Consider the following 143,519-nt stretch of genomic DNA (forward strand, 5'->3'; position numbering starts at 1 on the left):
ATGAATTTATTTCTAAAATCCACGAACTTTCTTAAAATCCATGAACATTTCCATATCCATTATTATCTTCTACAATTTTATGAACTTTATTTTTCAAAATCCATGAACTTTAAAAAAACACAATAGCTATATGTAAGTTGCCTGAATTTACAATTTGGGTCAGTTGATTTTTGGAAGGAGAAGCAAGCTCGTTGGACGGAAGGAAGGAGCACTCGTCGCCCATCTATCTTAGGGCGGTAGCCTCGCGTTCTATCTTAGGGTGGCAGGCTTGACGGCGATCTATCTTAGGGGTGTGGGGGTGGTGTAGGCTCACCAAAAAACATATGCTCGCCACTAGGGTTAGAGGAAAGGCCAGGGGTGGCCGTAGCACAGTGTTTGGCCGTGGTTGGGGGAGGCTGCGTGGCTGGCAGGGGACCATCGCTGGCCGCGGACCCCGGCGGTAGCTTGTTTGGCTGGTGGTATCTGGCGGCTTGAGGTATACGATGAATACGAAAATACTTGAGGTAGAAGAAGGCGTCAAGCCCGTTGGATGTGAATCAAACGACCGGAAATGATCGACTGAACCAAAATGCTATTTTAGCCGACTAGTTTCTAGCTAGTCCCTTTCAAATTCTTAATTTTTCTAAATTTTGAATTCATTTATATACTCAAACTTTTTTGAAATTTATGATCTTTTTTCAAACCTATGTTTTTCTTTATAAATTTGAAGATTGAAAAATCAACAGACAACGGATCACCGATCAACCGGTCCACCTAGCAACCCATTGAAGTTCCACCTGTCAACCAGACGTAGTTGGGCAGGCCCAACACGCGCACTCGGGCGCCAGTTGGGATTCGCTCAAAAGAGGAAGGACATGGGAGAAGCAGGATCAATCCAGATCGCCGGCACTGCTAGCCATTCCGCCCAGGTCCCATTCATGGTAAGTAGTAGGGGCGCGTCCTACTTGAGGCGATCCGAGCCAGTTTCTTCTTCTTTTTTGTTTTTGTTTTTCTGTTTTCTTTTTTTCTTCTCCGTTTTTTCTCTTTTTTTTCCTTTCATTTTGCATTTTTTTTTCATTTTGTTTTTTCTTTTGTTTTTTGGTTTTCTTTGTTCTTTTGGTTATTATTCTATATTTTTTGTATATGTCAACAATATTTTTCTAATACACATCGAACATCTTTTCAATACAAAATAAACATTTTGTAATACATGGTCAAGATTTTTTCTATACATATTTTTAATATTTTTCAAATTCTTGATTAACATTTTTTCTATACATATGATTAACATTTTTTAATATTTAGTCTCTGGCCACGGGCGCCGGCGGTAGGCGTTTTGGCTGGTGGTATTTGTCGGCTGGAGGTATACGATGAATATGAAAGTGCTTGAGGTAGAAGAAGGCGTCAAGCCCGTTGGATGTGTATCAGACGACCGAAAATGATCGACTAGACCAAAATGCTATTTTAGTCGACTTGTTTCTAGCTAGTCTCTTTCAAATTTGCTTTTTTTTTTCTAAATTTTGAATTTATTTATATACTCAAACTTTTTTGAAATTTATGATTTTTTTCAAACCCATGATTTTTTATAAATTTGAAGATTGAAAAATCAACAGTCAACTGATCACCGATCAACCGGTCCACCTAGCAACCCATCGAAGGTCCACCTGTCAACCAGACATAGCTGGGTAGGCCCAGCACGCGCGCTCTGGCGCCAGTTGGCCTCACTAGCGCAAGGCGTGGATTAGGAGCTCTCACTCCCCGCTTTTGTCCTCTGTAACCGGAAAAGCGAAGCTAGTTCGGCCAGCTCAACCGATGTAGCGGCAGCAACCCGAGTATGTCGGAGTGAGCGCTATGTCTCACATTAAGCAAGACGGTAGCAGCTCTCGCTAAAGGTTTTCCCTCCCCTGCCTCGTATTTGGCTGGTCCATTCACGCGTGCATAACAAGTAAAAAAGGAGAGGAAAGAGGATTCACTCAAAAAAGGGGGAGGAAAGGGGAGAAACAGGGATCAATCCCTGGTCTCGAGGGAGATCGCGGGCGCTGCTAGCGATTCCGCCCAGGTCCCATTCATGGTCAGTAGTAGGGGGCGCGTCCTACTTGAGAAGTTCCGAGCCAGTTTCTTCTTCTTCTTCTTCTTTTGTTTTCTTTTGTTTCTTTTCTGTTTTTCTTCTTCGTTTTTTCTCTTTTTTTCTTTCATTTTGCATTTTGTCTTTTTATTTTGTTTCTTTTTGTTGCTTTTTTCGGTTTTCTTTGTTCTTTTGGTTATTATTCTACATCTTTTGTATATGTCAACAACATTTTTCCAATACATGTCTAACATCTTTTCAGTACAAATTAAACATTTTTTAATACATGGTCAAGATTTTTTCTATACACATTTTTAACATTTTCCAAATGCTTGAATAACATTTTTAAATATAAAATTAATTATTTAATACTTAGTCCATATTTTTATGCATTTTTAATATTTTTTCAGGGTGTGTCTAGGGCACATCTAGATGTGCCTTAGTTATTGCACATCTAAGTGACTCAATCACACCACAAAGAAAAAGAAAACGTCTGCGTGAATCTTCAAGTAAAATCAATGGTATATAACTTAGGTGTGCAATAATTGGGGCACATCTGAATATGCTTTAGCAAAACTGTATTTTTGAAATGACCGATTAACAATTTTGAACTAAAAAGATTAAGAACTTTTGAACACATGGTCAGCATTTTTCTCTATACACATTTGACATTTGCCGAATGCCAAATGTTTGATTAACATTTTTCAAATACTTGTTCAACATTTTTTTTCTCAAAATTCTTGATACACATTTTTATATACATGATATGAAAATTCCATCATTTTTTAATACATGATCAATAATTCTCCTATACACATTCAATATTTTTCCGAATGCTTGATTAACATTTTTTCAAATACCTACATTTTTCAAATGTGTTTTGTAGTTTGTTTTAAAGTATGAACAAAAGTGCAAAAATAAAGCAAAAAATAAAATAGAAATAAAAAACAGAAAAAGGTGGTTGTGGCCTGCTCGAAGGCAAGACATAGGGTCGTCCGTATGTCGGTGAGACTCAAAAAAAAAGGAAAAGAAAACGCGAGTAGTACGTCAGTAACCCTGCAGCACGCGGGGAATAAGATTCCCGGGCGACGGCACGCGACCCGCGCGGCGTGCTAACGAGCGTCGGTGCGCGTGGATCGGAAGGTCAAAGCTTCTTCGGTGACGCGCTTGGGGCATCAGAATTTCTTCACGTATGTGTGGTCGGCCTGAAACCTCTCCCCTCTTCCTGTTTTCCCCCTGTAAAAATCAGCACGCCACAACACTCGGTCAATCCTATTCCATACGGCATCCTCTAGCTTCAGATTTACCCTGGAAAAAAAAACGTCGAACCTGAGATTCAACTCGTGTATGCATCATCTCAATGAGGAAACTCGAATCGAGCACTAATAATAATCGCATTAACGAGTAGTAGTACGAGTGCCGCTACTGTGCTGAAGTCTGTCTGCACACTCCAGCGACGAGGCAACTAGCAGAGGGCGGCGGCATTAAAACGGTGTCGCCGGCCCGGCCCAAGGTCCACCCGCTGCTGGCACTGGCACCGGCACCGTAGTGTACTCCAGTACAGCCTACAGTGTGCCCACTGCCCAACGAATGCAGTGCAGAACGCACAGCCTACGCAACCGCGGGCGGTCAACTCCCTCAACTGCCTATACTGTACTCAGCTCGATCCCCGGAGACTGATAACCCTTTCCAGCTCACGAGGCCCGGCACCGTCACGCGCGCGCCGAAGCCAATCTGTTTCTTCTTCCAGAAGCAAAGGACAACGGCGAGTCCAGGCTAACCAAACGACGATTAATATAGCTAACCTGTGGTATCAGACTGTACAAGATGACAAGCAGCATGCGTACGTACGTACACATGCGGCGGCACTTGCAGATTATATTCTGTTTTCTAGAGACGAGTGGCTGTCAAGGCGGCCGTCAGGTCGCTCGGCCATGCGGTTCCTTGCAAGCATGCCTTTGGCCGCATTGCCGTCAGCCGAGCACGACAGGCCAAGCCTCGCTGCTAATCAACGGGGACTACATGGTATGATCCTGCGTCGTGTTACTGTTGACCGCAATTCCAGGTCCCAGTGTGCCGGAATTTGACAGGGGAACCTGTTAACCGATGAGGACTATACGTATGATCCTGTGTCGTGTTACTGCTGACCACATTTGCAAAGCTTTGTGTGTTCTTGGGACAAGTAAAAATAGAGAGTGGTCGACGATGATCTTGTGATCCGAACCTGATACAGTAGCTGATATACTACCCCAATCACTGGTCCAGGAGGATAAAAAAAACTAGGAAGGCAACCGTAGACACAAAGCGAACGATCTGAGTATTATACGATTTGCCTCTTGATTGGACGCCTGGCTGCAGAAGATTCCGCACTGTGCAAGCGACGCCGACGCCGGGTGCCCCGGTGCATGTGCAAGTCTGAATTTCCTCATCGAACGTATCACCTCTCCGTTTCGAGCGTAGTATCAACGGACTGGAGTGTTGCGTTTAATCGCTGGTTCCAACTTGCAGCAATTAACAGCTCTTATTAATTACTCACTGCTGCCAAGATGTGCTCCCACAGATTACAGCTCTCCGGCACTAAACTAGTCGAAAAACGCTCAGCTTCTAGGTGAAGAAGCAGACGGTAACACACGGGGACAAGTCGATTCAGGAGGGGGGATGCATGATGACACTGAATTTTGTTTCATCTGTCACAGGGATGAGTCAATGACGGCGACATGAAATTCAAAAACCGACGTCTCCCGTCAGACACCGAATGGACGCGGCTTAATTTCGTCAACTTCTTGTTATCTTGAGACGTAGGGCAGGGCAGCCGAACAAAAAAGCGACAGCGACGAGCGGGGGAAGGATCGGGCCTTTAAGCAATTTCACTTTCAGAGCTTTTCTTTCTTAGGGGGATTTCACTTTCAGAGGCTGGAGTCGTCGCAGCCACACTCGTCATTTAGCACTGGCCAGACACGTTGACCTCACGCAGTTAACCACTTCACCGGATGCCACCAAAGGCACGTGAAGATCTCGTACACGTGTGAGGTGTGCCGCTGTCAAAATTGGCGGCCAGCGCTGCGAGTGAAAGGCATGTGAATCGAATGATATACAGATATTAAGGAGTCCAGAGTGGTAAAACTTGCCGGTAGGTCAATCGAGGAAGAAGACAAACATGGCTAAGAAGAAAATTTTGCTACGCACGAGATCTTCTCTACTGAGGCATAGATATTTCAGTGGCAATTGGCTCATGGAATTCACACCGTCTCGTTCGTTCTGTCAAAGTCCATGTTCTAACCAACGTAATTAAAAGACTGATCTGATAAAAGAGATTATACAAACATTTATACGTCAACACTCGTTCTGCATGTGAACCAACCTGTAGTTATATAGTTAGAGGGACAGTGATATCTCAGCCCGTCAGGGTTCAATTCCTGGTGCTCGCATTATTCCTGAATTTATTATAAAATTTCCGATGATACGTTTTCAGTGGGAGGAGACGTTTACATCGATGACGAGGCGCCTATGAAATTCGTAAATCTCAAGATGATATGTCGGATCAGTCTCTTGAATGTATGCGCGTATGTATGAGCGCTTGCGTCTGTGCTGCGTTAAAATAGACACTCGTTCTGTACAAAATCTCCGTGAAATGATGTCCAGAGTCCAGAGGAACGCGGTTGGAATATTTGAAAGACTTCTGCTCGTTGACATCAGCATTTGATCTCTAATTTGCCACTACTATGTTTTTCTCTTCCTTTTCTTGCTACCACGACACGTACCGAACGCAGCCGACCGCTTCGCACCGAGCAATCGCCATACCACAGTCCACACGATGTAGTTTTCGCCGGACCCAAACGAGACCGGTGTGCCGAGCCTGACCTACCACTGTGTACGTGCATCGCCTCTCTATTATTGTCGGGCCGACGGTCGATCGATGCGGACGGCTCGGTCGAGTACGATCATCCCCATGCTTCATTTCGAAGGCACGTCATTTCCTCTCCACCTCGCAACGACTTGTTGGGTATATAAATGGCAATCAGCCTGCCTAGCTTTGCCATTGCTGCATGGACCGGCTCGTTACTGCGATCCCGGTGGTTGTACGAGTTGCACAACATGCGCTGCAATTAAGCCGAGTCGTTGCCCGTGCGCCGTGCGAATTAAGAGGGTGTCTGATTTCCATTTTTCCTCAAAGAGGAGGGCAACACCCTGCATCACCGATGCACACCGACATAGTATTACTCGCCGACGTAAGACATTTTTATGCCCTATGCAAAACTGAAAAACATCGATACAGAGGGAGTGTATAACTATATCAACCGGTGCATAATGTCGATGTTGAATGAAAAAAAAAAAACATGGCATCCAATTTTATTTTCCGAGAGTACGTCAAATGCGTACTTAGCTTTATAGAAGGTAGAAATTATGTACAAGACGTGTGGGCAACTACTCACAATACGCTTAGGCAACTACTCACAAAACCGTTGGACTCCACCTGCTCCCGCCTCATCCCAAAGGTGGAGTCCCTGAAAAATGGAATCTACGGTGCCCCATTCGTTAAGCACGAAATTTCTACCAAACACTCTTTCGTTTTGCTGCTTCCAAAGGCACCAACATATGAGCAAGGTGAAGGAGTCGAAACCCTTCCTTGTGCCTTACGAACTTGCTTCCATGCCGAAGCCCACCACTCCTTAACCCTTACCTGGATCGGAGGCAAAAGAGCCAGATTGATCCTAGCCCTTGAGAAACACCGGAACCAAACTTACCTTACGAACACACATTGTAGAAGTAAACGAAATATGGTTTGTGATAGAATCTTCATAAATATACGACAAACCCTATGGCTGATGACCGAAGTAAACGAAAAAAATATGTTACTTCTAGACATAGCCTTCAATAGGAGATATTTGTACATGTGAGTTGAACCAAAGGTCAAACATGAGATTGTCGTCTTCAAAGCCAAGTTTCGAGCCAACACTTTGAACAAGGGTACAATGCTCGGACAACGTCAAATGTCTGGTCTGGCCGAAAAGGGATGATTGTGTGTTTTCACTTGGAGTACATGCATGCTTGTCCTCAAATCTGTGACTGTTAACAACTCTCTATCAGCTCACGGTGTCTCGCTAGTCGGATCTCGACGATGAGAAAGCCCGAAGCCCACCCATACCAGTGGAGAGACGTCAAACACATGTTTAGACTACGTCGTCCTGCATTTAGGTCATGTCAGACTTCCTTTGATCCCCTCAACGAGAGAGAGAGAGAGAGAGAGAGAGAGAGAGAGAGAGAGAGAGAGAGAGAGAGAGAGAGAGAGAGAGAGAGAGAGAGAGAGAGAGAGAGAGAGAGAGCTGGACGTCACATGGTCTTCAGATCCGGCCGATGTTGCAACCTCCCCGTGGATCGCCACCGTTGCAGCTACCTCGCGGATCAACCCACCACTTCCTTGAGGCCACCACCCCGGTGTCCTCCACCATGGCCCTCATCAACAGGATAAGGCCCTAGGCAGGGCCATGCCGTCAGATCCTGTATGCGCCCTCACATAAGCATTGTCTCCATGACCTCCTAACCCATGAAGAGCTTGCCGATAGGCAATAACATATCAATTGCTACCCTGATATGCTACAACTTAGTTTCAAAAGATATGATAGTGTGCCTACAATATCTAGGAGGTATGGTGCAACCATAAAATGTTACTTGAAATCCCGAGAGAAAATCTTAGTCATCATGTAGTTTCCATCTTCACTTGTCAATTATGTTTATCTCTCTCATCTCAGGCGTCCAATTTCAATGCGGACAGGCGAGGAAGACCATGGATCTCACTATGTCCTCGTAGCATAGGGAAAGGGAATAGCTTTGTTGGTTGGTGTGAACATATATACACACCTTAAAAATACATAGATGTTGCTTGGGTTGACAATAAATATTTGGCAAACCAACATGAAGGCGGGTCTAAAATATTGGGTTGATTACCATTTTTTTGCCAATCATCATAAAAGTTGTCAACTTTTGATTTTGGACAAATATTGGTTTGGGATGAAATTGGGTTGTCTACCATTTTATGCTAATCACATAAACCAAGCGGACCCATATCCACATTGTCATTATATACTAATGAGCTTCTAAGTTGTGATAGAATAACTAAAATGATGCGACAAAATCAAAATTCTTTCTAATACATTAGCACATCATACATCTAATATGATATTGAATTTCCACACCCAATGAGAATATGTACATCTGTTTTTTCATCGCTTGAGCCAATTTTTTGAATAACATTCAGACAAGGCCGACTCTATGTTTCGGAGGGCCCTTGGGTGAACTCGATGACATGGGCATCTAATACTATATGTATATGTTTGTGTTTGCAAAATATTAAAAGTAAATTTGTATTTGTCTAACTTCATTTGCAAAACAGTAAAAGTAAATTTCAATCATACATTCTCAGTTTGAACCTAATAATAATTGTTGGGAAATGTCATACTATGATTGTAAGACTAAAAAGATAGCAAAATGAAAGTGACATGATTACCTCAAATAAGAACCAAATTCTAGTAACTCTTGCTTGGGATTAGTTTCTTGGCCTTCTTCTTCATTGACATCGGCATTGCTTGAAGATGAAAAACACTTTTTAAGGAACTCTTCTGTGTTTCAATTGAGAGATTGCTTTCCTTCCTTTTTCACCTTTCTACGATTAAGAGATGACATAAAGTCTAATGGATAAACTATCTTACTTTAAGAGATTGTTTTTATTTCCTTGATTCTCTCTCTCCTATACGTCGGTAATTATTTCACCCGAGTAAGTGTTACCTCATCAATGTCACAATACTTTTATTTGAAAGATAGCCAACACATGCCCCTTCCCTTTTTTTCTCGCTTGCTCTTTTCTCCTCTATTGGGAATCATGGTCGTTGAAGGCTTGGCTCGGGCCCCTACCTCTCTGATGGCATTGTCAACCAAACCAATACTAGGAGAAGAGCTCAATCAGCGTGTCTGCATGCTAGGACTAGATGGACTAAGGTTGTGTGAGGCGTTAGGGTATATGCTGCATGACAAGCATGAGCTTCACTCCAGTGATCACGACATCGTAGAGCAGCTTGGGCTCCTCTTATGACCGGTTTCCATGGTGGTCAGCGACTATTGGAGGCGGATCCGACAGGTGATCACTAAAAGCTTGCTAAGTCAGTTGATTTGGCCGAGATGGCTACTTTCCCCCTCTTTTTATGTCATTGATGGTGTCGGCTGAAGAAAGGGAAGGGGAAATGTTCCCAGCCTTCCTGGATCTGGTGTTCTTTGGGGGTGAAGAAGCTGGTATGGAGGTGCATCGCTCGTCTTATATCGTTGCATTCACATACTTCACAAAAGCTGAAGCTCAACAAAGTAGTTATCTCCGTCGAGCTCTATTCAACCTCCGCGGAGAGGCCATGTATTCGATGGTTGAATATGATGGCATGATCAACTATGATGAAGTCGTTGTCTACAACATGACCTAATTGTTTTTCTTGTTTAATATTTATGGGTGTTATTCATAAGACGGGAGGAGTTGGATGTAATTTCTCATTTTGTTATGTTTTTTTTGCCTTGCTGCAACACTTGTGTATATTTTTTTGGGGGAATTTTTTTGATCTATTCAACAAACATCATGAAAGCACAGAGAACAACATAAGTAGTAAAAGGTACACCCATGTCTGTAGACCACCCAGTGACTACTACAATCACTAGAATGAGCTGAAGGTGGATCGTCGTCATCGCCCCTCCCTCACTGGAGTCGGGCAAACCTTGTTATAGTAGACAATCAAGAAATCATCGTGCTAAGGCCCCAAAAGACCACCGCACTAGAGCAACGACCGTCACCGATCAAGAAAAACATAGATCGAAAGGATTCAAACCGTAGACACACGAACACAGAAGAACGAAGACACGATCAACTGAAGACAAACACCAACTGAATGCCACGAGATCCGCCTGAGCCACACCTCCACACACCCTCAGATGACACGAGACACACAACCAGGACGAGGGCTAGGTGGGGTGGACTTTACTCCATCTCCATGCAGCCGCTGCCGCCTCACCGCCCCGGATAGGGCATTAACCTTAAATAGACTAAAAAATAACCTAAAAACAAAGAAGGAGCCCTCCGTCGCAAGGGTCGGGATCCATCATGCATCTATGGCCCTAAGGCCACAGGAAACAGGGCAACCAGTGGCGGTGCCAGTGGGGGTGTGAAAACCCTGGACGCGGGAGTCGCTCGTGGTCATGGGGAAGGAGAAAATCTGTGGGAAACACTTTTGTCTGTTTAATACTAGCTTTCAGAGTTAACTGGCTTTCAAGTCCCTCCATGTTGCTATTTTTTTTTACTAAAGTTGCACACGTAGTAGTTTTTTTTTCTTTTTTGCAGGACATTCAAGTCAAATTTCTGCATTTTTTCGCGCACTTTCGTGCTAGTGTAATGAAATTCTTTTCTACCACAATCTCTCGAGTGACACAGTGCTGTGTTTCGACCGTTTGCCTGCGAGTGGCACAGTGACCACCCTACCACCACTTTGACTGTGCCGCTTCACCGCCTTCACTACATTACCGCATCCACAGTTCATTAATACCGCCGAAAAAGCAGGGGAAAACGGACGGCGCAGTGTACCAGTGACTGAGCAAGACGGACTACAGTGGTGGAGTGGATCCCACGCCCTCCTTCCGTTTCATTCCCCCCCTTAACTGCACCCCGCTCTCTCCCTCCTCCCCTCCCCTCCGGAGTCGCCGCCGTCTCGCTCTGCCCCTCCCCCTCTCCCGGGAAGTCCTTCCTCTCGTGCCCGGCGTCTCCAGAGTCCGGGGACGAGACGGCGTGAGTGGCAGCGAGAAGGCCGGCTCCTACCGCGCATTCCACCGGGGGCTCCGCCGGCCGGTGAGCGCCGTCGAGGTACGTGCTCTGCTCCGCATTCCCGGCCGTTCGAATCGTCGGTTCCGCCTCCTTATCGTTGGGTGGGGTGCTGTTCTTGGGTGGTTCTTCTTCTCCTTCTTCTCCTAGGTTGCGCGCGCGGTGGGCTGCCGCCCTTTCGCCCCCCGTCTGTAGGTCGTCTGCATCTTTTCTGAAAATTACAGCGCTTGATGCGTCGAGCTGTTCGTCGTTGTAGGGGAAAAGGGGCTCTGTTCGTCTCTGTCGCGGAGTGTTCCCGTCCAAGCCCACTGGCGTTTACTTGGTTTTGTTTCTGTTCATTTGTTTATTTCTTGTTAGAAAACGGCCGTTTTGGATCATGCCCTTAAATTGCGAGCTACAGCTGCAGTACAGTGGGATTGATTAATACTACTAGAAGCATATATCGCCTCCATTTTTTTAGCAAAAATATTAATAGTGGAAGAGAACCAACATCATCTTTATCTTTTTTCATTTCCTTTCAGTGAGGCACTACTAGCTTCAGAAGGAAAAAAAAATGTTTGGTACTTTGTTCTTCACTTGAAGTTTACAAATTTCCTCACTGTCCACTTTTAGTTCAGTCCCTCCCTACTAGGAATTCTTGTGGTCTTCACCTGTGTTCAGATGTACAACAGTGGTGCTGTACTTACCATTCATCACTAGATAGTAGATGCGTTTGTTCATTTACATTGCACGCTTGCCATTCAGGTGGACTAGGAATCGTGCAGATGGGGGTTCTAGAGTGATTTTAATTGTGTTTGGTACCAAGAAAACAAATAAATTCTAGTTCTACATAAATCCCAGTCCTCTCTTTGCTTCAGTTTTGTTTCTTGTACTGGCCAAAGATTGGATCTCTGTCAAGCTCCCAGTTCTTGTTCCTGCCGTATGGTGGATCCAGCAGCAGGCAGCAGTATCCCCCCACATGCCATTAATTCCCTGTAGCATGTTACTTGCTCTAGCTTAGAATCGACTCAACCAGCAAAGGTTTCACATGAGCTGTAGTATGTGTGTAGTTCAAGGGTTGGAAGCTGGTAAGTACCTGGAGATGTGTGAACTATGGGGTGCTGAGCCAGCTTGGACTTGGACTCTGGAGCGCTGGGCATTATTCATTGGCCGGCCCTGATTAAGAAATTGCTTCTCCTCAGGCCCTCTTTAAGTGGGGATGAAGCAAATTGTGCACTGCTCTAGGCCTTGTAGACAGTAAACAATGTGGGTGAGCCTGCAAGCACATTGCCATGTGCAGCAGCCAGCTTCCCACACCTCCTTCTCCATTAGGCTGCATAACCTTCAGACATGGTTCCTTGTGATTGCCGACCTTTGTTTGTTTAGTGGCTTCTCTGATGAAGCAGCTTTGTCGAGTGATCACTGGCTTAGATGTCTGCAGTTAGCGCGGCCAGATACCTTTCGTGCGACGCTAAAGCTGCGACATCTTGTTCCTAAGCGTGCTCAAAGTTTCTACCACATGTAGGGTATCTTCATCACATAGTTGCCTCAGTTCCTGTCGGTACTATTTGCATTGCATTTTGTCAGAGACTCGGAGTTCTGTGCCTGAGCTTCAGTAGTTTGTCAACTAAGCTTAGTGGTGGCAATACCGAAATGCATGATGCGATGTGCTCATCTTTGTGGGTTCAGCTTTGTTCCTGTTATTCTCTTTTTCCCTGCTTTTGCTGATGCTTTTGGCTTTTCATACGCTGACCGTATCGTGCCGCTTTTCTTTTTCTGCTTCTTTCCCTTGAATTGCTTTCTGCCTGCAATTTTCAGGCCATGTTTTCCTGTCTTTACACTTTAAAGGGCGCCAAGGTGGAGTTTCTGTCCCTTGACTTGTTTTCATGCTCGACTGCGTGTGTGTTCCTACATTGTCACTAGAAAAACCAGGCCTCCTGTGAATAGGTAGTCCAGTAAAGTGTCTGGCTGCTGGTCCATACTGACCGATCTCACAGGATAACCGCCTGCGATTTACACAGGAAACTTTAAGTTGCACTAGTTTGGAATGATGAAATATTGAAATCTGTAACAATGATGGAAATTTATCTTTTTAAAGTGCCCTGACTTATCTCAGTTACTTTGTATTCTGACTTGCTTAAAAAGGGTGCGTTCCTGTTGAGTGAGTCACTTCCTGGAAAAGAAAACTGATTGCGCTGACTTGGTTACAGTCATGCGTGATTCACATGATGGCATGCATCAGTGTGCCCTTTGGGGCACCTGGCAGACATATGTGCAGTGATTGCCAATTTGTGTTTGTTCTCTTATGATGAAATACTGTTCTTGTTTTGCAGCTACATTTTTAAGCTTAGTGTCAGTATGCTGTTTTTTTTTCCTCACTAAATGTCCACTTTTGTTTACCAGGTTTGGTTACTTGTCTGCTGTAAACAAATGAAGGTGCTGCTGATTTAGTTCGCCCATTCGACGACTCATCAGATGGATCATCTCACTCTTATGAGAAGCCCTTTCCGTCTTCTGCTCTCACTGCATTTGTTACTATCCTTATTCAACCCCCTGGCAGAAGCAGACTTGGCGTCTGAGAGCCAAGCCCTTCTTGACTTCGCCTCTGCAGTCTACCGCGGCAACAAGCTTAACTGGGGTCAAGGTACACCATCGTGTTCATGGCATGGTGTCAAATGCTCAGGAGACCAGTCACACATATCTGAGCTGAGGTTGCCAGGTGCTGGGCTCATCGGAACAATCCCTCCAAAAACTATTGGCAAGCTCGATTCTCTCCAAGTTCTGAGCCTGCGGTCTAATCTTTTATCTGGAAGCCTTCCATCTGATGTGGCCTCACTTCCTTCTTTGCGTTCGATATACCTTCAGCACAATAAACTTTCAGGAGGTCTGCCTTCCTTTTTCAGTCCTAACCTTAGTGTAGTGGAGCTCTCCTACAATTCCTTCACTGGAGAGATTCCTACAAGCTTAGAAAACCTTACTCAGTTATATCTCCTGAATTTACAAGAAAATTCTCTTTCCGGACTCATTCCTGACCTGAAGCTTCCAAGCCTGAGACTGTTAAACCTGAGCAACAATGAGTTGAAAGGCTCAATTCCTCGCTCGCTCCAAACATTCCCAGATAGTTCATTCTTGGGGAACCCTGAATTATGCGGGCCGCCACTAGATAATTGCTCATTTCCAACACCAACACCCTCCCCAGAATTGCCTTCAACACCGTCATCTCCATCGCCTGTGCATCATGACAGGAAACTGAGCATAGGGTTCATAATCGCGGTTGCTGTCGGGGGATTTGCAGTACTGATGCTAATTGTGGTTGTGTTGTGTGTGTGCCTTTCAAAGAGGAAGGGCAAGAAAGAGGCCGGTGTCGACTACAAGGGAACTGGTGTCAGGAGTGATAAGCCGAAGCAGGAATTCAGTAGCGGTGTCCAGACTGCTGAGAAGAACAAGTTGGTTTTCTTGGACGGTTGCACCTACAACTTTGACTTGGAGGATCTACTAAGAGCTTCTGCAGAAGTCCTTGGCAAGGGGAGCTATGGGACTGCCTACAAGGCTATACTCGAGGACGGCACTGTTGTGGTTGTCAAGAGACTAAAGGATGTCGTGGCAGGGAAGAGGGAGTTTGAGCAGCAGATGGAGCTTGTTGGGAGGTTGGGTAAACATTCAAACCTAGTCCCGCTTCGTGCTTACTACTATTCCAAGGATGAGAAGCTTGTCGTCTACGATTACATTGCCACCGGCAGCTTTTCTGGCATGTTGCACGGTATGTGTTTTCACTCCTACATATTTATTTATGATGTTAAGTTGTTAACTGTGCAATGGCTGACAAGAGAACATAACAAAGGGGCCAACATTGCTTGCTCAAGTAGTCAAGTGTCAAACTAATTGTTACTGTACCTTTGAAAGTACAGAACTTGCTATATCCATGCCATGCTTAAAAAGTTAGCATCTAAGATTATGACATTTACAAGATATCAGTAACCTTTATTTTGCTATAGGTCTGAACATAAAACTTGGACATATTTCTGCACATTTCCTACCTGAAGCTGCAATGATTGTTCTTTTCTATAGCTTAAAATTTTCATGCAAAGAAACATAACTTGTGTTAGACAAAAAATTAAACTGTTGAACTGATAGTATCTCTTACTGAATTACTGATCAACAGGTATCAGAGGTGTTGCTGAGAAGACGCCATTAGACTGGAATACCAGGGTGAAGATCATACTAGGAACAGCATATGGCATCGCACACATCCATTCAGAAGGCGGCGCAAAGCTCACCCACGGCAACATCAAGTCGACCAACGTCCTCGTCGGTCAGGATCAAAATGCGTACGTCTCAGACTACGGCCTCAGCTCTCTGATGAACGCGCCTGTCAGCGCGTCCCGCGTCGTGGTCGGCTACCGTGCCCCGGAGACCATCGAGAACCGGAAGAGCATGCAGAAGTCGGACGTGTACTGCTTCGGCGTCCTCTTCATGGAGATGCTGACGGGGAAGGCGCCGCTCCAGTCGCAAGGGAACGACGACGTGGTGGACCTCCCGAGGTGGGTGCACTCGGTGGTCCGGGAGGAGTGGACGGCGGAGGTGTTCGACATCGAGCTGATGAAGCACCAGAACATTGAGGAGGAGCTGGTCCAGATGCTCCAGGTGGCGATGGCGTGCACGGCGGGGCCGCCGGAGCGGCGCCCGGCGATGGAGGAGGTGATCAGGATGATCGAGGGGCTCCGGCACTCCGCCTCGGAGAGCCGCGCCTCCTCCGACGAGAGGTTCAGGGAGTCCAACCCCCCGTCGGTCTAGGCCGTTGTTCCCTTGCCGGCTTCCTGTCAGGAGATCATTGGATTCATTTAGCTAATTTGTAATTTGAGGATGCATGCCAGCATGGCTGACATCAGGTGCCACCTCACTGGATTGAACAATTTGCATCGAGACTGTATCTTGGCAATTGTAGAGATTTTCATTGGGGGATTGAATTGTTGTGTTTGTTTCATTGCTGTGCTGAATCTTCTTGTTGGGCAAGTGCGGCATGGCTGGCTTTCCCTTTCAGGCCAGCAAACAAACACCTGGTCGGCACCACCCCACGCCGGCGCAAGAACCGGCACTAGTTGCTTCCACATACCATGGCAGGTCGCGGCGGTAGGATCGGCAGTGGTCGCGCCGGTGTCTGATTGTATGCACACTCGAAGTCCGGCCGGGGAGCGGAGAGGGCGCCAGGAGCGGACGGCGTAGGGTTCTCATGGGTATATTCGATTTTCTTCAGGGTCTTTGTGAGAAATGGTTTCGGTAGCAAACCGCAAGGCACGGCTGGTGGAGCGTTCGATGGGATTTTTGTTCCCAGCGGTGGAAACCATGCATCATATTCTCCTGCGATGCCGTTTGGCTGGGGCAGTTTGGGCTAAGCTGGGACTTCACCAGACAGCAGTATCTTTGGCCGCAGCTCAGGAACTGCTATGCTCTGAACAAGCAAGAACCACGCATGGAAGACTATGGCACGTGCTGTTTGCTGCCTGCTCTGTAGCCTTGTGGACTGCCAGAAACGCACGGATCTTTGACAGGAACTCCTGGGGTGCTGGCCGTGCCTTCAAGGAAATTGCTGACCTTCTCAACCTATGGAGCATGCGAGCTCGTCTCCAGCCGGATAGAGAACTGCTACTGCACTGGGCTAGTCTGTTCTCCGCTACTTAAGCTGTACCCCCTCCCCCCCATGTTCTCTGTTTTCTGCTCTCTGATGGTTTGGTGATGGCCAGCTGCACATGTTGTGCAGCGCTTAACATCACCTTCATGTAAATGACTTCGGTTGCATAAGGTAGATAACGATCTACCTTTTTATTCAAAAAAAAAAGTCTTTTTGTTTTCCCGAATGCAGGGCGCGTATCTTTTCATTGATAGAAGGGTAAAAAAGTACATAATGATCGCCATCCAGCAGCCGCATAAACTAGAAGGCGGCGGTTGTGGATGCGAAGTGAGCAGAGGGAGATGGGGTGCTCAGTCCAAGGTACATAGTTCAGGTTACAGGTAAGATTGTGTGGAGTCCCTTAGCTCCGGCCTTTGCCCAAATGTGTGCCTCGTCCTTGATGAGACGAACAAGATACTCAAGAGATGGCTGCACTCCTTCGAAGATGCATATCTTGCGGTGGCGCTAGATAGGCCATGCCGAAAGAGAGATCAACGTTCCAAGCCCTTTGTGCAAGGAAGGCGGGGAGTCTTGGATGGCTTAGCCACCAGTCGAAGAATGGGGCGGAGCCGTCCGGGGGTGCAGTGGTGAGCCAGCACTATGCAAGGATCTCATGCCAGGTTATGCAAGAGAAGACGCAGCCCGCAAGGATATGGTGCATTGTTTCCTCCTCTTGATCGCATAAGATGCACGTAGGAGATGTGCGGCTGATCGCGTCGGGTGAGACGCTCGGTAGTCCAACATTTTTCCAATCCGGCAAGCCAAAGGAAGAATTTCATACCAAGGGGCGCCCATTGCTTTCAGGTCAACTTCCAGTGCGGGGTGAAGGTAGAGCCATTGAACAACGCTAGGTAGCAGGACTTGGCCGTGTAGACGCCGCTATCAGTCCATCTCCAACGGATGATATCGAGGGTTTGCCCAAGGGTCACATGATGTCTTGTGACTTGTGACTTTCACCATGACTTTGCTTTAACCATGATAAATTTACTCTGAATGCAGGTGAATATACCACGGCCTCGGCGTATAAGGCGCAATTCTTGGGCATTGTCCACCGGAGATGAATAAAACCATTTGGCAAAAAAATCAAGTTATTTGCCTGTTGTGCAAGAGAGAACAAGAGTCCGTTGCGCACCTATTCTACAAGTGACGTTACACGTTGAGGCTTTGGGAAAAATGTTGAAAAGATTGGCTCTAATTGGATAGCATGGACATTGCTACTTGGCCGGTGAAGCGACCAATCAAGAAGTGGGGGACAAACATATCTAGCGTGAGACGTTGCATAGGAAAGCAATGGCCTCTCTAACAATGCTTGTCAATTGGACTATTTGGAACGAGAGAAACGCGACGATATTCCGCAACAAGTTCAAGCCAACCAACATCCTCCTTAAAGTCACCATTTCGATCTTAAGGAGAAATGAAAAAAAAAACCCAACAAAACAGAAAAATGAAAAAAAAATCACCACAGGATGCCTCAAGATGTGATGCCGGTTCAATATCTCGAAAGTGCTCATAAGGCTAGTGTGTGCGTGTGCATGTATGTGGGCACCTGCGATTGTACCATGTTAAAAAAGAATAAAACATCCAAACAATTGAAAACATCTATCACAAATAATAATAATAATGAAAGAAAACAATGAAATTGAAAGGGAAAAAGAAACATCCAAGCGCTGGGCTCGGCTCACCAGCTAAGCCGTTTACGCGAAGCTACCCGTAAGCGGCAAAGGCAATTCCTAAACGGCACCCGTTAATGTGTTAAATGCAAATCAGCGCACACCCCCTCCCCCCAGCCGAGCTCGACCGACCTGTTTAGATTCTTTTTCTGTTAAAAGTGCAAAAAACAGGTGCGCTAGGTGGGTTCGCGGGGACTCAAACCTGCAATCTCCCCGTACTAGATAAACCGGAGTAAGCGCATCTCTAACGCTGACCCGCAAATTTGCTCCAACATTCATCCGCGGACAGGAGGATCCGTCCGTAGATACAGATGCGGGAGTCGGCCATCCAACGCTGCCCGCTTACATTTCAACCACTGTTTGAACTAAATAGATGAAATTCATGGGACACAACGGATTTCATATAAACCGGACGAAATTCATTACATGAATGCGACATTGACGCTCTGGAGTGGCACTGACTGTTTTGGGCGGGAAGCACACGCGGGCGTGAGTGGGGGTTAATGGTGGGCCAATGCAGTTAGAGGCAGACGTGACAGCGGTCCAGACGCCCACAAAACACCTTTAGTGTGTCTCCGGTTTGCGGGGAAAAGCTCGTCCGACCGCCAAGTGGACTGATACAGGACCACCTTGGATGTCACAACGTGTGTAGACCGCGCCGTCCGGACATATGTGGGAGGTTCGAGGGTCGGCTTTGGAGATGCCCTAACCACCTGGCTCACCTCGCCAGTTTTGATTACTTTTCCTTGTTTTTCTTTTCTATTTATTAATTTCATGAACATTTTCAAAATTCATGATTTTTTTTCAAATATATGAATTGTTTCAAAATAGATGTACTTCTTTTGATTGTGAGCTTTTTTAAATCGATGATAATTTTTTCAAATTTGAGATTTTGTTTGAAAATCAATGAAAGCTTTTCAGAATTTCTGAATTTTCGAAAATTAATGAACTTTTTCTAAAATCAAGGAACACTTTTTAAAAATCGATGAGTATATCTTCCAATTTGTGATTTTTTTAAAAAATTGACAAACTTTTCTCCAAATTGATGAACATTTTTCAAAATCGATGAACTTGTTTCTAATTCGTGATTTTTTTGAATACATGAACTTTTTTCTAGTTCGTGATTTGTTTTAAATTATGTTTGCATTTTGTTCCAAAAAAACCAATTTTTTTCTGAAATGTATGCGCAAGAAACAGCGCGGCTACGTTTTAAACTTCTCGCGCTGTGACACTGACTAAAGCTACTAGGCAATCTATCAAAAAAAAAAAGCTACTAGGCAACGGGAGCACATTTTTTGGGAGGTTTTTCGCGCTCCAGATACGCGCCGTGTTCCTGGGCCGGCCCACCAGGTGAGGCAGCGGATTTCCGCGTGTCGTGAGGCAAACGAAGAGTGAAAAAAAAGCGCAAACGAAGAACGTATCCTGCTGCTTTACGAGCAGATCTTTTTTTCTTCAATCAAAAAGGAAAAAGGTTCAGGAGGAAACTTGCGGGACGCGCTACCATATTCCGCTGCTCCCTCAGCATATATATAGCGACGTACCGCAAAACTGCAAAAGGAGGCCGGAGAAACAATCATCAGAAGCCGCGAGATCGATTTGACGACGGAGAAGCCATACCCAACGCGTCCCTCTCTCGCGCGCTCGATCGATCGCCGCCACCGTACGCACCAGCCGCCGTGCCGTGCCTTGGGAAAAAGGAGCCGACGACGCCGAGCGCAGCCATGGCGGCCTCCGAGGTGAGCTACTAGTCTTTTCTTTTTGGCGGGGCCGAGGTGAGAGAGCTTAGATGCACGCGCCTGTAGCTCCACTTTCATGATTCGGTTCCGTCGGAGTATATTTTATTTAGTTTCAATATAGTATAATTTAATTTCTAGGCTTTGAACTGTGAACTTCTTCTAGGCCTCTACCAAGGGAATTGTATCATACATCCGTATTTAGACAAATCTAAGACAAAAATTTTGGGATGGAGGGAGTACTTTTTTTTTAGCGTTCCTTCATTTATATCAGTTGATTTGGTCACGGAAGTGTCGTCCAAAAGTAGAAGTGAGCTCTATATTCTTCCGGGGTGAAGAAGAAACAAGAGAACTCATATAAACACTTGAAGACCGGGAACTGAACTGAGGGTCTTACTTTGTTCGTCATGCAAATTTCAGGTTCAGCTTGGCACGCCGATTTCTGGCATGGGAGATGGACGGGACATTCTAGGTATAGTTCATATGAATGTTGATCTTTACTCTTCGTGAATCGTGGCCTCTGTTTTGACGTATCCAATTCCATGCTCTTCAGATCATCAAACTGTAGAGGAAGAAGGCATTGTAATTGGAGGGGGAACTGACAGTGACTATCAAGAGGTGCCTCGATACTTCATTTACTTATTTTAAACCATGCACCTTTATGTATTTGTTATTGATTTATTGGGCACTTTTGTTGTTGCAGCTGCTGGATAGAGTGTTCAACATTATCGCTGGAAACAATCCAGATCTCGCCGTGAACAGAGGAAAAGTGGTTATGTGCCCTCCTAAGATTCTAAGGGAGGGCACGAGGAAGACAGTATTCGTGAACTTTATGGAGTCGTGTAAAACGTGTGTTTCTGTTCACGCCTTTGTCTTGAAAAAATGCACTTTCACCAGATTTTGGCAAACTAACCATCTTCAAATCTACATCTCCAGGTTGCGTAGGGACCCTAATCACGTGATGGATTTTTTCCTCTCTGAGATGGCAACAAGCGGTTCACTTGATGGGCAGCACAGGCTGGTGATGAAAGGGAGATTTGCTCCGAAATCCTTTGAATCGATCCTCAGGAGATACATCAGTAAGTGCCCTCATGCTATTTCATTGCTTCGGTGTTTGAAGTGTGCCCTTGCTAGAACAAATGGTTTCCTGAATTCGGTCGGCTGTTTGTGACCTTTTACATTTTGTAAACCTTTCAGATGCGTATGTCATCTGTAATGGATGCAAGGGCCATGATACCACTATAACCAAGGAAAACCGTCTCTTCTTCCTTCGCTGCGAGCAGGTAAAATGTCATATCTAGGCGCACATAAGTATTTGGTTACAGCATGTTTCCTTCCACATGATTTGTTGATCCCATGTCAAACATTTTGCTAGTTATGACCATATATAGTTCCTCCGTTCTTTATATTTGTTAAATGCAAATTCAACATGCCATAACCCACCTGTTGTTTCTGCAAATGACGACTTGCAACTTCATTGCTGATATTATTTGATAATAAATACTTTAGTTACTGAACATTATTACAATGACCGAGGCTTAAACAATGTTAATAGTTCGTCGCATGTACTACTTTCTTTTATTTTTCTCTATCTACAACCGTGTTACATGGGAATCCTGTTATAGTTTCATGCATTCCTCTTTAATAATAAAACAACTGCTTGTGGAAATCTGGTTTCTTGGTGCATTACACCATTGTAGGCTAAAATGGTTGTGATCATTTTGTAAAATAAGTTTTCTTGTATTACTACTATTGTATCCTTTTCCATCATCCAAAGCAACTTTTGGTTGCAACTCTGAACGTGCCCTGCCTTTTTCTCTGCAGTGTGGGTCTTCAAGGTCCGTCGATCGAATCAAGGCTGGATTTGTCGCACATGTTGGTCGTCGCAATGCCTGAACATTGGTCAAAACTCTAGATCGTCTACCTCACTAGACCCATGTGTAGACATGCGTTTCCTTTTTCCTTTGTGCATCGCAAAAGAGTTTCAGATTAAACAGAGCTGTGACGCGGCACATAATGGAATCACGACTATTTTTCTAGGTTTATTAAAAGATTGTACTCCCTCTATAAACTAATATAAGAGTGCTTAGATAGCTAAAATAGTAATCTAAACGCTCTTATATTAGTTTACGGAGGGAGTACTATATATGTGAGGTGAGCATGTCATGGGGACAAGTTATAGCACTATCTACCAATTTAAAATGACAAATGTTGCAGTCCCTTTTCTGTTTCGAAGTTTCTATTACCTTGATAAAACAAGACGCCAGAGAGTTGTGGTATGTATACTTGTATAGTACAGGCCGTGCAACAGACAGTGAGCGAACTAGATAAAAAAAATGCGCGCACTGGTTTTGGGTGCACTGAACTTAGCTAGTCTTGCAGCCTAGCTAGACCTTGAGGGCTTCGGTTCATGGAGGTGTGGCGCGGGCTTGATGTAGGCCAACACCGTGTCCGCTGGCTGTGAGGAGGGTGGTGGCTGGGGAGTCCAGCGTGAGCGCGCGCGTTTGTGTGGCACCCGTCAAAATTGGCGATGCAAATCAGGCCGGAAGATCGGCTGGATCTCTCCAGCTTCCTCCGGTTGACAGTCTTGTGCCACAAAGAAACATGCCGACTTCTTTGTGGAGCAACTGGTAATACGGGATTGCGATTAATCAGACCAAAACAGTCTTAAGTGGGCAATTTTGTTCCCCTGGTGTTTTATTTGGAAGATCTCTACATGGCACATAGGTATGTTTGAATTGTAACCGAAGTGCGTACTCTACAAATTTTTTTTTGTAATGACCCAAAATTCCGGATTTATTTGGATGGTTGCCAACTGTTTGGCATGACAACACACTTTAGCCATCTGATCAAAACTAGAACCGATGGCTACGAAGGCGGTCGACGCGCATGAAAAGATCAGTCGGCTGACTTCAAGCGTTTCCCAAGAAATTAACCACCCCACAAGAGGGCGCTACCCATTCCGGAAAATTTCACATGAGGAGAAAGTTGGATCCCCTAAGATCAAGTGTGGATCAGGCCAGCGTCGGGGACTATAAAATTAAATGTCGATGCGAGCTATCACCAATATGCGAGGGCTGCAAGACTCAAATGGGGCGTTCATAGCTGCATCGTGTTTGTTCAAGGAGTTTGCCATTTGATGCCACATCAATGGAGGCCGTGGCATTCCTGGAAGGTTTGCAAATTGCGGACTCGTTGGAGACCCTCTCAGTGGTTGTGGAATGTGATTCTATGGAGATAGTTCAAGCCATCCTTGACCCCGGAGGCGTCAGGAAGTGCTTGTCATCGGCAGGTGATGCCGCCGACAGATGCTTCACACGACTCATGCGTAGTCGTCAAATCAGGCCTACTGCTGGCAGGTGCTACATGGTGGCTCTGGCGGAGGTGTCATGTTTAACCTGTTGCTGTTGGACCGAAGATGCTGCGACGGTGACGGGAGGCGAGGCGGTATGGGACGTCTCTGTCTTCCGGCATCTTCTCCAAAGGTATCCAGCTATCGAGACGTTGGTAGCCGGACAAGTGATGATGGTAGAGGCGGCTTCAATGATGAGTTTATGCTCTCGAATGGAAACACAAGATCTCTGATTAGGCTATATCGACGCACGTCTGCGTCGTGTCCTTGATGAAGGTGGTGGTTCAAAGCTTGACTTTGGGGATGAGAATCCTGAGGTCAACCTTGTGGTGGACTCGTCATCATCGGCGCACGTGTGGCAATTCCTTCTTGAAGGCGTAGCCTAGAAGTTGTGTATTTTTTAGATTGCCTTTTATCATAGGGTTAGTGGTTGTCTAGGTCAATGTTGTTCGGCCGCTGAATTTTGTTCTCTTAATAATAATATCGTTGTGTGCATCACTCGATGCAGAGACCGGGATATCATTCTTTTCGAAAAAATCATTGACCCCACAGAGTATCAAGCATCAGGAGCCGTGGTGACTGATGAGTGACAGAAGATTATGAGCTCTTTTAGAGGGCGATTATAGTACACTACGCACGTGAAAGCAATGTTCTTGTGCATTCACCTGCTCGAGCTAGTTAAAGAAGGAAATTATCTGAGGAGTGGTGCGAACATCCTTCTGACTTTCTTATTCCTTCTCGTGTAACATGATTATTGTTTAATAAAGGTTGCCGAATTTCAGAAAAGAAGAAGACAAAAACACCCCACCCCACCCCTTCTTTTGGCGTTGGGAAAGGCGAACAAGGAACCCTAGCCCGAGGTACGCTCAGAAAACGGCTCACAAAGTCACAAATCTACCGAAATTTCTCGTTTTTCCACGGACTTCAACCCGATAGTCTAGGCCTGTATGGGAGGAACAGCTGTCGCAGTGGTGATTCGTGACGAACTTCTCCTAAGCCCTAATTATTTGCAGGCCTGTCACGATGACGGCGGTCCGATGCGCAGCCAGGAGGCTCGGTGGCTCCCTGCTCCAGCAAACGCAGACGGCGGCCACCTCACCTGCGATCGCGGAGGAGCGACGCCGGCTCGTGACACGGCTCATGCACACCAACGAGGTATCTTAACCAAAATTGACATCTTTTACCTCCTTTTCGCAGTGCAAAACTATATCTCACCACATCAAGGAGCCATAATCGAGCTCTTTGCAATCGAGAGTTCGAGACAGCAACGTGTGTTCAACTAGGTCTCTTTTTTTTAAAGGCAAGCGCAAGATTACTTACCCAAAGTAGCACATCATAGGAGTAGTTGTTTAACCTGACCTGCACCTATCCTGACCTTTGAGTCTGTATGATTCTGTTAGCAGTTGCTGTACATCATGCGTTCTGTATCGTCGAACCTCGTTGATGGTAATCTTCTTGTTGGCAATCACCATCAGTGCTCACTTAATTATATAAAAAATCATTATCTTTGTGCGTCCAGCATTCTGGTGAAGACGTTTTGCGCGAGATCCAGCAGAAGAAAAAGGAGCTGTATGATGTGATACTTAAGGCGGAGAAGAATTTCATGACTAGTAACTGGCGTAACAGAGGGCTACTCCGGCATCTTTCTGTACAAATCGATCCAATGCCACATGACTTGATGGTACAATTGATATCAAGCACGCGATGTAAATTATTTATTTATTCAATTTTGCTAAAGCACATCTAGATGTACTCTAAGTATTGCACATCTAAATCCTATGTCATTGATTTTATGCTAAAATTCGTGCAAGTATTTTTTTTTTTGTCTTTTGCCTTTTCTTTTTAGTTTGGTTGAGTCATTTAGACGTGCAATAAGTAGAGCACATCTAGATTTGCCTAGACAATATTTCTTCCTTACCTGTTTGACAGGAGTTGATATAATCTTGTTTGACCTACCTGCAGGCGCCGGTTAAGGTTATCCAAAAGGGCTGCCAATGTGGTGAAGATAGCTGGGGTTATTACATTGACATCTATGGTTGCTACTGGTTCATTTAGTTATCAAGATTTCAAAGATTATCTCGCAGACAGAAAGAAGCTACCCAAGACTGTTAAGAAGAAAAATCAGCGCTCACAGGAAGAAGCTAGTCCGACCTGTTAAGAAGAAAGATCAGTGAAGACAACATCTTGTTTGACGGAGAATCAAAGATGATGCATGTCTGGATATCAACTTGTTTTCAGTTTATGACCAGTATCAGCTTGTTTTCAGTTTATGATGACCTGTTAGCTAGCACTATATGCTACTCCTATATCTTTGTGATCTTGTATGACATGGTATGTTATTAGAGCATCTACAGCCGGGCGCCCTATATCCGTCTCATACGTCCGGGCAGGCCGTCCGATCATTGACCGGTCACAAAATACCGACCCAACCGGAGCTCTCAAACGACACTCAAACGCCCGGGCTGACCGGCACCCCTCATATCCGTCCCAAATATAAGGCGGATATGAGGCGGCCCAGGCACGCCCGGCTGCGTCCACTTGACAAGCCCGACCCACCATCGACCCCACGGGTGTCCCACAAAAAAAGCCATCGGACTCATCGCTCCGCCCTCTCCTCTCCCTGCACCGATTCCGATCAAATCCGGCACAATGTTGAGCACCGGCAGCCGCTCCGGCGACGAGCTGGATCCGGAGTATGAGCTTGCCCTCCGCATCGCCTTGGAGCGATCCAAGGTGGAGACCGGGGGCAGCTCCAGATCTGCAGCCTCGCTGCAGCCACAGCTTCCTTGTCGACGCAGCAGCTCGGACGCGGGCGCCGGCCCCTCCCATCCCGGGGGCAGCTCCAACAGGCGGCCTGCGCAATCCGCGCCTCCCCTACGCCGACCCCTGACCCGCCTGCTGCTGCTCCCCCTTGTGGGCACCGGTGGGTGTTTGTGCCCGCCCCGCCGGCCCGGACGCGCACGCCGGAGTCGGAGGCACGCGCCGCCCGCCGCGAGAGGCAGCGGGCAAGGGAGAGGACGCTGCGGAGAGCTCTGTCTGCCGCCGCCGTGGGTTATCGGTAGAGCCCGACGAGGACGAGCGGCTCCTCACGTGGGTCTACCGCCGGTCGCTTACGACGGTAGAAACAGACGCTTGGCGGCTCCGTCAGAAGAACGCGAAGGCTCTCCGGCTTGCCATCGAGCAGTCTGAGCAGGAGGCGAAGGAGAAGGCGACAGAGGCGGCTTAGCTGGCCAAGCTCAGGCGCCAGCAGGACCGGGCCGTCCAGTGCCTCAAGGGCCTCGTCATCGTCTCGTCCTCCTCGTCCGACGAATCAGATGATCCTCCACTAGCCGCCGACAGCTACAACTACGCCGGCGATCAGAAGGGGAAAGGGCCGGTCCGGAAGTGGTGAAGTTCAATTTCATTTCAAGTTTTAGATGTAGTATAAAGGTGACCGTCTATGAACAGTTGTTCGTGATCTTTTGGTGAACTATTGTGCTATCATATGTCTGATTCTATGTCCGGTCAGCTGATCTACGTAGTTTGATCGACGTTGCATGATTTAGTATCTCTACTCCTAATGGAGCAGTTGGTAGTCTCCGCCGGTCAATTTTTGTCTCACCAGAGACGGTTTTTTTTCGTCCTCGATCCCACCTCCCGCGTCCCCTCGATTCCAACCTCCGCCCTCGAACCAGGAAATAAAAATCGGTATGCTCCCATTATGTCCAGTGCTAAACCCTCCGGTTCATGGAAAAAAACTCGCGCCTGAAAATAATCTACGACGGTTAACCTACGAAAAATTAGCCAGACGTTTCCCGTGCGTTGCGAACGAGCGAGCGAAGCCTTTGCCCTCGAGCGACGCCACACCAGACTCTTCGCCCTCGCAGCCGCCGCCGATCCCCACCCTCAAACGCCGCCGCCCGTCGCTGCCGCCCCCGCCACCTCCCGTCGCGGGCACGCGGGAGGAGCCCTGCCCGGCCATGGCGACACCGCCGGCGGCCTCCTCCTCCCCCTCACCTTCTCTCTCTCTCCCAAGGGAGGGAAGGGAATGGAAGGGATCTGATTGGAGCGGTGGATCTGCGCCCTTGCCGTCTCTTCTTTTCTTCACCGATTCCAGGAGGAGATCGAAGTGGGAGGTAGACGAGCAGGAGCGCCGCGTCCGCGACAACGATGAGCGACAACCCAGGTAACGCTATCTCCCTGCCCTCGCCCCAACTCATCTTCTCCCTGTATCCTGTACTCACGCGCCCCCAGGTTCTCCTCTCCCATCGCAGGGGTCGGCGAGTGGCAGCAGATGCGGGACACCAACTGGTGGAGCAACGGACAGTGAGAGGCGGGACAGCAACTGGGCGCGCCTCTCGCGGCCGACTTCCACGGCGGCGACATCGTTTACCTTGGCGCCTGCTTCTTTCTGACTCAGCGATCCCCGCGGGCACCGATGGACGGCGACGGGCAGCACGTGCGGCCGCGGAGCCGCGCGCTCCTGACCGATGACGAGGATGACGGGACGTACGCCGGCGACGTGTACAGCGGCAGCCTCGCCGCCACGGGCGGGTCTCGTGCTGGCCGGATCTTGGTGAGTTCCTTCCTTGCGACTTGGTTTGTTCATGGGTGTGAGACTGAGAGCAATTCTTCTCCCCTTCTTTCTGAATCTGCGGTTTCTAAACGATTGTTTGCGACCAAATGCAGGGGCGGTAGCAGTACTTGGTGCAGCGCCGCCGCGGCGACTACGGCAACATCGGGGTCGTCGTCGTCCTCATCCGCACAGGGAAGCTGGACTGGGAGGTTTGCTGCTTCCGGTCGGCAGACGATGGCTATGACGCTATGCCCAACACGAGTGCTAACGCCATCACGGCCGGCACCACTGGTGAGAGCCTCCTTGGGCGCATGTCTCTAACTGCACTTTTGTTATGCAAGAAATTTTAGTCTTGATCCATCACTGGGATTGTTCATCTCTATTTTGTGTGGATAGGTTACAAGAAATTTACCCTACAAAAATGTTGAAATAAATTTTAGTATTGATTCAATTTGGTATGTTGCTAGATAGGCTAACTAGCTAGGAAGCTGCGAGCTAGATAGGTTAACTGAAATTGTTTGACTTTAAAGTGTTACAGATCAGCTGCCATCAGTCATGTAAATAAGTTGAAAGGAAATCATGCTACTCTGATAACTGGATTCCTCTTTAATTTCGTGGTATGATCTTTTAGTACGTAGCAGACTAAAACCGAGTCTGAAAGTAGTGTCAAATTTGGTGTAGACTCCACGTTCAGCAGTGGCCATGCAAGGTATTTTTTGTTGGGTGTGCCATTGTGTTTTTTGGAGCAATAATCCTACAGCTATTGGGTAAGATTTACAGTCCGTGTAGACGAGCCGTATGTCTTATTGTTAGTATCTCTACTTCTAATGTCTCATTTGATAGTCTCCGTTCTACGGTTAATTTTCGTCCCATCTCCGTTGGTTTATTTTCGTTCTCCATCCCACCTAACACATACACACGTCTGTGCTTGCTTGCTGATGTGTGTGTGTCGATGCGTCCCTCACGTGCTCTCCCGCCAGGCACCAGCAGCCGTTCGGTGTGCTCTCCGGGATGCTGCAGTCGAAGGGTCGAGCAGGAGCTATGGATGCCAGCAAACAAGCCTGTGCAGACGGCAATGCATGTGAGGGCTCGCATCCTCATCCCCATCCCAATCTCTGACTATAATACTATAGATTAGATTATATGACATGCATTAGTTGCTTACCTTTGTAGCTGGCATGCACATACACCATCGTTTTCTGATAATTAACCATATTATTTTGAGTGATCAAGTTAAAAATTATATCATACTAAATACCATCAGACTGTATTCAGAATCATCTATTATGGTTGTGATTTTGTTATTATCCTGAAACAAAATACTGTACTGTAAATAAATCACAATTAGAGATTCTATTTTTGAGAGGTGCTATATGTTTTCTTTTCACAAACAGTGCTCTCACTGGTTAGTTTTTATACATTTTCTTTCCAGTCGTCGTAATAAATGAACCAGTTTTTCATATCAAATTGTGAGATGAAAATTGTGTTTCTTTGTGAACTATTTTACATCAAACACCGCATGGAGTTTGAAGCCGATTTCAAATAAGTGGTGAATATGTCTTATTCTCATAAATACAATGAACAAGATATTATAGCCATTTGTTTTAGTGGAGAAGACCGTGTTGTACTATTTCCTTACTACTCCCCTTTTTAAATCTTTCCATATTTCCTTTGCAGCATAAGAACGTAATGGTATATTTCTTGCTCTGCAATTCTAACCACACAAATGTTTAGGTGCTTTTATATTCCTTTTACATTTATTCAAATAGTATCTGAAGTATATGCTAATCTTCCGCAAAACAGTATAGTTCTTTAAAGTAACAATTCATGAAACAAGTTGTCCTGTGGCGGCACACATGCACCTTTTTATGTACTATGCATTTGCCATGTGATTTCTTTTGTGATGCTTATTTGCTCGTTTTTATAGTTTTATTTTATTTACCTTCTCTTACAGCAATCAAATCGGATGGAGAACATCACACAACAGGTAAACATTCTTGTATACTGATATTCAAAAATTACATCTTTGTTTGATTCAGATAGTTTTCAGCAAGAGGATGGATATACTGTGATGTTATTTCTGGTTAATAATTTTTTGGCAAAATTTTATGATAAGCCTTTCTCCAGGACATAAAGAAAATGGTGGCACTTTGGGTTTTGAAGACGCCGCCTCGCGTAGGACTACGAACATGGGACGCTCGGTCGAGTTTTTCTTAACTTGTCAGGATTCTCATGCTGCAAATTTAGTAACGGGGCAAATTTTTGGGTGTCCTGATGTGTTTGCGGATTGATGAAAATTTGGCGAGGGAGATCATAAACCATCGCTTGCTGCAGCACATCAATTGTTGAATTCGTTTGAAGGAGCTGTCAATTGTTGAATCCGCTTGAAGGAGGTGTGTTTGCTCTCTGTTCCCTTGAGTCAATCACCATGATTTTACATCGAGACAATGTTTCTTCTTCAAAAGGGGATGATGAACAACATGGGAACAAGAAGGAACTTTACCCGCCTGTTATAGACTAAGCACTAAAAGCATGCTTGCATTCACTTTAGCTTGTTCATTCTGTTATAGGGCAGTGCTTTCGTTATGCTTATGATGCTTTCAGTTTACGGAAAGATTTGTTCCAAGGATAAATTCTGATCTTTTGAAACTATGTTTTTTAGTGATAACCTTTATAAGCTGGACTGCTTATGGGCGCTGGAAGTCTTGTAATAACCGTTGTTGTACATACATTTATCATCATAAGAGAGATAATATATTCTTTTGATCCTCACAAATTTATGCAGATGGAGCTTGCACTACTAGGGAAAACGCTATACACAGAGGTATAGCAGTAGCGTTGGTCAAAACTCGGCGCTAGCGCAGCGCTTGTTGCAAAACCACGCTACAACCATTATTTTAGCAGTAGCGCGTCTTCACAGAAAAGCGCTACTACTAAAATTCCCTCACTAGTGCTGGTAGGCTAGGAATAGTAGCAGCGGTTCTCCCAGAAGCACGATACTGCTAAAAACATTGTAGCAGCGCGTTTCTGCTGTAGAGCGCTACTGCTATGTAAAGGAAAATAAATAGAAAAATAAGTAGAAAAGTAAATGAAAATGAAAGAAATAGAAAAAGGAGAAATGAAAAAAAGAAATTGTAAAGAAAACAAAAGAAAAAGAAAAAGAAAAAAGAAAGGGTTAGCTGTAGCGCGTTTCTCTGGAACACGCTATAGCTATCTTAGCTATAGCGCGTTTTGGAAAAATGCGCTACTGCTAGTTTGACTCAAATCCCAGCAGCCCGGGCTCAAAATTTCGCTAAGTCTTTTCCCCCGTCTCTACTCCCCCCTGTCCCCCAACTGCTCCATCGCTGCCGTTGCCCTGCCGCTTTCGACCACATCGCCACCGCCCGAGGCCGCCTTCGACCACACCGCCGTCGCCCAAGGCCGCCCCCTCGACCTCACAGCCGCCGCCCGAGGCCGTCGTCGACCTCACTGTCGCCTCCCTCGAGCTCGCCGCCGCCGCCCTCGACCTCACCGCCGCTGCCCGAGCCAGAGCCTGCCCCCGCCGCCGACCGTAAGGCTATGCCTCTCCTGTCCCTACCCTCCTATTTCTCTCTGCTAGGGCAATTATATATATGTTGATACGCTGTGTTGATGTTCATATGAACCCTAGGTGTTCATATGAACCCTAGATTTTTTTAGGGCAGTAGGCATTTTATAGCATTTAGGAAAAATGATTAGCAATTTTTTTAGGAAATTAGCTAGGGCAATTTTTATGAAAATTCCTAAACAGTAATTCCATTTAGCTTTAAACTAATAGAGGGTATATAAATAATAGTAGCATTTAGATTTAAATTAACAGAGGCTATAAACAAAAAACACTTAGCTATAAAAAATATTTTGACTACGGACCTGAATTTGTTTCATATTTCATTCAAATGAAATTTGAATTATTTGGACTATGGACCTGAATATTTTTGAAGAAATTGGGTGTAGGTACTAAGGTCTTGCTGTGGAAATTCTGGTGAGGTCAAAAGGGTTAGAGAAAATGTAGTTCCTAGACTTTTAGCTTTAGACAAAAAACAAAAGTATTTAGCTCTAAATAAAAAACAGTAGCTATGGCATTTAGCTATAAACAAAAAACATATTTCTTTTTCTTTTCAAAAACTTGGTCAAACAGAACAGTAGCTATGACATTTAGATATACGCCATTGATGTTCATTTGCATATTCCATTATTGTTGATTATATCTTTTCATTGAAGTGGCCATGTTATATGCAAATTCCTCAATAGTGTTTGCTCATGTTATATCTTTTCATTGAAGTTGTTCGATTGTGCCCAAATGGCTTTGTTGTTTCCAGGGAATGATGCTGAGTGGCCTATGTTTTGCCGGAATGTTGATTCATTTCTGTTCCGACAAATTTCAGGTTCTCGATTTGTCCACTTTTTAGCAAAGGTCATGCCGAAATTTTCCGTGAATTTCGGCATGACTTGTGCTACAAACTAGGACATATCGAGTGCCCAGGATTTGCCGCACCAGGAAGGAGTCAACATTCCTGCAAAATAATAGTCCTTTTTTATGTCATTATTCATTTTATTAGGTCTAGAATTAATTGACTAGATTTAATCATAGGAAACATGGCTAGCAACGATGAAGGACAGGGTTCTGGTGATTGCGACGACGTCTACCGGGCGGCAGATGAATATTTTAGCCTTACCGACGATCAACCGATGTTGTTGCTGGGCCCACCGGTGGCATCGGGGACTGAGACCGACACGCAGACCGGTGCTGAGACTGAGACCCGCGCTGAGATTTAGACCGGCATCGAGACCGATGCTGAGACCGGTGCTGCCTCGGGGAGCGGAGCCGGTGTAGAACCGAAAGCAAAGAGGCAATGGGTTCCTAACAAACTCAGGACTACTAGACTGGTGGTCACAGAGGTGGACGACGGCAATTTTGAGCCAAAGGCGCCCGAGGAAGCGCGCGCGTGCTACGGCAATCAAATAGGCTGCATCGTACGGACAACCGCCACCATCAACGATGAGAAACTACAAAAGATAGAAAATATGAGGAGCTCCCTCCTAAAGAAGTTTCACCAAATATTCTTGTTCCTGGGCCGGAATGAGAAGGATTATGAAGATCCAGACAAGGACCCGGCAATGAAGAAGATAAACAAACACGCCATGACCAAGTTTAGCGACGCGTTGGCCGCCTGGAAAAATCGAGTGAAAGCAAAGATCAACGACGAGGAACCCTACTCCGAGATTGTAAAGGATAATCCGACAATCACGGAAGAGCATTTTCAAATATTCAAGGAGGCTTGCGAGGCCGAAGCTGCCAAAAAAAAGTCTAACTACATGAAGGGGCTTCAAAAGAGGAACCTTGGGAGCCACCACCTCGGAAGCCGTGGTTACGGCGGAAAGAGGTCCAAATGGGCCAAGGAGGACGCGGAAGCCGCGAGTCTGGGCATCCCAGACCCCTTGGCGGATTTCACCGTCCCGCAGGAGCGTGACGTCCTGAGGGCCCGGCACCGTTGGGACCCAGTGAAGAAGGTTTACGAGACAACACCGGTCATTACAGAGTTCATGAGACTACTGGTAATTTTAGTTTCTGATCAATTCGACTGCACACGTTAGTCATATTTGTAAACGATCCTTGTGCATTTTGCAGAGAGAGCAACACCGGATTGCGCCCGAAAGCGACTCGCCGTCTGAGGCATTGGCGAGGCCCAAGTGGGACACTCCATTCAACCCGGCGTTGAACATATTGAAACGACAACCAGTGGATACTCGACCGTCGTATGGACGCGTGCACGGTGTCGGAGATGGCGCCATGTGGAAGAAGTACTACCGTGAGACCATGGAGGAGAGAAAGGAAAGACGGAGGTCAACTGAAGAAAACATCGACAAGAAGGTTGAGATTGCGGTTGAGAAGAAACCATCTCAGACAGTCGCAACAACGGTAGCTGCCGCAAAACAGGCGATTGCAGATATGTCTACTTCCTTGGTGATGGGCGTTTTCACTTGGACAAGGCAAAATCCAGAAAAAAATGTAGAGGACTTTCCCCTTGCTGACTTCTTGGGAGCACCTGCTCCCGCACCTGCTCCCGTACCTGCTCCCGCACCGGCTCCCACACCTGCTCCTGCACCGGCTCCCGCACCGGACGTGCTCGGTGGTGCCTCCTCTTTGGCTGAGCTCGACGCCCTCACGGTATCTGTCACACCGGCCCCCTTCAATATAAATGTATAATCTCCTGTTTTCGTTGCCTTTCGGATGTCTCACGTCGCAGACTTTTCTTTGCAGGCCGACGAAACCCCCTGCACCATATTGTACACCATCGGCGAACAGAAGGTGGACGTGGAGAAGGCGACAATAATGGAGCCGAAGGAACCATTGTTCCACAGCCGGCCGATCCCCCCGAACGTCTTCAAGGTTTCCGTGGCCAGTGTCAAACCGGGCCACGAGAATTTGCCTCCTCTAATACCAGTGGGGGATGACAACGAGACCCCGCGGCTGCTTGGTGATTGTTGCAATGGGTGGGTCCTGTTGTGGCCAAAGAGTCTGCTTCGTCTGGAGGCGGCCGGGAGCACACCCACGAGCATGCAGCCTCAGCAAGGTATGAACATCAACACCCCACCTACCAAATTAGCGTCGAGTGTCGGGTTGGGTGATAGCGGACGGGGTAAGGAGGAGGCTCCATTAGTCGCTGATGACGTTGCCATGGATGAGGATGAGGATGACGATGGCGCTGAACAGTATGTCTATACTGGCGCCTCCTCAGGGTTTGAGCGTCATGAGTCGGTGCCTGAATTACCGTCTCAATGTATTATTGACGACCTTCCGGTAGTAAAGAAGTCTAGGAAGAGAGCGAGGAAAGGCAAAAAAGCTGATTCTATGATCCAGCCGCCTCAGCAGCCTCGGCTTCAGGACCGTATAGATATCCCCGATGCGGATAAATGGCATATCCCCGGTCAACCAATCCTACCTGCAACAGCGCTATGGGCCAGATTCGGCGATCTAAGGAGACTTCATGACGATGTGTTGCGGGTAGAGAAAGGCCTCATCGCCTCGAAAGATCCAGGATACCCACTCTACGTGGTTAACGTTCCGCGGCAAATGTCGTACGTCGACAGCTTCCCTGCGGATAAGTTCTTCCTCCGATTCGATTACATATTCGACATGTTTCACGTGAAGAAGCTGGATTTTACATTTGTCCACCTTTATGCCTTGCACATGAACTACATCATTGGGGTTGAGCAGATACATCATATCTGAGTCGCTGACCCGTACTACATGCATGAGAGCTTCTTGGGAGTCTGTGTAGAGCAGCGTGAATACGCGAGGGATTACATCGTCAGTTTCATGCTCGCCAATAAGGACAAGGAGGCGATTCTTGTGCCTTATCATCCCGTGTAAGTCATCCACGCTGCTATCCTTCCTTCGATTTCAATAATTCATTTGCACGGTGGAGGCTAATTAATTTGAGGTGTACTTATTTTGTGCAGCGGCGGGCGCGCCGTCCTCATCATCCTCTACCCCCGATTCTCCCACGCTCTTTACTTGGACTCGTCGAAGAACATTCACAAAAAGGATTACACCCACATCAAAGATGTTCTCGACAGTGCTATGTTTTACTACCAAGCAAGGGGTGGAGAGGTTAGGGACAAGAAGAGAAGCGGCGGCAGGGCCGCCTTCAGCCATAAGACCGACTTCTTCTGCATCCATCAACCGAACGATTCTCTTAATGATGGATTCTGTGTCCTACACCACATGCTGGAGTACAGACGGGATCACCAGAACCTTCACATGTCACCTAGTTCTGGCGATGCCCATATTCTGCAATGGGCAAAGGACATAGGAGATATCGAGGATCATCGACTTCAAGCTGAGTTCTATAACATCCAGCGCGAACTTGCCCAAATCATCATGAAAGAGGTCGTCGGAAAAACAGGGATGTTCTACGGAGAAGGACAAATGTCGCGGGAAGACGTCCGAACATGGATAGCCTCTCAGCGTCTCGACATGAAGCCTTTCACTAAGCTCAGGGACTATCTCCCTGACCTCGATGGATGGCACGACATGTTGGAGTGATTGTCGATATATGACAATGTGTCTGTTTAGTCCATACTTTCTGTATGACAAAACTTTGAGTTATGCGCAGTGAAACTTTATTTGTGATGTAATTAAACCGTCCTCCTCCTCGACTAGTGAAGATCACTCTAGTTAGGGCATTTTGGGTACGATGAACTTTGTTATTTATGCTTATGATATGTTGTTTCTATTTTTGTCAAGTCTGTCTCTTTCTGTTGCTCAACTATATATGTTGCATATCATCGACTCATGTGATGATGCAGGTGCATAGATCATCGATGGCGAAGAAGTGCTATGCCAGGAGTATATATACGATGAGTGGCCGGAGTGTCAGGCCCAGGTGTTGCCGGTTTCCGGTTTCCGAGCGACAGGCAGTAGTTAGTTTAGGTTCACGTTAATGCGAGAGAGGGATACGAACTCATGTACTCAAAGTGATAGCTCTTCTCGCGTATACCATTGTTTAGATGGATGACGATGTATTTGCAAGTAATCAAGGACTTGTATCGCTATTTTTGAGATGATGACGAAAGACCACTTTGTGTTGGATGATGATTATGATGAGACTATTTGTATGTATATGCTATGATTACATTCGTGGTCTCGCAGGCATTTGTATATGTATCATGATGACATTTCTATGTGCTAAAGATTCTTCTATAAAGCCTGTTCAAATACAAAACAAATATGCCCAAAAAAAAAACAAAAAACCTGTTAAATTAGCAGTAGCGAGTGTATAAAAGTTAGCAGCAGTGCCGCGATCGCAGTAGCGCGTCGTTGCAAAGGGCGCTAGAGCTACTAGCAGCGAGCTCCCAATAACCGTGTTGCTACTACACTTGTGTAGCAGTAGCGCCGGTGACCACACGCTACTTCTATATGTTAGCTGTAGCGCCTTATTAGTAGCGCCCCTCCCCGCGCTACTAATACACCTAAAACCCGCGCTGCTGCTAGCCTTTTCCCTAGTAGTGTTGTTTGGCTGAATTTGCTACTGAGTTGCCACATTTTGAGGGCCTGCAATTGAAGAATACAACACTTGAGATAACAATTGAAGAATACTAGAGTAATAATAACTACTGCAAGAGTGATGTATTTTCTTTTTGTTGGAGATTTTCTGCATCTTTTATGGACGGTAACATTTGAGATAACAATTTGATGTGCTAACCATCAAGATCAACTTCGACATGTTTGGTCTCTAAAAGTTACTATTGACCATCATTGGTGCATCCTATAAGGTATAGTCAGTACTATGAGTAACTTACCAGACATTGACTGTAGAAGTTGCTATCCAACTCTTGTGAAATCTAACCATGTTATTCATTTATGATACCTATACGTATGTGGTACACAATCTGAAATAGTAGAAGGGGGGAATAAAGCATTAATGTGGAGTATGTTCCAATGGAAATCTTCAAGAACACCTTGAAGGTAAGCATCATATGATCCTTCACGCCTGAGGGAGTCCCGGATTAGGGGGTGTCCGGATAGCCGAACTACCATCATCGGCCGGACTCCAAGACTATGAAGATACAAGATTGAAGACTTTGTCCCGTGTCCGGATGGGACTTTCCTTGGCGTGGAAGGCAAGCTTGGCGATACGGATATGTAGATCTCCTACCATTGTAACCGACTCTGTGTAACCCTAGCCCTCTCTGGTGTCTATATAAACCGGATAGTTTTAGTCCATAGGACGACAACAATAACAACAATCATACCATAGGCTAGCTTCTAGGGTTTAGCCTCCTTGATCTCGTGGTAGATCTACTCTTGTAATACCCACATCATCAATATCAATCAAGCAGGACGTAGGGTTTTACCTCCATCAAGAGGGCCCGAACCTGGGTAAAACATCGTGTCCCTTGTCTCCTGTTACCATCCGCCTAGACGCACAGTTCGGGACCCCCTACCCGAGATCCGCCGGTTTTGACACCGACATTGGTGCTTTCATTAAGAGTTCCTCTGTGCCATCGCAATCAGGAAGGATGCCTCTTCCCGTCTTCAAAGACGGTACCATTGCCAAAGGAGCTTTGGCCGCCGGTCAAGCTATCCGGCTGGGTGGTTTTCTTATGACCGTCTGTTCGGCCACCGCTTCGACGATGACCTCTCGGGTCATCAAAAGCGATCTTCGCATCAACTCGGAATTCGTCGAGCAGCTGGATCCGATGGAGATCTCTTCCGTAAACGAGCTCTTGGATCGCATCACCGCCCTGGGAGTCACTACAGACTACGATCAGATTGGGCTTAAAACCGATCTGAGAGAAATTAACTCTCCCCAGGTTACCCACCATGTTGCGGTGGTAGAAGAACAACGTGGCGACTCTTCTTCTATGTTAAAAACCAGTTATGTCCGGATTCCTGATCCCTCCATGCCGGATTCCCGCGGAGGGACGGACGTCAATCGAGTACTGAACCTAAAGTCAGGCAGCGGACTAGATTCGTTGGACGACCTCCAGCAATCCAAGCTTCCAAATCCGGAAACTCCTCGTCCTTTGAGCCTCAGTTTGGGCGGGGTTCCAAATTTAGTTCCACCCGCCCACCCAAACACAAGCGATCTATATCAAATACGGCAAGAGCCCGATGAAACAGTACATCATTACTGGGCCAGATTCATCCTGGTTATGGACAGGATAAAGGACTGCCATGAGGAAAGCGCAATCTCTATTTTCTGCAATAATTGCACGGACAAGGGAATCATGAACGCCATAAGTCGTCGCAAGGTCACGCGCTTCACCGACCTGGCGACCATAGTACGAAAATACTGTGCGATGGAGAGTGCCTGGAAAACCGAAACTAGATTTTGGGACAATCCGGCCCTAAACACAACCTTAGTCCGGAATAAAAGGGTGCACCATGCTCAAGCACCTGGGTCAAAAACCAAAAAGCAAAAACCCCCTAAAGGGTACGGAACCGTACTGGAGGGATGGCTCGGCGGACCCTGCAAAATCCATAATGCAGAAGGCGCCACTCCAACACACAGCCTCCGGGCATGTTGGATACTACGACAGGTGGCCAAAAGTGGCAAAGGGCTTCTAGCCCCGAAAAACCAGCCCAACAGTACCAGTACGGTATTAATAGTCTTCGAGACTTTCGCATCAAATAATATGCGGAAATGAACAATCCGTAGCCTCGCCGAAGTCTACCAAGTAGCAACAACAAATCCATGGAGCGACACGGCTATCACCTTCAATGCCAGCGACGAACCTAAATTCCGAACAGCCCGAGCACCAGCCGCATTGGTCCTCAGTCCCATAGTGGACGGCTTTCGTCTTACCAAGGTACTCATGGATGGCGGCAGCGGATTAAACCTCATCTACGAGGAAACCCTCCAAAAAATGGAAATAGACTGGAGCCGCATTGAGCGAAGCAGCACAACCTTTAGAGGAATAATCCCTAGTCGGAAAGTACGTTGCACAGGAAAAATCACACTAGATGTGGTGTTCGGCTCGCCAGACAACTACAGGTCCGAGGAAGTCACGTTCCAAGTGGCCCCGTTCAGCAGCGGATATCACGCTCTATTAGGGCGAGAGGCATTCACAATTTTCCAAGCTGTACCCCATTACGGGTACATGAAGCTCAAAATGCCCGGGCCCAATGGAATCATCACTCTGGTCAGTGATCCGGACATAGCACTCCACGCCGAAAATAAGACAGCCGCACGAGCCCTAGAGGCACTATCCGAAGCACTAGCGGCAGAAGAACTCACTGCACTACGCTCCATGGTGAATAGGGACGATGTGATACTCGATAAGAGATCTAAGTCCACATCTTTTAAACCAACAGACGAAATAGTCAAATTACAGGTCCATCCAACGGACCCCACAAAGACGGCCTCCATTGGGGCACAATTAAACCCTGATGTAGAAGCCGCACTACGAGAATTCCTTCGGGAAAATTGGGATATTTTTGCCTGGCACCCTTCAGATATGCCAGGAATCCCACGCAGGCTGGCAGAGCACAGCCTAAATATCCTAAAAGGATTCAAGCCAGTCAAACAGGCTCTTCGACGATTTTCCGAACCCAAAAGACAGGCAATGGGAGAGGAGCTAGCCAAACTATTAGAAGCCGGATTCATCAGAGATATAAAACATCCGGACTGGCTAGCAAACCTGGTAATGGTACCAAAAAAGGACAAATCCTGGCGCCTTTGTGTGGATTTTAAAGACCTTAATAAGGCCTGTCCAAAGGATAGCCGAACTATCATCATCGGCCGGACTCCAAGAAATAAAGGCCATACTAGCAACAAATCCGGTCCTGGCCGCGCCCAACCTAGGCGAACCAATGTTATTATATATCGCGGCAACACATCAAGTTGTCAGTCGAACGAGAAGCAGAAGGACACAAATTCCCTCTTCAAAAACCAGTGTACTACGTATCCACTGTCTTAACCCCATGCAAGTCGCAGTATCCACATTATCAAAAGATAGCGTACGCGGTGTTCATGGCATCCCGGAAGCTGCGACACTACTTTCAAGAGTGCTCGATAACAGTGGCCTCCGAAGTACCCCTCAACGACATTATAAACAACCGCGACGCGACGGGCAGGATTGCAAAATGGGCCATTGAGCTCTTACCATTTGACATAACCTACAAACCAAGGCGAGCTATAAAGTCGCAAGTTTTGGCTGACTTCATCACCGAATGGACCGAAGCCGAACTCCCTAAAGAGTACAGCGCATACTCCAATTGGATCATGCATTTCGACAACTCCAAAATGTTGGCCGGCTTGGGGGCTGGCGTCGTACTAACGTCCCCAACCGGAGACACAGTCCAATACATACTTCAGATAATGTACGCGGACTCTAACAATGCAGCCGAATACGAGGCCCTTCTACATGGTCTCCGGATGGCAATCTCCATGGGTATTCAACGCCTAGAGGTGTGCGGGGACTCAAACCTTGCAATATCCCAAGTAAATGGAGACTTTGACGCCAAGGATCCGAAAATGGCAGCCTATCGTAACGCCGTCTTAAAAATGTCAGCTCGGTTCGAAGGACTCGAATTCCACCATGTAGCCCGGGATAATAACCAGGCAGCCAACATGTTGGCACGCATAGGCGCAAAACGCGACGCCGTCCCTCCAAACATCTTCCTGGAGCGGCTCTTTAAGCCATCCGTACTATGGGAAGAGGAGTCTGGAAATAGCAACCCGGAACCAACCACGCCACCCAGCACGGAACATTCTGACACAATCGGTGGCTCAGCCAATGAAATAACACCCTCGGCCCATGAAATAATGGCAGTAATCGCCCCGTGGACGGAACCATTCCTAGTCTACTTAACTAGGCAGGAACTCCCCGAAGACCAAAATGAGGCCCACTGCATAGTTCAGCGATCTAAAGCCTACAAGGTCCATGAGGGAGAACTTTATAAGAAAAGCACAACCGGAGTCCTTCAAAGGTGTATCTCCGAAGAGGAAGGGCGAAATCTCCTGGCTGAAATTCACGCCGGACTCGGTGGGCACCACGCTGCAGCCCGGGCCCTTGTAGGCAAGGCCTTCCGTACATGATTTTATTGGCCGACTGCCCGGGCAGATGCTCAGGACTTAGTCCAATGATGCGTCGGTTGCCAGCTCTTTGCTAATCAAAGCCACATGCCACCCACCGCCCTCAAAACTATACCCATCACTTGGCCGTTCGCGGTCTGGGGGCTTGATATGGTTGGACCCCTTAGAGGAGGAACCCACAAGCAAAAATACCTATTGGTCATGGTGGACAAATTCACCAAATGGATAGAGGCCAAGCCAGTTAAAATGGCCGAATCCGGACCTGTGATAGACTTCATATCCGGGGTAGTACACCGTCATGGTGTCCCCCACAGCATCATCACTGATAACGGCACAAATTTCACGGCCGACGAGGTTAAACTCTGGTGCAAAAACATGGGCATTAGACTCGACTACGCTTCAGTCTATCACCCCCAAACTAACGGTCAAGTCAAACGTGCAAATGGTCTAATCATGAGCGGCATCAAACCCAGATTAGTGCGGTCCCTCACGGAATCTAACACGCACTGGGTAGAGGAGCTCAAATCCATACTCTGGGGGCTACGGACCACGCTGAACCGCACTACCGGATTCACACCATTTTTTATGGTGTATGGCGCAGAGGCAGTTTTGCCCTGCAATATAATTCATGACTCACCTCGCGTGCGCATGTACGAAGAAAGAGAAGCCGAGTTGGATCGGCAGGACAGGTTGGACGCCTTAGAGGAGGAGCGGGACGTGGCAAAAGCTTGTTCTGCATTTTATCAGCAGCAGGCTTGAAGATATCAAAGCAGAGAAGTACGGGCCAAAACTTACAATGTTGGCAAACTTGTTCTACGCCTGCCGGACAAGAAAAAGGACAAACGCAAGCCCAAATGGGAAGGTCCCTTCATCATTGACCAAGTCCTGACCGGCGGAGCATACCGTCTACGTAACGCATCTGACAACCGACTCGAGCCGAACCCATGGAACGCAGCCCGTCTCCGAAGATTCTACGCCTAGCGCTGGACTCATAGTTCGTCTCCCTCCTCCGTTCACCTTTTACATTTTCACTATCTCTTGTTCCCCTCCTTCTTCCCCCTTTTTTTTAGTAAAAGCCTTTGATGGGCTGATCTGTGCATTGTTCGCACACACTTGATGTGCTACTAGCACTCATTATACCCGGGGGCTTCTTTAACAGAAGCTTATTTATACGGGCTTCATGCCCAACACATGTGTCATACTTCCGCATGTACCTTTTATTCACCATTATATGCATCGATATGACTTAAGTTTTGGCCAAGCTGGGTTGCCTGGCTCCTGTGCTTACCCCTACGTTCCTGATTGTTCGGCTAGGAGGTAAAGGGAGCACCTCTGCGATTGTTACTGCCGGGTCAGCCGGATGTGTACCTCAGACTGGGTGAAGCCGAAAGCTAGCGTTCTTAAGGGAATATTCGGTCGGTGACTTGAAAGATGATTTATTACTTATTTAAACTTATGTGCCCCCAGATGCTTTTGCTGCTCTTTTCGCAGTACGGACATGCACCTTAGGGCATGCCTCCCAGGGAAAGGAACCCCTAACGGAACTATTCTCCTTGGAAGATGTTTCTTACTAACCATATAATATAACATAACTAGTTGGGCACTTGTCTGATAAAGCACTAATGACCCCTAAGCCTGGTCTCCATGCATGCCCCGGTTTTTCTAACTGCTAGGGTATTCGGACACACTCCAGACTGTTGGGTCCCGAGGTTGAAGCGAAAAGGTCCGCAAAGACAAACGATCTACAATCCGGCTAGAAGGCATTTTACATGTCATTTTAAAATTACATCGTCAAATTGATTGATTGAACTCCTCTTCAATCCCATCTAACAGGCTGTCTAGCTTACAGTCCCGTTGGGAATATTTCGCGGCCAACTCTACTTGGCCGTACATTAAGCTCACAGGGATCTCCTTCCCATCGGGCCCCACAGGTCCGACCTCGGCCATGTGATTTGGATCAGCCTTCATGTACTGCATCTTCACCACGGCCCAGGCCTCTCTGGCACCTTGACGGCAGGCCGATATCTTCCACAGACGGAAGCGCTGCCGTACTCCCTGAAGCTTGTCAGCAAGCCCTCCAAGACCCTCGGGTAGGGAGACGGACGGCCATAAGGCCTAGACGCCGCCGCTCATCGCCTGCTGAATACGTTCGTGCAGTTGCACCAGCTCGGGAAGAAGGTCACCCGTGGAAGCAGGCATCTCCTCCGCCGGACGACCCTTGAGCACACCTACAGACACATTTCTGTCAATCGACTTCCTCGCCGAACTCTTCTTTTCAAAAGAGTTTGCTCAAGCACTTACTGTAAATGCTGCGACGAAGCCGCCGATTCTCCTTTACGGAGTCAACCAGCTGGACCCGAACATCTTTTAGTTCTTCGCCCAGCCGGGTGTTGGCATCTTGGAGTTTGTTCCTCTCCTGCTGCACCCTCGTAAGCACCTTCTTGCCGGCCTTCAGCTGGCGTAGCAGATGTTGCTTGTCCGGTTCCAATCCGGCACCCTCTGCAATTCAATTGTCAGACTTACGCACACGCCGCACTTCATCAACTACTTATCTTTTTGAAGTATGTATTACCAGAGGGAGTCTCTGTGCCTCCTCCTGCGGCGGCTAGTACGGCCTCAAGTTGGGCCTTGCACTCTTGAAGCTCCTGGGACAGACAGGTATTCTTCTCCGTAAGATCCTGCATAAACAAATGATCCTTAAATCAGTTATTCTAACTATTTTAAGTCTCGGGGGCTACTGGCATATATAACTATTAAAATTCCTCACCCGTATGTCTTTCACATACTGCTCCGTGGCTCTGGTTAAACCATCTCGAGCGGCACGGAGGTGCGCGTCTCCCGCATTAAAGGCATTCAGTGCCTCCGGAGAGAAACACGCGTCACGAAGAACCGTCCGGCGGCGCCTGTGATTCATGGCGCTCTCCACCTCAGACCTGGTGGCGGACAGCCTGTCGGTATCCTCCGTTGGAGGACCATCCGACTCATGTCTTGTGTTCGCCTCCCCTTCCGGACCACGCGTTGGAGCATGGCTGGCGGAGGCTTGATCACTACTAGAAATACCACTACTAATGGCGCACCTAATATGGCCATTAATGGCGCATCACTGGTGCGCCATTGATAGCACGCCATTAGTAATTTTTACTAATGGCGCACCACCTGGTGCGCCATTAGTATCTGGTATACTAATGGCGCACCACCTGGTGCGCCATTAGTATATGCGAGGGTGCGCCATTAGTATGCCTCCCAGGGGGCATGTATACCCAGGTGCTTTGGCATACTAATGGCGCACCACCTCTGGATGCGCCATTAGTAACCGCAGCATACTAATGGCGCACCACCCGGTGATGCGCCATTAGTATGCACTGTCATACTAATGGCGCACTGTCGTGTGATGCGCCATTAGTATGAATATTAGGTTTTTTTTTATTTTTTTATTTTCTGTTTTTTGCACAGGTTACAAAATGTATAATTTGACAAAATATAGACAGCACACATCAACAATAGATTCATCAAATACAATAGAAGATTAGTCTTTGAATACAATTCATCATATTAGTCTCCGAATACAATTCATCATATTAGTCTCCGAATTAAAAAGACCGAACAAAGATAGAACATTATATTACAAGTCTCGAGACCGCGAGTAGCGAGTTTGTCTTCGCATTACAAGTCGATATCGATCATCTAAACTACCATCACATAGAAGAGAGCTGCGGTCATCACGATGAGCATCATCACGATGAAACTCGTCTTCATCCGGTTCCTCCAACGCTCCCTCCCCTCTCCCGCTAGATAGCGGGCGTATCTAGATTCAACCTCGGCCCTAGTGGTGTACCCTTTGTAACTGTTACCGCTGAATCGGTGAACCTGTCTCCGATAATCGGTGAACCTTACCCTTGTACACGACATACGTCAGCATCGCTATGCACTAGCCAAACGAAACGTTAGTACCAATTCACAGACAATACATAAGCAATATATAATTATGCAACAGAACGATCGGAAGAGAAAAGCAAGACATTAATAGCATCGATTACATCTAAGTTGAACGACTCTCGAAACCAAAGAGACATACTACAAGTTCATTAAAGTTTAATTACAACATGAGCCAATCGATGTTTCAGAACTAGACAACTCGACTCAAGGGACCGGAGCGTGGATGAAGCCGCCGTCTATCGTGGGAGTCATGAAAGAACGGGCGTTGTCATCCTGCATTTGTAGCATTGTGTCGATGTCACTGTTGGACGGTTGATTTCTGAGGTAGAACTGCCCCGAGGTACGAAGGACATCTTGATGGATGATTTCCGCAAACTCCGACTGGATGCGAAAGAATTCTTGTCGGAGGTCCGCGTCCTGGATTGCCGACACGCTCGCGGCCCAATCTTGGAGTTTACTCGGTAGCAGAAGTTGATGATGGTCCCGTACGATCGCCCGCATGTGATGGATGGCGTAGTAGGCACCCTTCTGACCGCCAGGCGGCTGCTTGATGCAGCAGAACGTCGTATTGTGGGAGAACACGTGCTTGCTGTACTTACGAATAGGCCTGGTGAAGGTGCCTCCAGATTGGGCGTAGCCGGGGAGAACATCATCAAGAACCTTCTTGACATTTGTGTAGTCTACGTTCGACTGACGGTCCGGGTCGAAATACGTGGCCATGGAATATTTGGGGCTTAGGAGGATGAGCGTGCAACGTGTGTCACTGCAGAAAACACGGAATGTTAAAAGAAAAACGATCGAAAAGTAAGAATTCATATGTTACGGGCCGGTTGAGGGTTGGACTTACTCGGGAAAGTAAGGCACGAGGAAGTTATCCTTATCTTGGTTTGCCAGAATGACGCCTTCGAGGTAAGAACTCGCGACTTGCCGGTCCCCAGCGCTGCCCAAGATCTTGGCACGCATGTAGAAGGGGTCGACTATCACGATGTCCGGGGTCTTGTCGCGAATGATCCGCATCTCCATACTCAGCGAAAATAGCCGAACGAAGGTGTAGTGCAGCGGATGAAGGTTAAACATAGCAAAGATGTCATCAAACCGCAGGACGATCGTACCCCCGATGTCGCCATCCACAAAGCCCTTGCCCTCTGGCACCTTGGCCACGAAAACCGGGTATGACACATCCTTCTCTCTGAGACGCCGCTTCTCCAAAGAAAGAACACTGTCGTGCAGACTCCGCATAGCACCGGTTGCAGCATTGAGCATATTTGGTGGTAGCATCGCCCTACCCGCCACATGCACCCTCCTCGAGATATCCTGCGGTGAAGGTGGCCCGTCCTGAGCACGGATCATACTCGGTGCCGGCTGGCTCGCACCCTTCTTAGTCTTTCTTTTGCGTGCCTTCTTCTTCTCCTGTAATGGGACCGAGTTCTGCTCACAGACTGCCTTCTTGAGTGTGTTGGGGCTGATAATATTTCGCACCTCGCCTATTTGAGGCTCGGTGAAGTCGGCGGCTGGAGGCGTCTCCTGAGAGCTGAACGCCAGACGGCGCCTGTTGCAACTTGGCTTCTCCGCGGTACGAGCTAGATCGCACATGTCTTTTGTTGGGTTTGGTTCTTGAGAAGGAGGCCCCATGAAGTCGCCATCGTACCCATGCTCGGCAAAGTACTGATCGACGTTGCCAAATGTATCATCGTCATCGTCGTCGTCGTTCTGATCCTGTGCCATATGCATGTTTGGATCCAGTGGCATAGGGATGTCCGGCACCGTTACGGCGGTCTTGCCATGGGGCCGACTTGGCGCCGGCACGACTGGCTGTGTTGTCTTTGGGGTGGTGTCCCCCGCCCCCAAACGAATCTGGCTCTTCGGCCAAAGCAGGGGCTAGCTCAGGCAGGCGCTGAGGGTCATCACGTCATCATCGTCGGCCCCGACGGGTCGAATCGGAGGTAACAAGTCGTCGCAGCCTGGCAGCACCCGAACCAGTTGAACCCTAAACAAGTTGGGTGGCATCTGGGTACCGTGGAACAAGGGGTTGCCCGGTTGAACGATTTTGCCCTTGGCGACATCGACCAACTCGTTGTTCACGAAGTGGAGGAGAGTGCACGGAACGTCGGCGGCGCCCTGCGAAAACATGTAGGGCGTCAGGGATGCCCAGTCAAAGGCAAGGAGATGAAGTCCTCGGCCGAGAGAGGCTTAATTAGTTACCGTGATGATGGCGTCGAGCTCGGCTAATGTCGAGGCACCGCCAACGGCGGGCGTGCAGTTGACGGAGCGGCCGCTTGCTGAAGAGGTGCCGGCCGGCGTACACCCGGGTGCATTAAGCTCCCGTGCCGGTGTCGTAGACACCAATGCCGCCTCCGCCGGAGGCACCAATGGCCCCGCCATCGCATTATGCGAGTTGCTGGCCGTGAAGCTAGGAATCGGGGGCGGCCCCTGTTGGCCGCCCGCAATCCACGCACTCAACCCCGAGATCAAGGTAGGCACAAGGGCGGTGATCGTCGCTCCGAGTCGTTGTTCCACTTGCTCTTGGACAATCTCCGGAATCCGCGCCACCTGTGCCTTGAGTTCTTGAACCTCTCGCGCCTGGCTTTCCGAGCTGGTCTTTTTCTCCTTCTGCACACCAGCGGTATAGTATGACTCCCATTTTGTCGACAAGCCTTTGCCGGCCACACGACCAGCTGACGTCGGCTTACTGAGCTTATCCTTGTTCTTCATTATATTCAACCCCCTATTTAGAGTGGTGTCCCAAGGGTTGCTCTGAGTCGACCCCGCGCTACTGCTTTCAGTCGCCTGCGGAAGGAATGTGAACCATTTAGAAATTCGGCTTCATTAATTAGAATGCAACCATATGGAGCTAATTACGCGGGGGTGTATTCCTTACCAGAACAAGCTCAAGCCGCCTGGTCTTCGGATCCGTGGTAAGCTCCTTTGTTTTCGGGTCCTTCTTGTACCGGGCCCTGACAAAGTTCCTGGTCTGCTTGTCACCGTATTTATCGAAGAGGGGCGGTAGGCCTTGCTCGGCACGGTCCGCCTCCTCCTTGTCCCATATAGGCTCCGCCACTCTGTAACCGCCGGGATCGAGTGTGTGTTCCCCTATGTTCAGCTCCCGCATTTGTTTCCCCCACTCACTTGATTGGGAGCTTGCGGTGCTCGAGCAATTGATCTTGAAGTCGTTGTAGTCATCTTCGGTGATCGAAGGATTTTTCTCCTTGATCTTCTCATAACTCTCACCTTTCTCGATCATTCTCTTCACATTGCTTTTCCAAGTAGACAGGGCCTTGCTCATCTTCGTGAGGGCAGCATTGTTCACTTTATTCCCTTTGAGGCTTGTGTTTTCGAATTCAGCGGGGAACTTGTATCGTTCGTGCAGCTTCGTGAAGAGGAGGTGGCGCAAATTCCCTCGGTCAGGATGCCTCAGGTTCTCGGTGTTGATCGAGACGATGCTCCGGACAATGCACCCGAGCTGAAGCGAGTACCCCTTGACTATTCGTTCGGGCGCCGTTGGATTCCCGTTGGAGTCCACTTCAGTAACTTCCTCCTTGAGGGTGCGGAGCACGATCGGGCGCCGGTCCTTCCGTTGCCTCTTCGGCTGGCTGCTATCTGTGCGTGCGCCGCCATCATCAGTGGTGGCATCCTCGGCGGCACCATCAGTGGTGGCATCAGTGTGGTCATCCTCGGCGGCACCATCCGTGGTCTCAGGATCGGTGGGGAAGGCGGCGGCCTCATACAAGTGAGGTTGTTCCTCCATCTCCTGGGACAGCTCCCAGAATGCCTTGCCGCCCGAACCCCCGGCCTCATCGTTGTGGGCCATGTTTCTCTCTAAATAGAAACAAAGTTTGGTCAAAAAGTTGGTTATTGTCAAGGAACAAGATCATGGTCTCATCATTTAGGGTTTGTCGACACCGAGGCATCCTAAAATCTAAGCTTTTATCATTGAGGGTTTTTCGACGCCAAGGCACCCTAAAAGCCTAACTTTTCATCATTTTGGTTTTTATCGACACCGAGGCACCCTAAAAGCCATGCATTAGTCACAAGTACGCCGGGGCACTTGATCCTACTTAATTAACTACTAAGATACCCCGGCCCATGCATTAGTCACAAGTACCCCATATGTCCTATTTTTAGCAAAGTCATGCTAAAATTCACGGAAAATTTCAGCATGACCTTTGCTGAAAATAGGACATATGGAGTACCCGAATTTGCCGGAACGGAAGTTAATCGACATTCCGGCAAACTCAAGGGCCTCTCGGGGTACCTGCAAAATCATCACGACACGATGGTCGGAGACAAAACCCAGCAAACTAGCAAAATCATCACAAATTGTTTTCTGTTAAAGATGATCATCATCTTTACAAGTCTTTCTCAATGTGATCACAAGTAATTCAGAGGCATCACAAGTAATTCAGAGCATCACAAGGCATTAGTAGTTTAGTACATGAACAAGTTTTACAAACCCAGATAAGAACAAGTGAATTCTAGTCCCATTGACACTCCTGGTTTTCTACAAACACCAAGTACTAGGGCACACAAAAGTTCTGAAATTTGTGTGCCTAACTGAATTAACTGAATTTTCAGTAACCGAATAAACTGAATTTTCAAAACTGCAAGAATACAATCGAGAAAAATCCAATAGCACTAGAACTGAGCTGATTGACAGTAGTTTTGTTCACTGTTATGTTGGCCTAACTGGATGTTGGCTATCTTTTATAGTGTCTCTGTTACATGCCAGTTTGGTCATTGCCAACTTTTGATATGTTGTGTTTCTGACATATCAGAATCGGATATCCAAAAGAAGAAACAATATAATTTCTAACAAATCATTAGCCTGTTTGCTTCAAAAATAACAGTTCCTGTTGAGATTCCTGGGATCCAATCCCAACTAGTCCATTTGATTAAAATGACTGGATTACTGGAATGAGAATACCAAAAGAACAAGATATAGTCTACAAAAAAAGAAAGAATACAGCCAATCCCCATCACTGTTTTCCCCTCTGGTTCAACCCTCTCACCATTTAAAGCAAAAATCTATATGGACCATCCATTCCTAGTTTGCATAAGTATCTAGTTTTAATTTACCTTCACAAGAGCACCAATAACACCCAAGCTGGTAAGCCTCAAGTACTCAAAAGGTCTTGTCTTGCTGGTAGTATTCAGGAACGGGTACATGTACAGTGGGATGTGAGCTGCAAAGGAAAAAGAAGAAGACTTAATTATTAACCACTGCTAGTTAAGATTTACTTATTCTGTAAAGTCACCAAAATGAGGAAAGCTTTTTAACAATAAACAATGGAAATATTTAAGACTTGGCATAGAAACAGCAGCGCTCAGTACCATTCAAGAACGGGATCCTGGTCTCAGGGTGTGAAGCAACACACTGCAATTAAAAAAAAGTAAAATGAAATTGAGGGGCAGATGGCAAGCAAGCATGATATGAAAGCAGTAGTATTCTCAATCCACCACAAGGCCCACCAGGAGTGAGGGTTTCCTTTTCTTTCTCATGTAAAAGCATACCTGAAGAAGTGCAAGTGCATTGCAGACACGGTTTGATGCAACTAGCGACAAAGTAGGAGGTGAAAGTGAAGGGTAAATTGACACAATCTCCTGCATAAATTTTCAAAACAGCATGACAGACTGAATAAGGAAAATGTGCGGAACCATCAATAATTTCATATTGAAATAATCAATACACATGGACAACCACCCTTACTTAAATAACAAGAACTGCACAAGTACATATGTACTCTTGCCATTGCGACTGAATTTAGAACAGTGCAATAACTGTAACCTACCTGGAGCAGTGCAGCAACAGTGCCAAAGGAGTGCCACAGCAGTGGAGCAAGGTCTTGAAAAATCTCTCGTTTCTGAAAGAGGAAACTGAGAAACAGATTAGACAATGAATTTTCACCTCCTGCATCCCAGATTTGCAGCCACACTTTAAATGTTAAAGTAAAATAGCTCTATGTATCAACTGTCCAGTTTGGAATATTGTCTTTGGAAAGTTGATGTTTCACTAAGAAAAGAAGGGTCTGTCTAGGACACATTTATGTCACGTCTAACCTTGTGTCCACTATGTTTGTGGTGTATTTTTTTTTTGCCCCAGCTTTTTTTTTGTTCCTTGTTGCTGCGTTATTTGTGGGAGCTTAGATGTGACATCCTTAGAAAACATTTAGATGTGAATTAGACAAACTCAGAAAAGAATGACGATGCTTGCATTAGTGGCTCATACCATGGGTTCACACTTTTGGTAGATAAAGAAGTGACAGAAAAAAAAATACTATACTAAGTAAACTTCATCACTTATCTAGATAATCTGCAGAAGTAGAACAGATTGTTTCTAACCTATAAATGTCTTCCTATATAGTTTAAACTGTTTAGATTTCCTAACACCACCTCCTGATAAGTTTGCAAAGTCATCAATAGGACAGGATTTCACAAAGTTCACACCCCCGCCCCCCTGTCCTTGAACAGGGTATCTCCACCAGATACTATAATTAAATGTGCACAGCCGAATACCCCTCCAGCCTGCTCCAGCACAAAAATATTCATTGGAAGTTCACTTTTACCAAGAAACAAATACATCAGGAAGCAGGGGATATTAACAAAAATGCGCTTCTTGTGGTATTCACTCCTGAGAGATTGTATATGATAACTGCAGTATTTACCATTTTATTCAGGGGTACTATAACAGAAATGGGCACGTCTCTTGTTGTATTCAATCCTAACAGAACAACATATAAGATAACGGTAGTACTTTCCACTTTAATCAGAGCAAGCAGAACTAAAATGGATACAGTTATCTGATGCACACACCGAACTGCCATCCGAGTGTGTCCAACAGAGATCGGCAACCATTCCCGCTACGGATGCTAATAACAGGTAAACCATAGCACATGTTTAAAGAATGTATCATAATAAAAGCTACAAAAATCACATACCAAACCCTACTTGCTTTCGCTACATATCTACAAGTCTACAGCAAGCTAAAGGACTGCACAAAATCACCCAATTTTCTTCATACTCCAGATATGAGCAGGCAGAGTTGCACTAAATTACCAAACACCACAAGCAAGTCATAGAATCGCCCTAAGGAGATCGGAGAGCAACATTTCCATACCAAGCACGGATCAAAGATAACAGACAAAGACGGGCGTGCACTGATCTATACCCTATAACCTTAGATCACCACGTGCGCGGGTGGGGTTAGGGTTACCTCCTCGTAGAGAGGCAGGGGTCGAGGCGGCGTCGGGGCGGCGGGGCAGCGTCCGGGCGGCGGGGTCGGGGCGGCGTCCGGGCGGCGGGGTCGGGCGGCGTCCGGGCGGCGGGGTCGGGGCGGGGTCGAGGCGGCGTCGGCGCGGCGTCCGGGCGGCGAGGAGAGGGCGAGGGAGGGAGAGGGCGAGGGCGAGGGCGAGGGCGAGGGCAGCGGCGGCGGCGGTGGATCGAGAGGGAGAGAACTGGCGAGGGGGATCGGGCGAAGGGGGGATCGGGCGAAGGGGGGCCACAATACTAATGGCGCACCTCACCGTGGTGCGCCATTAGCATGTCCATACTAATGGCGCACCTCACCGTGGTGCGCCATTAGTATTTTTTTTATTTCAGCTCGAGCCAAAAGGTTATGTAGTACCAGAACCTATCTATGTCAAGCCCACTCTACTAGCTCGACTGGTCAGCAGCCAGTTCTCACACTAGGAGGTCCTGGGTTCGACTCCCAGGCTCCACAAATTTTTTTTAGCATTTAAAAAGCTGTTTGATACTTATTTATGTTTAAATATGTTCAAACTTGTTTAAATAATAACAGTAATATTTTTTTTATAAGACAGTAGCATTTAAAAAGCTGTTTGATACTAATTTTTTTATAAGACGGTGCGCGGGGTGCGGGGGGTCGGCGGCGGCGGTTGAGTAGGGGAATCGAGGGTGCGGGGGGTCGGCGGCGGCGGCCGGTGGACTGGGGGGTGCTCGGCGGCGAGGGGGGCCGGATCTGGCGAGGTGGGATAGCGATCGAGATGGAGGGGGATCGAGATCGAGTGTCCATGAAATTTAAAAATATTCATGATAGTTCAAAAAGTACCCATGAAATACAATCGAGAAATGAAGGCTACGATTTAAATACAATCGATCTTAGCTAGCTATCTGTTCACAATCTTCTTGCCCTTCTTTTTCGCAAATGGAGTTCTTCTGTGGAACGGACGTCCTTTAGGTAGGGTGGTCCTGCTTCTTCTTGTGGTGTATGCTGCTACTTCATCATCGTCGTCATGTTCGATCCTCGGGTCGCCGTACTTGTCGAAGTCTTGCTCATTGGCTACTCCATCCATTCCGATGATCTTCCTTTTGCCTCTCCTCACGACAACACGACTGGGCTTTGGCGGGTCGGTAATGAAGAAGCATTGGTCCACTTGGGAAGCCAGTACCCATGGCTCATTTTTCGCGGTGACGTTTGCGCCCGCGGTCTTGGATTTGGCTTCGGGTATAACCATGGTGGTGAAATACCGGTCTTCTTTTATGACGTTCTTGGCCCATCTGACACGGAACATCGGGACCTTCTCTCCAGCGTAGCTCAGCTCCCAGATCTCCTCGATCCTTCCGTAGTATCTGTCCTTGTCGTTACCGGTGTAGGATTCCATCGTTACCCCGGAGTTCTGATAACCATCGCTCTTCATGTCCTTGGCCTCGGTGTAGAATGTGTAGCCGTTGATATCGTACGCCTCATAGGTCATCAGGTTGTGCTCGGCGCCCTGTGACAAGGCGAATATGAGTTGTTCTTCCGCGGAAGAATCCTCATGTAAAGGGTACGACAGAAGCTTATGCTTGAACCAACGCGTGAAACATGAGTTGTGCTCTTTGAGTGTATCTCCGTCCGTCCTCTGTTGGCCTCGGTCATTGTACGTCTTTTTAATAAAGGTTTTGTGCTCTACCACCCAAGGATCGACCACGTCTATGTGTTGTAGCGCGACTAGGTTTGCTCTTTCAAAGTCGGCGAGTCGACCCTCGAAGTCGACATGCATTTCGCGGCGACCCTCACGGTGACCCCATCCAGCGAGCCTGCCGAGGTGCCTGTTGACGGGCAGACCAACGGGGTTCTCGATGCCTAGATAATTCGTGCAGTAGGAGATGCACTCTTCGGTCAGAAAGCCCCTGGCTATGCTTCCTTCTGGACGTGACATGTTGCGAACGTATCCTTTGATGACACCATTCATCCTTTCGAACGGCATCATGCTGTGCAGGAACGTCGGCCCGAGTTGGATGATATCCTCCACTATATGGACCAGCAGATGCACCATAACGTCGAAGAATGCGGGCGGGAAGTACATCTCAAGCTCGCATAGTATCACCACGATCTCTTCCTGTAGCCTTCTGAGTTGCCTCACGCCAATCGACTTCCGAGAGATGACGTCGAAGAAGTTGCATAGGCCAAATAGCGTTTCACGGACGTGCGCGTCCATGATCCCACGGATTGCAACTGGAAGTATCTGCGTCATCAGCACGTGACAGTCGTGAGACTTCATCCCGCTGAACTTCTGCTTCGCTGGGTCTAGGTATCTGCTTATCTTCCCCGCGTAACCGTAAGGAAGTTTTACTCCTAGGAGGCAGGTGAAAAACTGCTCGATCTCCTCCTGACTTAGAGTGAAGCACGCGGGAGGGTAGTCATTTCCGGTCTTCTTGGCCTTTTTGCCTTTGCGACGACTTTCTGTGTCCTGCTTCGCCTCATCATCATCATCATCATCATCATCATCATCATCATCATCATCATATATAGCGTGAAGCTCCTGCCTGATGCCCATTGATTTCAAGTCTGCCCTTGCTTTCGGCCCATCTTTGGTCCTCTCTGGCATGTTGAGCAGGGTACCAAGCAGACTCTCGCACACGTTCTTCGTGATATGCATGACATCAAGGCTGTGAGGCACACGGTGGATCTTCCAGTACGGCAAGTCCCAGAAAACAGACCTCGTTTTCCATACCTTCAGCAGCGGCTCTGGCGCCTTTCGCTTCTTTCCCGGCTCTGGCGCCTTTTGCTTCTTTCCCGGCAGTGGGCAGTCTTTCCAATTTTTCAACAGCTTGTCTATTTCCTCGCCGCTCCTCGTACACGGGCGTTTTCGGGGTTCGGTTTCACCATCGAACAGATCCTTGCGTTTCCTCCACGGGTCATCGTCGCGAAGCCACCTTCGATGTCCCATGAACACGGTTTTCGAAGACCCGGGATCTCTATCTAGCTGGCGATACGTTGTGTCATCCATGCACCTTACGCATCCAGAAAATCCGTGGACTACCTGCCCCGCAAGATATCCGTAACCGAGATAGTCGTGCACCGTCGTGAGCAGTGCGACTCTCATAGGGAAATATTCTTTCTCTGCGGCGTCCCACGTATTGGCTGGCGTTTTCCACAGCGTGTCAAGCTCCTCTTTCAGCAGCCCCAGATACAGATTGATGTCGTTCCCTGGTTGTTTCGGCCCTTCAATTAGCATACTCATGTGAATGTACTTCCTCTTCATGCACAACCAGGGGGGAAGGTTGTACATCCACACAAACACAGGCCAGGTGCTATGTGTGCTTCTCTGGCTGCCAAACGGATTGACTCCATCGGTGCTCGCGCCCAGCACGATGTTCCTTGGATCGTTCCCAAATTCTGGGTATTCGAAGTTCAATGCTTGCCACTGGCTCGCATCCTTAGGGTGACTCAGCATCTTGTCTTTTTTATCTATCTCCGGATCATTTGCGTCATCTTCTCGCTTCTTCTCCTCCCTATCCGCGTGCCAACGCAGGAGCTTTGCTACCTTAGGATCCGCGAAATACCGCTGCAGACGAGGAGTGATCGGAAAGTACCACACCACTTTTCGAGGAGCTTTCTTCCTCTTCTTGTATCGAGTGACACCGCACACCGGACATATTGTAGACTCCGCGTGCTCGTCCCGATAAATGATGCAATTGTTCATGCACACATGGTATTTCACGTGCGGTAAATCCAGAGGACACACGATTTTCTTCGCCTCCTCCAAACTGGTCGGGCACTTGTTCCCCTTGGGAAGACGTTCGTGCCAGAATGACATGTTCTCGTCGAAGCATGCGTCGGTCATTTTGTGTTTTACCTTCATCTCCAGGGCCATGAGCGTTACTTTCAGGCGGGTATCCTCGGGCCTGCATCCTTCATACAATGGAGTAACCGCGTCTAACTCAAGTTGATCCATCTTGGCTTTCTCTCGGGCGGCAGCTCTTGCGTTATCCGTCTGCTTGAGAAGCAGCTCTTGAATATGAGGGTCCTGCACCCAGCCCATCGATGGTCCAGCGTCGTCTGCTCCGCCGGCATCATCATCTTCATGATCATGCCCGTCGCCTGCTCCGGCATCTTCCTCATCATCATGTCCTGCATCTTCTACATGATGACTGTGTACAGCATCACAGTCGTGATCATCTCCTGGGGATTCTTCGTCTTCTCGCCCGCCCGAGCCGCGGTGGTTGTCTTGCTGCCCTTCCTCATTTCTTGCCCGGCCCGCATGGACGACTTCGTAGTCATCTTCATCACCTTGCCACCGATAGCCATCCATGAAACCACGCAACAGCAGGTGGTCCCGCACCTGCCCGGAATCCGGGTCCGCAATAAGGCTCTTCAGCTTGCATCTTCGACACGGACATCTTATCTCCGTCTCGTTCTTTTGAAGCATCTCGGCCTTCGCGGACCTCAAAAACCTATTCACGATGCCTTCGGTCATCGTGCGGACCATGGTCGCCTGCGGGGTAGAGCAAAACGATATTTTAGAACCAAACAAAAATTTGGCATGACTTTCCCTAAAAATAGGACCAAAAAGAATGCTTAATGCCAAAATTCTCGCCGAAACGGAAATGAATCAACATTCCGGCAAAATATTGGCAACTATCGCATATCAAATACCGGTACACCTCCAAACACAAACACATATGCAACACCACAAACATATGCAACACCACGAACATACATAGATCTAGCTAGGCCGTAAAAAGTGCATGTGCACATTGTTGTAAGGAGAACAACCTAAATATAGCTTCCCCCCTTACTTACCTATTAAAACAAGGTAATTTAACCACTTAATTTGAATGAATCTATGGTGGAAATGAGGTGAAAAAGAGGAGGCACCCGAGACAAGGAGGAGGTGGAGAGAATGAAGTGGGGAGAAAGTGAGTGTGTGGGTAGGAGAGGCTGTCCCAAATATCTTGTTGCTGCCCACTTACTAATGGCGCACCTCTTGCATGGTGCGCCATTACTAGTTACAACTACTAATGGCGCACTTGAGCAGGATGCGCCATTAGTATGTTTGGATAGGCGCACTAGTTCAAAAAAAAATTCTATACTAATGGCGCACCCACTGCCTGGTGCGCCATTAGTAGTTACAACTACTAATGGCGCACTTGGGCAGGATGCGCCATTAGTATGTTTGGATAGGCGCACTAGTTCAAAAAAAAATTCTATACTAATGGCGCACCTGCTGCCTGGTGCGCCATTAGTAGTTACAACTACTAATGGCGCACTTTGCCCGGATGCGCCATTAGTATGTTTGGACATGCGCACTAGTTAAAAAAAATTGATACTAATGGCGCACCCGTAGCATGGTGCGCCATTAGTAGTTTAAACTCTAATTGCGCATCAGATTGTGGTGCGCCATTAGTATATACTAATGGCGCACCATCTTTCTGGTGCGCCATTAGTGTCAATCCCATCTATAGCCCCTTTCCTAGTAGTGGATTGGCAACCTCTCCAGACATTGTCCGGCGAGCGCTCTTCCTCCTGGAAAAATCATGAGCGTCAATATACCTCCTAGGGATCTTTCCCTTAAAAACGACGGTGCGCCGTACCATTGCAGGGACGTTTCTATTCGCGCCGCACTCCTCTTCCGCCTGCTGGGCCGAACTGACCCTCGCTGGTCAGCCGCCGTGGTTCGGCTTCCCGCCTTGAAGGCGCCTCCTGCGATGCACCATTGGTATATGATGGTCAGAAATTGGCATGGATCAAATGATGGTGTCAGGACTCCGGTCGTAGTCACCTGGGAAGCCGAAGATAAACCGGGGTAGTCAGCCGTAATGGCGACTAGAGTATTGTCCATGCTAAGTTGGTGGAACACCCATCAATCAGCTCCACCTTTATGTCCGGATCCTCTTCGGAGGCCGGATCAAGGGATCGTTCCGGATCCTCGGGCTGTGGAGTCAGGCTTTGTATGCCCTCCACGTCCCGGCGCAGCTCCTGCATCAAAATTACAAAGTGAGACACTTGACTTTGGGAATATGGATCGGACAGATAAACGTCCGCTTACCCAGCTCCGAGGGTTATTCATGGAGAATCCATTCAATGGACTCGTGCGGAGGAAGTCCTCCTTCTCCCCCTTGTACAAGCCGGACAGGATCTTCACCAGATCGGCGGCCGATCCCAGCCCCTTGCGGCCATGACGGGTGGCGTCATCCTCCCCGTTGAAATCCCACATGGGGTGGCCCCTATATTGGAGCGGTTGCACCCCTCGCGTAATGCACGTGGCCATGACTCCAATCATGGTCAATCCGGAGTGGGCCAGTAACCTTATCCGGCCCATCAGATATTGGACACTCCCATCATCTTCCCATTGAGGGCTCCGCGGGCGCCAACTCAGGCGTTTCTTCAAGGGAGCGTTGCTGAACTCCGGGAGGCCAATCCGAACTGGATCCGGCAGAGGGGCGTCCTCCATATAGAACCATTCCGAAGGCCAGTCTTCGGACGCCTTCTTCGGGGTGCCGGATAGATATCCGGTCCCGGCGATGCGCCATATTTCGGCTCCGCCCACTTGATATATCGACCCCTCGTGAGAACGGGGTACGAGGCAAAACAATCTCTTCCACAGCGCAAAATGGGGCTCGATGCCCAAGAACAGCTCGCAAAGAGCTACAAAGCCTGCGATGTGCAGAATGGAGGCAGGTGTAAGGTGGTGAAGCTGGAGTGCGTAGAACTCCAGGAGCCCCCGGAGAAACGGATGTATGGGAAATCCGAGTCCCCTTATTAGATAAGGGACGAAGCATACCCGCTCTCCTTTGGAGGGGTTGGGGACGCTCTCCGCCTGCTTTCCACCCCTGAAGGTGGCAGTCCGGCTCGAACCGGAACCATGAAGGCTGGGGGAAGATATCCCTCGGTTTGGAGCGTCACTAGCTCGCTGTGTGGAACTGAGCATCTCCCCCAATCTCCTGGCTGAGGGCTGGGAGCGCGAGAGGAGGAGCCGCGTCGACTATCCATGATGGAATGGATTTTTGTCAGAGGCGCTTCGATGAGTACTTGCGGAAGGAGGATGGTGTGAGTTGGATCTAGATTCTCGCCTCTCTTATAGGCGGCTCGTTCGCGCAGCTAGGGGGTAAAATGCAAAAATACCCTAGCTTTTCGCATTCATACGACACGTGGAAGAGGGCCATTATTGGACGTGGAAGCCAAGGAGCGCAACATTTATAAGGAAGCCGGACACTATTCGGCAGGCACATGAAATTTGAAGGAGAACCCGCCTTGCAACGCCGAAGACAATATACGCGCCGGACTCATCGTCATTGAAGCCTGGTTCGAGGGCTACTGAGGGAGTCCCGGATTAGGGGGTGTCCGGATAGCCGAACTATCATCATCGGCCGGACTCCAAGACTATGAAGATACAAGATTGAAGACTTCGTCCCGTGTCCGGATGGGACTTTCCTTGGCGTGGAAGGCAAGCTTGGCGATACGGATATGTAGATCTCCTACCATTGTAACCGACTCTGTGTAACCCTAGCCCTCTCCCGTGTCTATATAAACCGGATGGTTTTAGTCCGTAGGACGACAACAATAACAACAATCATACCATAGGCTAGCTTCTAGGGTTTAGCCTCCTTGATCTCGTGGTAGATCTACTCTTGTAATACCCACATCATCAATATCAATCAAGCATGACATAGGGTTTTACCTCCATCAAGAGGGCCCAAACCTGGGTAAAACATCGTGTCCCTTGTCTCCTGTTACCATCCGCCTAGACGCACAGTTCGGGACCCCCTACCCGAGATCCGCCGGTTTTGACACCGACATTGGTCTCTAAAAGTTACTATTGACCATCATTGGTGCATCCTATAAGGTATAGTCAGTACTATGAGTAACTTACCAGACATTGACTGTAGAAGTTGCTATCCAACTCTTGTGAAATCTAACCATGTTATTCATTTATGATACCTATACGTATGTGGTACACAATCTGAAATAGTAGAAGGGGGAAATAAAGCATTAATGTGGAGTATGTTCCAATGGAAATCTTCAAGAACACCTTGAAGGTAAGCATCATATGATCCTTCACGTCCATTCAATCTATGTATGATAGGTGCAATCGTCTTTTCAAATTCTATGTTACTGAGTTCAGATGTATGCAGGTCTGAGTGCAATTTTTCTTTAGTTCTCTGTGAGCTTAAAAATGCAACTGATGTGGCCCATGCAAATGAGATTAAAAACATGGAGAAGAATCATAACAGATCTCGTTGAAAATGTCCTCGTTCCACACTTCGTGTGGACAGGCAGCGCCCTTTACCTTCGAAGTCTCAAAAAATGGTCTGGGTGATGCGGGTGCCTCAATGCTTGATGCCATGTTCTGTAAGAGGCCAAGGTACTATATTTTGTCCCTGATGCATAACCTGCATTGATTTTTTGTAAACTGTCCTTTTAGAGGCAATGATGAAAATGATTTTTGTGCATAAAACAACAAACCAGTTCAGTCTTTTTTATGCAGAGATCAAATTGATTTTTGTGCATAAAATTCTTCGAGTCTTCTAATCAGTTTGCCCTTTTAGAGGCAATGATGAAAATGATTTTTCTGCATGAAACAACAAACCAGTTCAGTCTTTTTTATGCAGAGATCAAATTGATTTTTGTGCATAAAATTCTTCGAGTCTTCTAATCAGTTTCTGCGCTATGCTTGAGGTACCAGAAAATCATATGGGCATCAATTCGACAGGGTTTTGCATTATGTTTCATGCATAGACATATGTGCGCATAGACTCGATTCTTGTAGGTCCTGAATTACATGCAACTTTATGTTATGGGTTATTTGAGTCAAGATCGATGATTTGAACTTGTTATCATTCCAAGCAGCTCAGGTCACTGAAATCTGAAATCCAAATATGAGCTCAATGAATATTGATTTCCTCTAAAAGAAATGCTTAGGTTTTGATGTTTTTTCAGTTATATTTAGGGTTGAGTAGTTCAAATTTGTTTTTTCAGGAATTTTTGTAGGGACCGTGTGTGTGGCACTTAATATTTGTCTTTGTGTCTTGTTTGTGCACTTAATATTGGTCTAATTTTTGTTGCATAGGTTGTATTTGGGTGTCCACGCGCTACAGGGAATTACTGTGCGGAGTAGTAAGACATTAGTAGAAAAGGGGGCAATGGTCCAGGCCGGGTCAGCCCATTAGTCCCGGTTCAATCCAGAACCGGGACCAATGGGGGCATTGGACCCAGTTCGTGAGCCCCGGGGGCTGGCCGGGCCACATGGGCCATTGGTCTCGGTTCGTCTGGACCTTTTGGTCCCGGTTGGTGGGACAAACCGGGACCAATGTGCCTTGCTCCTGGCCCACCACCATTGGACCCGGTTGGTCACCTGAACCGGGACCAAAGTCTTCCCTTTAGTCCTGGTTCAAGCCACGAACCGGGACCAATTAGTTGCCTATATATACCCCGCGAGCAGAGCACTCTCACTGCTCTGTTATTCGTGGCATGCGAGGAGGGAGCTTTGTGGTGCTCTAGCTCACCTCCTATGCACACGAGGTGTTCGATGGAATGCCCGAGCCACACTACTTAAGCTTTCTCCTCTCCAAGCTCCACCTCCAAGCTCCATTTTCCTCAATATTTGTCTAGGTTTAGCGGTCCGTCACGTCCCATCCCCGTCTTCACCGCCGTCGATCGCCCGCGCCGATCTCGTCGCTGGCACCACCGTGGTGAGCCTCTTACTTGTATGTTTATATAGATACTTGTATAATTTTCTTACTTTTATTATTGCATCTTATATAGTGCGATGGTTTTGGTATCCGCCCCCGTCGGCCCTCGTCCTGTCTATGATTCGGATGTGGTATATATTATCTTTTCATAACTATTGGTTCATTTATTGTTTATGACAATTATGCCGACCAACGTGACATAGATTTTATTTATCTAGGAGGTTGTTGAACTGGAAATTCCAACCGACCCTATTGTCGAGAGGTTAAATTTAGTTGAAGAAGAAAACAATTTGTTGAAGGAAAAAATTAGAAAAATTGAGGAGGAGAAGATGATATTGGAGTTGCATGTTGCGGATGTCGTCGATGATCACAAGATCAAGATGGATGCAATGCGCTTGAAGATTAGAAAGATTAGAAAATATGCCATTCATACCGAGGCTTGATATCATTATGCCGTTGGATCAATTGTTACATTGGTTGCGATTATGATCGCATTTGTTTTCGCATTGAAATGTTTTACATAGTTTCAGTGTATGGTTTAATTAATTTAGATGCTCTGCAGAGCTTTATGTTGTTAGATGAGAACTATGTATGTACTTTGGTTTTAGTGTGATGATGAACTTCTATTAATTTGGTTTTAGTGTTCTGTAATGATTTTTGACACACTTAATTATGTATAATGCACGCAGATGAACCGGCAATGGATGTACGGTTCAAGACACACCTCCGAATACATTAAGGGCGTGCATGATTTTCTCGAAGTGGCTGAGGCAAACAAGCAGAATGGTTTTATGTGTTGTCCATGCCCTATATGTGGGAATACGAAGTCTTACTCTGACCGGAAAATCCTCCACACCCACCTGCTTTCCAAGGGTTTCATGCCACACTATAATGTTTGGACGAGGCACGGAGAAATAGGGGTTATGATGGAAGACGGCAAAGAAGAAGAGTACGATGACAACTATGTGCCCCCTGAATACGGTGATGCTACTGAATATCAAGAGGAACCAGACGATGTGCATGATGATGCTGCAACGGGCGAAGCTGCTGAAGATCAAGAGGAACCAGACGATGTGCCCGATGATGATGATCTCCGCCGGGTCATTGTCGATGCAAGGGCGCAATGCGAAAGTCAAAAGGAGAAGCTGAAGTTCGATCACATGTTAGAGGACCACAAAAAAGGGTTGTACCCCAATTGCGAAGATGGCAACACAAAGCTCGGTACCGTACTAGAATTGCTGCAGTGGAAGGCAGAGAATGCTGTGCCTGACAAAGGATTTGAGAAGCTACTGAAAATATTGAAGAAGAAGCTTCCAAAGGATAACGAATTGCCCGACAGTACATACGCAGCAAAGAAGGTCATATGCCCTCTAGGATTGGAGGTGCAGAAGATACATGCATGCCCTAATGACTGCATCCTCTAACACGGTGCGTACAAGGATCTGAACGCATGCCCGGTATGCGGTGCATTATGGTATAAGATCAGACGAGATGACCCTAGTGATGTTGGCTGCGAGCCCCCCAGGAAGAGGGTTCCTGCGAAGGTGATGTGGTATGCTCCTATAATACCACGGTTGAAACGTCTGTTCAGAAACGGAGAGCATGCCAAGTTGATGCAATGGCACAGTGAGGACCATAAGAGAGACGGGAAGTTGAGAGCACCCGCTGATGGGTCGCAGTGGAGAAAAATTGAGAGAAAGTACTAGGATGAGTTTGCAAGTGAGCCAAGGAACGTATGGTTTGCTTTAAGCGCGGATGGCATTAATCCTTTCGGGGAGCAGAGTAGCAATCACAGCACCTGGCCCGTGACTCTATGTATGTATAACCTTCCTCCTTGGATGTGCACGAAGCGGAAGTTCATTATGATGCCAGTTCTCATCCAAGGCCCTAAGCAACCCGGCAACGACATTGATGTGTACCTAAGGCCATTAGTTGAAGAACTTTTACAGCTGTGGAATGGAAACGGTGTACGTACGTGGGATGAGCACAAACAGGAGGAATTTTACCCAAAGGCGTTGCTGTTCGTGACCATCAACGATTCGCCCGCTCTCAGTAACCTTTCAGGACAGACAAACAAGGGATACCACACATGCACGCACTATTTACTTGACACCGATAGTATATACCTGGCAAGCTGCAGGAAGAATGTGTACCTGGGCCATCGTCGATTTCTTCCGACCAACCATCAATATCGAAAGAAAGGCAATCATTTCAAAGGCGAGGCAGATCACCGGAAGAAGCCCGCCATGCGTACCGGTGATCACGTACTTGCTATGGTCAATGATTTACACGTAATCTTTGGAAAGGGTCTCGGCGGACTAGCTGTTCCGAGTGACGCTTGGGGACACGCACCCATGTGGAAGAAGAAATCTATATTTTGGGACCTACCCTACTGGAAATACCTAGAGGTCTGCTCTTTGATCGACGTGATGCACGTGACGAAGAACCTTTGCGTGAACCTGCTAGGCTTCTTGGGCATGTATGGGAAGACAAAAGATACAGCTGAGGCACGGGAGGACCTGCAACGTTTGCACGAAAAAGACGGCATGCCTCCAAAGCAGTATGAAGGTCCTGCCAGCTATGCTCTTACCAAATAAGAGAAGGAAATCTTCTTTGAATGCCTGCTTAGTATGAAGGTCCCGACTGGCTTCTCGTCGAATATAAAAGGAATAATAAATATGGCAGAGAAAAAGTTTCAGAACCTAAAGTCTCATGACTGCCACGTGATTATGACGCAACTGCTTCCGGTTGCATTGAGGGGGCTTCTACCGGAAAACGTCCGATTAGCCATTGTGAAGCTATGTGCATTCCTCAATGCAATCTCTCAGAAGGTGATCGATCCAGAAATCATACCAAGGCTAAGGAGTGATGTGGTGCAATGTCTTGTCAGTTTCGAGCTGGTGTTCCCACCATCCTTCTTCAATATCATGACGCACGTCCTAGTTCATCTAGTTGACGAGATTGTCATTCTGGGCCCCGTATTTCTACACAATATGTACCCCTTTGAGAGGTTCATGGGAGTCCTAAAGAAATATGTCCGTAACCGCGCTAGGCCAGAAGGAAGCATCTCCATGGGCCATCAAACAGAGGATGTCATCTAGGTTTTGTGTTGACTTCATTCCTGGCCTTAAGAAGATAGGTCTCCCTAAATCGCGGTATGAGGGGAGACTGACTGGAAAAGGCATGCTTGGAAGGGACTCAATAATATGCAGGGACGGATATTCTTGGTCTCAAGCACGCTACACAGTTCTACAGAACTCTACCTTGGTGACCCCGTATGTCGATGAACACAAGAACAGTCTACGCTCCAAACACCCGAAGCAGTGCGACGACTGGATTACATGTGAACACATCAGGACTTTCAACAGTTGGTTGGAAGCACGTCTCAGAGGTGACAACACTGTTTGTGATGACCTGTACTTGTTGTCCAGGGGACCATCTTCGACTGTTACGATTTGGAAAGGATACGAGATAAATTGAAATACATTTTACATGATTGACCAAGATCAAAAGAGCACCAACCAAAACAGCGGTGTCCGCTTTGATGCAACAACCGAGAGGGGAAAGGACACATATTATGGTTACATAGTGGACATATGGGAACTTGACTACGGACATGATTTTAAGGTCCCTTTGTTTAAGTGCAAATGGGTCAATCTGTCAGGAGGCGGGGTACAGGTAGACCCACAGTACGGAATGACAACAGTGGATCTGAAAAATCTTGGGTACACTGATGAACCGTTCGTCCTAGCTAATGATGTGGCACAGGTTATCTATGTGAAGGACATGTCTACCAGACCGAGAAAGAGAAAAGATAAGGAAGTGAATACATCATCCGATGAGCCAAAGCGCCACATAGTTCTTTCAGGAAAAAGGGACATCGTGGGAGTGGAGGACAAGACAGACATGTCTGAAGATTATGAAAAGTTTCATGAAATTCCTCCCTTCAAAGTCAAGGCTGACCCCAGCATCCTGATAAATGATGAAGATTATCCATGGTTACGGCGCAATAAGCAAATGACACAAGCGAAGAAAAAGTGAAGACTTTCTCCCGCAACTATTATGATGATACCATGCCAACTTTGTAACTGACGAGTATGATACCATTGTCCGTTTTGTATATGCATATGCTATGTGTGGGTCAATTTATGATACCATGCCAACTTTCAACTTTTTCAGAGTTCATTTGAAATGCTTTAATGTCTTATGGTTCGGTCCTCGTAATAATTAAAAATAGCAACAATAAGTATATTATTGTAAGTAGAAACAAAATAAAATAAATAAAGCAAGAAAGAAAACAAAAAACAAAAAAAGTGTTTTCAAATTTGAAAAGTAATGGCAGTAACAGAAAGTTTATAATTTTCCTAAAACTAAAAGCAAAAAGAATTAAAAAATAAAGCAAAAAATAAAAGAAAATAAATAATACAAAAAACAAAACAAAAAACAACAATAAGTATTTTGTTGTAAGTAGAAACAAAATAAAATAAATAAAGCAAGAAAGAAAACAAAAAAACAAAAAAAGTGTTTTCAAATTTGAAAAGTAATGGCACTAACAGAAAGTTCATAATTTTCCTAAAACTAAAAGCAAAAAAGAATTAAAAAATAAAGCAAAAACGAAAGAAAATAAATAATGCAGAAAACAAAACAAAAAAACTGGAAAAAAATAAAAATAGCAACAATAAGTAAGGAAAACAAAAAACAAAAAAAATGCCTCCTACTGGGCCCCCACGGCCTGAATACGACTTGAAACCCTACTATGGGCCAGAATTCAGGCCCGCAGTAGGCCCAGAAGGCCCATCAGGCAAAGCAGTAGCAAGTAGGCCCGTAAGCCTGCAGTGGAGAGGAGCTCGAGAGGGGTGCGGCAGTGGGGCTTATAAACCACTGCGCGCCTCTCTCAACTAGCGAGGTGGGACTAAACTTTGGCTGCGACGCGGGCAGCACAGGGGCCTTTGGTCCCGGTTGGTGGCTCCAACCGGGACTAAAGGGGGTGCATTGGTACCGGTTCGTGGCCCCAACCGGTACCAATGCCCACCCTTTAGTCCCAGTTGGTGCCTCCAACCGGTACCAAAGGCCGCCGCTTCCCGCCCTTTGGGCTGCTGAAAAGAGGCCTTTGGTCCCGGTTGGTGGCACTAACCGGGACTAAAGGGGGCATTAGTCCCGGTTTGGGCCATCAACCGGGACCAATGCTCTTGCTATATATACAGGACTTAGCAGTTTTTGCCAAAACCCATCTCTTTCTTCTCGCCCCGACGCCTCTGCTCCTCGTCACCGTCGCCGTCGAGCCCTGCCCCGACGCCGTCAGGCTGGTCCAGCCCGCCGTCGTCGCCGCCGAGCCACTGCCCCGACACCGTCGCCGCGCCCGCCGCCCCTGCCGGCCCCGACACCATCGTCGTCGCCGCGCGCGCCACCGGCCGTTCCCCGACCCCGTCGCCGTCGCCGCGCGCGCCGCCCCTTCCCCGACCCCGTCGCCATCGCCGCGCGCGCCGCCCCTTTCCCAACCCCGTCGCCGTCGCCCCGACCACACGCCGCCGCCTTCGGTCCGGCCGCCGGCGCCCTTTCCTCTTTTTTTATATAAGCAGAAGTTTATATATGCAAAAAATTATATATGCAAAAATTTATACATATATGCAAGTATATATGTATTTTTTTGCATTTTTTTGTGTATATGTGTTTTTATGTGTATATATGTGTACATGTTCATAGTATTTTTTTTCATAAGTGTATTTTTTTGTTCATTGCATTTTTTTCATATATATAATGTATATATGTATGTGGTAGCTATATATATGATGAATGGATGTGGCTATATATGTATGTATGGATATAATGTTCATAGCATTTTTTTGTTTATATATGTTTTTTCATATATGTATTAATTTTATATTTAGGTTGTTAGTAGATATCGATTTTAGGTTAGTGCATTTTAGGTTAGTGTAGAGGAGAAAGTAAAATAAGGAAAAGGAAGAAAAGAGGAAGAAGGAAGGAAGAAGGAAGAAGGAAGAAGAAGAAGAAAAAGAATGAGAGGAAAAAGGAAAATAAGAAGAGTAAGAAAGGAGAAAAAGAAGAGAGGAAGAAGAGGAGAAATAAATAAGAAGAGGAAAAAAGAAGAAAAAGAAGAGGAGAAGAATAAAGGAATAGAGGAGAAGAAGAAAAAATAGAAGAATTTTTTTTCTTCTATTTTTTCTTCTTCTTCTTCCTTCTTCATTCTTCCTCTTTTCTTCCTTTTCCTTAATTATTTTCCTTTCTCGAGGGAGAAGAAGAAAAAGAAGAGTAGAAGAAGAAAGAAAGGAATAGAGAGAAAGAAGAAACTTCAACACGAGGGGGTGGTACCGATACCCCCTCCCCGATAACATTATTTTCCCATGTATATGTATGTCGCGTCGTTGTCGATATAACTCCCTCTAGATAACTTCGACATGAGGGGCTGTCGATATATATACCCCCTCTCGACCGTGATAACTTATACAACGGCAGCACCCCCCGGCCCTCGGCCCTCTCGCTCGACCAAAACTCTCGAGGACACCCAAACCCTAGAGAGAAAACGATGTTCGTCTCCTACCCCCTCCCGCCGCGCCCCTACCCGACAAATTAACTCTCTCGAGGCCACCCAAATTTACCAAGTTAAAAGAGCGTTGTCGTCGAGGCCACTCCAAACCCTTGAAGCGTTGTGTCGAGGCGACCCCAAACCCTAGAGAAGCAGCGTCGAGGCCACTAACATGATTCCTTATTATGATTAGCTAGCTAGTTCTACATTTGCCACTAATATATATATATATATATATATATATATATATATATATTCATCTGTACCATGTTTGAATAATAATTGACATGTTGTAAATATTTGCAGAAACTATGGAGCACTCCCGAGACGAAGAAACAGAAGCGATGTTGGGGGACATAATCGCAAATGGAAGTGATGATGTTGCTTCATTTCTCCTCGACACCGATGGTCAGCTGGAAGGACTGGGTGAAGAAGAGGGCTATGTTCATGATGGCTTCGACCCATTAATGCCGGTACAAGAAGAGGACTATGTTCATGATGGCTCCGGTGACACAACGGAGGTACAAGAAGGAGACCGTGTTGCCTGCTCCGGTGACCGAACCGAGTCCGGCCAGGTATATATATATTAGTTAAGCCCGTGCTGACTAGTTGATTGATGCTTCCATTGTTTTGGTATATGTACACATATTAATTACTCTCGTCTTTCTTCCTTATAATTTCTAGCCCTACGGATCGAGCACAACTTCGGTAAGGAGACGAGGCCCAAAGAAAAAGTTGAGCTCGGATGAAAAGTTTGAGATCATAGAAATCGCGCCCGACGGCGAACCGATTGAACCCATCCGGACAAGGAAGGCATTTTCTGCTCAGTGCGGGGTTCTTGTTAGGGACAAGATCCCGATCAGCATCCAGCAATGGTATAAGCCTAAGGAGGAAGACCCTGAGGTGTCTTATGTCAATGATATCCAGAAAGAAGATCTTTGGACTGAGCTGAAGGAAAATTTCACCTTACCGCCAGAGGAGGATCCGGAGAATCCAGTTAAAGAGCAATTAATCAAGTCTTGTGCTCTTAAGAAGATGGCAACCCTAATGAGGAGGTGGAGGAAAGAGCTAAACCAGTTTGTCGAAAAAAAACACCAGAATTCATCGGCAAATATGAGAAGATCAAAGATCACTAGCCCGCATTTGTGATCCACAAGACATCGGAAAAGAGTAAGAAGATGTCGGCGAGAAACAAGGAAAATGCTGCGAAGAAGAAGCTTCACCATCGCACGGGGTCAGGTGGCTACCTCAAAGCCCGATCTAAGTGGTCCAAGGCTGAGCATGATCTGCTTGAAAAAGGGATCGAACCAGAGACAATGTACTAGCCAGACCGTTGCCGGACTTGGTTCTTCGGGGCTGGCGGAACCTTTGACCCTGTAACAGGGAAGTGCCAGTGGACGGACGAGCAACTGGAAATACCAGCCAAGAACCTTCGACACTATATCGCTGCAGCGCAGCGAGGGACGTTCCTTCCAAACAGGGAGAAGGACGAGCTCACAATGGCCCTTGGGAATCCTGAGCACCCTGGACGGACACGAGGCACGCCAGGCTCCATTCCGTGGAAAGTTGGTTTTCCGGACGCAGGGGGTTACAAAACCCACGAGAGGAGGAAGAAACTAGAGCAGGACCAACTGCAGGCGCTGCTTGGAAGGGTAATGGGGCTAGAGGATCGAGAAGAGGAACGAGAAGCAGCAGATCGCAACAAACGACCTGCCGAAGCTTCCCCCGAAGCTACCCCGCCATCTCAGCGGAGAAGCAGCGTGGCTTCCACCAAGCTGCTTCAGCCGGAGCATGTCTTGACGGCTCCTGCCATCTATCCCGTGGATGGTATCACGGAGTCTCAAAGTTGCCACATTATGGCGCGATGGATGAATTTCAAGGTCAAGGCGGCTGTTGGCCAAGTTTATCCTAGTGGACCCGGCACAACTTATCACTGCCAGCCGATTCCAGAAGGATATGCTAAGGTGATGGTGGATGAAATAACGGAGGGATTTGAGGACCTCCCGCTTGAGCACCCTACCGGTGAAGGGGAGACTAGGCTGGGTTCTGCTCTGAAGACTCCATGCCTATGGCGGAAGGAGCTCATCAACCTTCCGAACTGGACGCCTCCGCCTCCTCCTCCTCCTCCGGCGAGTCAAGGCACTCCGCCTCCTCCACCGCCTCCTCCTCCGGCGAGTGATGATCAGGGCATGCGTGGCGGCACTCCGCCTCCTTCTCCGGCGTGTGGCGGCACTCCGCCTCCTTCTCCGCCTGCACTGGCGCTCCCGAGCAGCCAGCAGCCTCCTCCTTCTCCGCCTCACCAGCAAGGGTGGAAGAGACCCGCCGCCGCCCCGGCTGCTCCGGCGCGTCGTACTCCTTCTCCTCCGCCTCGTAAGCAAGCACGAAAGAAGATAGACGCCGCAGCCGCTCCGTCTGCTCCGGCGTCTACCAGCACAACCAGAGGCGGGAGGCAATACAAATACGGTCCATCATCTCTCAAGCCTCTAGAGAAGTTACCTTACGAGAGGTCCGAGGAGGAAAACAATACGATTGTGCGGACCCACGTGAAGGAGTTCTTTGAAGGGGTGAAAGCAAAGAGACATCCACCTCCGGAGGAGAAGGTAGATCCGGTGAAGGCAAAGCGCACTATCGATGCCCTGAGGAAACCACCAAAGTCTCCGCCAAGAACCAACTATGAGCGCATTACTGAACAGACATATCTCCAAGCCTAGCGGTCGGGAACTACTGTCAGTGATAAAAGGTTAAAAGAACGAGCAAAGGGGAAAAAATTGTCCAGCTCGGTGAACAAGCACAGCAATCGTGCCCCCCGCTCAATGTGTCTAATGCTCCGGGGACGGTGGCCAGTTATGGCAATCTTGAAGATTACCTGCCTGACGATGCACTTCCTGATTTCATGGAGGTGGATGAACACAGATACGAGTACTGGAAGCCTCTCGTCAAAGATGAAAAATCTCTGACAACAATGATGCGAAGATTCCATAGTTGGTACATGAAAACCTGCAGAGAGTCTGAGGGGACGAACAGTTTGTATCTGAACATTAAAGAGGAGCACGACCTCGTTTCAAATGATCTGTTGTGTGTTCCATTTGAGGAGTTCTTCGAGTTCTTCAATCAAAAGGCCCTCGATAAATTAATGGTCTTTTGCTACTGCCTGTAAGTACTATTTTTGTCATTAAGTCTCTATATATATCTCGGCTCTTTTATTGCATGTATTTATAATTAATTATCCTCAATATATTATGCAGATTGAAGATCGTCGAGTGCAAAAAACAAGAAATTTATGATATTGGGTTCATTAACACAAATATCATAGATGTATTTCTGGTTGAAAAGAACGTCAAAGAGGCCGAGGACAACTTGCTACGATCATTGATCAAAAATCAAAACAAAGATACCATACTCTTTCCTTACAATGGCAAGTGAGTGTTACTGTCGTGTGCATATTTGGTTTCCCTTATTACTCGAGCGAGGTTATAGTAATGTAATTGATGAGTTATGCATGTGTGTGCAGGTACCACTATATTCTTCTGGAGATTAAGCTTGAGCGGGGACTAGTAACCGTCTTAGACTCGAGACGGAAAGATCCCGAAAGCTACGCGGACATGACTGAAATGCTCAGCAAGTAAGTTCAATCGATCATTATCGCACCATATCGGCAACTTTCTGTTCATTTCCTGATATCTCAAGTAATAATAATTATTTTCTTTGTCTTTCAGGATTTGGAAACAGTTCACCGCAGAAGCTCCGAGACTGCCGAAGGAGCTGCGATATACATACCCGAAAGTAAGTACTACTGGCTAGCTAGTTGCGCGCATCTCCCGTTGATTCTATAGCTATACTTTCATCAATGCCATTTATAATGCTTCATTATCAATTTGATTGACCTCTATTTCTCGTAAAGTGCTTGTGGTAGGAGGAAGAGAATGATTTCTGTGGATACTACGTGTGCGAGTTCATCCACACTGCGACTTTGAAAAACAAGCGGGGCTACTCTAGAAGACAATATGAAGTGCGTAAGCAATAATATTCACAATTTCATTTTATTACACCATCATTTCTGTTGAGTTTCATTCATATATATGTATTAATTAACCCCCTTCTTCAAATTAGACGTGGCAGATGCGGAATGAACTCCTAGAACCAGATCGCATGAAAGCAATTCAAGAGGAATTGGCGGGATTCTTTCTTGACCACGTCATCAGTAAAGCCGGAGAATACCATGTGGAAATTGATTTCAAATGCTAGGGGTTTGTAATTAAGAGATCTTATACATATTGTACATGTATGTAGCTAGTAGCGTCGGATACATGATACGAAAACTTGTTGTTCGACCAATCTCTCGGAGAAGGAGAGGTCGATCGATCACTTCTCTCGGTATGCATGACGAACTTCTGTACTGAATGGTTCTCTCAATCACTTATGTATATATAGTACGTAGCGTCGACCAAGCACGGACATAAGAGAGGACACTTCTCTCTATTAATTAGCTAGCTAACACAATATATGAAACACCTAAATTAACCCCCCAAAACCCCCAACCTCCCCTCCTTTCAAAAAAAAACCCTAGCCACTGGAATGCTGACACGTGGATGCCTTTTGGTTCCGGTTGGAGCCACCAACCAGGACCAAAGGCCCCCTGACTGGGCTCGGCGCACAGGGCCACGTGGAGGCACATTGGTCCCGGTTCGTGTTTGAACTGGGACTAATGGGTGGAGGTATTAGTAACGACCCATTAGTCTCGGTTCATGAACCGGGACTAAAGGCCCTTACGAACCGGGACTATTAGGTGTTTTTCTACTAGTGAGAATTGATTTAAACGTAGAGCCTAGACTCGCACTCCATGAGCATCCATGGCCGGCGAGACAGGACCCTCGACCCTCGGCCTCTGTTGAGAAGGATCGTTCCACTGTGTCCGATTTGTAGTACAGAGCAATCTCATTCCTCTGAAGTTCCTATTGGGAAAAATGGGCAAGATGTGTTTGGTCAGTGGTGCTTTGTTTTTTAGGCTATGGCTATGATAACTTGATGACACCCCTTTGTAGTACAGAGCAATCTCATGCATTTGTCCTCCATCTTCAGGAACATTTATTAGTGTACAATGGCCAAGAAATTGTTTAAAAAAATAAGAAACCTAGAATTGAATTGCTAAAACATGGAATTATTCTGCTTATTTGTAGGTTAATGTATGACTATCACGTTCCCCACCAAGTGAAATGTGCTATTTCACCACAAACATTGACGAAGTTAAGTTCAGTGCAGGCAAAATGGATAAGTCTGTAACTGGAACTCTGGATAGTTGATCCTCTGAATGGCGAAAAATTTATCAAAGTTGCTGAGGTTCAGGGGTCTGAAATTAAGGTATTGATGCTTTGGGGTTCTTATCTTTTCATTCCCATGTTACAATGCTATGAGTGTAATTTGGTCTTAGTATCTATCAACTTTTCCCAGCTCAAAAAACAATATATTTTTCGCCGGGACAGAGCTCAAAATACAAAGACTGACTTTTCCTTGTCTAAATTTTACTGATATTAGCGTGTGTGTATTAGCTCTGATGTGTGTTCTAAAAATATATATAATATTTTTATGTTGCAGCCATTTGTGGATAGTTTATCTAAATGCCCAAAACCCACTTAGAGCTCCAAAGAGGTCTTGTTTTCTTGTACTATGGATTTAAGGTGATTCTCAAGAGGAACAAGTCGCCATGGACCGATGAGATCGAGAGATGGCTCCGCAGTTGCGTGGAGTGGCGGCTGAGAGGAGAGGCAACAACAACTCATTGTCCGTGATGGCCCGAGCATTTGCGAGAGGGGATGGAGCGGGGGTTGCATCGTCACGGCCAGTTTCCAGAGTGGATGGAGTGGTGGCCGCACGGACGCGCTCCTGGAGGTGCCGGTATGCACCCTGATTTTGAGCCTGGGAGGTTCCTTGCTCTACCCTATCCTCAAGGGTGTTCATCTACTTTGGTATCGTGCTCTGGAGTCAGGACGATGCACTAATGCAGGTTTGATTCTTTACTTTTTCATTTGTTTTATTTGTATGCATATCCCTGAATTTTGTGAGCCGTGATTTAAATGTTGTCGTGTGTGCCATTGTGTCCTATATAATTATTTTATTGAAGCACCACTGCAACCCAGTTTGTTTATCAAATTGATGCAAGAAACAAACTAATACATAGAGAGTATAAATTTATTGCATTAATTTGTATATCCCTGCACCTAGCGATAGGTAGAGATGGAAAATTTTTGTAGCTTTTTGTTCCCGGTTTTTCGTATTGAAATTAGGGATTTGGAAGCTAATCATGGAGTGTTTCGATTGCCTGCTTACGGATTCGCAATGAGCACAAGTCTGCAACCTTGAAGGAAAACCCGTTGCAACTGATGACATAATATTACGTCGCAACAAGAATGTATAGAGCTACAGAACTCTGTGGATCCTTCTCTTCACAAAAGGTGAGGTTTAAAGTTCATGTTTGTGCTTATTGAAAAACAAAGAAAGAGACGAGTTGCTTGATATATTGACAGGTATATAGTGTAACAAAAACACGCTTATAGTTCTAACATGAATTTGATTGACTTGGGAGTTGTGACATGCAAGTATTTTATGGTTGATAAGTCTGTACTACTTGTTATATTGTATGAAAATAGTCTCTGGCTTCATCTTCTTTGATGACATATTTTCTATAACAATTGAAATGCATTATGCACCTGTTCTTTTTATTGTGGTTTCATATTTTTTTCAAATTTATATATTCTCTATGAATAGTAACATAGATGCATGTTCTTAATCTATTTTAGATTTTTGTTCACCCGAAAATGCAGTATAGGTCTGCCATTGACATTTTTTTGAAGCACTGGGTGAACATTTGCCGAGATGTTGATAGGAAAAGCCTTTTTGTTTCCTCATAAAATGTTGCCCATCAGTTATTAAACTTAATGGATGCATGTTGTGGGCTTGATGACCATGTACACCTTTTTTAGTTAGAACTGTGTCTGCTATGGATCTATCTTGCTTAATACAAAGAACTCTGCATGCTTAGGAAACAAGAGGTAATGTAAACAATAGATTCTCTTGTGAAATTGCGATTCAGCCTTGGGGCGTGGATGGCGAGAAGCGGAGGCGTGTGCCTAGAGTAGCGGACCATGATGGATTGATGAGCTGATGTCACGTGACGTACTCACGTGGCGGCTGGTTAGGCTCCGGCGGCTGGAGCCATCATCGACCATGATGCCACGCCAGGAGCACAAGGGCTAAGACGAGGACATGTTGGTGCCGATGAAATAAGGTTTATTGGGCCGTCCTCTTCCAGCAACATATTACACAATCTATTTAAGCCGATTGATTCTCTTTGGTGCAAATGTCCCTCATTTAGTTGATGAAACTCTACCTTCATACAATTAATTGAGTTGGGAACCATAACATATATACATCTATGACTGGTATCTATTTGGCTATATTAAACTGACAATTTATTCTTCTTACCGGAAGGATATGTCGTGAAGATGATTAATTCTACAAACTATACTGCTAATTCATCGGAAATGACTACCAACTTATTTAATTCTGCATGTGCAGGTGCTGCCGGTTGACGGGGGCCTAACCATGAGTCTAACTGAAAGTGAACGGGAGTGATGTGCAGAAAAAATCTTAGCACATAGGCTGAATTTGTATAGTACTTTGAATTAATTAGGCAGTACCCCCTCCATTTGTATATCACTTTCGAATACAAGTTCAGGTTATTAGGCAGTATTATTGAATTTATGGATTGATACTTGAAGATTTTAAAAGGTTACTAAATTTTGTACCAAGTCTACTGTTATGTATGGGAAGAACATGCGCTAAAATATTGATAATGCAAATGAAAGTGATCGTTTGATTATTAAATCATGCCACTAATAAGATAAGTTCTTGTCACTTATTTCTTCACAAATTTCCATTGTTCAGGTTCGGACTTGATTTGTTGAGCTATTTTAATTTGTGTATGAGAGAAATGAAATACTTTATGAGTTGTATGTCAAAACTTTGATCAGTTCGTTGTGGAATAATGTCGGTGATTTGGATTCTTAACTAATTTATGATAGGCTTCCCTTTTGGGGGCTCTCATTTGGTTTTATATGCTTTTTTCTTACCAGATAGAAGATACTTAATGTTGGTATCCCAGAGTTTTACTTACTAGATATAAATAGAAACGAGATTTATTTATTGAGAATTTTATCTATAGTGTGTGTCAGTGCCCTCATACTTCTCACATGAAACCTTGAAGAAAAGCATAATGAATGATATAAAAATGTTGGTGGCGCGGAAAAAATATAAAGTCGAGGGTACAAAAGTATTAGGATCTCCATGCCGGCGGATGTAGTGGGTTGCACTCTTTGCCGTTATTTGTTGTTACTGCCATAGTTCATTTTTTCGTGCTTATCATACCTCATGAATACACTTGAGTGAAATTGGGGATAGTATATATGCATTCTTCCAGAGTTTCAAGAAGGATAGCAGAGAAATATTTCTTGGGGCTGTGACATAGCTGTGTGGTACTTCTACATCTGCAGCATTTACAGTTCATGTACTTACAGTTTAATGCAAGCATTGGGATTAGTTACAGATTTGCTTTGATTTAAATTTCTAAATGTTAACAACAATTACAACTTGTGACATGCCTAAGTTTAATTTCCATTGAGAGAGAATGGGCGATGGATTATGAGATGGAACGAAATTAAAATCCAACTAATCTGGCCATGGCTGGTTGTCACAGAATCCTTGTGATCTGTTCTACTTTGACTTGGAATGTGCGGCTATGATAATGTAAGTGATGAGTTTTTTCCCCGAATCTTCTATGGGAGGTCAGTCAGAGGTGAGTTGTAGACCAAGAGCTGGTGGGCAGCAGGGCATGCATGCGCATGAAGAACAAATCTGAACCACGCCCCTGCTTCTATTGGTTTCTACATAGAGCGTCTAGCTTAGAACTTAGACCAGTTGGTCGCTGTCAAGGTCGCCAAGGTGGTCTTACAGCACTGCCGTGGGGATTTCTCGTGATTTTATGTAGGCAAGCCGCAAGCGGTGGTGGTGATTTGCTGGGTGGTGTTGCTGCTTTGGGGAGAGACGATGGTCCTGTTGTGGGGATAGCCAACGGCAATACATTGACTACAAACTCATCCCGGACTCGTAGTGAACCTGGATGCAGTGAACCTGATTCGTGGATCGATGGCAGGTCTTGACGTTGTTAGAGTTTGGATTGAATGGTTGTGGGGGATGGTGTGCTTGGTTGGGTTCCCATGGAAGAATGTGGCCTCCCCGTGGATCTGGTCGTGGCCATCACAGAGGACATTGTCGCCCTTCCCCGAGGAGCAAGGATAGTGCAGGCGGCAGCAGGGGTTAGGGGTAGATGCGGGGAGGGATGTCGGCGTCTGCTCGAGGTCATTGTGATGAAAGCCTTGATGACCCGTCTTTATCAATGGAGGTGGAAGAGCATGAAGTCGAGATTGGATAGGAGTTTGAGTTCTTGTTGGCCCCGGATGGTTCCCACTTTAGGCTCCGTTCGGTTTGCAGGGAGAGAGAACTAAGGAAAGAAAAACTTTGTAGGGATATGGCTGATGGCTACCGGATTGCCATGGAGTCTAGAAACACGGGAACCAAAAAAATTAGACTGTTCGTGTTGCATGAAGATACGCCTATGAAGCAGTACATGACCACAATATTTTATGTCTTTCTGAGTGGATTACAATGCATGCATGAAGTTTTTTATTGAACTGATCACCGGCTCGCCTCGGGCTTTCGTCAAAACATGAGATCTGACTGGATTCTATCTTTCAAGCAAAATCAATACGAGAAGGCCTTGTTTCATTTGAAGTATTCTTCAGGCTTCCTGTGAACCGAACACCACCCTTAGAGATGTATTTTTTTCACGTGCCAGGTTGATTTTAAAATGAATAGGGGCTTTTCTGCAGAAGTGCATGCCGAACAAAAAATATGACCTCCCTTTATTAGTAGGATAGATGTCATATTCTTTGTTATTGTTGGATCGGTGAAATTTCCTAATACTTGATTGTTGCGCTGCTAATTAGAGCACCCAAGATGAGAGGATGATAAATGAAAGATACTGATATAAATTTTGAAGAGCCCGTGGCAACGCACGGGCGTTCTACTTACCCAAAGTAGCACATCATAGGAGTAGTTGTTTAACCTGACCTGCACCTATCCTGACCTTTGAGTCTGTATGATTCTGTTAGCAGTTGCTGTACATCATGCGTTCTGTATCGTCGAACCTCGTTGATGGTAATGTTCTTGTTGGCAATCACCATCAGTGCTCACTTAATTATATAAAAAATCATTATCTTTGTGCGTCCAGCATTCTGGTGAAGACGTTTTGCGCGAGATCCAGCAGAAGAAAAAGGAGCTGTATGATGTGATACTTAAGGCGGAGAAGAATTTCATGACTAGTAACTGGCGTAACAGAGGGCTACTCCGGCATCTTTCTGTACAAATCGATCCAATGCCACATGACTTGATGGTACAATTGATATCAAGCACGCGATGTAAATTATTTATTTATTCAATTTTGCTAAAGCACATCTAGATGTACTCTAAGTATTGCACATCTAAATCCTATGTCATTGATTTTATGCTAAAATTCGTGCAAGTATTCTTTTTGTCTTTTGCCTTTTCTTTTTAGTTTGGTTGAGTCATTTAGACGTGCAATAAGTATAGCACATCTAGATGTGCCCTAGACAATATTTCTTCCTTACCTGTTTGACAGGAGTTGATATAATCTTGTTTGACCGACCTGCAGGCGCCGGTTAAGGTTATCCAAAAGGGCTGCCAATGTGGTGAAGATAGCTGGGGTTATTACATTGACATCTATGGTTGCTACTGGTTCATTTAGTTATCAAGATTTCAAAGATTATCTCGCAGACAGAAAGAAGCTACCCAAGACTGTTAAGAAGAAAAATCAGCGCTCACAGGAAGAAGCTAGTCCGACCTGTTAAGAAGAAAGATCAGTGAAGACAACATCTTGTTTGACGGAGAATCAAAGATGATGCATGTCTGGATATCAACTTGTTTTCAGTTTATGACCAGTATCAGCTTGTTTTCAGTTTATGATGACCTGTTAGCTAGCACTATATGCTACTCCTATATCTTTGTGATCTTGTATGACATGGTATGTTATTAGAGCATCTACAGCCGGGCGCCCTATATCCGTCTCATATGTCCGGGCAGGCCGTCCGGTCACTGACCGGTCACAAAATACCGACCCAGCCGGAGCTCTCAAACGACACTCAAACGCCCGGACTGACCGGCACCCCTCATATCCGTCCCAAATATAAGGCGGATATGAGGCGGCCCAGGCACGCCCGGCTGCGTCCACTTGACAAGCCCGACCCACCATCGACCCCACGGGTGTCCCACAAAAAAACCCATCGGACTCATCGCTCCGCCCTCTCCTCTCCCTGCATCGATTCCAATCAAATCCGGCACAATGTTGAGCACCGGCAGCCGCTCCGCCGACGAGCTGGATCTGGAGTATGAGCTTGTCCTCCGCATCGCCTTGGAGCGATCCAAGGTGGAGACCGGGGGCAGCTCCAGATCTGCAGCCTCGCTACAGCCACAGCTTCCCTGTCGAGGCAGCAGCTCGGACGCGGGCGCCGGCCCCTCCCGTCCCGGGGGCAGCTCCAACAGGCGGCCTGCGCAATCCGCGCCTCCCCTACGCCGACCCCTGACCCGCCTGCTGCTGCTCCCCCTCGTGGGCAGCGGTGGGTGATTGTGCCCGCCCCGCCAGCCCGGACGCGCACGCCGGAGTCGGAGGCACGCGCCGCCCGCCGCGAGAGGCAACGGGCAAGGGAGAGGGATGCTGCCGAGAGCTCTGTTCGCCGCCGCCGTGGGTTACCGGTAGAGCCCGACGAGGACGAGCGGCTCCTCACGTGGGTCTACCGCCGGCCTCTTACGACGGTAGAGATGGACGCTTGGCGGCTCCGTTGGAAGAACACGAAGGCTCTCCGGCTTGCCATCGAGCAGTCTGAGCAGGAGGCGAAGGAGAAGGCGACAGAGGTGGCTTAGCTGGCCAAGCTCAGGCGCCAGCAGGACCGGGCCGTCCAGCGCCTCAAGGGCCTCGTCATCGTCTCGTCCTCCTCGTCCGACGAATCAGATGATCCTCCACCAGCCGCCGACGGCTACAACTACGCCGGCGATCAGAAGGGGAAAGGGCCGGCCCGGAAGTGGTGAAGTTCAATTTCATTTCAAGTTTTAGATGTAGTATAAAGGTGACCGTCTATGAACAGTTGTTCGTGATCTTTTGGTGAACTATTGTGCTATCATATGTCTGATTCTATGTCCGGTCAGTTGATCTACGTAGTTTGATCGACGTTGCATGATTTAGTATGGATATAGGGGTTCGGAGATGAGATACACGGATGTGAACGACGCGATTTGAGGAGTGCCCGGACAGTGTCCGCAGACGCGTCCGGGCGCGTCTGCAGGCATTTGAGGGGCTGTATTTACCAAGTCAGGCTGTAGATACTCTTATATCTCTCTTCGAGTAGCTAGCTTGCACGACACTATGGGTTATTTACAGGAAAAGGGTTTCCCCTCGCTTTGTATGACTCAACACCGATCACATAGCAATGCTCGGGCGAGAAGCACAACAAGCCCAAAAGAAAAGAGAAAGAACAAATGAGAAGAAAGAAATGCCAACAACGCCAGCTCGACAAAGCACGGGTGAGCCGCCACCGCTGCACCCTCCGGAATAGACCCACCACAGACCAAGGCTCCAATCCGCCTCGTACCAAGCAGCACCTCCAAGAAGGAATGTGACGCCGATGATGCTGCTACTTGGATGTGTCCTAGGGTATCCCTCGGCACGCGGAAGGGAGTCGAGGATGGATACCTCCGACACCCTCCGGGAAGGGATGGTGGCACCCACAGGTGTCACCGCATCGGAGGAGGAAGAGTCGGCAAGGGATTTCTCCCGCACTCCAAACCCCACTCCCAACCGGGCCGGAGCCAACCAGCCACCTCGCCGCCCACCAGCATGCGCCACCGCGGTCCACCCACGCCGCCTAACTGAGATCAACACCACGAGGCCAAGAGGATGGAGAGAGACACACTAGGCGACGAGAGCAGCATCACCGAAGCCGCGCGGGAGGGAATTACATCCACCGCCATCGTGCGGGAGGCCCGTGCCTCCTGCACCATCGCGGTTGCCATTCGGACGCAGCAGTAGGGCATACCAGGCCACCCTGGCCCGGCCAGGCCCAAATCGGGCCCGCAAAGCCCCACCGGCCACGCTGCAGCAGGGCGGCACCAGCGCCGCCAGCAACCACCCGCCTATCGCCGCTCCCCCGCCTTGCGGAAGCCATGCCGACAACCCTTCCCACCGCCGGCCTGCCTACACCCAGATGGGGCCCAAAGGGCCTAGATCTGGATCGAGCGGGCGCTGCCAGATAACGCCGCCGCGTCACCCCACCGCCCAGTAGATCGCCCACCACCAGGCCGGAGGGCCCCGCCGCCGCACCGGACCGCCGCCGCCTAGGAGCACCCCGCAACGCCGCACCACCCCGCGTCAGCGCGACCCGAGAGGGGAATGGCCGGGCGCTGCCCGGGCCAGACCCGGCGCCAGGCGCCAACGCCGACAACAAGGAAGGAGGAAAAGGGGAGGGCTCGGGGAGGAGGCGTCGGGGGCGTAGACAGTCGCCCGCCGGGGCTACGCGGTCACCAGAGGGAGGGGGGCATCGTAAGATTGTCTTCCTTCAACACTGTGGCTTATTTTAGTTGTGTGGTTTCCACAAAAGCCCAATATAGTATATCTCTTACCTCAGTTAGAGCAAGTCCAACCGGTGCCCCATCCAACTCCCCTAACCAAAATTTGAGTATGCACCAAGTCGTAGCTCCGATCAGTGCTCCATCGCTTTTCGAAAATCTAGAGTCGCCAATTCGTGTCCAGAGTTCGACATTTATGTAGAACAGGAGAGAGAATTAATCTGCATCCTTGAGCTCAGCGGTTGTGGTGGAAAGAGACCCGTCCCATGTGCCGGTGATGCGAGGTAGACCCTGAGACGGTGGTTGGCCTGTTGCCATCACATTTCTAGAGATAGGGGTGGGAGTGGGAGGATAGAAATCAGAGAGAGAGAGAGAGAAGGCTTCTGCGTAGCTCCTGCAGATTCATTCTAGAGTTAGTGGGTTAGATTGAGGGAAGTGTTCTTTATTTCGACAATGGCGGCGAAAAATCGCGATAATAAATAAGATAAAGAACCGTTTAGGTTATTTCAGGGCCACCGGAGAGGGAGCCAAAGGGGCCCACATGGGACCGACGCACCCATGTGGCGCGCGTTGAGCTTAGGGCGCTTGGGCCCCACAGGCCTCCTCCAGGCCCAAGCCTCTGGCCCCTGGCTCATTTTCTTCTGTAATTGATCATTATGATTTTTTGTGATTTTTTCTGGCTTTGAAAAAAAATCTCCACGTAACTTTTCGCTCCTTTCTGGCAGTTTTCTGCATTCCCCCTCATTTATGCAAACTTGCAAAATAAAAGGAAAAGCAGTTAGAATGATGTCATAATGTATAAAACATGGTTATATATGAGCAATCTATGTTAAGAAGATGCAAACTGCACGTATCAGGGTTCACAGTTGTTTTAGATTGCAAGCCATGCATGGTTGGCATCCTCATCACCGAGTCATAATCTCTTGTTTTATATTTTCGGATGCTCGCAACTAGTTATCATGTTAGTTCATAGATCCTATGCCATGAAGATCGGGCTGGTCCATACCACATCTCTTGTCCAAAGACGGCGTTACGTCAGAGCAATTTTCAAGCTTTTCCTTTTGGTTTTGTCACTCTTGGAGGCTGGAAACTCCTAGAGGCATAATTTATTGGTGAGGAATGAACTTATGATCTATCCTAACGTTTGAAAGGTTTGAAGACGCCTCAAGGTATACCATGAGTGGATAGGATTGAGAATCACCTTTATGGTGATGTCTCAAGGAGAAGAAGGTGATCCATTTTGGTACTGGTTTCCTTTTGGAATCCCATATTTTTTTGTGTATTAGTTTGGTTCTATGGCCTTATAATTAAGCATTGCATAGGTTGTATACTCACCATAGCATCTTTAGGCTCATGTATATATTCTGGAAAACCAAAATTGCTAAGAAAAGACATAAAAATGATAATAGTGAGTTTTTGCAGTCTGTATTAGTGGAGGAACTAACTTAGGGTGGACTTTGCCCTCCCGCCTTCCCAGGCTGACCAAATTTTCCCATTTATCCCTCCATAAATACAACCCCTAAAGCATCAGGTAGACCAGGTATTGTTTAGTTAAATGTTTGTCATAGCTGAAGGAAATATGCCCTAGAGGCAATGATAAAGTTGTTGTTTTATATTTCCTTATTCATGATAAAGGTTTATTATTCATGCTAGAATTGTATTGATCGAAAACTTAAATACATGTGTGAATACATAAATAAATATCGTGTCCCTAGTAAGCCTCTACTAGACTAGCGCGTTGATCAAAGATGGTTAAGGTTTCCTAACCATGGACATGTGTTGTCATTTGATAATGGGATCACATCATTATGAGAATGATGTGCTAGACAAGACCCACTCATTAGCTTAGCATAATGATCGTTCAGTTTATTCCTATTGCTTTCTTCATGTCAAATACTTATTCCTTCAACTATGAGATTATGCAACTCCCGAATACCGGAGGAATACCTTGTGTGCTATCAAACGCCACAATGTAACTGGGTGATCATAAATATGCTCTACAGGTATCTCCGAAGGTGTTTGTTGAGTTGGCATAGATCGAGATTAGGATTTGTCACTCGGAGTATCGGAGAGGTATCTCTAGGCTCTCTTGGTAATACACATCATAAGTTTGCAAGCAAATGACTAAGGAGTTAATCGCGAGGTGATGTATTATGGAACAAGTAAAGATACTTGCCGGTAACGAGATTTAACTAGGTATGAAGATACCGACGATCGAATCTCGGGCAAGTAACATACCGATAGACAAAGGGAATTACGTATGTTGTCATAACGGTTCGTCCGATAAAGATCTTCGTAGAATATGTAGGAGCCAATATGGGCATCCAGGTTCCACTATTGGTTATTGACCGGAGAGGTGTCTCAGTCATGTTAGTTCTCGAACCCGTAGGGTCCGCACGCTTAACATTCGTTGACGATATAGTGTTATATGAGTTATATATTTTGGTGACCGAATGTTGTTTGGAGTCCCGGATGAGATCACAGACATGACGAGGAGTCTCGAAATGGTCGAGAGGTAAATATTGGTATGTAGGACGATGATATTTGGACACCGGAAGTGTTTCGGGATGTATCGGGAAGTAATCGGGTCACCAGAAGGGGTTCCAGGCACCCCCCCCCCCCCCGGCAAGTTATGGGCCTTATGGGCCAAAGGATGGAATAGACCAGCCCACAAGGGGGCTGCTGCGCCCCTTCCCTTGGTTGGCCAACCCTAGGGAAGGAAAAGAGGGGAGCTAGCCCCTCCTGCCTTTCCCTCTCATGGGAGAATGGAAGGGGAGGCGCCACCCTCCCCTGCCTTTCCCCACGCTCCAAATAAGGAAAGGGGGGCGTCGCTTGGGAGAGACCCCAAGTAGAATTCCCCCTACTTGGGCGCCCCCCTTGGCTACTCCTCTCTCCCACCTATATATATGTGGGAGGAGGGCGTCTAGCACATAACAGACAATTGCCTAGCCATGTGCGGCGCACCCTGATACGTCTCCAACGTATCTATAATTTTTTATTGCTCCATGCTACTTTATCTACTGTTTTAGGCAATATTGGGCTTTATTATCCACTTTTATATTATTTTTGAGACTAACCTATTAACCGGAGGCCCAGCCCAGATTTGTTGTTTTATGCCTATTTCAGTGTTTCGAGGAAAAGGAATATCAGACGGAGTCAAAACGGAACGAAATCAACTGGAGAAGTTATTTTTGGAAGGAAACCTACCTGATGGACTTGGACCCCACGTCAGAAGATACGGGAGGTGCTCACGGGGGTGGGGGACGCGCCCTCCCCCCCTGGGCGTGCCCCCCTGCCTCGTGGGGCCCCCGTAGCTCCACCGACGTTCTCCCTGCACCCATATATACCTACGTACCCTAAAACCTCCAGAATAGAAGATAGATCGAGAGTTCCGCCGTCGCAAGCCTCTGTAGCCACTAAAAACCAATCGGGACCCCGTTCCGGCACCCTGTCGGAGGGGAATCCCATCACCGGAGGCCATCTTCATCATCCCGGCACTATCCATGACGAGGAGGGAGTAGTTCACCCTCGGGACTGAGGGTATGTACCAGTAGCTATGTGTTTGACCTCTCTCTCTCTCTCGTGTTCTCTCTCGTGTTCCTCTATGGCACGATCTTGATGTATCCCGAGCTTTGCTATTGTAGTTGGATCTTATGATGTTTCTCCCCCTCTACTCTCTTGTGATGAATTGAGTTTCCCCTTTGAAGTTATTTTATTGGATCGAGTCTTTTATGAACACTTGATGTATGTCTTGCGTGGGATAACCGCGGTGACAATGGGTTATTCTATTGATCCACTTGATGTATGTTTTGGTGATCAACTTGCGGGTTTTCGTGACACTTGAGAACCTATGCGTAGGGGTTGGCACACGTTCTTGACTCTTCGGTAGTAGCTTTGGGGCACTCTTTGAAGTACTTTTATGTTGGTTGGATGAATCTGAGATTGTGTGATGCATATCGTATAATCATGCCCACGGATACTTGAGGTGACAATGGAGTATCTAGGTGACATTAGGGTTTTGGTTGATTTGTGTCTTAATGTGTTATTCTAGTACGAACTCTTTTATAGATCGATCCGAAAGAATAGCTTTGTGGTGGTTTCGTACCCGACCATAATCTCTACGTTTGTTCTCCGCTATTAGTGGCTTTGGAGTGACTCTTTGTCGCATGTTGAGGGCTTGTCATATGTTCTATCTATGTTATTATTGTTGAGAGAACTTACACTAGTGAAAGTATGAACCCTAGGCCTTGTTTCCTATCATTGCAATATTGTTTACGCTCACTTTTATCACTCGCTACCTTGCTGTTTTTATTATTTCAGATTACAAAAACCTATATCTACTATCTATTTTGCACTTGTATCTTCATCTCTTCGCCGAACTAGTGCACCTATACAATTTGTCATTGTATTGGGTGTGTTGAGGACACAAGAGACTCTTTGTTATTTGGTTGCAGGGTTGCTTGAGAGAGACCATCTTCATCCTACGCCTCCTACGGATTGATAAACCTTAGGTCATCCACTTGAGGGAAATTTGCTACTGTCCTACAAACCTATGCACTTGCAGGCCCAACAACGTCTATAAGAAGAAGGTTGTGTAGTAGACATCATGCCCCTCTACCGTTTACACCCCCGGTCATATTTTCGTAGTGCTTAGGCGAAGCCCTGCAGAGATAACTTCACCCTCACTCACCACACCGTCGTGTTGTCGGAACTCATCCACTACCTCGCCGTCTTGCTGGATCAAGAAGGCGCGGACGTCACGGAGCTGAACGTGTGCTGGACGCGGAGGTGCCATACGTTCGATACTCGATCGGTTGGATCACGAAGAAAGTCCGACTACATCAACCTCGTTGTGAAACGCTTCCGCTTACGGTCTACGAGGGTACGTAGACACACTCTCCCCTCTTGTTGCTATGCATCTCCTTGATAGATCTTGCGTGGGCGTAGGAATTTTTTTTGTTTTCATGCAACGTTCCCCAACAATAGCAACAACTTTATGTACTTCATTTGTATCCAATGACCGACCATGACCGCTTACAGAACCCCCAACTTCCGTCTATACTTCATATATATTTGCAATATCTAGATTGCAAATCGTACTTCTTGCTTGTTCTTCAATTCATTGCAAGGAATAAACTTTGGTGGTCAGGTTGATCGTTTCCGACATGGTCAATAACAACTCTGGAGTTGGTTTAGTGACTGCATAGGCACAATGGCATTGCATGTTGTAGTCGGATCATCAAAGTCGACTCCACCTAAATCAAAAGAGCACCTCACATCATAAGATCGGGATGCCGGGCAAGCCCGGGGCGCCAAGGATGGTGGCGGCGAGGCCTCGGTTGCCCTGCTTCTGCGTGGGGACCCCAGATCTGGAGCGGCGGCTCCATTGGCAAGGCATGGCCGGCTAGCAGCCGTGCGGGCGACGGGATCTGGTGGTCGTTGGCAACCGGCGGCGGCTTCTGCGGCGGCCGGTGCGCGCGATCTGGCGCCTCCCCCTCCTCCCTTGGCCGGCATGCGGGCCAGCCTGGTCAGGTTGCACTTCCTCTCGGTCGTCGGTTCTGTACAGGAGGTGCTGCTGGTGGCGGGGATCTAGTTCGGGCGAAATCCCTGGCCGGCCATGACCGGCCGCGCTGACGGCGACGCCTGAGGGCGCCGTTCCCCTCCTTGGAGGCGTCGGTATGGACTGACCTCCTCACTTCACCTTCCCCTAGGTCTCCGGGGCGAAAGCCCTAACTTTGTTGGGTGGCGGCGGCGCTCACGGCGTCGTTCCCTTCTTGAAGGCGCCGCTTTGGAACCTTGGGGTTGGTGGCGCTTGTGGGTGGTGGACGACGGCGGTGGTGCGGCCCAATCCTAGCATGGATTTACGTCCGTTGCTTGGAGATAGACTCGCGTAGATGGAGGTCGTCGGCTGGCGTCGTGGTGGCGTCAATGGCGGAGGACCTGCCAAGGCTCGCGTAGGTGGAGGTCGTCGTTTGGCGTCGTGGTGGCGTCGATGGCGGAGGACCTGCCAAGGTTGTCACCTCAATCTGCTCTGAAGATGGACCAGTGGAAGATGGCGGCGACGACATATGTGAGTGTGTCGGACCGGTTTGAGCCCCGGACCAGCAGATGGCTCGGTCGGGGCCTCCGGCTTTAGATGTTAGGCTTAGATGAGAGGCCTGGGTATGTGGCCCAGCTTGCACCCCTTCATCATTTGGATAGGAGTGGCGGCAAATGTTGCCAAGATGGCGGATTCAGACATATTGTTGTTCTACTTTGTAAGGTCCTCGACAATAATCAATAAAATGGCCGCATGCATCTCCCAGATGCAGAGGCCGGGAGTCATTCTCCTTTTCCAAAAAAAAACATAGTTGATGTATCAAGCAACATCCCATTCTACCCTCAAAAAGAAAAAGCAACATCCCATTCATATGTAGATTACCCGGAGACTCAAGTAGGAGAAGAACCGTTTGTTGCTCAAGTTGTTTGGTATAACTCTCGTCAATGATCCTACTTGAGTTGGGGGCATGTCATTATGGATATCATCGTCATTTGGGATTGAAGGCATGTCATTAGAGATGTATTCATCACTAATATATCGTACAATCAAACAACACAAGAATCATCGCTATCATGTTACTCCACAATCATGTGAGTCGCACATGCATGGGGTAGGGACGAGTTGTGGTAGCACTAAGGAGCGGCAATGGTAGAGAAAAAGAGGATCGACACAACACACGATGTGCATGAGAGAATAATGGAGAAGATGGAAGTTGAGACGACACGAATCAAGATGAGGTTGGAGATTGGTTTGGCCGAGAAATTAATCATTAACTACATTCAAAAACACAATAATCGATGCAGCGAGAAATGTGAGCAGAAACTAGCAGTGGCGGAGCGTGACCAACAAATGGGAGGGGGCGGGGGGGCGGGGGGTGCTCCATGTCAGATGAACAATTGACCATGTCATTAGTTCACAAATTGCCCATGTCATAGCACGGGGATTGAAGGGCACACCACATACGACTATCGACTGTCGACACTACAAAGTCCCCTTTTGACAGTATAAACATATTCTTTACCTTCTGTCACCATGACGAAACTTTTTTTTTAGTCATGATATATAGTCCTCTTTTTCCTCTCTTTTTTTTGAAGGGGTCCCCTTTTTCCTCTCAGCTGCATATGTTTTCCTGTTGTGTGTGATAGTCCAAAATGTAGTTTCTGTCCGCCAAAAAGAAAAGAAAATGGTGGTTATTATTAACAAAAAAAGGTTCAAAAAAGAAAGAACCGGGTGTCTTGAAAAGAAAAACTACTAACGCAAGAAACCACCCCACCCTCCAGCACACGCCTGCTTCTTGTGTTTGGAGTCGGCGGAGGCGTAAAGCGAACGAGAGGAACCCTAAGCCTAAGGAAGAAGAACGCCCAGAATCGCAAGGTACGCTCACCAAATCTACCGAAATTTCCACACCCGGTAGACTTCTCCTAACCTAATCCCCAATTATTTGCAGGCCGGCGGCGATGGCAGCGGTTCGATGCGCGGCGGGGAGGCTCGGTGGCTCCCTGTTCCAGCGAACTCAGACGGCGGTCACCTCACCTGCGATCGCGAAGGAGCGGCGCCGGCTCGTGCCACGGCTCATGCACACCAAGGCGCGGTATCTTAAACCAAAATTGTCATCTCTTACCTCTTTTTCGCAGCGCAAATACCTCACGACATCAAGGATCTAGTGAGCGATAAGCGTACTATTATTTGCAATCGAAACAGCAACTTGTTCTAAATTGGGTCTGTCTTCTATCAGAAACGAAGAGAGAAAGATTAGTTACCCAAAGTAGCATCAATGCATCATACTTATTTAACCTGATCTTTGGATAGCAGACAACATATGTAAGCGGAGTAGCATGTTAATTTCATCTACCACTTAACTTGTAGCAAGAGGACTGCAAAGCATATAATTAAGCAACCTTACTTCCTGGTTGATCTGAGGATGGCTTTTGCTCATCCCTGTAGAAATTAATAGCAACACATAATCTGCTTAATTTGCCTCTGCTCTTTTGGTATCTTGAATCATCACCTCTTCTGCTTGCTCCACTTCGTTGTACTAGTCAATAATTTACTCTATCCTAAGCACACTGGCGACTTGCTCAACCAGGAAGCCGTGAAATGCTTGCAAGAAGTTATTTCAAATAATCCATTGAACAGGGGCTCTTAATTAGCAACCAAACAGATATATTGGCTGCATCTGTATATTATAATGCATCATATGCATTCTTTATCGATATCGAACCTCAGCTGACAATAATATTCTTGTTATTACCAATCACAGTCAGCAATTACTTAATGATATAAAGTTGATCATAACTCATCTTTGTGTGTCCAGCCTTCTCGTGCAGACGTTATGCGCGAGATCCAGCAGAAGAAAGAGGAGCTGTATGACGTGATATCGAAGGCGATGGCTAGTGACTGGCGTAACATATGGCTACTACGGCATCTTGCTGTACAAGTCAATCCAAGACCACATGACTCACGATGGTACACTATCAAACGCATGCACATATGTAAATTATCTATCTATTTCTTCCATTCCAGTTTGGCATATAATCTCATCTGAGCTACCTGCAGGCGCCGGTTGAGCCGTGCAAGGAGGATTGACAATGTGGTAGAGACAGCTGGGGTTATTTCATTAACATGGATTCTTGCTACTTATTGGGTAGATAAGAAGCAAGTCCCGACTGTTAACGAGGAAAATCAGTGAATGCAACACTTTGTTTGACGGAGAATCAAAGATGGCGTCTGGATATCAGCTTGTTTTCAGTTTACGACCTGTTAGCCACTATGCCACCTTTGTGATCCTTTGTGACAGGGTATGTTATTATCTCCTTTTTTAGTAGCTTGCATGAAACCGGGTTATTCTGGCTGTTTGGCGGCTGCATGAATCAGGGTTCAGATAGGAGGTTGAGAAAGAAAGAGAGAAGCGCTCGGTGCTGCTGCTGCGTATCTGCTGCAGATTTATCGAGTAGCTGCTGATTGCTGAACGGATTTATCCAGGGAGTGGAGTGCTGCGTAGTAGCTTCTGATTGGTGAACCTGCTGCTTTGCTTCGTGTTTGGTGCTGCCCCCACTCCTCGAACTTCCAAGAAGGGAGAGATGCAAAGAGAGTGCTGGAAATGAAAAGTACTCCCTCTGTCCCATATAAGAACGTTTTTCAAACTGTTTTAGCTTGAAAAAACGTAGAACTGAGGGAGTAGAGTAGACAAGCAGTAAGCTGTAGAATATTTATTGATGATGTAAACTGCTATTAGCCCAAAATTAACTCATACGTTAAAATTAACCGTAACACTCCCTACTCAGTGGTTGATCTTGTGAGCATACTTCATCTATGTAAAGATTCCAACGGATTTGTCGTGCGGGTTGGTCGTGTGTCTTAGTGCCTCAACATTGGTCAAAACTCTAGATAGGTCTACCTTGCGAGCCGGCTCATTGCCGCAGCCAGTTTTGCACTATGGTTTTCCTTTCTTGTTTCTAGGTTTCACTTATTTAGGCGAATTGCTTCTCAAATCTTATGAGGTTAGAGGTTAGTTTCAGCTTGTGCAACATCAGTGTTCTAGAAGATGCACCAATCTAGAGAACAGAAACATGTTATGGTAGTACTACTATCAATCAATTTGTAATGACAGATATTGCAGTTGCTTTCTGTCTCCAACTTCTCATTGCCGCAAGTAAATGCAAGATGCAGAAGAATCGATATACATCATACACAGTGGTTCAGTGAATGAACTAGAGCTCGAGGGCGGCTTCAGGTCATGGAGGAACGGCGCGGGCCTGACGTAGGTGAACCCCGCGAAGTTGCCTTGCCCGCCGCTTGTGCCGAAATTGGCGATGCAGGTCAGGCCGGAAGCTCGGCTGGATCTCCCGGGCGTCCAGCTTCCTCCAGTTGATCGGCTTGAACCACTTTGTGCTTCTTTATCTCGTCGCTGCCGCCGGGTCCGGTTCCCAGCCGCTTGCCAGCTTCTTTGTGCAGCAACTGAAACATTGTTATTTTTTTTAGACAAAAACAAGCTGGAAAACATACCCTTTTCAGCAGCGAGTGAGCTTCACTAGTCAAAAACGGAGGAAGCTTCAACTTCTTCTTGCAAGCATCTGCTTGTAAGACAATAAGTTTTGGGGGAACCAGCACAACCCTCTAGGGGTGGCTTATCTCATTATATATAATGGATGTGTTACAATACGTACAATATACGTACATAAGTACAGAAGCTATACATAGTCTAACACCCTCCCTCAATCTTAGCCACTTTCTAAAGAACTGAGAAGGGTAAGATTGCGCCTACAAGCCTCAAACTGTGGCAGAGGTAAAGGCTTAGTGAAGATGTCTGCAAGTTGATCCTTAGATGAGATAAACTTGATCTGGAGTTGCTTCTGTGATACACGTTCCCGTACAAAGTGATAGTCAACTTCAATGTGTTTCGTTCGGGCATGAAATACTGGATTTGCAGAAAGGTATGTAGCACCGATGTTATCACACCAAAGAATAGGAGGCTGTGGTTGAGACAAACCCAACTCCTGAAGCAAAGACTGCACCCAAATAATCTCTGCAGTAGCATTAGCCACAGCCTTGTACTCAGCTTCAGTACTGCTACGTGACACAGTAGCCTGTTTCCGAGCACTCCAGGCGATCAAATTAGGGCCAAAGAATACTGCATAACCCCCCGTGGATCGCCTGTCATCTGGGCTACCAGCCCAATCTGCATCAGAGAAGGCCGAAAAGGACCCGAGAGGAAGTCGGCCGAATATGCATACCAAATGTCAGGGTGAACTGAACATAACGAAGAATGCGTTTAACAGCAGCCCAATGAGTATCTCTGGGAGCCTGAAGATACTGACAAACCCTGTTAACAGCATAAGAGATATCTGGTCTCGTGATCGTCAAGTACTGAAGTCCACCAACAATGCTCCTGTATTCTGTGGCATCCGCAGGAGACAAAAGCTCACCATCAACAGTTGTTATCTTGTCGGTAGACGACATGGGTGTGGTGGTCGGTTTGCACTTCAGCATGCCCGCTCTTTGTAACAACTCCAAGGAGTACTTCTTCTGCGTAAGGACAAGACCAGTAGCACGAGAAGTGACCTCAACTCCAAGAAAGTAGTGAAGCTTCCCAAGATCTTTGACCGCAAAATCAGCACCAAGAGAGCAGACAAGAGCATCAGCAGCATACTGAGAAGAGCTGACAAGGATAATATCATCGACATATACCAAAAGATACATAGTGACTTCTGGCTTCTGTAGAAGAAATAATGAAGTGTCAGCAGTGGACGGCACAAACCCATGAGCACGAAGGGCAGAGGCAAGGCGGGCATGCCAGGCACGAGGAGCTTGCTTCAAACCATATAGTGCTTTGGAGAGACGACAGATATAGTCAGGACGATCAGGATCAGAGAAACCAGGCGGCTGTTTCATATAAACCTCTTCCTCCAAAAATCCATGTAGAAAAGCATTCTGCACATCAAGTTGACGAAGTGACCAACCACGAGAAACAACAATGGAGAGAAGAAGCCGAATAGTGGTAGGCTTGACGACAGGACTGAAGGTGTCCTCATAGTCAAGACCATGGCGCTGCCGAAAACCGCGAGCAACAAGTCGCGCTTTGTAACGCTCAATAGATCCATCCGAATGCTTCTTCACTTTGAATACCCATTTTGAGTCAATAACATTTACCCGTGGTGGTGGAGGGACGAGAGTCCATGTCTTGTTACGAAGAAGAGCATGAAACTCCTGCTCCATAGCCTCTCGCCAATGTGGAATGTGCAGGGCAGCCTGATATGAGCGAGGCTCAGAAGATGGATCCGTAACAGCAGCAGCCAAACAAGCAGCCAACCAAGCAACCGTACCATCCTTACGTTCCTTAGGTTTGAAAATGCCACTGCGACTGCGTGTATGTGGTCGGGACACATGAACCACCGAGGTCGACGGAGCAGCCTGCAACGGGCTGGAGGACGGCGACGTTGACGAGTCAGCCGGTGACGAGGAGCCAGACACAGTAGCCTCGGGCTCGGTCGGCGAAGAAGGCCGGCCCACCGGCGAAACCGGCAGAGCAGACGAAGCAGCTGGCGACGCCGGCGTCACAGACCGGGCCGATGGCGAGCCCGGCATAGTGGGCCGTGGCGCGGCCGGTGTCGCGGGCCGATCCGCGGATGAAGGCGACGTGAGGACGGCGTCGCGGACCCGAGCTGCAGGCGAAGATGGCGTGACGGGCCGAGCCGCGGGCGAAGACGGCGTGACAGGCCGAGCCGCTGAAGACTCGGCGGCCGCTGGCGTAGCAGACCGAGCAGTGGAGATGCTCGGCGCGACGGGCTCGTCGGGTGACCATGCATGGGCACGCGAATCGATGCCATGCAACATAGGGCAATCGACGTGCCCATCAGAAGGCGGCGATGATGATGGTGAATCCTCCAACAGCTCCAAACGAGCCCCACATCCGGTTCCTGCATCATGGTTAGGTAACAGCAAAGGAGAGTATGCAACATCATCAAATTGGTCAGAAGCAACAGAGGATGAATGCAGAGATGGTGGTTCGACAGTGGACACAGGAAGTTTGGCAAAGGGAAAAACATGCTCATCAAACACGACGTCCCGAGATATATAGATACGATTAGTGGGAACATGAAGACATTTGTAACCTTTATGAAAAGAGCTATAGCCAAGAAAAACACACTTCTTAGAACGAAACTCAAGCTTGCGCTTATTATATGGACGAAGATGCGGCCAGCAAGCACACCCAAATACCTTGAAAAAGGTATAATCAGGTTGTTCATTAAGGAGAACCTCAATGGGAGTCTTCATGTTTAAAACACGAGTGGGAGTACGGTTGATGAGAAAGCATGCAGTGGTGAAAGCATCACTCCAAAACCGAAACGGAACAGATGCATGGGCCAAAAGAGTAAGACCAGCTTCAACAATATGACGATGCTTACGTTCGACTGAACCATTTTGCTGATGTGTATGTGGACATGCTAAACGATGAGCTATCCCAAGCGACTGAAAGAAGGAGTTGAGGTTGCGATACTCGCCCCCCCCCAGTCCGACTGGACATGAACAATTTTGTGCTTGAGAAGACGTTCAACATGTTTTTGAAACTGAACAAAAATATCAAACACATCAGATTTGCGTTTAATAAGGTAAAGCCAGGTAAAGCCACTATAAGCATCAACGAAACTGATATAGTAATTATGACCACTGACAGAAGTCTGAGCAGGACCCCATACATCTGAAAACACAAGTTCTAAAGGATGTTTCACCTCACGACTGGACTCCAAAAAAGGAAGTTGATGACTCTTCCCCTGCTGACAAGCATCACACACTGCTACATCTTTATTACTAGACAAACTAGGAAGCTCATGACGACGCAAAATATGACGGACAATAGGTGTGGCCGGGTGACCAAGACGAGCATGCCACTGTGACGGAGAGACCCGAACTCCACTGAAAACACGGGCGACGCCAGGATGCTCCAGACGGTAGAGGCCCTGGCACAACCGCCCACTAAGAAGAATGTCCCTCGTGCCTCGATCCTTAATAAAAAGATCAAAATGGTGAAATTCACAAAGCACATTATTATCACGTGTGAGTTTAGGAACTGAAAGAAGATTACGGGTCACAGATGGAACTCGAAGAACATTGCGAAGCTGAAGACTCCTATTGGCATGTCTAGTGAGAAGAGATGCTTGACCAATATAAGAGATGTGCATACCTGCTCCATTGGCGGTGTGGATCTTGTCGGAGCCATGATAGGATTCACGAGTGTGAAGCTTCCCATCTCGCTGGTCAGATGCTCTGTCACCCCAGAGTCCATGTACCAGTGTGGATCGATGGAGTAGGACTGAGTGTGTCCCTGGTGCTTCTGCGGCGCGGGACGATCAGCCATGGCGACCTGACGGGCATTGTTGCGTGTATCTTTGCCGTCATTGCCAAGACCAAGGAAGCTTCGCTGGAAGCGCTTATGACACTTGGAGGCCCAGTGCCCATCGCGGCCACAAAGCTGGCACACACGTGGACCGCCAGCCCCCGGTAAGGTCGCAGTAGGTGGGGGGGCCGAGGCGGGTGACGGTGGCAGCCCCAAGGGAGACCGGGGTGATGAAGAAGAGCGGCCACCCTTGGTGGCGGCGTTGGCCGAGAGGGAGCCAGTGCCCCTGGAGCGGCGAGTCTCGACCCGTTGCTCAGTGAGAAGGAGCCGAGAGAAAACCTCGTGTGCCAGCATGGGTGTCGAGTTGCCCCGCTCGTTGATGATCTCGACTAAGGCATCATACTCCTCATCAAGACCATTGACAATAAACGAGTTGAACTCGGAGTCGGTGAGGGGCTGTCCAATGGAGGCCAATGTGTCGGCAAGGCCCTTGACCTTGTTGTAGAACTCAGTGGCCGTGGAGTCAAGCTTCTGACACTCTCCAAGCTGACGACGGAGTGCAGAGACACGAGCCTGGGACTGCGCGGCAAAGGTGCGCTCAAGGATGGTCCAGGCCTCATGAGACGTCTTCGCGAAGACAACAAGGCCGGCAACTGCCGGCGAGAGCGACCCCTGGATGGAGGACAGGTTCGCCTGGTCCTGCCCCGTCCAGACGCGATGGGCCGGATTATAGACCGGACCGTGCACGCTGTCTACCAGCGCGGGTGGGCAGGGAAGCGATCCGTCGACGTAGCCTAGCAGGTAGTGACTCCCCAAGAGCGGGAGAACCTGCGCACGCCAGAAGATGTAGTTGTCTGCGGAGAGCTTGATGGTGATGAGATGACCGAAGTGAAACGGCGACGGCGAAGACGATCCCATCGAGGGGGCTGCCTGGGGTGCAAACACCATGGAGGCAGCCGGAGGCACCGAAGCCGATGCGGGAGGAGGCGGGACCGCAGCCAGGGCGGATGCCGCAAAGCTCGCGGCCGGTGCGGACGCCGCAAGGCCCGCGGCCGGGGCGGACGCCGCCAACCCCGCCAGCGGGGCGGTGTGATCCGCTTGCGGCAGGAGCGGCGGGACAACGCCCGCGGAGTCCGCAGCGGACGGCGGCGCCGCGGTGTGGACCACGAGGTCGCGCCCAAGCGAGGGCGCCGGCGGCGTAGAGTAGACGGAGCCGATGCTCCTGGTCCCGATCGGAGCCGGAACGGCGACGGCATCGAGCGGGAGGTTGAGCAGAGCCGCAAGAGAGGCCGGGAGGAACCCCGCAGCAGTGGAACCGGTGGTGGCGGCACTCGACATGGCGGCGGTGAAGGCGGCGGCGGCTGCGGCGGCGGTGCGGGTATTAGGGTTTGGAAGCGGAAGCGATCGTAACCTAGCGTGATACCATGTAAGACAATAAGTTTTGGGGGAACCAGCACAACCCTCTAGGGGTGGCTTATCTCATTATATATAATGGATGTGTTACAATACGTACAATATACGTACATAAGTACAGAAGCTATACATAGTCTAACACTGCTGAACTTTGTCTTTTTCTTTTTTCTTTTCGAAAAACATCCAATCTATTCATCTTCAATCATAAGAGTACAATGAACACCAGAAATAATAAAAATTGCATTCAAATCCGTAGACCACTTAGCGGCGACTACAAACACTGAAACGAGACGAAGGCGCGCCGCCGTCATCGCCCCTTCCTTGCCGTATTCGGGCAAAACCTGTTGTAGTAGACAGTCGGAAAGTTGTCGTGCTAAGACCCAATAGGACCATCGCACTATAACGGTAACCGCGGCCGATGAAGAGTAGCGTAGATCGGAAGGATCCAACCTGAAGACACACGAACGACGAACATATCCGAACAAATCCACCAAGGACAAATCCGTCGGAGACACACCTTCACACGCTCACCGACGATGCTAGATGCACCAGCGGAACGGGGGCTAGAGAGGGAGAACCTTCTTCCATATTCAGGGAGTCGTCATTGTCTCGTCTTCCTGAGCAGGACACGAATCCTAACAAATCACTAAAGCACGTCTAAAAACAGAGCCCTCCACCGGCAAGAGTCGGGATCCACCGCGCCCCTATGGCCCTAAGGCCACCGGAGACGAGGCGGGCCGGCGGGAGGCAGAGAAATCCTAATTAGGGAGGAGGCGGCTGGGTTAAGAGTGTCTTTCGTCCATTGCTAAACTTTGTCTCTATTCCCGACAAACAGGGGCTGCCAAGAGTAGGAACTATAAGCGACGACACGTTTGCATAAAATAAATCTCCGACGATAAGCTTGACATCCCATGCAAATATGCAACTCAACTTGCCCGTTAGCATTTCAAATAGAAAAATCGATTGATATGGAGATGGGCTTATGACCGAGGCACTGACACTACGATTTGGTCTTATTTTGGCAACTATAATTGGGCGTAATCGTATAAAGGTGAACTCCGACAACATCGGAGTAATAGAGACAATGAATAATGGAGGTCGCCCTTACGGTTATCGGCGGCAGTTTTTGATGATATTTACGTGTGATTTTTCGCATATTATTTTTGAACATGCTCCTAGAAAGACTAATTGTACCGCCCATGGTTTAACCAAATTAGTTAGAAGTAAGATGAGTATGGGGTGGATGAAAGATTCCACCCACAGAAAATGTTGATACTCTTGTAAAAGATATTATGGTGATTACCTTACAATAAAGATTGATATACAGTAAAAAAACGCCTTTGAAAATCATCATGCAGCAGATGATTTTTTTGAAAAAAAAAAACAAAGAGAGATTTTGCATGTGTTTGAGGGCGTGGGGAGTTTGTACATTTGCCAAAAGGCCCATCAAAATGTCCAAATTCCAGTCGTAACCGCTGCCTTCCTCTTCCCCAAATCCCGTGCTAACCCAAAATAGGGTTTCTCGCCACCGGCAGCGGGATGGGCCGCAACTCAGCGGAGCACCGCCGTCAGTGCCATCCGCGGCTGCATGCCCCCGAGGATACGGCCTCGCTGCCGATCCCCGACGAGCTCCTCGCTGAAATCTTCGTTCGCCTGCCCACCCCAGCCGACCTCGTCCGCGCCTCCGCCGCCTGCGTCTCCTTCCGCCGCGTCGTGGCCGACCGCTACTTCCTCAGGCAGTTCCGCAAGCTCCACGCCCCGCCCCTCCTCGGCTTCCTCGGTCCGCACACCGGCTTCGACCCCGCCGAGCCGCCTCACCCCTCCGCGTCTGCGGCCAGCGCCATCGCCCTCGCCGCCGACTTCTCCTTCTCGTTCCTTCCGGCCCCCGACCCCGCTCACCACTGGGTTGTCTGGGACGTCCGCGACGGCCGGGTACTCCTCCGCGGAATGCCCCTGGAACAGAGACGGTGGTGTGCGACCCTTTGCACCGGAGGTACCTCATGCTTCCCTCAATCCCTGACGACCTTGCAGCTAGCGTGGAGGGGCCACGCCCACATTCATGCGAGATTTTCCTTGTTCCTGAAGGCGGCGATGAGGACGATGAGCCAACAACAACCGCTGAAGAGACGGCATTCAGGGTGATCTGGATGGGGCACTGTGAAGATAAGCTCATCACCTATGTCTTTTCTTCCAGCACCAGACAATGGCAAGCCATTCGATCCCTTACCTGGACCGATTTGTCAGCTGGCTCGCTATCATCGACAGAGACGGCACCCTTCTGCCGGCGCCAATACGCGTATGGCTGCTTTTACTGGCTGCCAAATTCCAAGCACACAATAAAAATGTTGGTGCTCAACACCCGTAAGATGGAGTTCTCCGTTGCTGAACCCCCAACCGAACCCAAAGTTTGTTACAGACATATAACCATGGTGGAGGCAGGAGAAGGCAGGCCTGGGCTGGTTGTCCTTACATACGGCCCACGTGGCCACATTTATACCATTTGGAGAAACAATAATGGGAGTTCCCGCCAATGGCAAAAGGATAAGGTAATCCCACCCTCACCGGGATCTGGGTACGTGCTCAGACAGTCGATGGGGACACATTTGCTTTTGAATCACTGGGGATGCTCATCCTTCGACGAAGAGTTATGCACGGACTTGCGCACGTTGGACATGAAGACGTTACAGATTGAGAGAGTGTGTGCTTCCACAGTGCAAAGCTTCGCATATAGCAACCATCCACCATCGTTGTCGTCACTGACAATATCAAATGGTAAACTCTCTGTTGCTTGCTCTTCATTCTCCTCACATATAGCTTGTCTGATGCTTGGTAGTTGGCTATGTTCACTGATTCTCATTTACACGTCTCGTAGTTGTTAATTCTTTTGTGCTTGTGATAGAGCTGATCGATCAGGCTTAGGAACATTATTGTGATTTGTTTGTTAGTCTGTCCTAAATGCTACTTTAATAGGACACAAGAAAAGATGTTGAACATGACGAGTACCATTTTGGAGGCATCATGGATTCATAAAAAACGCTAGAGCACGATTATCATTTTGGCGAAAATTGTTGTCGTCGTCAAGCTAATCTAGAAGGAATACAAGTCTAAAATTATTTTCACTTCCGGATTGTTTCAACTTGGAAACAATCGTTGCAGGTAGCAGGAGTTTATTTATCTCTTTTGATAGATATAATGAGACAGAGAAGTCGCGTTTTGTTCATCTTTACACCTACAAATCCATTTATCATAATGACTCCAGATAAATATAAGCAGGCATAGCTGGTATGGTTGCAAATAAACACCCAAGCAATTTCTACCACTAATGCATCTCCTGTGTATATTGTGAGTATAATTGAAGGGGCGAGCTTGATTAATTTCTCGAGGGTGTTGCCATGCAAATAGCGAAAATTGACTGTCAAGATAAATTAGATGCAGGGCAACCATGTTTTTACATAGTTTAAAGTTTTGAACTTGTTGCCTATCGTTCAAGGCGCATGCTGAATGCAAGTAGTTTTTTGATTGTCACTACATAGACCTGAGTTTCTATTCCTAGAAACTTGGTACGCTACTAGGTAATTTATTAAGTCCTGCACGAGAAGCCACCATTTCTTTTATGACTTCTAAGTTCTGCTGTGATCATTTCTAAATGATTGCATGCCTTTGTGTTGTTATGTATTTACTCTTGTGCTGCAAATTACAATGTTAAAAAAACAAAATTGAATGTTTGAGGTCAATACTGCTAACTGGAACATTGGGGAAAAGAGTTCCAGACGATTTTCCATGCATCATGTTGTGTTGTTTGGTTCAAGACCTTAATATTTTATCTCAGCTATTCTGCTAGCTTCTTCATGTGTTTCCTCCTAAGTAATTTTCCAACTTGTTACCCAATATAAAGACCAAGGTTTATTCCTTTTAGCTAACAAGTTTCTGAAGATCTGAACTTTTGGTGTGCATAATTTCGACAAATCAGACGGTTATTGAGGAGGAGGTAATGGAACAAGGCGCGGAGACGCTGTAAGCTGAAGGGCGCGTAGATGGCCATCACGATGAGAGTACTGCCGATCATGCGGATGCTGGAGGTCAGGCTGATGTGTTGAGGGTTGGAGATGGTGCCTATTAAGGCTGTGCTGTAACTTGAAAATAGGCTCGTGGTATGTATGTAGTAGGGTGCTTTTGCTTGTAATATGGTATGTATGTGTTGATGGTGTGACTGCTACATAAGGTGGTGAGAGCATAATAGATGTTTATTTTCTGTGCAATTAGTATGCTGATTAAGGCTCTGTACTAGTGTCCGTCAAAAAAATTAGTGAGGTATTTGGAATTAATGTAAAAAGGCAAGATGTTTTGTTAAAAGTCAATTTGCTCTGTTCTGCTAAATTGTGTTGAATCAGGTTGCTAGTTTATTTGAATATCAATACGTTGTTTCACAAATCAGAGCCAAGCTCCGATGACAGTAGTAGTGTGTGTTTTGAATGTGCATCGTGTCTTCAGAGAGATGCCATTTTACCTATCTTGTTTTAGAACGCTCAGGCCATGCTTTGTGCTGGTGACATACAGATTATGATAATCGAGCTTTTCTAGCATGTTTTTGCCTATTCAACATGGCTGCCTGGAGGACTTTCCCTACCCTATTAGGTAATTTTTTAATTCCTGCAAGACTATTTCAAGTGCAAGGAACTTGAACCGGAAAAAAGAGAGGCACTTTTCCTACCTTTTCGCGTTAACGGGGAGCAGTCAGGTAAGGAACTGGAAACCCGCTAACCTTACTTTCAGAAAAACTAGGAAGTACTGAAACTGACCCTATTTAAGATCTTGAATTTCATTCAAACTTAGGCCGTTTTGAATTGGCATAGCTTGACCTGTGAACTCTCAGCGAAGGTACCGTTTCTTTTTATGGCTCTGAAGTTTTCCATGATCCATGTATTCCAGCCTGTACTGGGATGCACAACGAGAAACACATGAAAGCAAGTATTTGATGTTATTAGACAAAAGTGCCGTTTCTTTTTATGGCTCCTAAGTTTTCCATGACTCACACCCCCTTATCTTCACCTGCGTTTGTTTGGGCCATGAATTCCAACCTGTAGTTTAATTCACAGCGAGAAACGCATTAAAGCAAGTATTTGATGTTATTGATATTTCTGTTGAGGTCAATATTATTATGTCAGTACGGCAGTAGGCAAGAAGATTCTGGAGGTTGATTCTCCATGTGTTGTACTCCCTCCGTTCCTAAATATTTGTCTTTTTAGATATTTCAAATAGACTATTACATACGGATGTATATGGACATATTTTAGAGTGTAGATTCACTCATTTTGCTCCGTATGTAGTCACTTGTTGAAATCTCTAGAAAGACAAGTATTTAGGAATGGAGGAAGTATGTGCTTCGATTTGAGCCCTGGTATGGTCTAAATGCTGTCCAAATGGTTCTGGGAAACTTTTGAGAGATCCATGTATCGATAGGACTGTGGGTAGGAAGAGTTATGAAGGTTCATTCTCCAGCAAATTCTGAAACAATTCCACAAATTGAAGCGCAGATATATAACCAATCTGGGAAACTTTCAGCTAACGGGAACCATTGGTTTGAGATTCATGCTTCTGAACGTTTAGCTTCAAAATTTGACTGAATTTTAACAGAAATTTCAAAGTTTCCAAACATATTACAAAAAAATCCCAGAAACTGAAGAATGCATAGATGATTAATCTGAGAAAGTTTCAGCTCACGTCGATCATTGGTTTCAGAAATTCATGCTTCTCAACTTTCAGCTTCAAAATCTGACTGGATTTGGTTAGTACTCTACCAATCCGTACTGACAGATATTGTTAGTTGCTTTCTGTCTCCAACTTTCTCATTGCCGCACGTAATGCAAGATGCAGAAGAATCGATATACATCATACAAGCCATAGAACACAGTAGTTCAGTGAATAAACTAGATCAAAATTGCGCGCACCCGTTTCGGGTGCACTGAGCGAGTCTTACAACCTAGCTAGAGCTCGAGGGCGGCTTCAGGTCATGGAGGAACGGCGCGGGCCTGACGTAGGTGAACCCCGCGAAGTTGCCTTGCCCGCCGCCGGCGGTGACGGGGGTGGCGGCCGGGGAGTCCAGCACGGGCGTGTTGTTCCAGCACACGTCGAAGTTGGCGATGCAGGTCAGGCCAGCGTCGTCGGGCCGGAAGCTCGGCTTGATCTCCCGGGCGTCCAGCTTCCTCCAGTTGATCGGCTTGAACCACTTGTGCCTCTTTATCTCGTCGCTGCCGCCGGGTCCGGTTCCCAGCCGCTTGCCGGCTTCTTTGTGCAGCAACTGCAATATTGTTTTTTTTTCAGATAAAATAGTTAAGCTGCCAATTTGCTCCCATGCTGTTTTTGTTTTGTTTGGAAAGACCTCTACATGGTACTATATGTGCTATGAGTTACTCCTACAAGAATAATGAAATCAAACAAGCCGGAAAACGTACTCCTTTCAGCAGCGAGTGGGCTTCGCTAGTCAAAAACGGAGGAAGCTTCAACTTCTCCTTCACTATCTTCTGCTGAACTTTGTCTCTGTTCCCGACAAACGGGGGCTGCAAAGAGTAGGAAGTTATAAGCCATGACACGTCTGCACAGAAAACCTCTCGGATGATAAGCTTGACATCCCATGCAAATATGCAACTCACCTTGCCCGTCAGCATTTCAAACAGGAGGATTCCTACACTCCACCAATCTGCGGCCTTATCATGCCCCTGGCCCTGAATAATTTCAGGGGCCATATACTCGACAGTGCCACACATCGAGTTTGATCGGGTGTTCTCACGGAATTCTTTCGCAAGGCCAAAGTCAGTTAGCATGGCCTATAACAGCGGCACAAGCAAATAGATGTCAGATGACTGAAGACGAGACAAAACGGGATTGTTGGCTGCAACAAAGAATTCTTACATGGCCTTCAGCATCCAATAGGATGTTCTCGGGCTTAAGATCTCTATGCATAATCCCATTAGCATGGAGGTGGGCTACAGCAGATATAATCTCAGCCGTATAGATTCGTGCAAGTTCCTCCCTGTTAATATGAAAGGGTTTAGTTTAAAGGCATGTGCAGCTATCTTTTGGCAAACAAAATTACTAACAAGTGAAACAGCACCTAAATAATCCTTGCTTGTAGAGCTGAAAGAAGAGATGCCCCCCGTTTACGAAGTCCAGGACAAGGTAAAGTCGATATTTGGTCTGCACAGGCAAACTGTTTGAATATTTGTACCAAGATATGAACGCCAACGTAGAGATGACAATATGTATACAAATGACCTACCTGAAAGGAGTACCTCAGCTGCACTACATAAGGATGGTCAACTTTTGTCAGTATGTCTCTTTCAGCTTTCATGTACTCGGAATGGTTTTTCTCCAGTATCTTGTCCTTCCTCATAACTTTCATTGCATATATTTCTGAAGTACCCTTCTTTCTCACCTGAAAGACTTTGCCAAATGCCCCTTGGCCTACAAGCTTCAAGATTTCAAAGTCATCAAGCCCAACACCCTCATCCTCAGTCACGGCATCACCAAACTCTTCATCACTGAACTGCTCTAGGTTAAGTTCCTTTTCTTCTGTGGTGTGGCCTACAAGTTCTGATGATCCATCTGCTATGTTTAGAGTGAGCTTGCCAAGTCCCAAAGAGCAGCTAACAAGTGATGATGGACCAACAAGAGAATGTGACCGCTTGAAGATGACCGCAGGATCATTATAAACCTCCTCAGGGGACTCAACGGGAGCTGCAGGGCTCTCTGGATCAACAACACAAAGTTCTGTTGCTGTCTCGACTGGACTGGAACCAAAAACATCAGAGAAATCATATTCAGCATTTTCAGAGGAGACAACACCCGGGGGGTCCATGGGGAGAATTGTCTTTGTAGTAAAGAGCTTGGGTCCTTGTGCAAGCTTTACTGCCAGAGAGGATGTCTGAGAAAAAACCATCTATCAAAGGCCAATGCAGCCGAGTATGGCAGCTCCAGGGCAAGTCTCAACTTACTGAAACTAATGACTCATTCTACATTGCATTCTCAAGTAGGCTCGCTCCACAATTTCCAAGGATGTAAAATGATGTACTGCTGTGAACAGAGAGGCCTTGAACAAGTTGAAGTTTCCACTATGAATTGCCCAAGTACCCTGCGAAAAGGCGGATCAAAACGATGCTGCTGTTCCCTGCTGAATATGACTTGCTTGATGCCAGTGTTGTTCTTCCTGGACTCGTGAAGCAGAAATCTAAAACGGACACAGAACAGATAAATCGTCAGTCTCATCTAGTATTGGAAGAAATCTAAAAAGGAAAGCAACATTTGCAGGACAAGTATTGGATAGGGATACCCTGTGCAAACGACCAATATCTTCTGTAGGGGAATCTATAAGAACATGGTACAAACGGTTACTGTCAGTTCTAAGAATATTTGTCTTGCTAGGATTTAAACCTTCACTGACACCAGAAGCAATCATGTGTTGCAGGAAAACTGTCTCTCGACATCGACAAAACTAAAGGACAATCAGTTGACTACTGGCAGGATCTCAGTTCGCATCACCGACTGTCAGCACCTCTCACTGGCCTCATTTGAATCTCCCACACAGCAATCAGCAAGGAAGAAGCCAGCAGATGACTCTGCGGCTTCATCATTTACAGAAATCTAAGCTGCATCACTGCATCATCAGCAGTTCGAGCATCTTGCACGCCCTCAAACATCCTGAACAGTGTGCATAGTGTACTAAACTCCTAGCACAGGGAACCTAAAGCTTTGCGATCTAGCAATGAGATAAGATTTCTAGAAAGTTACTTCCAGTGGATTCTTAGAGCACAAAGGCATACTACGTGCTTTCTAAAAGCAGGACAGTGTGCCTTTAGACCAAAATTGTACTTCCAAATTCTAGCATCCTAGCCACGCTATGTTCAACACCTCGAAATCAGCTCTAACATCGGCATTCTTTTGCTTGATAACCAATGGATTCCCGACATAGATCGAACTCCACCACACTAACACGGAGAGACTAAAAGACACGCTCCTCTTTCCCCGCTCGAGCTCGACCAAATCGAGATCGTTGCAAGGAAGCAATCGCCGTTAGAAACCACAAGATCCTCACTGGGAAGCGAGAAAGTGAACCAATCCAGCGGATAAACCCAGATCGAGGAGCCGAAGCGCGGGATCAATCTATCTGCTCTCTCTCACTTCCCGCGAGCGCTGCGTCCGCAGTAAATCGTAATTCAGATAAGAGGTGGGGTCAAGACGCGGGGTGCGGGTGCGGGAGCTCACCTTCCGTGGTTTGCGGGTTCCGCCGAGGTGCGAGCGGTGCCGTCGACGCCCCGGCGAGCTACGCTCCCGGCGGACGGGCGCGGCGGGGGGCGAGGGGCGCGGTTGGTGGAGCGAAGTGTGCGGGTCTGGACTCTGGAGGAGGAGGGGAAAGGCGAGGGGCGACGGTGGGACACACAGCGCGGGCGCCGCGTCCGGTCAACTAACCACACGGGCTGGGGGCCTGGGTGAGGCCCACTTCCAGTGGGTGGTTAGTTATGGTCAGATTAGCCGCGCCGCCGGGTAGGTCCCTCGTGTAAGGGGGAAACAAGGATTTCCCGCGAATTGGATACGCTTGAGTTGTCACTGCCAACATGGGTAAAGCAAAAGCATATCCATTGTCTCGAATTCCAGCCGTTGGATCTGAGACAAGTGAACCACAATTGAGCACCCCCCCCCCCTCTCCCCGCAACCGCACACGACTGCCTACGATGTTGCCACTTGCCCTCTCCTCGCATCGTAATGGCGCGCTCGTTTACAATTTCTCACCTCCTCTGTCTTTGACACGTATGCAGACACACCTACAGCATAGTCTTCAGGGGTAGTCTCCGTGGCTTTCACTCATCTGTAAGGCCTACCAAGATGATTTCATCCTCTACCGTGTGCGCCTACCAACCGATCACCAGGGTGATGTCGAAGTCTAGCTCTCATTTGTGTGAGTGAGTTGTAATGTGCTCGTGAGCTTAGGTTTTCTCATCTCACTTGTGTGTGCGCTATGTACATAAAACCTTGCCTCTGAAAGCCTTACATATCTGATTTACGTGGCACAGGAAAGACCATTGTAACTTTTATAAGTTATTATATAGTACTTAAATTTTGGATAGGAACTAGCATGGAGGTAACATAAAACATAAAACCTTTAATCACCCATGTAGAATCTCATCCAATCTAAGCCAGACATGGCCAATCCGCCCCCCCCCCTAAACTTCCACGAACACGCCCACGGACGCGACCACATACTATGCCGGACGACCCCTCATATTGGTTGTCGGACAGGCACACTCCTCAAACTGAAACCCTCAAATTCATGCATATCCATGCACGTCCATGATACACATGAATATCACACGTAAATAACAAATCATTGGTAGCAAAAATACATAGTTCGAACATGAAAACAGTGCATTTCATTAGCTTTTGTTGTGGGTCCACATATGCCCTATACGATCATTGGATTATTATGTGTGCATCTGAATATCTTGAAGATTCTGATGCATTTGTAGAAAATTGATAAGCTGACCTTCGTCTTGTTGTTCCGGGATGTTGACTTGTTCTCCAGGTTTGCTAAAATCATGGGTTCGGGCTACCCCTTCACCTCATCCTTGGCAATCATATTCTAGGAGATGACACAACATGTCATTAGCTGTCATAGAGTCTCTAATTCCCACATCATTGCAACTCCATGAACAATTCCCCTACGAGCTTGGAGTACCCCGAATGCCTTCTCCACATCCTTCCTATCTACTTCTTGCATTGTTGCAAAGTGGATTTGTTTGTTTCCGCGGGGATTAGATATGGTCTTCACAAATGCCGCCCACTGAGGATAGAAACCATCGGCAAGGTAGTTCCTGTCGGATTCAGGGCTCCGCGGACCCAAGAAAGGTTTGAACTCTGGGGCGTGTGCGAAGAATTCAACCTCTCCGGCTAACCAACACGTCGCTCTACAGCCTTGCTCGAGGAACAGGAAAGAAGATGAACACGACAGTTTTACCCAGGTTCGGGCCATCTTGCGGTGTAAGACCCTACTCCTGCTTTGTGGTGGATTAGCCTCGCAAGGGGCTGAGGATGAACAAGTACAAGAGATGAACAACCTCACGAGGTCTGCTTTGGTGAGGAAATGAGTCGAGAGGTTCGGATCGACCGGATCCCCCTCTATGGTCGTGACTGAGGGAGTCCTGGATTAGGGGGTATCCGGACAGCCGGATTATATACTTTGTCCGGACTATTGGATCGTGAAGATACAAGACTCAAGACTCCGTCCCGTGTCCGGATGGGACTCTCCTTTGCGTGGAAGACAAGCTTGGCGATTCGGATATTATATTTCCTTCTTTGTAACCAACTCCAGGTAAACCCTAGCCCCCTCCGGTGTCTATATAAACCGGAGGGTTTAGTCCTTAGAGGGACGATCACAATCATAATCATCATAGGCTAGCTTCTAGGGTTTAGCCTCTACGATCTCGTGGTAGATCAACTTTTGTACTACTCATATCATCAATATCAATCAAGCAGGAAGTAGGGTTTTACCTCCATCGAGAGGGCCCGAACCTGGGTAAAACATTCTGTCCCTTGCCTCCTGTTACCATCAGCCTTAGACGCACAGATCGGGACCCCCTACCCGAGATCCGCCGGTTTTGACAGACATTGGTGCTTTCATTGAGAGTTCCTCTGTGTCGTTGCTGCAAGGCCTGATGGATCCTTCAATCATCAACAATAACGCGGTCCAGGGTGAGACTTTTCTCCCCAGACAGATCTTCGTGTTCGGCGGCTTCGCACTGCAGGCCAATTCGCTTGGCCATTTGGAGCAGATCGACAGCTACGCCCCTGGCCACCAGGTCAGGTTCGGAAACTTGAACTACACGGCCGATATCCATGGAGACTTGATCTTCAACGGATTCGGGCCTGCGCCAAGAGCGCCGGACAGTCACGACGAGCACGGCTTAGACCTGCTGTCGGACAATGCTCGGGATATCGCCCCTGCAAGAGCCCCGAACCTAAATCCGGAGCAGATTGCGTCGCCCGAGGACGGGTGGATGGACCCCGCACCAGAGGCCGCACACTCATCGACGATAGACCGAACACAAACTTCACCCCCAAGGAAGCATGTGACATCGGACCCCCGGACTCGTATCCGGCTGCAGGTTCCAGTCCGCGCACTCCCGAGCCTGCCGAAGCTGGTGGGGCTCCGGTAATGGAGTTCACCACTGCGGATATCTTCCAACACTCGCCCTTTGGCAACATGCTGAACTCGTTAAAATCTCTCTCTTTGTCAGGAGGCTCTTGGCCGGACTATGTCCGGCTTGAGTGGGAAGCAGGCGACGAAGGAATTCGTTGCCCACCCACCACCCACTTCATTGCCACGATCGATGATTTAACCGACGTGCTTGACTTCGACTCCGAAGACATCGACGGTATGGACGACGATGCAGGAGAAGAACAGGAACCACCGCTCACGGGGCGGTGGACAGCCACCTCCTCATATGATATATACATGGTGGACACTCCGAAGGAAACCAATGGCGATGAGGCAATGGAGGATAACCCCTCAGGGAAGAAAGCAAAGCATGGGCGTCGTCGGCGCTGCTCCAAGCCCCACCACAGCAATACCGGCACAGGAGACGAAAACAATCCGGATGGTGCCAAAGATGAAGACAACCCTGATCAGCATGCCTTCGAGCAGGCCGAGCAGGAAGACGGGCAGGTCAGCCCAGACGAACAGGCGACGGATGGATATCCGGAGGAGGACAACTACATGCCCCCCTCCAAAGACGAGATTAGCCTCGGCGACGATGAGTTCATCGTGCCTGAGGACCCCGTGGAGCAGGAGCGCTTCAAGCGCCGACTTATGGCCACTGCAAGGAGCCTGAAAAAGAAGCAGCAGTAGCTCCAAGCTGATCAAGACCTGCTCACAGACAGATGGACCGAAGTCCTAGCAGCTGAGGAATACGGACTCGAGTGCCAGACGGCTAACCGGCCACCTCGTGGCCGGGATAAAACGACATACCAGCCCGAATACCAGCCCGCACCCCCACGCCAATACACTATGACCCGGGGCAATGGCAGGACCTGCAAGATATACTGGAAAACAAGGCAGGACAGCCAAGATCGATCTACGGATCGCGGGGGCGTGCCACAACACGCGACGATGATCGTCACGTCGGATACACCATGAACAAGTCCGGCCGGGCCGAATACAGCCACCCAGACTCATTCGAACTGCGTAGCCACATAGCCCGGCATAGAGGCGCCGCACACCCCCTCTGCTTCACTGACGAAGTGACGGATCATGAATTCCCAGAAGGGTTTAAACCCATAAACATCGAATCATACGATGGCACAACATACCCCGTAGTATGGATCGAAGATTTCCTTCTCCATATCCACATGGCCCGCGGAGACGACCTACACGCCATCAAGTATCTCCCCCTTAAACTCAAAGGACCGGCCTGACATTGGCTAAACAGTCTGCCGGCAAATTCCATTGGCAATTGGGAAAACCTGGAGGACGCGTTCCTCAACAACTTCCAGGGCACATATATGCGACCACCGGATGCCGATGACCTGAGCCACATTACCCAACAACCCGGAGAGTCAGCCAAGAAATTCTGGACTCGGTTCCTAAACAAAAAGAACCAAATAGTCGATTGTCCAGACGCTGAAGCCTTGGCGGCCTTTAAGCACAATATTCGTGACGAGTGGCTCGCCCGACACCTCGGCCAGGAAAAACCCAAGTCCATGGCGGCCCTCATGACACTCATGACCCGCTTTTGCGCGGGCGAGGACAGCTGGTTGGCTCGCAGTAGCACCACGCCACATTCCGGCACCTCGGATGTCCGCGACAATAACGGCAAGCCACGGCGCAACAGACATAAGTGATGGAACAATGGCGACAACACTGAAGACACGGCAGTCAATGCCGGATTCAGCGGATCCAAATCCGGTCAGCGGAAAAAGCCGTTCAAAAGAAACAATCAGGGACCGTCCAGTCTGGACCGCATACTTGAACGCTCGTGCCAAATTCATGGCACCCCGGACAAGCCAGCAAACCACACTAATAGAGACTGTTGGGTGTTCAAACAGGCCGGTAAAATAAACACCGAAACAAGGACAAGGGGCTGCACAGCGACGATGACGAGGAGCCCCGGCGTCCGAACACGAGGGGACAGAAGAAATTTCCTCCCCAGGTGAAAACGGTCAACATGATCTACGCCACCCACATTCCCAAATGGGAACGGAAGCGAGCACTACAGGACGTCTATGCGATGGAGCCAGTCGCCCCAAAATTCAACCCATGGTCAGCCTATCCGATCACCTTTGATCATAGGGATCACCCTACCAGCATCCGTCACGGTGGTTCAGCCGCATTGGTCCTAGACCCAATCATCGACGGATTCCACCTTACGCGAGTCCTTATGGATGGCGGCAGCAGCCTGAACCTGCTTTATCAGGACACAGTGCGCAAAATGGGCATCGACCCTTCGAGGATCAAGCCCGCCAAAACCACCTTCAAAGGTGTAATTCCAGGAGTAGAGGCCAGTTGCATGGGCTCCATAACACTGGAAGTGGTCTTCGGATCTCCGGATAACTTACGAAGCAAGGAGTTAATCATCGACCGTCCCTTTCCGCAGTGGCTATCACGCACTGCTTGGACGAACCGCATTCACTCGATTCAATGCGGTACCACACTATGCATACCTCAAGCTCAAGATGCCAGGACCTCGGGGGGTCATAACAGTCAACAGAAACATGGACCGCTCTCTCCGTACAGAAGAGCATACTGCAACCCTCGCAGCAGAAGTACAATGCAGCCTTCTCCGGCAAACCACCAATCCGGTGACAGCAACCCCGAACACCGTCAAGCGAGTCCGGAACACCCCGCAATAGGATCGCCAGACACGCCAAGAGAACGACTAGCAGTCCGGCCTCCGCTCAAGCCCCATCAAAGCAGAATTCTCGCCGCGCGTACACAATTACGCACTCAAAATACTATGGGCATAGGCGAAGGCGCAACAGTGACTCAGTCCACAGTACGGTATAGCCGCAACATACTTTAATAACCCCCCCTTATCTTTCATGACACTACTTTTGGGCAGCCTCTTCAGAAGAGCCAGATTGTCGGACTTACACAGGAGAGAAAACCAAGGAGGCAACAGGCTTTGCGCACAAAGGGAATACCCAGGTGGAATCTGTTCACGATCGTTATACCTATTTTATATACCTACATGCAGCCCGCCCTTGGATAGGACATGTTAAATAGTCCTATTTACTTCTGCTTAAACGCATTCATTGTAAACATACTCTTAAACGTATTATTCATCAATGGGAGATAAAATATAGCGTTATCTTATCACTCCTATTTGCACATTTTTCCTATAAATGTTTATTTAATATTGCATCCGTACACCTTGGTACGTTCAGTTTGCCAGGGGCTTCTTATGGCGCCCCATAATACTGCAAGGCAAGTCCGAACACTTTAAACAGTGCGGCACTCCAAAATTATAGCATTATATGCATCAGCTCCGAATCATGTCTTGGGTCAATAGTTGGGTTTGCCTGGCTCCCTTGTTTTGGTACCTTATGTTCCGTTATATCGGCTAAGGTAGCGCAGGGAGAACTACTGCGATTGTGTCCCGGTTCTTCCGGACGAGCACCTCAGTAGAGAAAGCCTAAAACTAACCGGCATGATGCGGCGAGAGCTGTTCGCTGTTCGCGAGGTCTTAAAATCCTTAAAGATTTTTTCTGCTTTAGGCGAGGAATCGGCTTCGTTCGATTTAGGCGTATATAGCGCCCCAATTCGGCTTTTCGAATTCTAGGGGCTTCGCCGAAATTTAAAATTGTAGACTTCTATGGCTAAGTGAAAGTTATAAAGCCGCATAGTCTGATTGCCTTGTTCGCTGCACCAGACACCTCCTTCAGGGACCAAAAATTTGGATAAAGAGTGTCTGGGTTTTTCCAGGAACACCCCGGTACTAGTTACGTGGGGGCGGAAGCCGACGACTGGCCTACTTTCAGAATTTTATAAACAGCCGCACAGAAGGTAATATTTTAAATCAAAAAGTGCTATATAGCGTAAGTAACTTCAGCTTTATATTACAACAACGACAGAAGTACATTTACTCAAGGATCGTGTCCTTGGTACATTCATCGGCCACGAGACGAGCGCCTTTCATAACGCCATCATAATATTTTTCGGGACAGCGATGCGCCTTGCCCTCCGGCGGCCCGTCCTTCACCGGCTTCTCCGCATCCAGCTTGCCCCAATGCATCTTCGCACGGGCAAAGGCCCGGCGGGCACCCTCAATGCAAACGGATCGCTTGATCACCTCAAGCTGCGAACAGGCGTTTACCATCCGCTTTATCAGGCCGAAGTAGCTGGCAGGCAAGGGCTCACCAGTCCACATCCGGACTATGAAATCTTTCATAGCCACTTCGGCCGCCCTGTGGAGTTCAACCAACTGCTTCAGTTGGTCACTCAGAGGCACCGGGTGTTCGGCTCCAGCATACTGGGACCAGAACAGCTTCTCCGTTGAGCTCCCCTCCTCGACACGGTAGAACTCCGCAGCATCAGATATGCTGCGTGGCAGATCTGCGAATGCCCCTGGAGAGCTCCGAATTCAGGTAAGTAAAAGAAATGTCTCCTCCACATGCTTGCTTTGCATAAAGAATGTCTTACCCGCCGCTATCTTCTTGGCCGCCTGGATTTCCTGCTGTGCCCTTTCGGCTTCGGCCTTGGCATCTTTCACACTTCCAAGGGCCTTCGTAAGCTCAGACTCTTTCATCTTGAGATCATGCTCCAAGGACTCGAACTTCTTGCCAAGCTCCTGGAGATCTTGTTGTACCTCACCCACTCTAGCATCTTGCTTTTCGCGCTCCTTGCGCTCCAAGGCTGCCTTGTCTTCGGCCTCAAACAACGTTTTCTTCAGAGACGCCACTTCGGTGGTGGCCCCTATTACAAAGTCACGACACTTTGTCATTACAATAACCAATTTTGTCTATTCTTTATGATATGAGGACGGGGTATCACTCACCTTTGTCCTCTTCGAGTTGCCTCTTCGTGAGGCCGAGCTCTCCCTGTGCCTGCTCCAGGTCCCGTTTAAGTCCGGTAACCTCGGCCATGCGGGTAGCAGTGGCAAGCAGCACCGCCTGCTTATTCACATGCACACCTACTATTAGACTCCTGTGGATTATAATTGACCCTCCGTTTGGCTTTTCGTTCCGAACATCAAACAGAGTATCAGGGACTACTACCTATTGGGTGATAATTTCACACATTTTTGATTACTTACCTCAAAACCCATCAGGAGGCTGGTGCAGGCTTCGGTTAGTCCGCTCTTGGCGGACAGAACCTTCTGAATCACCGCACTCATAAGAGTACGGTGCTCTTCATCTATGGAAGCGCCGCGAAGCGCTTCCAGCAGACTATCCGACGCCTCGGGCGTAACGGAAGACATCAGCACGGACGACTCGCCCTCCCTAGCGAGGGGCAGCCTGCCCGAATCCGGAACCATTGGAGGTTCTGGCACAGTATCCGGCTGAGAGCCCGGCTTGCTGCGGCTCTCGTCGGCACCATCCGTGGGGATCTTATACCCCGTGTGCCCAGCGTCTGGAATTTCACCTTGGGGCGTCTCCAGAGTCACCTCCCCCTGCTCTGGGAGCCTTTGGGACAACACCTCCGTGTCATCCGCAAGCCGAGGAGTAGTGGTCGTCTGGAGCGAGTTCATCACCGAATCACTCAAGGACCCAACCGAAGAGGATACCTTGGGATTGACCCTGGTCGAACTGCATATACGTGTTTGGTGTTATAACAGACTATAAAGCAAAGTCGTACTAAAGTACAATAGAGTGCGGATACTTACGACTGTTGGAAATATACCCTAGAGGCAATAATAAATTAGTTATTATTATTATATTTCCTTGTTCATGATAATCGTTTATTATCCATGCTATAATTGTATTGATAGGAAACTCAGATACATGTGTGGGTACATAGACACCACCATGTCCCTAGTAGGCCTCTAGTTGACTAGCTCGTTGATCAATAGATGGTTACGGTTTCCTGATCATGGACATTGGATGTCGTTGATAACGGGATCACATCATTAGGAGAATGATGTGATGGACAAGACCCAATCCTAAGCCTAGCACAAAGATCATGTAGTTCGTATGCTAAAGCTTTTCTAATGTCAAAGTATCATTTCCTTAGACCATGAGATTGTGCAACTCCCGGATACTGTAGGAATGCTTTGGGTGTACCAAACGTCACAACATAACTGGGTGGCTATAAAGGTGCACTACGGGTATATCCGAAAGTGTCTGTTGGGTTGGCACGAATCGAGACTGGGATTTGTCACTCCGTGTGACGGAGAGGCATCTTTGTGCCCACTCAGTAGGACATCATCATAATGTGCGCAATGTGATCAAGGAGTTGATCACGGGATGATGTGTTACGGAATGAGTAAAGAGACTTGCCGGTAACGAGATTGAACAAGGTATCGGCATACCGATGATCGAATCTCGGGCAAGTATAATACCACTAGACAAAGGGAATTGCATACGGGATTGATTGAGTCCTTGACATCGTGGTTCATCCGATGAGATCATCGTGGAACATGTGGGAGCCAACATGGGTATCCAGATCCCGCTGTTGGTTATTGACCAGAGTACGTCTCGGTCATGTCTGCATGGTTCCCGAACCCGTAGGGTCTACACACTTAAGGTTCGACGACGCTAGGGTTATAGGGAATAGATATACGTGGTTACCGAATGTTATTCGGAGTCCCAGATGAGATCTAGGACGTCACGAGGAGTTCCGGAATGGTCCGGAGGTAAAGATTTATATATGGGAAGTCCTGTTTTGGTCACCGGAAAAGTTTCGGGTTTTATCGGTAATGTACCGGGACCACCGGGAGGGTCCCGAGGGTCCACCAAGTGGGGCCACGGCCCCAGAGGGATGCATGGGCCAAGTGTGGGAGGGTACCAGCCCCAGGTGGGTTGGTGCGCCCCCCCCCCCACAAGGGCCCAAGGCGCCTAGGGTTTGGGGAGGGGGCGCCCCACCTTGCTTGGGGGGCAAGTTTCCCCCTCTCCCCCCCTTGGCCGCCACCCTAGATGGGTTTGGGGCTGTTGCACCCCTTGGGGTGGGAACCCTAGAGGGGGCGCACCCCCCTCCCTCTCCCCTATATATACTTGAGGTATTTGGGGCTGCAGACACAAGAGTTTCCACCTCTCCCTGGCGCAACCGTACCTCTCTTTCTTCTCCTCTCCCGCGGTGCTTGGCGAAGCCCTGCAGGATTGTCACGTTCCTCCATCACCACCACGCCGTTGTGCTGCTGCTGGATGGAGTCTTCCTCAACCTCTCCCTCTCTCCTTGCTAGATCAAGGCATGGGAGATGTCACCGGGCTGTACGTGTGTTGAACGCGAAGGTGCCGTCCGTTCGGCACTAGGATCTCCGGTGATTTGGATCACGACGAGTACGACTCCTTCAACCCCGTTCTCTTGAACGCTTCCGCTTAGCGATCTACAAGGGTACGTAGATGCACTCTCCTTCCCTCGTTGCCAGTTTCTCCATAGATGGATCTTGGTGACTCGTAGGAAAATTTTGAATTTCTACTACGTTCCCCAACAGTGGTATCAGAGCTAGGTCTATTGTGTAGATTCTATGCACAAGTAGAACACAAAGTAGTTGTGGACGTTGATTTTGTTCAATATGCTTACCGTTACTAGTCCAATCTTGATTCGGCGGCATTGTGGGATGAAGCGGCCCGGACCAACCTTACACGTACACTTACGTGAGACAGGTTCCACCGACTGACATGCACTTGTTGCATAAGGTGGCTAGCGGGTGCCAGTCTCTCCCACTTTAGTCGGATCGGATTTGATGAAAAGGGTCCTTATGAAGGGTAAATAGCAATTGGCATATCACGTTGTGGCTTTTGCGTAGGTAAGAAACGTTCTTGCTAGAAACCCATAGCAGTCACGTAAAACATGCAAATAACAATTAGAGGACGTCTAACTTGTTTTTGCAGGGTATGCTATGTGATGTGATATGGCCAAGAAGAATGTGATGAATGATATGTGATGTATGAGATTGATCATGTTCTTGTAATAGGAATCACGACTTGCATGTCGATGAGTATGACAACCGGCAGGAGCCATAGGACTTGTCTTTATTTATTGTATGACCTACGTGTCATTGAACAACGCCATGTAATTACTTTACTTTATTGCTAACCGGTAGCCATAGTAGTAGAAGTAATGAGTTGGCGAGACAACTTCATGGAGACATGATGATGGATATCATGATAATGGAGATCATGGTGTCATGCCGGTGACGATGATGATCATGGAGCCCCGAAGATGGAGATCAAAAGGAGCAAAATGATATTGGCCATATCATGTCACTTTTTGATTGCATGTGATGTTTATCATGTTTATGCATCTTATTTGCTTAGACGACGGTAGTAAATAAGATGATCCCTCATTAAAATTTCAAGAAAGTGTCCCCCCTAACTGTGCACCGTTGCGAAAGTTCGTCGTTTCGAAGCACCACGTGATGATCGGGTGTGATAGATTCTAACGTTCACATACAACGGGTGTAATCCAAATTTACACACGCGAAACACTTAGGTTGACTTGACGAGCCTAGCATGTACAGACATGGCCTCGGAACACAAGAGACCGAAAGGTCGAGCATGAGTCGTATAGTAGATACGATCAACATGAAGATGTTCACCGATGATGACTAGTCCGTCTCACGTGATGATCGGACACGGCCTAGTTGACTCGGATCATGTAATCACTTAGATGACTAGAGGGATGTCTATCTGAGTGGGAGTTCATAAGATGAACTTAATTATCCTGAACATAGTCAAAAGATTCTTGCAAATTATGTCGTAAGCTCGCACTTTAGTTCTACTGTTTAGATATGTTCCTAGAGAAAAAAAACTTAGTTGAAAGTTGATAGTAGCGATTATGCGGACTAGGTCCGTAAACTGAGGATTGTCCTCATTGCTTCGTAGAAGGCTTATGTCATTAATGCACCGCTCAGTGTGCTGAACCTCGAATGTCGTCTGTGGATGCTGCGAACATCTGACATACACGTTTTGATAACTACGTGATAGTTCAGTTAAACGGTTTAGAGTTGAGGCACCAAAGACGATTTCGAAACATCACGGAACATATGAGTTGTTTTGAGGGCTGAAATTGGGATTTCAGGCTCGTGCCCACGTCAAGAGGTATAAGACCTCCAACGAGTCTCTTAGCCTGCAAACTAAGGGAGAAAAGCTCAATCGTTGAGCTTGTGCTCAGATTGTGTGAGTACCACAATTGCTTGAATCGAGTGGGAGTTAATCTTCTAGATGAGATAGTGATGTCTCTCCAAAGTCATTGCCACCAAGCTGCTAGAGCTTCCTGATGAACTATAACATATCAGGGATAGATATGATGATCCTTGAAATATTCGCGATGTTTGACACCACGAAAGTAGAAATCAAGAAGGAGCATCAATTGTTGATGGTTGGTGAAACCACTAGTTTCAAGAAGGGCAAGGGCAAGAAGGGATACTTCATGAAACGGCAAATCAGCTGCTGCTCTAGTGGAGAAACCCGAGGTTGAACCCAAACCCGAGACTAAGTGCTTCTGTAATAAGGGGAACAGTCACTGAAGCAGAATTACCCTAGATACTTGGTAGATGAGAAGGCTGGCAAGGTCGATAGAAGTATATTGGATGTACATTATGTGAATGTGTACTTTACTAGTACTCCTAGTAGCACCAGGGTATTAGATACCGGTTTGGTTGCTAAGTGTTAGTAACTCGAAATAAAAGGTTGCGGAATAAACGGAGACTAGCTAAAGGTGAGCTGGCGATATATGTTGGAAGTTTTTCCAAGCTTGATGTGATCAAGCATCGCATGCTCCCTCTACCATCGATATTGGTGTTAAACCTAAATAATTGTTATTTGGTGTTTGTGTTGAGCATAGACATGATTCGATTATGTCTATCACAATATGGTTATTCATTTAAGGAGAATAATGGTTACTCTGTTTATTTGAGTAATACCTTCAATGGTCTTGCACCTAAAATGAATGGTTGATTGAATCTCGATCGTAGTGATACACATGTTCATGCCAAAAATATATATAAGATAGTAATGATAGTACCACCTATGTGGCACTGCCATGTAAGTCATATTGGTATAAAACGCGTGAAGAAGATCCATGTTGATGGATCTTTGGACTCACTCGTTTTTGAAAAGTTTGAGACATGCGAACCATGTCTATTGGTGTATACGCATGAAGAAACTCCATGCAGATGGACCGTTTGGACTCACTTGATTTTGAATCACTTGAGACATGCAAATCATACCACATGGGAAAGATGACTGAAAGCCTTGTTTTCAGTAAAATGGAACAAGAAAGCAACTTGTTGGAAGTAATACATTTTGATGTGTGCAGTCCAATGAGTGCCGAGGCACGCAGTGGATATCATTATGTTCTTACTTCACAGATGGTTTGAGTAGATACTGAGTATATTTACTTGATGAAACAGAAGTCTGAATTATTGAATGGTTCAAGTAATTTCAGAGTGAATTTGAAAATCATCGTGACAAGAGGATAAAATGTCTATGATATGATCATAGAGATGAATATCTGAGTTACAAGCTTTGGCACGCAATTAAGACATTGTGGAAATTGTTTCACAATTAATACCGCCTGGAACACCATAGTGTGATGGTGTGTCCGAACATCATAGTTGCACCCTATTGGATATGGTGCGTACCATGATGTCTCTTATCGAATTACCACTATTGTTCATGGGTTAGGCATTAGAGACAACCGCACTCACTTTATGGGGCACCACGTAATTCTGTTGAGACGACACCGTTTGAACTATGGTTTGGAGAAACCTAAGTTGTCGTTTCTTAAAAATTTGGGGCTGCGACGCTTATGTGAAAAGTTTCAGCTTGATAAGCTCGAACCCAAAGCGGATAAAATGCATCTTCATATGACACCCAAAACAGTTGGATATACCTCCTAATTCAGATGCGAAAGCAATAGGGATTGTTTCTTGAATCGGGTCCTTTCTCGAGGAAAGGTTTGTCTCGAAAGAATTGAGTGGGAGGATAGTGGAGACTTGATGAGGTTATTGAACCGTCACTCCAACTAGTGTGTAGTAGGGCACAGGAAGTTGTTCCTGTGGTACCTATACCAATTGAAGTGGAAGCTTATGATAATGATCATGAAACTTCGGATCAAGTCACTATCCAACCTCGTAGGTCGACAAGGATGTGTACTGCTTCAGAGTGGTACAGTAATCCTGTCTTGAAGGTCATGTTGTTAGACAACAATGAACCTACGAGCTATGGAGAAGCGATGGTGGGCCCATATTCTGACAAATGGTTAGAATCCATGAAATCCGAGATAGGATCCATGTATTAGCACAAAGCATGGACTTTGGTGGACTTGCCCGATGATCGGCAAGCCATTGAGATAAATGGATCTTTAAGAAGAAGACGGACATGGACGGTAATGTCACCGTCTATGAAGCTCGACTTGTGGTGAAGAGTTTTTCACAAGTTTCAAGGAGTTGACTACGATGAGATTTTCTCATCCGTAGTGATGCTTAAGTCCATCGGAATCATGTTAGCATTAGCTGCATTTATGAAATCAGGCAGATGGATGTCAAAACAAGTTTCCTTACCAGTTTTCGTAAGGAAAGGTTGTATGTGATACAATCAGAAAGGTTTTTTCGATCCTAAGGATGTTAAAATGTATGCTAGCTCCAACGATCCTTCCATGGACTAGAGCAAACATCTCGGAGTCAGAATATGCGCTTTGATGGAATGATCAAAGATTTTGGGTTTATACAAAGTTTATGAGAAACTTGTATTTCCAAAGAAGTGAGTGGGAGCACTATAGAATTTCTGATAAGTATATGTTGTAAACATATTGTTGATCAGGAATGATGTAGAATTTCTAGAAAGCATATAGGGTTATTTGAAAAGTGTTTTTCAATGGAAAACCTGGATTAGGCTACTTGAACAATAAGCGTCAAGATCTATAAGATAGATCAAAATGCTTAATAATACTTTCAAATGAGCACATACCTTGACGTGATCTTGAAGGTGTTCAAGATGGATCAATCAAAGAAGGAGTTCTTGCCTGAGTTGTAAGGTACGAAGTTAAGACTTAAAGCTTGACCATGGCAGAAAAGAGAGAAAGGACGAAGGTCGTCCCCTATGCTTTAGACGTAGGCTCTACAGTATGCTATGCTATGTACCGCACCTGATGTGTGCCTTGCTACATACCTGGCAAGAGGGTACAAAGGTGATCAAGGAATGGATCACCAGATAGCGGTCAAAATTATCCTTAGAGGAATAAGGATATGTTTCTCGGTTATGGAGGTGATAAAGAGTTCGACGTAAAGAGTTACGTCGATGCAAGCTTTAACACCTATCCGAATGACTCTGAGTAGCAAACCGGATACGTATAGTGGAGCGACCATTTGGAATAGCTCCAAGTGGAGCGTGGAAGCAGCATTTACAATATGACCTAGAGATTTGTGAAGTACATACGGATCTGAATGTTGCAGACCCGTTGACTAAAACCTCTCTCACAAGCAAAACATGATCAAACCCCAGAACTCATTGAGTCTTAATCACATGATGATGTGAACTAGTTTAGTGACACTAGTAAACTCTTTGGATGTTGGTCACATGGCGATGTGAACTAGATTATTGACTCTAGTGCAAGTGGGAGACTGTTGGAAATATGCCCTAGAGGCAATAATAAATTAGTTATTATTATTATATTTCCTTGTTCATGATAATCGTTTATTATCCATGCTATAATTGTATTGATAGGAAACTCAGATACATGTGTGGGTACATAGACAACACCATGTCCCTAGTAGGCCTCTAGTTGACTAGCTCGTTGATCAATAGATGGTTACGGTTTCCTGACCATGGACATTGGATGTCGTTGATAACGGGATCACATCATTAGGAGAATGATGTGATGGACAAGACCCAATCCTAAGCCTAGCACAAAGATCACGTAGTTCGTATGCTAAAGCTTTTCTAATGTCAAAGTATCATTTCCTTAGACCATGAGATTGTGCAACTCCCGGATACCGGACGAATGCTTTGGGTGTACCAAACGTCACAACGTAACTAGGTGGCTATAAAGGTGCACTACAGGTATCTCCGAATGTGTCTGTTGGGTTGGCACGAATCGAGACTGGGATTTGTCACTCCGTGTGACGGAGAGGTATCTCTGGGCCCACTTGGTAGAACATCATCATAATGTGCGCAATGTGATCAAGGAGTTGATCATGGGATGATGTGTTACGGAACGAGTAAAGAGACTTGCCGGTAACGAGATTGAACAAGGTATCGGCATACCGACGATCGAATCTCGGGCAAGTATAATACCACTAGACAAAGGGAATTGTATATGGGATTGATTGAGTCCTTGACATCGTGGTTCATCCGATGAGATCATCGTGGAACATGTGGGAGACAACATGGGTATCCAGATCCCGCTGTTGGTTATTGACCAGAGAACATCTCGGTCATGTCTGCATGGTTCCCGAACCCGTAGGGTCTACACACTTAAGGTTCGATGACGCTAGGGTTATAGGGAATAGATATACGTGGTTACCGAATGTTGTTCGGAGTCCCGGATGAGATCCGGACGTCACGAGGAGTTCCGGAATGGTCCGGAGGTAAAGATTTATATATGGGAAGTCCTGTTTTGGTCACCGGAAAAGTTTCGGGTTTTATCGGTAATGTACCGGGACCACCGGGAGGGTCCCGGGGGTCAACCAAGTGGGGCCACCAGCCCCAGAGGGATGCATGGGACAAGTGTGGGAGGGGACCAGCCCCAGGTGGTCTGGTGCGCCCCCCCCACAAGTGCCCAAGGCGCCTAGGGTTTGGGGAGGGGGCGCCCCACCTTGCTTGGGGGGCAAGTTTCCCCCTCTCCCCCCTTGGCCGCCACCCTAGATGGGTTTGGGGCTGCCGCACCCCTTGGGGTGGGAACCCTAGAGGGGGCGCACCCCCTCCCTCTTCCCTGTATATACTTGAGGTATTTGGGGCTGCAGACACAAGAGTTTCCACCTCTCCCTGGCGCAGCCCTACCTCTCTTTTTCCTCCTCTCCCGCGGTGCTTGGCGAAGCCCTGTAGGATTGCCACGTTCCTCCATCACCACCACGCCGTTGTGCTGCTACTGGATGGAGTCTTCCTCAACCTCTCCCTCTCTCCTTGCTGGATCAAGGTATGGGAGACGCACCGGGTTGTACGTGTGTTGAACGCGGAGGTGTCGTCCGTTCGGCACTAGGATCTCCGGTGATTTGGATCACGACGAGTACGACTCCTTCAACCCCGTTCTCTTGAACGCTTCTGCTTAGCGATCTACAAGGGTACGTAGATGCACTCTCCTTCCCTCGTTGCTAGTTTCTCCATAGATGGATCTTGGTGACTCGTAGGAAAATTCTGAATTTCTGCTACGTTCGCCAACAACGATCTTACTAGGGGCTTCCCCCTAGGAAGCCACTCCTCCTCGCTATAGGCAGCAGTGGTGGAGTAATCCGGAAGGGATGACTTTCCCTTCTTGGGCGTCCTAGCCTCCCCCTCCGGGGTGGCTTTCATCTTCTTCTCCTCCCCAGTGCGGGGAGGCAGAGTTTCTTCGTGTTTCCCCCCGCCTCCGCGGGAGGAATCTGCCTCGCCGTCTTCGGACGACGAGGGTATGACGGCCTTGCGCCGGGGACCCTTCCCGGTCCCCTGGACCGCCTTCTTAGGCCCCCCGTCCTCTCCGGATGGGGCGGCCCCTTCTTCTTCCTCCTCCCCTTCGGAGGAGGAGTGTTCCTCGTCGTCTTTGGATGAGGCGACCTTACGCCGGAGACCCTTCCTGGTCCCCGGGGCCTTCTTTTCGGCCTTCTTTTACGGTGCCTTGTAGGGCGCCGGGACTAGCATCTCCGCCAAGAGAGCATCTGCTGGACCTTTTGGCAGTGGAGCCGGACAGTCAATCTGCTCCGCCGTCTCCACATACTCCCGATCAAATGCACACAATGACTTAAGATTACCCCATGAATACGTTGGGAAAAACTGCATCCGGTGGTAGTCAGAAAACTCACCGGACGGGGGAGCCGCGTGGCGTGAAGTCCGCGGTCCTCATATATGGGAGGAGGTATTTCGAGGCCTTGAACAGCTCCTTCCATGCGCCCTTGTGCGTCACGCCGTAGAGCTTTTGAAGCGTCTGGTGTTCGGCCGGGACGAACTCCCATAGATTAAAAGCTCGCCTTTGGCACGGAAGAATCCGACGGACAAGCATGACTTGGACCATGTTGACAAGCTTGATTTTCTTGTCCTTCATATTCTTGATGTAGTTCTGAAGTCCAGTCAGCTCCGCAGGCTCGCCCCAGGCCAGGCCCTTCTTTTCCCAGGAGGTGAGCCGCATGGGGATTCCGAATCGAAATTCGGGGGCCGCCGCCCAGTTGGCATCCCGCGACTCGGTGATGTAGAACCACCCCGATTGCCACCCTTTCATGGTCTCCGCGAAGGAGCCGTCTAGCTAGGTGACGTTGGGCGTCTTGCCCACCATGGCACCTCCGCACTCCGCTTGCTGGCCGCTCACGATCTTCGGCTTCACGCAGAATATTTGTAGCCATAAGCCGAAGTGAGGCTTGATGCGGAGGAAGGCCTCGCACACGACGATAAACGCTGAGATGTTGAGGACGAAATTTGGGGCTAGATCATGGAAATCTAGAACGTAGTAGAACATGAGCCCGCGAACGAAGGGATGAAGTGGAAATCCCAGTCCACGGACGAAGTGGGCGAGAAACACGACCCTCTCGTGGGGTTCCAGAGTTGGAGTGATCTGCCCTTCGTCCGGTAGCCAGTGCGCGATGTCTGCGGCTAAGTATCCGGCCGCCTGGAGCCTCGCAATATGATCCTCCTTCACGGTGGAGGCCACCCACTTGCCTCCTGCTCCGGACATGTTTGGCTGTGCAGAGAAAGCGTGAACTAGGGCGCTGGAGCTCGAGGGTGTGAGAATGGATAAGCAGAGAAGAAAGAAGGCGTGGGTGAAAATGGGAAACCCTTATCCCTTTATAGAGGCGACGAAAGCGGTGCACCTCCCCACTTGCCCGTTGAGAATCACTTATTTCCCAAGCACCACGATTGATGGCGCGGTTGGGTTACCCGTACCCGTATTGATGGGAATCCCGTGATAAGGGGACATGATCTCTGCTTTGACAAGACGTGCCGAGGAAACCGCCTCGCAATGTGCGCTAGTGCTAGTTGTGGGAAAATGGTTCGAATAATGATCCGACCGTAGTGTCATGTCACGTTGTCAAAAGTTGTCAGCAGGTCACATTTGTGAAATATCATTCTCTCTACGGTGGTATGTGGAGATCATCTTGCATATCCGGACAAAGTTTAGATGTTCGATAATTACTTTGGAGAATTCGAAGATGGAACCCGCCTTGCAATGCCGAAGACAAAACTGCGCGCCGGACTCATCGTCATTGAATCCTGGTTCAGGGGCTACTGAGGGAGTCCTGGATTAGGGGGTATCCGGATAGCCGGATTATACACTTTGTCCGAACTATTGGATCGTGAAGATACAAGACTCAAGACTCCGTCCTGTGTCCGGATGGGACTCTCCTTTGCGTGGAAGACAAGCTTGGCGATTCGGATATTATATTTCCTTCTTTGTAACCGACTCCATGTAAACCCTAGCCCCCTCCGGTGTCTATACAAACCGGAGGGTTTAGTCCTTAGAGGGACGATCACAATCATAATCATCATAGGCTAGCTTCTAGGGTTTAGCCTCTACGATCTCGTGGTAGATAAACTCTTGTACTACTCATATCATCAATATCAATCAAGCAGGAAGTAGGGTTTTACCTCCATCGAGAGGGCCCGAACCTGGGTAAAACATTGTATCCCTTGCCTCCTGTTACCATCAGCCTTAGACGCACAGATCGGGACCCCCTACCCGAGATCCGCCGGTTTTGACACCGACAGTGACTAACCTATATATATATGTGTGTGTGTATATATATATATATATATATATATATATATATATATATAGTGGCCTCGGTCCTCTTCCCCCAAAACGTAGGCGGGAAGGGATCCTACAGTGGCCAATTTGAAAGGGGATAAGTAGTACATCTTATCTTGACCAAAAGTGGTCTTCGCCTGCAAAGCTTCTGGTCATGAAGCCGCGGTGGGCTCGACGATGACATCCTTCGTGCCATCCTGGCGGTCTTGGTCTCGTTGCACGGGAATGTAAACCTTTGCCTGATTTCTCGGCACCCCGCGCCTGCGCTTGCCTCCTTAGCACCAAAGAGGAAATTGGCTCCTCTGCGCCCGCTGGCGCCCGCCTGGCCTTGGTCGTCATGACTTGCGTCACCGCAACCTCATGAGGTTGGGCACCTACACAGAAATATCCGCTCCTCAGGAGGCAGCCCGGGGAGGCCGCTCCCTCCGGAGGTCTTGGCATCGTCCGCCTCGTGAGGCTTGGCCCCTCACGAGGGTCTTGTCTTGTTGATGTTGTAGATGGGTCGTACCAGGCCGTCGGTGGAGCCATGCCGTGGGCCGCAGACAGGCAAGTCTGGGTACCCTGGTTCCCAGAACACTGACAGTACCCCATGTCGTGGTCGCGGTCGTTGACATTGAAATTGCACGACGACGAGTCTTCATTACAAAGTCTCTTGAACACAGGCGATCACTAAAGCACATTGATGTCGTCGTGTGAACGAGACGTTCGAAACAAAGCATGCGAAATCCATAAGTCATGTGATGCCACTTTTGGGGAACGTAGTAATTTCAAAAATTTCCTACGCACACGCAAGATCATGGTGATGGCATAGCAACAAGTGGGGAGAGTGTTGTCCACGTACCCTCGTAGACCGTAAGCGGAAGCGTTATGACAACGCGGTTGATGTAGTCGTACGTCTTCACGATTCGACCGATCCAAGCACCGAACCTACGGCACCTCCGTGTTCAGCACACGTTCAGCTCGATGACGTTCCCCGGGCTCCAATCCAGAAAAGCATCGGGGATGAGTTCCGTCAGCACGACGGCGTGGTGACGATGATGATGTTCTACCGGCGCAGGGCTTCGCTTAAACTCCGCGACGATATGACCGAGGTGGAATATGGTGGAGGGGGGCACCGCACACGGCTAAGGAACGATCCGTAGATCAACTTGTGTGTCATGGGGTGCCCCCCTGCCCCCGTATATAAAGGAGCAAGGGGGAGGAGGCCGGCCCTAGGAGGGGGCGCGCCAAGTGTGGAGTCCTACTAGGACTCCCTAGTCCTAGTAGGATTCCACCTCCCTTGTTGGAGTAGGAGAAGGGGAAAGAGGGGGAGAGGAAGAAGGAAAAGGGGGGCTGCGCCCCTTGTCCAATTCCGACCAGAGGGGGGGCGCAGGCCTCCTTCCTTTTGGCCTCTCTCCTCTATTTCCGTATGGCCCAATAAGGCCCATATGTTGGAGAACGTAGCAGAAATTCAAAAATTTTCTTACGCGTCACCAAGATCTATCTATGGAGAGACCAGCAACGAGTAGAAAGAGAGTGCATCTACATACCCTTGTAGATCGCTAAGCGGAAGCGTTCAAGTGAACGGGGTTGATGGAGTCGTACTCGTCGTGATTCAGATCACCGATGATCCTAGTGCCGAACGGACGGCACCTCCGCGTTCAACACACGTACAGCTCGACGATGTCTCCCACGCCTTGATCCAGCAAGGAGAGAGGGAGAGGTTGAGGAATACTCCATCCAGCAGCAGCACAACGGCGTGGTGGTGATGGAGGAGCGTGGCAATCCTGCAGGGCTTCGCCAAGCACCTACGGGAGAGGAGGAGGTGTCACGGGAGGGAGGGAGGCGCCAAGGGCTCAGGTATGGATGCCCTCCCTCCCCTCCACTATATATAGGGGCAGGGGAGAGGGGGGAGGCGCAGCCTTGCCCCTTCCTCCAAGGAAGGGGTGCGGCTAAGAAGGGGGGGAGGAGTCCATCCTCCCCAAGGCACCTCGGAGGTGCCTTCCCCCTTGAGGACTCTTCCCTCTAGGGTTCCCTAGGCGCATGGGCCTCTTGGGGCTGGTGCCCTTGGCCCATGTAGGCCAAGGCGCACCCCCTACAGCCCATGTGGCCCCCCGGGGCAGGTGGCCCCACCCGGTGGGCCCCCGGGACCCTTCCGGTGGTCCCGGTACAATACCGATGACCCCGAAACTTGTCCCGATGGCCGAAACAGGACTTCCTATATATAAATCTTTACCTCCGGACCATTCCGGAACTCCTCGTGACGTCCGGGATCTCATCTGGGACTCCGAACAACATTCGGTAACCACATACAAGCTTCCTTTATAACCCTAGCGTCATCGAACCTTAAGTGTGTAGACCCTACGGGTTCGGGAGACATGCAGACATGACCGAGACGTTCTCCGATCAATAACCAACAGCGGGATCTGGATACCCATGTTGGCTCCCACATGTTCCACGATGATCTCATCGGATGAACCACGATGTCAAGGACTCAATCGATCCCGTATACAATTCCCTTTGTCTAGCGGTATTTTACTTGCCCGAGATTCGATCGTCGGTATACCGATACCTTGTTCAATCTCGTTACCGGCAAGTCACTTTACTCGTTCCGTAACACATCATCCCGTGATCAAATCCTTGGTCACATTGCGCATATGATGATGTCCTACCGAGTGGGCCCAGAGATACCTCTCCGTTTACACGGAGTGACAAATCCCAGTCTCGATCCGCATAAAACAATAGATACTTTCGGAGATACCTGTAGTGCACCTTTATAGTCACCCAGTTATGTTGTGACGTTTGATACACCCAAAGCACTCCTACGGTATCCAGGAGTTACACGCTCTCATGGTCAAAGGAAGAGATACTTGACATTGGCAAAGCTCTAGCAAACGAACTACACGATCTTTGTGCTATGCTTAGGATTGGGTCTTGTCCATCACATCATTCTCCTAATGATGTGATCCCGTTATCAATGACATCCAATGTCCATAGCCAGGAAACCATGACTATCTGTTGATCACAACGAGCTAGGCAACTAGAGGCTCACTAGGGACATATTGTGGTCTATGTATTCACACGTGTATTACGATTTCCGGATAATACAGTTATAGCATGAATAAAAGACAATTATCATGAACAAGGAAATATAATAATAATACTTTTATTATTGCCTCTAGGGCATATTTCCAACAATCTCCCACTTGCACTAGAGTCAATAATCTAGTTCACGTCGCCATGTGATTAACACTCACAGGTCACATCACCATGTGACTAATACCCAAGAGTTTACTAGAGTCAGTAGTCTAGTTCACATCACTATGTGATTAACACTCAATGAGTTTTATGTTTGATCATGTTGCTTGCGAGAGAGGTTTTAGTCAACAGGTCTGAACCTTTCAGATCTGTGTGTGCTTTACAAATCTCTATGTCATCTCCTAGATGCAGCTACCACGCTCTATTTGGAGCTATTCCAAACAACCATTCTACTTGGAGCTATTCTAAATTATTGCTCCATTATATGTATCCGGTCTCTCTACTCAGAGCTATCCGGATAGGTGTTAAGCTTGCATCGACGTAACCCTTTACGACGAACTCTTTTACCACCTCCATAATCGAGAAAATTCCTTAGTCCACTAGTTACTAAGGATAACTTTGACCGCTGTCCTGTGAGCCATTCTTGGATCACTCTTGTACCCTTGACTGACTCATGGCAAGGCACACTTCAGGTGCGGTACACAACATAGCATACTGAAGAGCCTACGTCTTAAGCATAGGGGACGACCTTCGTCCTTTCTCTCTTTTCTGCCGTGGTCGAGCTTTAAGTCTTAACTTCGTACCTTACAACTCAGGCAAGAACTTCTTTTTTTTGACTGATCCATCTTGAACACCTTCAAGATCATGTCAAGGTATGTGCTCATTTGAAAGTACCATTAAGCGTTTTGATCTATCCTTATAGATCTTGATGCTCAATGCTCAAGCAGCTTAATCCAGGCTTTCCATTGAAAAACACCTTTCAAATAATCCTATATGCTTTCTAGAAATTCTACATCATTTCTGATCATCAATATGTCAACAACATATACTCATCAGAAATTCTATAGTGCTCCCACTCACTTCTTTGGAAATACAAGTTTCTTATAAACTTTATAAAAACCCAAAATCTTTGATCATCATCAAAGCATACATTCCAACTCCGAGATGCTCACTCCAGTCCTTAAAAGGATCACTGGAGCTAGCATACCTTTTAGCATCCTTAGGATCGACAAAACTTTTCTGATTGTATTGCATACAACCTTTCCTTACGAAAACTAGTAAGGAAACTTGTCTTGACATCCATCTGCCAGATTTCATAAATGCAGCTAATGGTAACATGATTCCGACGGACTTTAAGCATCGCTACGAGTGAGAAAATCTCATCGTAGTCAACTCCTTGAACTTGTCGGAAAACACTTCGCCACAAGTCGAGCTTCATAGATGGTGACATTTCCATCCACGTCCGTCTTCTTCTTAAAAGATCCATTTATCTCAATGGATTGCCGATCATCGGGCAAGTCCATCAAAGTCCATGGATCCGTTCTCGGATTTTATGGCCTCGAGCCATTTATCGGAATCCGGGACCACCATTGCTTCTCCATAGCTCGTAGGTTCATTGTTGTCCAGCAACATGACTTTCAAGACAGGATCACCTTACCACTCCGAAGTAGTACATGTCCTTGTCGTCCTACGAGGTTTGGTAGTGACTTGATCCGAAGTTTCATGATCAATATCATAAGCTTCCACTTCAATTGGTGTAGGTGCCACAGGAACAACTTCCTGTGCCCTGCCACACACTAGTTGAAGAGACGGTTCAATAACCTCATCAAGTCTCCACCATCCTCCCACTCAATTCTTTCGAGAGAAACTTTTCCTCGAGAAAGGACCCGATTCTAGAAACAATCCATATTGCTTTCGGATCTGAATTAGGAGGTATACCCAACTGTTTTGGGTTTCCTATGAAGATGCATTTTATCCGCTTTGGGTTCGAGCTTATCAACCTGAAATTTTTTCATATAAGCGTCGCAGCCCCAAACTTTTAAGAAACGACAACTTAGGTTTCTCTAAACCATAATTCACACGGTGTCATCTCATCGGAATTACGTGGTGCCCTATTTAAAGTGAATGTGGTTGTCTCTAATGCCTAACCCATGAACGATAGTGGTAATTCGATAAGAGACATCATGGTACGCACCATATCCAATAGGGTGCAACTATGATGTTCGGACACACCATCACACTATGGTGTTCCAGGCGGTATTAATTGTGAAACATTTTCCACAATGTCTTAATTGTGTGCCAAAACTCGTAACTCAGATATTCATCTCTATGATCATATCATAGACATTCTATCATCTTGTCACGAAGATCTTAAACTTCACTCTGAAATTACTTGAACCATTCAATAATTCAGACTTGTGTTTCATCAAGTAAATATTCTCAACATCTACTCAAATCATCCGTGAAGTAAGAACATAACGATATTCACTGCATGCCTCAGCACTCATTGGCCTGCACACATCAAAATGTGTTACTTCCAACGAGTTGCTATCTTGTTCAATCTTACTGAAAATAAGGCTTTTCAGTCATCTTGCCCATGTGGTATGATTTGCATATCTCAAGTGATTCAAAATCAAGTGAGTCCGAACGATCCATTTGCATGGAGTTTCTTCATGCATATACACCAATAGACATGGTTCGCATGTCTCAAACTTTTCAAAAACGAGTGAGTCCAAAGATCCATCAACATGGAGCTTCTTCATGCGTTTTATACCATTATGACTTACATGGCAGTGCCACAAGTAAGTGGTACTATCATTACTATCTTATATCTTTTGGCATGAAAATGTGTATCACTACGACCGAGATTCAATAAACCATTCCTTTAGGTGCAAGAGCACTCATTCAGGTTTAATACTAATCTTGATGGTAGAGGGAGCGTGCGATGTTAGATCACATCAAACTTGGAAACACTTCCAACACATATCGTCAGCTCACCTTTAGCCAGTCTCCGTTTTATTCCGTAGCTTTTATTTCGAGTTACTAACACTTAGCAACCGAACCGGTATCTAATACCCTGGTGCTACTAGGAGTACTAGTGAAGTACACATTAACATAATGTATATCCAATATACGTCTATCGACCTTGCCAGCCTTCTCATCTACCAAGTATCTAGGGTAATTCTGCTCTAGTGACTGTTCCCCTTATTACATAAGCACTTAGTCTCGGGTTTGGGTTCAACCTTGGGTTTCTTCACTAGTGCAGCAGCCGATTTGCCGTTTCATGAAGTATCCCTTCTTGCCCTTGCCCTTCTTGAAACTAGTGGTTTCACCAACCATCAACAATTGATGCTCCTTCTTGATTTCCACTTTCGCGGTGTCAAACATCGCGAATACCTCAAGGATCATCATATCTATCCCTGATATGTTATAGTTCATCACGAAGCTCTAGCAGCTTGGCGGCAATGACTTTGGAGAAACATCACTATCTCATCTGGAAGATCAACTCCCATTTGATTCAAGTGATTGTTGCACTCAGACAATCTGAGCACAAGCTCAACAATTGAGCTTCTCTCCTTAGTTTGCAGGCTAAGAAAATCGTCGGAGGTCTTATACCTCTTGACGTGGGCACGAGCCTGAAATCTCAATTTCAGCCCTCGAAACATCTCATATGTTCCGTGACGTTTTGAAAACGTCTTTGGTGCCTCTACTTAAACCATTTAACTGAACTATCACGTAGTTATCAAAACGTGTATGTTCGATGTTCGAAACATCCACAAACGATGTTTGGGGTTCAGCACACTAAGCGGTGCATTAAGGACATAAGCTTTCTACTGATCGCATAATCGCTACTGTCAACTTTCAACTATATTTTCTCTAGGAACATATCTAAAACAGTAGAACTAAAGCGCGAGCTACGACATAATTTGCAAAAGGTCTTTTGACTATGTTCAGGATAATTAAGTTCATCTTATGAACTCCCACTCAGATAGACATCCCTCTGGTCATCTAAGTGATCACATGATCCGAGTCAACTAGGCCGTGTCCGATCATCACGTGAGACGGACTAGTCATCATCGGTGAACATCTTCATGTTGATCGTATCTACCATACGACTCATGCTCGACCTTTCGGTCTCCGTGTTCCGAGGCCATGTCTGCACATGCTAGGCTCGTCAAGTTAACCCTAAGTGTTTTCGCTGTGTAAAACTGTCTTACACCCGTTGTATGTGAACGTAAGAATCCATCACACCCGATCATCACGTGGTGCTTAGAAGCGACGAACTGTAGCAACGGTGCACAGTTAGGGGAGAACACTTCTTGAAATTTTGTAAGGGATCATCTTATTTACTACCGTCGTCCTAAGTAAACAAGATGCATAAACATGATAAACATCACATGCAATCAAATAGTGACATGATATGGCCAATATCATTTTGCTCCTTTTGATCTTCATCTTCGGGGCTCCATGATCCTCATCGTCACCGGCATGACACCATGATCTCCATCATCATGATCTCCATCATCGTGTCTTCATGAAGTTGTCACGCCAACGACTACTTCTACTTCTATGACTAACGCGTTTAGCAATAAAGTAAAGTAAGTTACATGGCGTTCTTCAATGACGCACAGGTCATACAAAAAATAAAGACAACTCCTATGGCTCCTGCCGGTTGTCATACTCATCGACATGCAAGTCGTGAATCCTATTACAAGAACATGATCAATCTCATACATCACATATCATTCATCACATTCTTCTTGGCCATATCACATCACATAGCATACCCTGCAAAAACAAGTTAGATGTCCTCTAATTGTTGTTGCATGTTTTACGTGGCTGCTATGGGTTTCTAGCAAGAACGTTTCTTACCTACGCAAAACCACAACGTGATATGCCAATTGCTATTTACCCTTCATAAGGACCCTTTTCATCGAATCCGTTCCGACTAAAGTGGGAGAGACTGGCACCCGCTAGCCACCTTATGCACCAAGTGCATGTCAATCGGTGGAACCTGTCTCACGTAAGAGTACGTGTAAGGTCGGTCCGGGCCGCTTCATCCCACAATACCGTCGAAACAAGATTGGACTAGTAACGGCAAGCATATTGAACAACATCAACGCCCACAACTACTTTGTGTTCTAGTCGTGCAAAGAATCTACGCAATAGACCTAGCTCATGATGCCACTGTTGGAGAACGTAGCAGAAATTCAAAAATTTTCTTACGCGTCACCAAGATCTATCTATGGAGAGACCAGCAACGAGTAGAAAGAGAGTGCATCTACATACCCTTGTAGATCGCTAAGCGGAAGCGTTAAAGTGAACGGGGTTGATGGAGTCGTACTCGTCGTGATTCAGATCACCGATGATCCTAGTGCCGAACGGACGGCACCTCCGCGTTCAACACACGTACAGCTCGACGATGTCTCCCACGCCTTGATCCAGCAAGGAGAGAGGGAGAGGTTGAGGAAGACTCCATCCAGCAGCAGCACAACGGCGTGGTGGTGATGGAGGAGCGTGGCAATCCTGCAGGGCTTCGCCAAGCACCTACGGGAGAGGAGGAGGTGTCACGGGAGGGAGGGAGGCGCCAAGGGCTCAGGTATGGATGCCCTCCCTCCCCTCCACTATATATAGGGGCAGGGGAGAGGGGGGAGGCGCAGCCTTGCCCCTTCCTCCAAGGAAGGGGTGCGGCTAAGAGGGGGGGAGGAGTCCATCCTCCCCAAGGCACCTCGGAGGTGCCTTCCCCCTTTAGGACTCTCCCCTTTTTCCTATATCTTGGTGCATGGGCCTCTAGGGGCCGGTGCCCTTGGCCCATGTAGGCCAAGGCGCACCCCCTACAGCCCATGTGCCCCCCCGGGGCAGGTGGCCCCACCCGGTGGGCCCCCGGGACCCTTCCGGTGGTCCCGGTACAATACCGATGACCCCGAAACTTGTCCCGATGGCCGAAACAGGACTTCCTATATATAAATCTTTACCTCCGGACCATTCCGGAACTCCTCGTGACGTCCGGGATCTCATCCGGGACTCCGAACAACATTCGGTAACCACATACAAGCTTCCTTTATAACCCTAGCGTCATCGAACCTTAAGTGTGTAGACCCTACGGGTTCGGGAGACATGCAGACATGACCGAGACGTTCTCCGGTCAATAACCAACAGCGGGATCTGGATACCCATGTTGGCTCCCACATGTTCCACGATGATCTCATCGGATGAACCACGATGTCAAGGACTCAATCGATCCCGTATACAATTCCCTTTGTCTAGCGGTATTTTACTTGCCCGAGATTCGATCGTCGGTATACCGATACCTTGTTCAATCTCGTTACCGGCAAGTCACTTTACTCGTTCCGTAACACATCATCCCGTGATCAACTCCTTGGTCACATTGCGCATATGATGATGTCCTACCGAGTGGGCCCAGAGATACCTCTCCGTTTACACGGAGTGACAAATCCCAGTCTCGATCCGCATAAAACAATAGATACTTTCGGAGATACCTGTAGTGCACCTTTATAGTCGCCCAGTTACGTTGTGACGTTTGATACACCCAAAGCACTCCTACGGTATCCAGGAGTTACACGCTCTCATGGTCAAAGGAAGAGATACTTGACATTGGCAAAGCTCTAGCAAACGAACTACACGATCTTTGTGCTATGCTTAGGATTGGGTCTTGTCCATCACATCATTCTCCTAATGATGTGATCCCGTTATCAATGACATCCAATGTCCATAGCCAGGAAACCATGACTATCTGTTGATCACAACGAGCTAGTCAACTAGAGGCTCACTAGGGACATATTGTGGTCTATGTATTCACACGTGTATTACGATTTCCGGATAATACAGTTATAGCATTAATAAAAGACAATTATCATGAACAAGGAAATATAATAATAATACTTTTATTATTGCCTCTAGGGCATATTTCCAACACCATATACTCCCCGACGAATTCCCGTAACTCTCCAGTACTCCGAAAAATACCCGAATCACTCGGAACCTCTCCGAACTCCGAATATAGTCGTCCAATATATCAATCTTTACGTCTCGACCATTTCGAGACTCCTCGTCATGTCCCCGATCTCATCCGGGACTCCGAACTCCTTCGGTACATCAAAACTCATAAACTCATAATATAAGTGTCATCGAAACCTTAAGCGTGCGGACCCTACGGGTTCGAGAACTATGTAGACATGACCTAGAACTATTTCCGGTCAATAACCAATAGTGGAACCTGGATGTTCATATTGGCTCCTACATATTCTACGAAGATCTTTATCGGTCGAACCGCATATGTTGTTCCCTTTGTCATCGGTATGTTACTTGCCCGAGATTCGATCGTCGGTATCCAATACCTAGTTCAATCTCGTTACCGGCAAGTCTCTTTACTCGTTCCGTAATACATCATCCCACAACTAACTCATTAGTTGCAATGCTTGCAAGGCTTAAGTGATGTGTATTACCGAGAGGGCCCAGAGACACCTCTCTGACAATCGGAGTGACAAAACCTAATCTCGAAATACGCCAACCCAACATGTACCTTCGGAGACACCTGTAGAGCACCTTTATAATCACCCAGTTACGTTGTGACGTTTGGTAGCACACAAAGTGTTCCTCCGGTAAACGGGAGTTGCATAATCTCATAGTCACAGGAACATGTATAAGTCATGAAGAAAGCAGTAGCAACATACTAAACGATCGTGTGCTAAGCTAACGGAATGGGTCAAGTCAATCACATCATTCTCCTAATGATGTGATCCCGTTAATCAAATGACAACTCTTTTGTCCATGGCTAGGAAACTTAACCATCTTTGATTCACGAGCTAGTCAAGTAGAGGCATACTAGTGACACTATGTTTGTCTATGTATTCACACATGTATTATGTTTCCGGTTAATACAATTCTAGCATGAATAATAAACATTTATCATGAAATAAGGAAATAAATAATAACTTTATTATTGCCTCTAGGGCATATTTCCTTCAGTCTCCCACTTGCACTAGAGTCAATAATCTAGTTCACATCACCATGTGATTTAACACCAATATTCACATCTGTATGTGATTAATACCCATAGTTCACATCGTCATGTGATCAACGCCCAAAGGGTTTACTAGAGTCAATAATCTAGTTCACATGGCTATGTGATTAACACCCAAAGAGTAGTAAGGTATGATCATGTTTTGCTCATGAGAGAAGTTTAGTCAACGGGTCTGTCACATTCAGAGCCGTATGTATTTTGCAAATATTCTATGTCCACAATGCTCTGCACGGAGCTACTCTAGCTAATTGCTCCCACTTTCAATATGTATCCAGATTGAGACTTAGAGTCATATGGATTGGTGTAAAAGCTTGCATCGTTGTAACTTTTTACGAGTGGCTCTTTTATCACCTCCATAATCGAGAAACATCTCCTTAGTCCTCACTAAGGATATTCTTGACCGCTGTTCTAGTGATCTACTTTTAGATCAAAATTGTATTCCTTTGCCAAACTCAGAGCAAGGTATACAATAGGTCTAGTACACATCATAGCATACTTTATAGAACCTATGACTGAGGCACAGGGAATGACTGTTCATTCTTTTCTATTTTCTGCCATGGTCGGGTTTTGAGTCTTACTCAACTTCACACCTTGCAACACAGGCAAGAACTCTTTCTTTGACTGTTCCATTTTGAACTACTTCAAAATCTTGTCAAGGTATGTACTCTTTGAAAAATCTTATCAAGCGTCTTGATCTATCTCTATAGATCTTGATGCTCAATGTGTAAGCAGCTTCACCAAGGTCTTTCTTTGAAAAACTCCTTTCAAACACTCCTTTATGCTTTCCAGAAAAATTCTACATTATTTCCGATCAACAATATGTCATTCACATATACTTATCAGAAATGTTGTAGTGCTCCCACTCACTTTTTTTGTAAATACAGGCTTCACCGCAAGTCTGTATTAAAACTATATGCTTTGATCAACTTATTAAAGCGTATATTCCAACTCCGAGATGCTTGCACCAGTCCATTGATGGATCGCTGGAGCTTGCACATTTTGTTAGCACCTTTTGGATCGACAAAACCTTCTGGTTGCATCATATACAACTCTTCTTTAAAAAATCCATTAAGGAATGCAGTTTTGGCATCCATTTGCCAGATTTCATAAAATGTGGCAATTGCTAACATGATTCAGACAGACTTAAGCATAGATACGAGTAAATAACTCTCATCGTAGTCAACACCTTGAACTTGTCGAAAACCTTTTGCGACAATTCTTGCTTTGTAGATAGTAACACTATCAGCGTCCGTCTTCCTCTTGAAGATCCATTTAATCTCAATGTCTCGCTGATCATTGGGCAAGTCAATCAAAGTCCATACTTTGTTTTCATACATGGATCTTATCTCAGATCTCATGGCCTCAAGCCATTTTGCAGAATCTGGGCTCACCATCGCTTCTTCATAGTTCATAGGTTCGTCATGGTCTAGTAACATAACTTCCAGAACAGGATTACCGTACCACTTTGGTGCGGATCTTACTCTGGAAGACCTACAAGGTTCTGTAGTAACTTAATCTGAAGTTTCATGATCATCATCATTAACTTCCTCACTAATTGGTGTAGTAGTCACAGGAACAGATTTCTGTGATGAACTACTTTCAAATAAGGGAGCAGGTACAGTTACCTCATCAAGTTCTACTTTCCTCGCACTCACTTCTTTCGAGAGAAACTCCTTCTCTAGAAAGGATCCATTCTTAGCAACGAATGTTTTGCCTTTGGATTTGTGATAGAAGGAGTACCCAACAGTTTCCTTTGGATATTCTATGAAGACGCACTTCTCCGATTTGGGTTCGAGCTTATTAGGTTGAAACTTTTTCATATAAGCATCGCAACTCCAAACTTTAAGAAACGACAGCTTAGGTTTACTGCTAAACCATAGTTCATACGGTGTCGTCTCAACGGATTTAGATGGTGCCCTTTTAAACGTGAATGCAACTGTCTCTAATGCACAACCCCAAAACGATAGTGGTAAAACCGATAAGAGACATCGTAGATCGCACCATATCCAATAAAGTGCAGTTACGACGTTCGGATACACCATTACATGTGGTGTTCCATGTGGCGTGAGCTGTGAAACTATTCCGCATTGTTTCAAATGCAGACCAAACTCGTAACTCAAATATTCTCCTCCACGATCAGATCGTAGAAATTTTATTTTCTTGTTACGATGATTTTCAACTTCACTCTGAAATTCTTTGAACTTTTCAAACGTTTCAGACTTATGTTTCATTAAGTAGATATACCCATATCTCCTCAAATCATCTGTGAAGGTCAGAAAATAATGATACTTGCCGCGAGCCTCAACACTCATCGGATTGCATACATCAGTATGTATTATTTCCAATAAGTCAGTTGCTCGCTCTATTGTTCCGGAGAACGGAGTCTTTAGTCATCTTGCCCATAAGGCATGGTTCACAAGCATCAAGTGATTCATAATCAAGTGATTCCAAAATCCCATCAGCATGGAGTTTCTTCAGGCACTTTACACCAATATGACCTAAACTGCAGTGCCACAAATAAGTTGCACTATAATTATTAACTTTGCATCTTTTGGTTTCAATATTATGAATATGTGTATCACTACGATCGATATCCAACGAACCATTTTCATTGGGTGTGTAACCATATAAGGTTTTATTCATGTAAACAGAACAACAATTTATTCTCTTACTTAAATGAATAACCGTATTGCAATAAACATGATTAAATCATATTCATGCTCAACGCAAAAACCAAATAACACTTATTTAGGTTCCACACTAATCCCGAAAGTATAGGGAGTGATGATGATCATATCAATCTTGGAACCACTTCCAACTCTCATCGTCACTTCACCCTTAACTAGTCTCTGTTCATTCTGCAACTCCCGTTTCGAGTTACTAATCTTAGCAACTGAACTAGTACCAAATACTGAGGGGTTGCTATGAACACTAGTAAATTACACATCAATAACATGTATATCAAATATACCTTTGTTTACTTTGCCATCCTTTCTTATCCACCAAATACTTGGGGTAGTTCCGCTTCCAGTGACCAATCCCTTTGCAGTAGAAGCACTTAGTCTCAGGCTTAGGACCAGACTTGGGTTTCTTCACTTGAGCAGCAATTTGCTTGTCGTTCTTCTTGAAGTTCCCCTTCTTCCTTTTGCCCTTTTCTTGAAACTAGTGGTCTTGTCTATCATCAACACTTGATGTTTTTCTTGATTTCTACCTTCGTCGATTTTAGCATCATGAAGAGCTTTGGGAATCGTTTCCGTTATCCCTTGCATATTATAGTTCATCACGAAGTTCTACTAACTTGGTGATGGTGACTAGAGAATTCTGTCGATCACTATTTTATCTGGAAGATTAACTCCCACTTGATTCAAGCAATTGTAGTACCCAGACAATCTGAGCACATGTTCACTAGTTGAGCGATTCTCCTCCATCTTTTAGCTATAGAACTTGTTGGAGACTTCATATCTCTCAACTCGGGTATTTGCTTGAAATATTAACTTCAACTCCTGGAACATCTCATATGGTCCATGACATTCAAAACGTCTTTGAAGTCCCGATTCTAAGCCGTTAAGCATGGTGCACTAAACTATCAAGTAGGCATCATATTGAGCTAGCCAAACGTTCATAACGTCTGCATCTGCTCCTGCAATAGGTCTGTCACCTAGCGGTGCATCAAGAACATAATTCTTCTGTGCAGCAATGAGGATAAACCTCAGATCACGGATCCAATCCGCATCATTGCTACTAACATCTTTCAACACAATTTTCTCTAGCAACATATCAAAATAAACATATGAAAGCAACAACGCGAGCTATTGATCTACAACATAGACATGCTAATACTACCAGGACTAAGTTCATGATAAATTTAAGTTCAATTAATCATATTACTTAAGAACTCCCACTTAGACAGACATCTCTCTAGTCATCTAAGTGATCACATGATCCAAATCAACTAAACCATAACCGATCATCACGTGAGATGGAGTAGTTTTCAATGGTGAACATCACTATGTTGATCATATCTACTATATGATTCACACTCGACCTTTCGGTCTCCGTGTTCCGAGGCCATATCTGCATATGCTAGGCTCGTCAAGTTTAACCTGAGTATTCTGCATGTGCAAAACTGGCTTGCACCCGTTGTAGATGGACGTAGAGCTTATCACACCCAATCATCACGTGGTGTCTGGGCACGACAAACTTTGGCAACGGTGCATACTCAGGGAGAACACTTCTTGATAATTAGTGAGAGATCATCTTAAAATGCTACCGTCAATCAAAGCAAGATAAGATGCATAAAGGATAAACATCACATGCAATCAATATAAGTGATATGATATGGCCATCATCATCTTGTGCTTGTGATCTCCATCTCCAGAGCACCGTCATGATCACCATCGTCACCGGCACGACACCTTGATCTCCATCGTAGCATCGTTGTCGTCTCGCCAACTATTGCTTCTACGACTATCGCTACCGCTTAGTGATAAAGTAAAGCAATTATAGGGCGTTTGCATTTCATACAATAAAGCGACAACCATATGGCTCCTGCAAGTTGCCGATAACTCGGTTACAAAACATGATCATCTCATACAATAAAATATAGCATCACGTCTTGACCATATCACATCACAACATGCCTTGCAAAAACAAGTTAGACGTCCTCTACTTTGTTGTTGCAAGTTTTACGTGGCTGCTACGGGCTTAGCAAGAACCGTTCTTACCTACGCATCAAAACCATAACGATAGTTTGTCAAGTTAGTGCTGTTTTAACCTTCGCAAGGACCGGGCGTAGCCATACTCGGTTCAACTAAAGTTGGAGAAACTGACACCCGCTAGTCACCTGTGTGCAAAGCACGGCGGTAAAACCAGTCTCGCGTAAGCGTACGCGTAATGTCGGTCCGGGCCGCTTCATCCAACAATACCGCCGAACCAAAGTATGACATGCTGGTAAGCAGTATGACTTGTATCGCCCACAACTCACTTGTGTTCTACTCGTGCATATAACATCAACGCATAAAACCTAGGCTCGGATGCCACTGTTGGGGAACGTAGTAATTTCAAAAATTTCCTACGCACACGCAAGATCATGGTGATGGCATAGCAACGAGAGGGGAGAGTGTTGTTCACGTACCCTCGTAGACCGTAAGCGGAAGCGTTATGACAACGCGGTTGATGTAGTCGTACGTCTTTACGATTCGACCGATCCAAGCACCGGACGTACGGCACCTCCGTGTTCAGCACACGTTCAGCTCGATGACGTTCCCCGGACTCCAATCCAGCAAAGCGTCGGGGATGAGTTCGGTCAGCACGACGGCGTGGTGACGATGATGATGTTCTACCGGTGCAGGGCTTCGCCTAAACTCTGCGACGATATGACCGAGGTGGAATATGGTGGAGGGGGGCACCGCACACGGCTAAGGAACGATCCATAGATCAACTTGTGTGTCATGGGGTGCCCCCCTGCCCCCGTATATAAAGGAGCAAGGGGGGAGGAGGCCGGCCCTAGGAGGGGGCGCGCCAAGTGTGGAGTCCTACTAGGACTCCC

The 143,519-nt window shown here is 47.2% G+C and overlaps 5 protein-coding genes and 4 long non-coding RNA genes across 14 annotated transcripts; 7 read left to right on the plus strand and 2 right to left on the minus strand.

Moving 5' to 3' along the window:
• Window positions 1–10,648: 10,648 nt before the first annotated feature.
• LOC123043673 (probable inactive receptor kinase At5g58300) lies at window positions 10,649–15,852 on the plus strand. Its single transcript, XM_044466192.1, has 3 exons — window positions 10,649–10,931; window positions 13,272–14,628; window positions 15,031–15,852. The coding sequence occupies exons 2-3, from the start codon at window positions 13,344–13,346 to the stop codon at window positions 15,660–15,662; spliced, it is 1,917 nt and encodes a 638-aa protein (XP_044322127.1). The 5' UTR covers window positions 10,649–10,931; window positions 13,272–13,343; the 3' UTR covers window positions 15,663–15,852.
• Window positions 15,853–19,705: 3,853 nt separating this feature from the next.
• On the plus strand, window positions 19,706–21,964 carry LOC123040613 (eukaryotic translation initiation factor 2 subunit beta-like). The gene is made up of 7 exons (XM_044463406.1): window positions 19,706–19,942; window positions 20,360–20,411; window positions 20,493–20,557; window positions 20,643–20,788; window positions 20,876–21,018; window positions 21,137–21,222; window positions 21,764–21,964. Exons 1-7 carry the CDS (start codon window positions 19,928–19,930, stop codon window positions 21,833–21,835), a joined length of 579 nt encoding a protein of 192 aa, XP_044319341.1. The 5' UTR covers window positions 19,706–19,927; the 3' UTR covers window positions 21,836–21,964.
• A 2,057-nt stretch (window positions 21,965–24,021) lies between these two features.
• Window positions 24,022–24,955, plus strand: LOC123040614 (uncharacterized). Its single transcript, XR_006418207.1, has 3 exons — window positions 24,022–24,151; window positions 24,305–24,446; window positions 24,811–24,955. It is a non-coding gene; the product is annotated as an uncharacterized lncRNA (long non-coding RNA).
• A 2,132-nt stretch (window positions 24,956–27,087) lies between these two features.
• LOC123043674 (uncharacterized) lies at window positions 27,088–30,622 on the plus strand. Of its 3 annotated transcripts, none has more exons than XM_044466194.1 (6): window positions 27,088–27,456; window positions 27,545–27,846; window positions 27,960–28,137; window positions 28,827–28,927; window positions 29,801–29,833; window positions 29,963–30,622. In XM_044466194.1, exons 2-6 carry the CDS (start codon window positions 27,761–27,763, stop codon window positions 30,135–30,137), a joined length of 573 nt encoding a protein of 190 aa, XP_044322129.1. In that variant the 5' UTR covers window positions 27,088–27,456; window positions 27,545–27,760; the 3' UTR covers window positions 30,138–30,622. The 3 variants fall into 3 exon arrangements, 2 of the variants coding, with proteins under 2 accessions (XP_044322129.1, XP_044322128.1); XM_044466193.1 differs by having other exon boundaries at window positions 27,090–27,456; window positions 27,525–27,846; XR_006419486.1 differs by having other exon boundaries at window positions 27,091–27,456; window positions 27,525–27,846; window positions 29,974–30,622.
• Window positions 30,623–36,885: 6,263 nt separating this feature from the next.
• LOC123040615 (uncharacterized) lies at window positions 36,886–60,797 on the plus strand. Of its 2 annotated transcripts, XR_006418209.1 has the most exons (3): window positions 36,886–37,143; window positions 60,542–60,605; window positions 60,702–60,797. It is a non-coding gene; the product is annotated as an uncharacterized lncRNA (long non-coding RNA). The 2 variants fall into 2 exon arrangements; XR_006418208.1 differs by having other exon boundaries at window positions 60,542–60,797.
• Window positions 50,332–52,341, minus strand: LOC123040617 (uncharacterized). Its single transcript, XR_006418210.1, has 4 exons — window positions 51,134–52,341; window positions 50,856–50,945; window positions 50,676–50,718; window positions 50,332–50,527 (listed from the first exon to the last, which is right to left on the minus strand). It is a non-coding gene; the product is annotated as an uncharacterized lncRNA (long non-coding RNA).
• Window positions 60,798–60,832: 35 nt separating the features above from the next.
• Window positions 60,833–74,522, plus strand: LOC123040618 (uncharacterized). 2 transcript variants are annotated; one of them, XR_006418212.1, is made up of 3 exons: window positions 60,833–60,931; window positions 74,062–74,160; window positions 74,395–74,522. It is a non-coding gene; the product is annotated as an uncharacterized lncRNA (long non-coding RNA). The 2 variants fall into 2 exon arrangements; XR_006418211.1 differs by having other exon boundaries at window positions 60,849–60,931; window positions 73,980–74,160.
• A 24,759-nt stretch (window positions 74,523–99,281) lies between these two features.
• On the plus strand, window positions 99,282–102,166 carry LOC123040619 (uncharacterized). 2 transcript variants are annotated; one of them, XM_044463409.1, is made up of 3 exons: window positions 99,282–99,828; window positions 99,921–100,607; window positions 101,806–102,166. In XM_044463409.1, the coding sequence occupies exons 1-3, from the start codon at window positions 99,375–99,377 to the stop codon at window positions 101,814–101,816; spliced, it is 1,152 nt and encodes a 383-aa protein (XP_044319344.1). In that variant the 5' UTR covers window positions 99,282–99,374; the 3' UTR covers window positions 101,817–102,166. The 2 variants fall into 2 exon arrangements, with proteins under 2 accessions (XP_044319344.1, XP_044319343.1); XM_044463408.1 differs by having other exon boundaries at window positions 99,921–102,166.
• A 1,398-nt stretch (window positions 102,167–103,564) lies between these two features.
• Window positions 103,565–107,304, minus strand: LOC123043675 (serine/threonine-protein kinase AtPK2/AtPK19). The gene is made up of 7 exons (XM_044466195.1): window positions 107,094–107,304; window positions 105,112–106,059; window positions 104,947–105,029; window positions 104,745–104,865; window positions 104,486–104,659; window positions 104,288–104,392; window positions 103,565–104,133 (listed from the first exon to the last, which is right to left on the minus strand). The coding sequence occupies exons 2-7, from the start codon at window positions 105,769–105,771 to the stop codon at window positions 103,816–103,818; spliced, it is 1,461 nt and encodes a 486-aa protein (XP_044322130.1). The 5' UTR covers window positions 105,772–106,059; window positions 107,094–107,304; the 3' UTR covers window positions 103,565–103,815.
• Between the last annotated feature and the right edge of the window lie 36,215 nt (window positions 107,305–143,519).

Source organism: Triticum aestivum, chromosome 2B (genome assembly GCF_018294505.1).
Source record: "Triticum aestivum cultivar Chinese Spring chromosome 2B, IWGSC CS RefSeq v2.1, whole genome shotgun sequence".
NCBI lineage: Eukaryota > Viridiplantae > Streptophyta > Magnoliopsida > Poales > Poaceae > Triticum > Triticum aestivum.

What these genes read in the sequence shown, in the direction of transcription:
- LOC123043675 (XM_044466195.1), bottom strand. Translation starts at nt 105,771, where the DNA reads ATGGTTTTTTCTCAGACATCCTCTCTGGCAGTAAAGCTTGCACAAGGA. An exon ending in TTGAAATGCTGACGGGCAAG is followed by an intron (nt 104,393 to 104,485) that starts GTGAGTTGCATA and finishes TACTCTTTGCAG; the next exon opens with CCCCCGTTTGTCGGGAACAG. An exon ending in CCCACTCGCTGCTGAAAGGA is followed by an intron (nt 104,134 to 104,287) that starts GTACGTTTTCCG and finishes ACAATATTGCAG; the next exon opens with TTGCTGCACAAAGAAGCCGG.
- LOC123043674 (XM_044466194.1), top strand. Translation starts at nt 27,761, where the DNA reads ATGACGAGGATGACGGGACGTACGCCGGCGACGTGTACAGCGGCAGCC. An exon ending in CTCGTGCTGGCCGGATCTTG is followed by an intron (nt 27,847 to 27,959) that starts GTGAGTTCCTTC and finishes GACCAAATGCAG; the next exon opens with GGGCGGTAGCAGTACTTGGT. An exon ending in CATCACGGCCGGCACCACTG is followed by an intron (nt 28,138 to 28,826) that starts GTGAGAGCCTCC and finishes CTCTCCCGCCAG; the next exon opens with GCACCAGCAGCCGTTCGGTG.
- LOC123040619 (XM_044463408.1), top strand. Translation starts at nt 99,375, where the DNA reads ATGGGCCGCAACTCAGCGGAGCACCGCCGTCAGTGCCATCCGCGGCTG. An exon ending in TGCGACCCTTTGCACCGGAG is followed by an intron (nt 99,829 to 99,920) that starts GTACCTCATGCT and finishes TTGTTCCTGAAG; the next exon opens with GCGGCGATGAGGACGATGAG.
- LOC123040613 (XM_044463406.1), top strand. An exon ending in AGATGGACGGGACATTCTAG is followed by an intron (nt 20,412 to 20,492) that starts GTATAGTTCATA and finishes CATGCTCTTCAG; the next exon opens with ATCATCAAACTGTAGAGGAA. An exon ending in TCTTCCTTCGCTGCGAGCAG is followed by an intron (nt 21,223 to 21,763) that starts GTAAAATGTCAT and finishes TTTTCTCTGCAG; the next exon opens with TGTGGGTCTTCAAGGTCCGT.
- LOC123043673 (XM_044466192.1), top strand. Translation starts at nt 13,344, where the DNA reads ATGGATCATCTCACTCTTATGAGAAGCCCTTTCCGTCTTCTGCTCTCA. An exon ending in CTTTTCTGGCATGTTGCACG is followed by an intron (nt 14,629 to 15,030) that starts GTATGTGTTTTC and finishes ACTGATCAACAG; the next exon opens with GTATCAGAGGTGTTGCTGAG.